The following is a 144,179-nucleotide window of genomic DNA, read 5'->3' on the forward strand; positions in this document are numbered from 1 at the left end:
CTACCTTTAAAAATTTCTGTTTCCATTTCTCGAGGCACAAAAGGTTATCAACACAGAGATAACCAGACAACCCAACACAGAGGGTTTACCTAGCAATACTTTCTCTCCTTTCAAAAACATCATGAAATGAAATAAAAGTTGGTCTCCAATAGTGTCTGGCATGTGGGTGTGTCTATACACTTGGGTTCAAACCTATGACTTTATGTAAATCAATAGACCTCTTTGTGCCTCAGTAACCCATTATGCTTTTTTTTTTTCTTATGAACTCATTAGTGGGAAATAGCTTATCAGCTACTTCTATGAAATTTATCTTTCTAAAGGGTTTCTACAGTACTTTCATAGTTTTCCCATTACATCTCAACTCAAAAAAATTCAAACTCCTTAGCATGAAGGATGTCCAAAGTCTGTCAGAATTTGTTCTTAACCTATCTGTCTAGACTCATATTCTGTTTCTTTATTTCTAGGTCCCAGCATTATAATTAAAATGAAAAATTCTCCCTAACATACTATATCTTTGCTCACTTTTTTCCAATTCTACTGAAGACAATACAGTGAAGTTTATCAAAGGAGAACAGAATCTCAAAGTTGGAAAAAAAGTCAATAATAAAGTAGTCAGTCTGGTTCTTGAACAATAAATCCCAAAGGCAGAGACTGCATTTCTATTTTGTCTGGCACATAATAATTAATTAATAAATGCTTCTTTTTTATTCATTAATTCAACTTCTGCTTCAAAACCTTCAACAATAGAAACCTTGCCAACAATACAAAGCCAATTCAACTCTTGGAGAGCATTAATTGTTAAGAAGTTTTTCCTTATATCGAGCCCACATATTTCTTTCTACAACTTAGATCTACCACTCTGACATCTGCCTTTTGGCTTCATGCCCCTCTTAAACATTTGTAATCTTTTCAGTCTGTTTCATGATAAGATTCCAGTCTTGTTCTTATCTTATTCATTCTCTGGATACCAATTTGCCAATGTACTTCTTAAAACATGTCTCTCAGAACAGCTGTGGTATGACCAGGACAAAGCTTATTATACTCCTCTTACTGGACCCTATGTGTTTCAAAGCAGTTTAAAACATGGATAGCTTTCTTTGCTTGCCATGCTACCTCTTTGACCCATGATGAATTTCTTCTACAATTATTGGGTCTCACAGGGATTATTGTCTAATTGGAGATATTTCCACCATAACATGTAGAGATATAACCACAACAATGGGATTCATTGTCTTTTTTTTAAAAAATAGAAATTTATGGAAACTATTTCTTTGGCCCTGATTTTTATCTCAAGCAGTGCTTTATTTTCTAGCCTATACAACAAATTTGGATTATTCTTTCTGTTCCTCTCTTTCAGTGGCTAGCCCTAAACTACTATTGGCAACTGAAAAAAAACAACCTTATTCAAGAAGGAAGTTGAACAAGAGACAACTTTTTCTTCCATACAAGATGAGGAATTTGTCAGGTATTTGAAGAATATATTTTTAAAGCGTTTACTAAGCTCTTATCTTTTGAATGTTGGTTCTTACCTTTAGAGAGAGGGTTTTGCAGACCTTTCTAGTTTGGTCAAATTAACAGATAACACTTTCCTAAGATTCTGAAATTAGGTGTTTACATCCTCATTAAACTGTTTCCTGGAGGAAGGAGTGTACCAGCAAAGCCCAACAGTCTGCAGCACCAAGGAACAGACTGTCCATTTCAGTTCCCAGGTAAGTAACAAGCTGCATACCATCTGGATTCTTAGTCAATTGTACCTCCATTTCCTGAGAGAGAATATTTTCTCTATAAATACAATGCAATGCTACCCTTAAGCAGTTTTACATCCTGTATATGGATTGCAAACTGCTACAAAGGCAACAAGCAACCTTGAAAATAGAACAGGGAAAGACTCTGGTCTCCAGTATAATTTTACCTAACTTTCTCCCCTGCTTCTAACCCTAAGGATTTGATTTTTAATATGTCTGCTAATCAAATTCTGGGATTATCATGTCTGAATTAGACCAGTGAATTTTAGATATTAAGATTACAGGGATCAAAGATGACCCCATAGTACTACAGCATTCCAATGCAGATAAACTAGATTAAAATGCAATTGGGAAATATTTCACAAAGTAAAGAAAAATGCAATGAAACATATACTTTAGTGTTATATCTATTGAATTATATTGTTTTATGATTCAGAACACTGATCTAACTCAGAAGTTCTTAAATTTTGTGCAGGACTTCTTTGTCAAGCTTCCTCCTACTTCTTTAGACTCTGGAACTCTTCTTAAATCAATGTTTTTTAAATGCATAAAATAAAATGCATAGGACTACAAAGAAAGATAATAATTATAGTAATATATATGTACATATATATAATATAATATATGTATATATTTGTTTATGAACCTCAGTTTGAAAAACCTTGTTTTAACCTGTCATGATCCCCGTGGATTCTAACTTTTGTCATCCATTCCACTAATCTTTCTTCCCTGCTTTGTGTCATCTGTGAATTTGATGAGCATATTACTTATAACCTTTATTGAACTCATTGATAAGAATGGCCAAGTACAGATGCTAAGGATTATCAGGCCTTGACATCTGCCTTATATATGTTTCATTAGGATACCTAGGCTTTTCCATCTACACCATAGTTGAACTCTCCTACATGTGCTGTATTCCCAATTACAGCTTAATTACAGCTCCCATACAGCCTATGAGAGCAGAGGCTGCCACTTTTTTTTTCTATTTGCACCACCAATCCTTAGCATACTATTTCCCACAAAGTAACACTTGATATTTTTCATTCATTCATTCACTCACTTCATTTCTTGTTCATAAGAATTCAAGTGAGGAAGAGATCATTTTTGGCTGGATCATTTTAAAAAAAGATTCCCAAGCAATAAATGTGTCTCTGAAGCCACAACCAATTCACAGCCCTTATTCTCATCAGCCCAAGAGGTAAAGATTTCTTCTTTATGAATCTTCCTTCAGAGCAAAAGAACAAATTTAAAGTACTTAATGAAAAATCTCCTAATCAGTTAGCACCATCAGGATTTGAATACTTTTATTTTCTTAAAAAAGATTAAAAAAAACTATAAATACACTGTCCTTAGATCTCTGTTTTGTGACTAATGGTTTGACTGAACAGAAATTTGCTTAGTCTGCCACATCCTCTTTTACCTTTGCACTTTTCTACTTGTACAATAGTACAGTGGGAGTTTGACATTATAGCATAGGACAAAACACCTACAGTGTCCCACAGAAAAAGCTGGGATATCTAGATAAGGTGGAACTTAAGCTGAGTTTTTATTTAATTTTTTCTCAATAGTATTTTATTTTTCCAAATACATAAAAATCTTTAAATACTCATTGTTGTGTGCTATATTTTTTCTCCCTACTTCTCTTACTTCTCCCCTTCCTAAGACAGTAAGCTATCTGATCGAGGTTATACATGTACAACCCTTTTAAATATATTCCCATATTTATCATGTTGTGAAAGAAAAATCAGAACAAAAGGGATGAAATACATGAGAAAGAAAAAGCAAGCAAACAAACAAAAAAGGTGAAAATAGTATGCTTCAGTATACATTCCATCTTCTTAATTCCTTCTCTGGATATAAAAGGCATTTTCTATCCCAAGTTTATTGGAATTATCTTAGATCACTGTATGACTGAAGAGCTAAATCTATCATAGTTGATCATCACATAATCTTGCTATTACAGTGTACAGTGATCTCCTAGTTCTGCTTACTTCACTCACTATTAGTTCATATAAATCTTTCCAGACTTTTTTGAAAATCAGCCTGCTTATTTCTTATAAAAAATAATATTCCTTTACTTTCATATATCATACTTCTTCATCCATTCCCCAACTGATGGTGATCCACTCAATTTCCATTTCCTTAATATTATAAAAAGAGCTGCTACACAAATTTTTGCACATGTAGGTAATTTTTCTTCTTTTATGATCTCTTTGGGATATAGACCCAGTAGTGATACTGATGTATCGAAGGATATTTGCAGTTTTAAAGGCCTTTGCACATAGTTTCTAATTCCTCTCAGCAGGGTTGAATCATTTTGCAACTCCACCAACAATGCATTAGTGTCCAAATTTTCCTACTTCCCCTCCAATATTTATTATCATCTTTTCCTGTCATCTCACCCAACCTTATGAGTATGAGTTGGTAATGTGCATTTCTCTAATCAATAGTGATTTAAATATCTTTTTCAGATGATTAGAAATGGCTTTAATTTTTTCATCTGAAAATTGTATATACATATCTTTTGACCATTTATCAATTGGGGAGTGACTTATATTCTTATAGATTTGACTCAGTTCTCTATATATTTTATAAATAAGGCTTTTATCAGAAACACTAGCTGTAAAAATTATTTCTCAGTTTTCTGATTCCCTTCTAATCTTGGCTGCATTGGTTTTGTTTGTGAAAAAGCTTTTTTAAAAATTTAATATCAAAATTATCTATTTTATATTTCATAATGTTCTCCAGTTCTCCATTAGCCATAGAAGCATCATTTTCCCACAAGTGTGACAGCTAGATCATCTCATGCTCTCCTAGTTTATTTATATTATCTCCTTTTATGTCTAAGTCATGAACCCATTACAAATTTCTCTTAATATGGGTTTGCCATGGTAGCTTGCTATGGTAAGGGCTCCTTTGCTTTCTTGCTCATTTGAAAAAGGTGATCTCTGTTTCTAGGGCACAAGGGAGTTTCAGCTTCTTTTGCAGGAGGACCCTCCATGTTGAGGGTGGAAGTACTGCAAGCTTTCCCACTATATAGATTAACCTGACCTAGTCCTGCCTATTATTCTAGGAATCAGGGCTCACAATTGTTATTATAAGAGCAAAGATTTCTGCCCTCTATTCATCTTCCTCATTCAAATTTAACTTGAGGCAAGAGGATAAAAAGTATATGAGAAATAACTTTTTTTTTCTTCACAAATACAAGGAATGTACCTTCCCTTGAAGATTTCACTGAATTCTGTTTTACAACTAAGTAAAATTAATATTTTTGAGGAACTTTTAGTTGATGTCATCAGGGAACAAACATCAACGTGGTAAGGTAAGAAGAAGCAATAAAGTTCATCTTTCCTTACAATGACTCCAAAATCAATCTAAGATGAATGACAATGATCACAAAATGAAGAACAAATCAAAGTGATCATCTTTCTACCACAAGATACTAAATTTTATGTAGAGGCAAGTGAACAGGAAACTGTTCAGCAGTAGGAGGACTGCTCAATACCTAAGGTTTCAAGCCAGTCCAAAGGATGTTTTGAGTTTATTATCTATCATCTCAACTTTTCACATGGGCCAGCTGCTTTAACCCAGAGTTGCTCAGAGCAGATCTTGTCTAAGTTTCCCCTCTAAGAAAGTAACATAGGGATAGTCTACCAGATGAATTGATGTCAAATACTTCAGTTTTCAGAATTCCCAGCAAAGTCATCAATTTATAGATCACTGGAGGCATGACTAAACAAAAGAACAAATATGCCTATTATGAGACCAAGAATGCTCAAAACACAAACAAAAAAAAGAATAACTAAAAAAGTCCTAGGGGCAAAAACAGATCTTTTTCAAAAGATCAATTAGAGTTTATAGATAAAATGATGAAAGAGTTAATTTTAAAATGAGTTTAAAATAATATTGGAATAAAATAAAAATAATAAAGTAATGAATTGGATATAAATTAAAGCTATGGAGGAGGAACTTTTAGAAAGGATGAATGGCTTAACCAAAGAGGTACAAAAACTTTTCCAATTAATAGAATCCTTGAAAATAGAATGGATCAAAAATAAGTTAATACTTCAATAAAATAATGAAAAATATGAAAATTGTGAAGACAGTAAAGAAAAAAAAAAGATTTCACAACAAAAACCTACCTGAAAAGCATGTCAAGAGCAAATAATTTAATAATCATTGGACTACCTGAAATTCATGATGCTCCCCTCCCCCCAAAAAAAGAACTTGGTTATCACATTTTCCTGAAAACCTTAAATCTATGGTTTGCTTTATAATAACTAAAGAGTATAAAGAAAAAGATAATCAGGACGCTGAGATGTCTAGAAATCATGCTATATGCAGACTAATTGAAAGTAGAAAGCATATTAAGCTTATAGAACAGAAGATTCAGTTAGGGTTGTAAAGGGGATGACAGTTGTCTCAGAATTTGAGGAATTTTCACCCTGATGAGGGAATAGAATTATTATATTTGGCTTCAGAGAACAGATAAAAGAACAATACATGTCCCTAGTTCCAAAGAGGCAAGTTCCCATGTGTTATAAGTAAAAAGCTTTCTAACAGCTACCTTTTATCAGGGTATTATATAAACTGCTTCCAGAAATGGTGAGATCCTTCTTAACTATAAGTCTTTGAGTAAAGTATTAGTTCACTTGTTGAATTCAATGTAGAGGGGACTCGGTATTTAGGTACTGGTCTAAGTAAGTGATCACTGATACCTATTCTAATTATGATATTCTATGATTCTTTGATTTCCTAACCTGTATACTCTTCTAGGCTTATTTTTTTTTTCTTTCCTCCCTTTTCCTCAGCAAATGATATTCAGAATATTTCATGTACATGTATGCACAAGAACTTCTCTAGGAAGTTTTAGATGAGACTGACCAAACTATTTTTTTTAATTACTTAAAGACTTTTTGTTTGAATTCTATCAGCATATGGCAACTATCTGTCAACAAATGTTAATTAAGTATCTACAATTTAGCAGTCACTATTCTAAGCAGTGGGATAAAAAAGGATTATAAAGGAATAGTGTATGAATTCATAGGCTTGAGTCCATTTAAAACCTATTTTGCTAAAATTATTTTAGTATAATTTGTCTCCTTTTAAAATTTTATTTATTTATACATTTAGAAATATTTTTCTAAAAACTATTCTATAGGCTACACAATTTGCAAAAAAAAAAATTAATATGCAAAATTTGCTTTGCTCTATGGAATAGTGGGAAAATAGACCTTGCATCTTATATTGCCTATCATAACTATCATCTTTCATTCACAAGGTGGTAGCATTATAAATCTTTCTTTGGCTATTGACTTATTGGCTTTATAGGAACAACAAGAGAAAATAATGTTTTGGTTTTTTTTTTTCTGATCTGCTATAAAATAATTAAAATGCTATCCATGTAAGTGAGAAAGAATGAAAAAAAAATAATCACAGGCTTGGCACCTAACATCAGAAAAAACAAATGATGAGAGAGAGAGAGAGAGAGAGAGAGAGAAAGAAACAGAGAAAGAGAGAGAGAGAGAGAGGAAGAGAAATTTATTGGTTTTTTTTTTTAAGGAGACGGTACAGTGAATTGTAGTGAAGAAAGTAGTCTGGCTATAGAGTTAATAAACACGTATTCAAATCCTGCTTCTGGTTTTCACTGAATACATGACTTGGACAAATTACTTAGCTTCCCTGGGTGTCTGTTTTACCTTAGAAAATGACAATATTGACCTAGTGACTGGGATTTCTTCCAAGTCTTGATCTATGATGCTTTCCAGTATTTTAGGTCTACTCTGGTCATGTATAAAAAAATCAGACAAAAATTACCTTACTCTTTACTATAGTCTCAGTGGTCTATTCTGCTGTAAACTCATTCCACACTGAATTTCAAGCTGAATATAGTATTACATAAGCACTGACTACACTTTGGGCAGGACAGGAAAGCATGAAAGAAATTTTCTGATCAGTAACAATGCTAAACCTTGCCAATTTAGTAAGATGGCCTATTTGTTACTCTCTTCTCCAAATTATATTGTTCTAGTTAGAAATGAGCTGGAGAGATCACACTATTATAGTCCCCACTTCAAACAGCCAGAAAGACATGAGGAGCTGTTTAAAATATGCATTATGAGGAGCCTTCTAAGAACACTGACAATTCCTAGATAAATGGCGTACTAGAATCAGAAATCAAAAGCTAACATGATCCTTGGAAGCTGTCTAGATCAAATTCCACATTTATAGATGAACAGACTGAGGCCAATAGAAGTTAACTCATCCATCCTAATATTTGAGGTTGAACTCATACTGTTCCAAATATTTATTTGTAAACTTGTTGCATTGGCAAATATGCATGGAAAAATCAAATTTTTTCTACCTTCTACATTTCTAGACTATAATTTAGTATTCAAAAAGCTCCTGGTTATATGTTCCACTAATGTTTTGAAAGAAGAAAATAAAAAATATCTTTATAAGGAACAGAGGAGTTTTTCAGGAAATTTAGAGAGACACAACTTTTTTAAATGGTTGAAATTATTAGAGAAGTAACATGATTTATTAGGAAAGGGTTTGAAAATTATTAAGGGAAGACCTAGGTTTTTATCCTTGTTCTGTTGTTGTCTAGTTTATATGACCTTGGTCATTTCACTTAATTACAAATCTCAACTTCTCTGGGTCTCTGTTTTCTGTTCTATAACATGAGATATTACATTATAATCATCTTCCACATTCTTTCTCACTAACATTATATGATTTTTTATGATTGAATCAAGAACATACTACCATTTTATTCCATAAAACCTCAAAAGGTTAGATTAAAAAAAATGCTGACACTCAATATTGATAAGATATCGAGTAACATACAGAATAGCAAAGGCGCCTTTAAACCGGAGTTTTGAATATATCTTGCACTGCATACCTCCTTAGAAGTCTGATAAAGTCTTTGGATCCTTTCTCAGGATAATGTTTACAAATGCTTAAAATAAAATACCTGTGATTACAACAAACTAATTATTGTCAAATACACTTATCAAAATATTTTTTTTTAAAAAGCTTCATGAATCTCAGATGAGGAATATTTGACTTAAAATAAAGTCAAATATCTGGAATATTGTACTTAATTTTAAGAATATTGTTGAACTAAAGAACATTTAAACTCTAAAAGTGGTCAAGATGATCTGAATGTTATATGAAAAATAATTCAAAGGACAAAAGGAAGAGAGAACAAAGGAAAAAGTCAACATGCTAATTAACAGGTTTAGTCAATAAGCTATATAACCAGCATTAAGTTCCTGCTATGTGTCAGACACTGTACCAAGCACTGGAGATACAACAAAATCAAATAACTCTCAATCTAATGTTTTCAAAGCTCAGCCTCTAATGGGGAAGACAATATGCCAACTAGTAAATGCATAAACAAGATAGATTCAACATAAATTAAGATATAATTATCAGAGGGAAGACATTTACATTAAGACTTGACAAAGGCTTTTTAAAGTAGGTGGGATTTTGAAGAGGGACTTTAATCCATGAAAGTCAGATGATAGGAATGAAGAGAAAAATAATTTTATATATGGGGAATAGTCTGTGAAAGTTCAATTAAATTCAGTAAATATGTATTAAGCACCTACTAAGCAAAAGACACTCCCTATCCTCATGGAACTTACCATTTAAGGGGAACACAACATGGGAGCTAATGTATATAAAGCCATCTATACACAGAGTAATTAGAAAATAATTAGATAAAGAACTAGAATTGTGAGGGATGGCTGAATGTCTTCTTTGAAGAAGAGCCAGAAACTCAGAACACATAGAAGAGAATAAGATGTAAGATGACTTGACTGGTAGAATGGAATCATGGAGTCATTGTAACCTTCAAATAAAAGAAATTCATTAGAAACCCAGTAAGTAGTGTAAGTAAGGAATTTGGGAAAATGATTTTTAGAAAAGAATATAACTTCTGCTCTTAGAGACTATATACTAATGGCAAAATAATATCATAACAGATACAGATACCAAAAAAAATACAAAATTACATGAGAAATGCATTTGTTACAAAAAAAAAATTTTTTTTGAAATGAGAGCAGGGGAGGTTATTACTTTCTTTAGTAGTCTTAAGTAGACTTAACTTATTTCTAACTCTTCCCAGGTTGATTTACTTTTGAGAACCACCTGGAGTCAAATGTGCAAGATCAATCTCTATTCAACAATAGAGCTCTATTCAAGTATTTCAAGAAATACTTTTCTACCTCAATGAAATAAAGGAAAGTAAAAGGATTATTTTATTTATAGGATTCAACATTTTTTTTTATTTAAAACTTTCTAATTTTCAAAGCTATGCATGGATAATTTTTTAACATTAACCTTTGCAAAACTTTGTGTTACAATTTTATCCCCTTCCCTCTACTCCCTCCCCTAGAAAGGAAGCAATCCAATATATGTTAAACTTGGTAAAAATATATGTTAAATCCAATATATGCATACATATTTATATAATTATCTTGCTGCAAAAGAAAAATCAAATCCAAAAACAAAAAGAGAGGAGAAAAAAATAATAAAATGCAAGCAAACAGCAACAAAAAGAGCAAAAATGCTATGTTGTGATCCACATTCAGATATCACAGTCATCTCTCTGGGAGTAGATGGCTCTCTTCATCACTGAACAATTGGAACTGGTTTAAATCATTGAAGAGAGCCATGTCCATCAGAATTGATCATTGTATAATCTTGTTGTTGCCATGTATAATCGTCTCCTGATTCTGCTCATTTCATTTAGCAGAAATTCATGCAGGTCTCTCCAAGCCTTTCTGAAATTATCCTGCTGATCATTTCTTATAGAACAATAATATTCCATAACATTCATATACTATAATTTATTCAGCCATTCTCCAACTGATGGGCATCCACTCAGTTTCCAGTTTCTTGTCACTACAAAAAGAGCTAACACAAACATTTTTGCACATGTGGATCTCTTTCCCTTCTTTAATATCTCTTTGAGACTTCCAGCCAAGATGGTGAAGAGGACAAACCCATCTATGTAATCCCTGTCTCTGCTCTCTGAATTTATTTCATGACAAGCCTCAGAATTAGTGCTTGACTGGAAAAAAAAACCCACAAATAATTACGAACAGAAGACATCCTTGAAATTCGCCAGAAAAGGTCTGTTTTTATTTGAGGGCAGGGACAGTTAGATCGAGCATAGGCTTAGGGCAGGGTAGCGGCAGCGGCAACGAGCACGGCAGGCAGCTCACACTGAGCAGACCAGAGGAGGGTGGGGTGTGATCTCAGCCATTTCTGCGGAAAGAATTTTAACACAGTGTGGCCATTTTGCCTTGGCAACAAGCCAGTAGACCAGCAGAGAAGCTGTAAACACAGGAGGTAAAGAAAAAGCTAGGGTTTCTTGGGACCTGGGCACACCCACCTAGAGTGTCTCAGCACACTCTCAGAGTCTCAGACAACAGACGTAGCGCAGCCATTGCTGTCCTGCCAGTGCCTCACTGCTGCCCCCCACAGTCTGTAGAGGAAGCTTGGTAGCACCATTCAGTCCCCTCCTTCCCCCCCCCAAAAAAAGCAGACTTCATTTGTTTTTTTGCTAGTTTGAATTCTTTGATTCTTCTCTGATAAAATGAGCAAAAATTTTTAAACAGACTCTAACTATTGATAGTTTCTATATGGACAGAGAGTAGACTTTAAACCCTGAGGAGACTAAAAACAGACTGTCTCCAGATGAATCCCCAAAAGGGGATATGATCTGGTCCTCAACACACAAGACTCTCATAGAAGAAATTAAAAAGGCTCTCACAAGAGAGCTAGAAGAAAAATGAGAAAAGGAAAGGGAAGCCTGACAAGAGAGTCTGGATAAGTCATCCCACTCATTTAAAGATAGATTGGATAAAGAAATCAAATCCTTGAAAAACAGAATTAGTGAATTGGAAAACGAAAATAGCTCTCTAAAAAATAAAATTGGCAAAATGGAAACAAAATAACTCACTTAAAAACTCAATTGGATAGTTAGAAAAAGATATAAAAAAGTGAGTGAAGAAAATAATTCATTGAAAATCAGAATTGAACAAATGGAATTGAATGACTTGAGCAGACACCAAGAATCAGTCAAGCAAAATCAAAAAAAAAAAAAAAAAAGAAAGAAACAATGGAAAAAAATGTCAAATACCTTCTTGGGAAAACAAGAGACCTGGAAAATCGATTGAGGAGAGACAATCTGAGAATTATTGGACTCCCTGAAAAATATGATGAAAAAAAGAGCCTGGACATTATTTTCCAGGAAATTATCAAAGAGAACTGCCCAAGAGTTATAGAAACAGAGGATAAAATAGACATTGAAAGAATTCCTCCATCACCTACTGAAAGAGATACCAAAATCAAAACTCCAAGAAAGAGTGTGGCTAAATTCCAGAACTATCAGACCAAGGAAAAAATACTACAAGCAGTTAGAAAAAAATAATTCAAATACAGAGGAGCCACAATAAGGATTATTCAGGATCTAGCAGCATCCACATTAAAGGATCAAAGGACCTGGAATCTGATATTCCAAAAGGCTAAGGAACTTGGTATGCAGCCAGAATAACTTACCCAGCCAAAATGAGCATTTTTTTTTCCAGGGAAGAAGATGGACATTCAATAAATAGGTGAATTTCATCAATTTCTAATGAAAAAAATGGAACTAAACAAAAAGTTTGATCTCCAAATATGACTCAAGAGAAACATAAAAAAGTAAAAAGAAATCTTGGGAACTATATTTCTGTTATGAGTGAAGATAAGGAATACATATATAATTTGGTTTTACTGTTATAATATTAAAAAACAAAAAACTAGAGGTGGAAAGGAAATTGTACCAGAAAAAAGGTAAAGTGGGTGTACTATATCTTACAAAGAGGCAAAGGAAACCTATTATGTCTGAGGGAAAGAAGGAAAGGGGATGAACATAGTGTGTATCTTACTCTCATTAGAATTAGCTTAAAGAGAAAAATATTAGACACATTTGATTTACAGAGAATGTAATTGAAAAGTGAAAGGGGAAAAGTGAAAAGGGAAGGATTCAACTAAGTGGAAGGTAATACAGAAATTTTGAGGAAAAGTGTAAGAAAAAGGGAGGAATTCTAAGGTGGTGGGAGGGATCCTAAAAAAGGAAAGCTGTGTGAGGCAAGTGGTGCTCACCAGATTAATACAGGGGAGGGGGGGTAATGGGGAAGGAAAGGAGAAAAGCATAAGCTGGGGTTAAACTTCTAAACCTGCGCTGATTAAGGGGATTGTAACAGCTCTCTTTTTGCCACTAGCCCCATGACCACAAGGAATTGAAAGCGTTCAAACCGCACCACCTAGGCTAACATCCTTGGTTCTTCTGGAGAGCATTCCCTGGCTCTGGGCTAGAGGAGACCAAATAAGATTGATCTCTGTCTCTCAAAGCTCTGCTGTCTTCCTAATCAGGCTCCTAGGCCACTGAGAACCACTCAGTGTCAATAAATCCTCTTTGCTAATCTTAATTTGGAGACTGCAACTGCAAATTCTTTCACAAAAACCTGCACACCAGCCTGGGGACCCCCAAATGCTGTTAGGTGTTTTATCCCTCAACAACTGAGACTCCAATATATTTTGGGGATTCAGTGCTTCTGTATCCCAATATTCCAACTTGGTGCTCCAGTGATATTAGAATGCGTACTTGTCCTCAAAGATTATTTATCTGGTGGTAGAAACAAGACATAAGACACTTTAAAAAGACACTATTATACTAAGACATTTATAGCACAAGTAAAGAGAAATCAACAGGCCAACCATGACTGCTAAATGAATTATATAGTTAGTCAATTCTATAAGTGGGAAACATTTCCTATAGGTAGTCACTCAGGAAACATGAGTTTTCAATAAAAGATGAAGTGTTGCTCAATAGCTTTTGTTTAGGAAGGCAAGAAATTGTGAATTGAATTTTAGAAAGATTTTTATTAAAAATATAAAATTAGGAACAGATGGTTTTGTTCACTTATCTGAAACATTCACTCAGTTTTTTTTTAAAAAAATCTCTCCCTCTCCTCTTCTCCTTCACACCAAATAAATAAGCTATTACTCCATGTACTTGGAATTGCTTTGTTTTCCTTCAGTCACTTCCAAAACTCAGTGGTTTGGCCTATCTCAATTTTCCTAATCTTTTGTCAACTAACTAACTATTTTCTTCTCTGCTTCATGTTGTGTCTCCTCCCCTCCTCACAAGAACCTATTCTCTGGGAATGCTCTTGTAAGAAAGCTTTCATAGTATTTTTATAAAAAAAGTATTTTTTTTTTCTGATGTGTTTTTCCCCTTTTTGAGCATATTTGTTAAAGGACTTATTATGATAAAAAGCCTAAAAAAGCCTGCTAGAAGGCCTAATGAGAAGCATTTACCTTTCTTTAAGATTTGTATTCATCTCTAATCCCTTAGATAATACTTGCCCTTTATATGCAAATATTCTTTAATGAAAGCAATTCCAGTGGATTTAAGTGTTGAAAGAAAGGGAGAGAGTTGGATACATTCAAAGTTAAGAATTAAAACTCTCTTTATGTACTTCTGGAAAAAGCAAGAATCATTTGTATGAAAGAATTAATTAGATAGAAATGAAATTGTACTAATAGCCAAATCTAGCCTACTTTCAATTAATTAGGGTTTTTTCCCACAGAACTCTGCCTATGTCATCCATTGTTGTACCTGACTCCTAGAATACAATTCTATGGAATTATTTTGACTTAGATGCAAGTATACAGGGGAGATTAGAATAGAGTATAGGCCACTGGATCATACTGAGTGATTTGAACTTACCAGGCTACTTCTATTGAGACATATGTGTTCTTGGGCTTAATATCGTAGAACTTAATTCTGTAGAATGATACAGAAATCCCTTGATCCAATTTAAGAGAAGAGGGGGAGTGGTAAGGGTCAAAAGAGAATTGGCACTTATCCAGGAAGAAGCGACCATTTGGTTGATTTTAAGATACAGAAACTCCTGTTCTCATTTTTTTCTTCTTTCCAAAATGTTTTGCATAAGCCTTCTTTCTGAGGCTTTTCAGGGGAAACCTTTCCTCTTGTTGACTATTGCAGCTGTTTAAAAATAGCAACTAGAGTTTACCTTTTTTGGGTTAGGCTTGAATTTGGTCCTTAGATTTGCCTCTTCTGCTTTGTGTTTCTTTCCTTAAATATTAATGAGTAAAGAGCAATTTTGTTAAAGGGGCCTTTTTATTCCTCTTTTATTTTTTCTTCCTTTTTTTGGTGGGTGTAGGGTGGGAAGAAACCTTCTAAACTCCTGGGTCTTTTAGTAGATAGCAACTATACTGTTAAAGATACTCCTTGTATGCTAGAACATTCCTTAGAGAAGGAACTGACCACTCACAGATGAATGAACACAAGTTTGGTTTTTCAAAGGCATAGATTCAGAGTTGTTCAGGCTAAGAAGGTGGAATGCCTATATAATAGACTCATTATATAACCCATGTTTTAATATTCTTTTAATTATAAATCACATAATAAAGTACAATGAGAGTTATAGTTAATGTTTCATTTTATAGTACTTTGTCAATCACTTTTATTTTTATTTTATTTTACTTTTTTTGCATCTTAAACATTTCTCTTGTGTTTAGGAAATACATAACTGTCCTATATCAACCCACACAGATAAGCCGATCTTTCATTATTTTCTTTTAACATGTATTTCATCCAGAAATTCCTTTCTGGAATTTTCCTTTTAATTTCTCTTGGAATGTTGGTCATGGGTAGCCTTAAACCCAATCCAGGCAAATATGATGAGTATTTCAATATTCTTTCATTTAGTCCTTCCAAAAACATATATGCACCAGTGCACACATCACACAGACATTACACAAACTTGAGGCAGATCTCTTTTGTTCATAAAGGGAAAGAAAAAATCTATTTAAATAAACTTATAACCTTTTTTTAAATCCCCAGAAAATTATATAATACAGTGAATAGTCTCTTCCTGTGTTATTCATGTGCTACAATTCTCCAGACTCTAAGATCTTAATTTTTTCAGTCTCATTAAAAAAAATAATCCTTCTAATGTGTGGCCAAATAAGAACTGGAAATCTTTATTTAACAAAAAATTAAATAATTTTGATTATACTAAGTTTAAAAAGGTTTTGTACAGAAATACTAATTTAGGCAAGATTAGAAGGGAAGCAATAAACTGGGAAAACATTTTATAGTCAAAGGTTATGATAAAGGCCTCATTTCCAAGATATATAGATAATTGACTCTATAAGAAATCAAGCCATTCTCCAATTGATAAATGGTCAAAGAATGTGAACAGACAATTTTCAGATGAAGAAATTGAAACTATTTCTAGCCATAGGAAAAGATGCTCCAACTCATTATTAATCAGAGAAATGCAAATTAAGACAACTGAGATACTATTACACACCTGTCATATTGGCTAAGATGACAGGAAAACATTATGCTGGGTGTTGAAGGGGATGTGAGAAAACTGCAACACTGATACATTGTTGGTGGAGTTGTGAAGTGATCCAACCATTTTGGAGAGCAATTTGGAACTATCCCCAACGAGCCATCAAATTATGCACATTCTTTGATCTAACAGTGTTTCTACTGGGCTTATGTTCTAAAGAGATCTTTTTTTTAATAATTATAAATTTTTATTGACAGTACACATGCATGAGTAATTTTTTACAACATTATCCTTGCAGTTACTTCTATTCTGATTTTTCCCTTCCCTCCTTCCACCCCCTCTCCTAGATGGCAAGCAGTCTTATACATGTTAAATATGTTATAGTATATCCTAGATACAATATATGTGTGCAGAACCGAACAATTTTCTTGTTGCACAGGGAGAATTGGATTCGAAGGTAAAAATAACCTGGGAAGAAAAACAAAAATGTAAACATTTTACACTCATTTCATTGAATGGCCATCTTCTTCCCTGGACAAAAAAAAATGCTCATTTTGGCTGGGTAAGTTATTCTGGCTGTATACCAAGTTCCTCAGTCTTTTGGAATGTTATATTCCAGGCCCTTCAGTCCTTTAATGTGGATGCTGCTAGATCCTGGGTAATCCTTATTGTGGCTCCTCTGTATTTGAATTGTTTGTTTGTTTGTTTGTTTCCTAGCTGCTTGTAGTATTTTTTCCTTGGTCTGATAGTTCTGGCATTTAGCCACACTCTTTCTTGGAGTTTTGATTTGGGGATCTCTTTCAGTAGGTGATGGAGGAATTCTTTCAATGTCTATTTTACCCTCTGTTTCTATAACTCTTTGATAATTTCCTGGAAAATAGTGTCCAGGCTCTTTTTTTCATCATATTTTTCAGGGAGTCCAATAATTCTCAGATTGTCTCTCCTCGATCTCTTTTCCAGGTCTCTTGTTTTTCCAAGAAGGTATTTGACAATTTTTTTCCATCGTTTCATTTTTTTGGTTTTGCTTGACTGATTCTTGGTGTTTTCTCAAGTCATTCAATTCCATTTGTTCAATTCTGATTTTTCAATGAATTATTTTCTTCACTCACTTTTTTATATCTTTTTCTAATTGTCCAATTGAGTTTTTAAGTGAGTTGTTTTGTTCTATGGAATTTTTTTCCATTTTGCCAATTTTATTTTTTAGAGAGCTATTTACTTTTTTTCAATTCACTAGTTCTGTTTTTCAGAGAGTTGATTTCTTTATCCACTCTATCTTTTAATGAGTAGGATGACTCATCCAGACTCTCTTGCCAAGCTTCCCTTTTCTTTCCTCATTTTTCTTCTAGCTCTCTTGTAAGAGCCTTTTTAATTTCTTCTGTGAGAGTCTTGTGTTGTGGGGACCTGATCATATGCACCTTTGGGGTTTCATCTAGAGACAATCTGTTTTTAGTCTCCTCACTGTTTGAAGTCTACTCTCTATTTATATAGAAGCTATCTATAGTTAGAACTTGCTTTAACTTTTTACTCATTTTGACAAAAAAGAAACAAAGAAAACAACCAACCAAACAAAAAGCAAGTGTGGTCTGCTTTTTTGGGGCAGTATGGTATTACCAAGCTTCCTCTGCAAACAACAGGAAGTCACAGTGAAGCAGCAGTGGAACAGCAATGGCTGTACTGCACCTGTACAGCTGTTGTGCTCTGAGAGCATGCTGAGTCCCTCTGGATGCTGGGTGGGTGTGGCCAAGTCCAGAGAGACAATGGTCTTTTGGGGTTATAGTCTTTACCCACTGTGTTTGTAGGTTCTCTGCTGATCTACTGGCTTGCTGCTAGGGAAGAGTAGCTTACTCTGTGGTAAAGTTCTCCCCACAAATTTTCCACTGGCTGAAACCATACCCTGCCCCACTCCGGTCTGTTCAGTGTTAGCTGCCTTCCATGCTCTTGCTGCCTATTTGAGGTCTGTGGCTGGTCTAATCATCCCAGCCCATGAGCAAAACCCAACCTTTTCTAGCGAATTTTGAGGCTATCTTCTGTTAGTAATGTATTTATTCAGTCAAGCACTATGATTGATTTTTAATGATATATTACAACTTAGACACAGGGCAGATAATGGAACGAGTTGAATAGTCTGTTGACTTGCATCATCCTAATGATCTGCTTAGGGACTGGAACACTGGGCTCAATGATCAATGCCAGATCTTGGCAAGAAGCTCTTGGCTTTGGGGACTGGTGATCTGGGAGGGCAGCAGGACATCGTTGAAGGTTAACAAGATGAGGTGAGATCTCTCAGGACAGTTGCTAAAATCGAGTAAGGCTTCATCTACTTCAGAGTTGGAGTAGGCCTTAAAGTCCTTGAGCGTTGACTCAAGGGCATTCCTAAGTCCCTTCCTGCAATCCTCCCATGACATCATTTTCTCCCTACTTCAATCGAATATGGACAACTATGTCCTTATTGGCCAAGTTAAATTTCTTGGGTAGTTCCCACATTTAGAATGTAAGACCCTCAGCCAATGAGGATGATGGTCAGTGGTGGGAGAGGTATTTGCATTAGGGACTATTTAAGTGTCAAACTTATCCTAAGAGGTACCTCCTCCCTTTGATTGCCTGCTCACTGGGTGGAATGCCCAATTCTTGGGAGATCATGCAATAAACTTTTGTTTTGCTCCTAGATATCTCTCCAGTTATTTTTTGTTTTTTTGAATGGTGACCCCTCACCATTTCTGAGCCACACAGTTTTGGAGACTAGGCTGGATCCTATTACTGGGTGAGTAGGCAAACTCTTGGGTGCTAGTGGGATGGCACCCTATCCTGATTTAGGCAGGCTGCCAGCATCCAAGGGCTTCTCCTTGCTCCACAAGGTAAAATGGGCCCAAAGTAGACAAATTCAGGGCAAATAGTAAAAATTCCAACTAGTTTGATGTGAGGACAGATCAGTCAAGCCAGAGGTAAGTCCCTGTGAGTCGAGTTACAGACTCTTGAAGGGTGCTCTGGACAGGATAGGATAGGCCTTGCCTTGAGAGATGACTGGGATCAAGTGACAACAATTGATGTGTTTGGGCATTTTAGAATTTAAATTCCATCCAAATTCAATGGGTGTGGCCAAGTCCCAGCCATGCATCTCAGAGAGAAATAAGGAAGAAAAAGAAGATCAGAAAATACCAATAGATGGTCCCTTGGGAAATAAATTAAAAATTGGAACAAACTGCCAAAATATCAAGGAAAAAGCAAAAAAAATATGATGATAAGGTATTGTTGTTTTGTCTAGCGTAACAAAGATATTGGTAGAGGCACCATTTGGTCTAAGTATGGCTCCCCTGAAGACTAGGTGTGTCAAAAACTAAATTTGTATATTAATAGTAAAGAATCTGTTAATGCTGGATTATAGCTTTTCAGGGCCCCAATAATGTTGAGTAAGAATCAAAGTGAAAAGGGCATAAAGGAGGAGACTTTAAAGACACAGCAATGGGACCCATTGTTATCTCTGCCTCCTCCATACTTAGCACCACCTCAGGACATAATTCAGTCAGCTCCTCCAGGAGCTCTGAGGACACAGAAAGATTTAATTCAATTAACAACCCCCCCCCAGACTCCCCATCCTCCCACTGCCCCTTTTTGGATATAGTATGAGATTGCACTCCAGAAAGGTTGAATCATTTAACATTCATGAATATAATTTTTCGGCTATTATATATGCTTTCTTCAAATGTAAATTTATTATATGTTTTGAATCCTCCCTGATATTCTGCTGGACACATGACAATGTTTTATTGTTGTTGTTTTGTTGTTGTTATTTTTTATTTTTCCTTTTCTGTCTTTTTTCTTTTGTTTTTTTTTTTCTTATTTTGAGTTTAGTGTAATAAATATTTTTAAAAAAAGAAAAAAATCTATCATTACAAGAAATGTCACATAGTTGCTAGAATAAGTTTTAAAACTAGGAAGATCTAGATTCACATTCTGCCTGTAAAATATACTAGATATATGATCCTGAGTAAATAAATCAAACTTTTAAATTTCCAAGTCAATGATGTTAATGGTGTCCAAATCAAATAGAAATATGGGCCATTAAGGCATAAGTAAGAGACAGCTGAGTGACACAAGACTGCAAAGATTTCTTTACCTGGAGCCCAGAATATGAAGACATCTTCCTGAGTTCCAACCTTGCAATCCCCCCAAAAAAAATTCTAAGTGGGAAGCAAACTCTCATGGAGTTTTTGCAAATATTGAGAGACATTGTTTGAGGGTAGGAGAAATGAAAAGGGAAGAGCAGACATAAACATTTAAAAGAAAGTTAGCCTTCTGACATTCCTTTTGTTTATTGTACTTCACTCCCAAAGAGTACCAATATGACATTATTATGTGAGAGTCAAGTTACAGCATGTTTTATTGTGTCTGATCAGACCAATACAAGCTGAGATTGCTCTGTCACAGGTTGAGCACAAATAGTCCATGTGAACATTTGGGATGGATTACTTAAATTTGTGCATCTCAATATTTCTTTTGAACTACTTCAAATCTGTTTTGTTCATAGAGCACAGCCCTCCTTCTCTGAAGTAGGCACTCCATGCTCAGTGGTCTTGTGCCAGTGACTGCTATATCACACAATTCCAATATTTTAAAGAGAGCCTTTGAGAAAGTAGGGTTCTTTTTGTGGTTGTTGTTTTTGATAACTTTCTTTTTGGAAGAGCTTGCTTGGTTATTAGTTCTTCAAAAAAGTCTTTTTTGGTTTCCTCATTGCCTATTCTTATTCCTTTAATCTCTTTCTCAGCTCTTATTGCTAAAGCTAGCGTTTCTAATACAATATTAAATAGTAACCGTGATAGTGGGCAACCTTGTTTCACTCCAGATCTTATTAGGAATGGTTGCAGTTTGTCTCCATTACATATGATGCTTACTGATGGTTTTAAATAGATGCTGCTGATTATTTTAAGGAAAAGTCCATTTATTCCTATACTCTCAAGTGTTTTTAATAGGAATGGATGTTGGATTTTATCAAATGCTTTTTCTGCATCTATTGAGATGATCATATGGTTTTTGTTAATTTGGTTATTAACATGGCCAATTATATTGATAGTTTTCCTAATATTGAACCGGCCCTGCATTCCTGGTATAAATCCTACTTGATCATAGTGTATTATCTTTGGAGATGATTTTCTGTAGTCTTTTGCTAATATCTTATTTAAGATTTTAGATCAATATTCATTAGGGAGATTGGTCTATAATTTTCTTTCTGTTTTCAGCCTACCTGGTTTAGGTATCAGTACCATGTCTGTGTCATAGAAGGAATTTGGTAGGACTCTTCATTCCCTATTTTATCAAATAATTTATACAGCATTAGGATAATTGTTCTTTAAATGTTTGGTAAAATTCACATGTAAATCTATGTGGTCCTGAGGATTTTTCTTAGGAGTTGTTTAATTGCCTGTTCTATTTCTTTTTCTGAAATGGGACTATTCAAGCAATTACTTCCTCCTCTTTATTCTGGGAAGTCTATATTTTGGAGATAGTCATCCATTTCATTAGGTTATCAAATTTATTGGCATAAAGTTGAGTAAAATAACTCCTTATTATTTCTCTAATTTCCTCTTCATTGGTGGAAAGTTCTCCTTTTCATTTTAAGACTACTAATTTCATTTTCCTCCTCCTTTTTCTAATCATATTTACCAAAAGGCTTATCTATTTTATTGGCTTTTTCATAGAACCAACTCTTAGTTTTATTAATTAGTTCAATAGTTTTTTTACTTTCAATATTTTTAATTTCTCCTTTTAATTTTAGAATTTCCAATTTAGTATTTGATTGGGGTTTTTTAATTTGGTCTTTTTTTAGTTGCAAGCCCAATTCGTTAATCTTTTTTCTCTGTTTTATTCAAGTAAGCCTCTAAGATATAAAATTCCTCTTATTACTGCTTTGGCTGCATCCACAAATTTTGATATGATGTCTGATCATTGTCATTATCTTGAGTGAAATTATTAATTTATCTATAATTTGCTGCTTCACCCTAATCATTCTTTAAGATGAGATTGTTTAGTTTCCAATTACTTTTTGGTCTATTTCCCCTAACTTTTTGTTGAATGTAGTTTTTATTGCATCATGATCTGAAAAAAAAGCATTTACTATTTCTGCTTTCTTGCATTTAATTTTGAGGTCTTTATGTCCTAATATATGGTCAATTTTTGAATAGGTTCCATGAACTGCTGAGAAGAAAGTATATTCCTTTCTATCTCCATTCAATTTTTTCCAAAGATCCAACATACCTAATTTTTCTAATATTCTATTTACTTCTTTAATTTCTTTCTTATTTGTTTTGTGGTTTGATTTGTCTAATTCTGAAAGTGCAGTGTTGAGATCTCCCACTATTACAGTTTTGTTGTCTATTTCTTCTTGCAACTCTCTTAACTTCTCCTTTAGGAAGTTGGAGGCCATACCACTTGGTGCATATATGTTTAATATTGATATTGCTTCGTTGTTTATGCTACCCTTTAGCAGGGTGTAGTTTCCTTCCTTACCTCTTTTAATTAGATCAATTTTTGCTTTTGCTTGATCTGAGATAAGGATGGCTACCCCTGGTTTTTTGACTTCACCTGAAGCATAATAGATTTTGCTCCAGCCTTTTACCTTTACTCTATATGTATCTCCCTGCTTTAAATGTGTTTCTTGTAAACAACATATTGTAGGGTTCTGACTTTTGATCCAGTCTGCTATCTGCCTCCTCTTTATGGGGGAGTTCATCCCATTCACATTAACGGTTAGAATTACTAAATCTGTATTTCCTGCCATCCTAATAACCCCAAATTACGCTTTACTTATTCTTGCCTCCCCCAACCCTCTTTCCCCCTTTTAAACTTATGTACCCCTCTTGTATCACGATGCTTACCCTCTTTATAATCCCTCCCTACCCCCCCTTTGAGTCTTTTCCCCTTCCTTCCCTAATTACTCTTTTTCTTTTCCCTTTTCCTCTCCCCCGTTTTTAATGAGGCGAGAGAGAATTTTCTCTAAAACAAATGTCAATTATTTTTTCTTTGAGCCAACTCTGATGAGAGTAATATTCACACAATGTCCTCCCCCTCTCTAAATTCCCTCAGATATGATAAGTTTCCTTTGCCTCTTTGTGGGATGTGGTTTCCCTCTTTTTTATCCCTCCTTCCCACCTTATTCTGCCATCATCCCTTTTCCATATCTACTTCCCTTTTTTAATGTTATATCAGTACAATCAAGTTATACATGTATTCTTTTTGTATATCCACAAGAGAAATACAATTCTCAAGAGATATTTTTACCTTTTCTGCATCTCTTGAGTTCTGGTTGGAGATCAAATTTTTTGTTTAGTTCTGGTTTTTTCTTCAGAAACAAATGGAATTCATTTGTTTCATTAAATGTCCATCTTATTCCCTGGAAGAAAATGCTCAGCTTAGCTGGGTAGTTTATTCTTGGCTGCATCCCAAGTTCTTGTGCCTTTTGGAATATCATATTCCAGGCCCTCCTTTCCTTCAATGTAGAGGCAGCCAGATCTTGGGTGATCCTTATTGTGGCACCTCGGTATTTAAATGGTTTTTTTTTTTTTTTTGGCTGCTTGTAAAATTTTTTCCTTAATCTGATAGTTCTGAAATTTGGCCACAATATTCCTTGGGGTTTTTATTTTAGGGTTTCTTTCAGAAGGTGTTCGATGAATTCTTTCAAGCCTATTTTACCTTCTGATTCTATTACATCTGGGCAGTTCTCTTTGATGATTTCTTGTAAAATAGTATCTAGGCTCTTTTTTTCATCATAGTTTTCGGAAAGTCCAATAATCCTCAGATTATCTCTCCTAGATCTATTTTCCAAGTCTGTCGTTTTTGCAAGTAGATAATTCATGGTTTTTTCCAGTTTGTCATTTTTTTGTTTTTGCTTGACTGATTCTTGCTGTCTCAATGAATCATTAGTTTCAATTTGTTCAGTTCTAATTTTTAAAGAATTATTTTCTTCATTAGCTTTTTTTACTTCTTTCTGTACATGTCCAATTGATTTTTTAAATGTATTGTTTTGGTCTGTGGAATTTTTTTTCCATTTAACTAATATTTTTTTTAGTGAATTATTTTCTTTTTTCAATTCACAGATCCTACTTTCTTGCGAGTTCTTTGTCTTTTCCAATTCGCAAATCCTACTTTCTAGTGAATTCTTTATTTTTTCCAATTCACAATTCTTACTTTCCTGAGATTTTTTTATTTTTTCCAATTCACCAATTTTGTTTCCCTGCACTTCCTGGGAATTTTTTAACTTTTCCAATTCGTATTTCAGGAAGTTGTTGATCTCTTGTAAGGCTTCTTTTTCCTTTCCCCATTTATCTTCTAACTCTCTTTTGAGATTTTAAATGGTCTCTTCTATGAGAGCATCATGTAAAGGAGGACAGTCTGATGAATTTTTGCTGTTTGAGGTCTCTTCAGGTTTGCTAACCTGCTCTTTTTCTGCATAGAAGCTGTCGATCGTTCTTTTCATCTTTTTATTCATGTTTTAAGGCATTTAGGGTATGTCTCTTAGGCACTCTTTGCCGATGACATGATGGTATACTTAGAGAACCCCAGAGATTCTGCTAAAAAGTTATTAGAAATAATCCACAACTTTAGCAAAGTTGCTGGTTATAAAATAAACCCACATAAGTCATCAGCATTCTTATATATCACTAACAAAATCAAACAGTCAGAGTTACAAAGGGAAATTCCATTTAAAGTAACTACTGATAATATAAAATATTTTGGAATCTATCTGCCAAGGGAAAATCAGAAACTCTATGAGCAAAATTACAGAGCACTTTTCACACAAATTAAGTGTGATCTAACCAATTGGAAAAATATTAAATGCTCTTGGATAGGGCGAGCAAATATAATAAAGATGACAATATTACCTAAACTAATCTATTTATTTAGCGCTATACCAATCAGACTCCCAAAAAACTATTTTAATGACCTAGAAAAAATAACAACAAAGTTCATATGGAAAAACAAAAGGTCAAGAATTTCAAGGGAATTAATGAAAAAAAAATCAAATGAAGGTGGCTTAGCTGTACCAGATCTAAAATTATATTATAGAGCAGCAGTTACCAAAACTATTTGGTATTGGCTAAGGAATAGATTAGTTGATCAGTGGAATAGATTAGGTTCAAGGGATAAAACAGTCAACAAATATAGCAACCTAGTCTTTGACAAACCCAAAGATCCCAGCTTTTGGGATAAGAACTTACTGTTTGATAAAAATTGCTGGGAAAATTGGAAACTAATATGGCAGAAACTAGGCATTGATCCACACTTAACACCGTACACCAAGATAAGGTCAAAATGGGTTCATGACCTAGGCATAAAGAATGAAATTATTAATAAATTAGAGGAACATAGGATAGTTTACCTCTCATACCTGTGGAAGGGGAAGGAATTTATGACCAAAGAAGAACTAGAGATCATTTACTGATCACAAAATAGAAAATTTCGATTATACCAAATTGAAAAGTTTTTGTACAAACAAAACTAATGCAGACAAGATTAGAAGGGAAGCAATAAACTGGGAAAATATTTTTACAGTCAAAGGTTCTGATAAAGGCCTCATTTCCAAAATATATAGAGAATTAACTCTAATTTATAAAAAATCAAGCCATTCTCCAATTGAAAAATGGTCAAAGGATATGAACAGACAATTCTCAGATGAAGAAATTGAAACTATTTCTAGTCATATGAAAAGATGCTCCAAGTCATTATTAATCAGAGAAATGCAAATTAAGACAACTCTAAGATACCACTACACACCTGTCAGATTGGCTAAGATGACAGGAAAATAATGATGATTGGTGGAGGGGATGTGGGAAAACTGGGACATTGATGCATTGTTGGTAGAGTTGTGAACGAATCCAACCATTCTGAAGAGTAGTTTTGAACTATGCTCAAAAAGTTATCAAACTGTGCATACCCTTTGATCCAGCAGTGTTACTACTGGGATTATTTCCCAAAGAGATTATAAAGAAGGGAAAGGGACCTGTATGTGCACGAATGTTTGTGCAGCCCTTTTGTAGTGGCTAAAAACTGGAAACTGAATGGATGTCCATCAGTTGGAGAATGGCTTAATAAATTGTGGTATATGAATATTATGGAATATTACTGTTCTGTAAATGACCAACAGGATGATTTCAGAAAGGCCTGGAGAGACTTACAGAACTGATGCTGAGGTGAAATAGGCAGGACCAGGAGATCATTATATACTTCAACAACAATACTATATGATGACCAGTTCTGATGGACCAGGCCATCCTCAGTCAACGAGATCAACTGAATCATTTCCAATGGAGCAGTAATGAACTGAACCAGCTATGCCCAGAAAAAGAACTCTGGGAGATGATTAAAACACTTACATTGAATTCCCAATCCCTATATTTATGCACACCTGAATTTTTGATTTCCTTCACAAGCTAATTGTACAATATTTCAGAGTCTGATTCTTTTTGTACAGCAAAATAACATTTTGGTCATGTATACTTATTGTGTATCTAATTTTATTTTAATATATTTAACATCTGCTGGTCATCCTGCCATCTAGGGGAGGGGATGGGGGGGGGGGTAAGAGGTAAAAAATTGGAACAAGAGGTTTGGCAATTGTTAATGCTGTAAAGTTACCCATGCATATATCCTGTAAATAAAAGGCTATTAAATTAAAATAAAATTAAAAAAAAAAGTCTTTTTTGACAAGTGTATGTTTGATACTTCAACAATATGAGCAGCCCAACAGATTTGCGCTGTTTGCAGTATAGTTTGAATGCCTGGCGGTTTAGTTCAACAAAGGACCTCAGTGTTTGATATCTTATCCTGCCATGTGATCTTTAGATTCTTTCTAAAACAATCCAAATGAAAGCAAATAAGCTTCCTGCCACAAAGCTGGCATACTCTCTAGGTTTCACAAGCATACACAATGATGTAAGCACAATGACTCTGTAGATCTTCAGTTTGGTAGTTAATCTAATACTTTTTTTTCCTCACACATTCCTTCAGATTCTCCCAAACACTAAGCTAGCTCTAGAAATGCATGTGTCAACCTTATCAATGTATACATCCTTAGAATGTATACTGCCAACATAAGAGAACTTATCCACAACATTCAAACCTTCTGCATTTGCTGGAACTGATGGTTCCATATATGGGTAATGTGGTGCTGGCTAAGTATAGAATACTTATGTTTTCTTGGTTTTTTTACCTGTTAAATAAAATGCAGCATAAACAGCAGAGAATTGATCCATATATTTTTGCATCTCAGCTTTATAAGCTGCATTCAGTGCACAGTTATCTGTAAACAAAAATCATGCACCAACACTCCCTCCACTTTAGTTTTGGCTTGTATGCTTTTTAAGTTGAAGAATTTACCCTCAGTGTGGTAGCTGACCTTGATGCCATGTTCATCTACTTTGGGTACATTCAACAATGTGGCTGAAAAAATAATGTTAAAAAGCATAGGAATAAGCAGATCACCCTATTTCAGTTCACCGATGCTTGGGAAATGATGAGAGCTTCATCTATTGTCCAGAATGTAGACAAGCATGACATTGTGAAATGGATGTAGAATAGTGATAACTTCTCTGGGCAATTAAATTTTGACATGATTTTCCATAAGCTATCATGAAATGACAGTATCTAAAGCCTTGGTTAGATCTACAAACATTGTGTATATATCTCTCTTCTGCTCCTGATATTTCTCCTGGATTTATTAGGTAGCAAACACTATATCAACTATTTCTTCACCCTTTATGAAGCTCCACTGGTTCTTGGATGGATGACCATCTTCTAGGTGAAGATTCTGACAAGAATATTCTCAATAATGAACCCCTGTCATTGTCACAGGGCAATTTATTCTTTTTACCTTTTTAAAGATGGACAATGAAGGCATCCTAAAGTCCTGGGGGATAACCTCCTCTTGCCATATAACCCAGAAAATTTCAGGCAACTTTTATATGAGCAATGAATCCCCCTAACTTGTAAATTTCAGCAGATATAGAATCATCACCATGGGATTTTCCAATGGAAAGGAGCCTAATTACATTCAAAATCTCTTCTTTGGAACTTCAGCTAGGAGGAATTGACTTCGACCGGAGATATATACAGTATTGATTGATGGTGATCTCTTGAGAATACTATGGAAATCTTCAACCCATTTGTCTAGGATCATGTACTTATCATTAATCAATGTGTTGCCATCAGTACTGAGTAGTTGAGATGCATGCACCTTAGGATTGTTACCATCAGCACAAAACTGAATTTCATCTGTCTTCTTACTGAAGCAAGAATCTGGAATCTTTCTAAACAGTAAAAAAAAGTACTTTACTTTTGATAGAATTAAATACTGCCAATGTTTTCTGTAAAGATATACCCATGAAAATTTATTGTGTTTAGGTAAATGGAAGTTAGTGTTGGTAATGAAAAGGTCATGAGATGCACAAGTCTTCAGGAGTAAATGACCATTGCCATTCCTGTTTCCTACTCCATTCTTCCCAAGAATAGGATACCCTGACATGTCTGGTAGTCTGAACGTACTCTAGCATTAAAGTCACCCAGAACTCTAAGCCTCTCTTCTTTTGACATGTTGATGATAAGAGTCTTCAGGTATTAGCAAAATTTTTCTTAGTCCTCAACAGAGTTCATCATGAAGGGAGCATAGGTGCTTATGATGATGGCATGGCATTTTCCTACAAGTGGCAGTCTCATTATCATGAGCTCAACATTCACTCCTTTTATTGGCATATAATCTTGTTTACTAGATCATTTTTGATTGCAACTACATTTGCTACACTAGCCCCTCCACTTCTGAATTGGCCTCTCCAGAAAAAAAAAAAAAAAAAAAAAAAAAAAAAACATGTCATTTAATATCAATTTCAGTAAATTGGTCTTAATTTGACAGATGTGTTTCAATTGAGGCTGTGAAATTGCTTCTCTCACAAGAGCTCTTCATTGTAGAGGACCACAGATAGTGGGGAAACTCTGGGTAAGGTATAAGACCCTTTAACCCAGAGGAAACTAATTGAATATTAAGAATCTAAGGGTCCTGATTCAATTTCTGAGGAAACATTCCTTACATACAACATTATACAATTGGCTTTAAAGGAGCCCACAAGTTTTTTTTTTTTTTTTTTTTTTTTTAAAAAGGAAAAATTTTAATGAGGACAGCCAGACAAGAAAGTTTTGAGGAGAAAGAGCAGGAGGGGGACGGTACTGACAAAGCAGGTGAAAGGCATGGAGAGTTGGGCAAAGAAGGATTTAAATATAGTGCCAATGAGCTTAAAGAGTATGGTGCCTCATTCTTTCACAAATCAGTTTCACTTCTGCCTAAACCTGAGCAGGCGCCCTTAGGGCATTCCCCATCTCCTGAACCCCCCCCCCCCCTCAATTTGCCTGTTGTGGTTGAAGGGAGGAGTGGGAGGGGCTGTGACACCAGCAATACCACCCATTCAGCAGCGTTGTCCACCCTCTATGACACTATTACAGAAGGCATTAGTTAAAGCTAAAGAGGAAGGACAGAATATATCTGATTTGAGAATACCGGCATACCATGTGATTGAAGAGTTTGACTCTTCAGGTCAAGCCAGGAGACGATACACTCTTTTTTATCTGGAAATTTTCAAGGATCTGAAAAGGGCTTGCACTCTTTATGGTTTATATCATCTTATGTTAAGATGGTATTAAAGAATTTGGCTTTTGAAATTTTAATCCCTAATGATTGGAAATCTATAGCAAAGACATATTTAGAACCTGGACAAAACTTGTGTTCTACCACCTGTGCTCTACTTGAAGCAAGGAAACTTACAGCAGGATGCTTATAGTAAGCACTTATTCAATGCGATTGATGAGATAATGGTTCTCTAATTCACATATACTAAGTACTTGGTGTAATATGATGATGTAATGGTTCTACAGTCGGCACATGCTCAATGTGCTGTAGTGATGTAATTGTACTAAGGTATTTAAGGGCTGAGAGAACTTGAAAAAAGTAGAATCCAGGATGTGTGTGAGAGTGCTTGAACTCAGACTCCAGACTCCCAACTCCCAACTCCAAACTCTATCCCTCACCATCCTTGTGGTGACTCTCCTGCTAAGACCAAGGCCTATCCAGAGATCCTCCAGAAAGCTAGCCCAGACATTACAGTTCCTCTTCGAGGTCTATTGGACTTTGCATTTTCTATAAGTGCACATATCCCATATACCCATGGTGAGTGGAATTATCTTTGCAGAATTTTTTTTTGTGTGTGTGTTTCAATGTCAGGATATGATCCTCACTTTTCATGGTTATCAGGCTAGGACTGGGTAAGCAAACAGTTTTTAAGACACATTTTTTAGCCCCTTATTCACACCAGGAGATGATCAGTATGGTCCTCAAAACTTGATCAGATGTCAAAAAGTTTATCCAAATCCCACTGCTGCTTTCATTTAGAAAAACGACCCTATGATCTGGTCTGCCTGTAGGCAGGATTGTGACTATAACTCCTAATGTATCCTCACCTGCTCCTTTGTCACTTCCCTATGCTATGGGAGTTTGAGACAGATAAAAATGGTTAAATGGTATAGATATAGAAGATATCTTTTGTTTTATGTATAAATTGGATTAAATGAGGCAGAGTCACAAAAAGTTGTTGATCTCACTCTCTTCCAGAATCATCACATACAGTAGCAGGATAGATTTCTAAGGATACTTCAGGGGTTAGTATTTGTACAGAAATTTGTTGTCTGTTAGTATATCAAAGATTGCATTTTTCTGCCTCTTCTATATATCTGGTAGATGCTATTATTTTTGCAACCTGAAAAAATACAATATTAAAAATTTCCTCCATTTCTCAATAAATTTTGAACTCTTAAAAGATGTCTCCTGAAATTTCTGGAACCAAAGCTCTCATCTTAATTAATATCATAAACCTGCCTTTTATTTCTAAAATTAAGTCCACATGATCTTGAATTTTGTCTAAAGTGTCTTTGTTGACTCTATTGTTATGGTTAATATAATATAACCTACAAAAGGCTTTTAGATTCACTCTGGGACTTAGACTTTTGTTGGATTCTGGTTGGAAGTAAACAACTGGTGTATTAGACAAGTTTATTGTCAAGTTTCACTATTTTTATATGTCTTTTTCTTGTTATTTTTATAAAGTTAAAATATTTCTCTTAAGAAATTAAATGCAAGTATCCTAAGGAGAGAAAATTTTCAAAAATTATTTTGTACAACAATTATGAATTATCCTATCACATAACCCATGAAAGTACCCATAAAACTGCTTCCCTAAAATGAAAAAAAATCATTAGAGCAGGAATCCAAACCATATGGATAGAAAGATCAATTATCTCACTTTTGGAGTGCAAAACACTTTCTAAATAGATCTAGGAAGAAATAAATTAAAAGAATTTGAACTTGGATCTCTTAGGGCTCATGGCAATTTACCATTTCTCTAACCATGTACCCTTCTACATGACACTCAGAAGAAAAAAACTACTTTAGGAATTATTTTATTATCTATAAATGTAATGTGAAAAAGAGCTAATTCTTCAGGAAGATTTTTTTTCTTCCCAAGGCCTTCTAATCTTATTTTGAAATGGGTGAGATGAAAGGCAGTATTTCATTATAGAAACCCCCCTAGGAAGATATTTTGGTTTGCCTAGTAAATTGCAAGTGTCATGTTGATTTTCTTTTTATTACATCATTAAAGAATGGGATTGGCTTGTTCTGAAAATTGATAAAAGGGGGAAAAAAAGTCTGTGAAATTCCTGCTTCGTTAATCAGGTTCTCTTTTCTCTAACAAAAGACAGAATGAAGAAAAGAGTACATATAGCTAAATTCAGAGTTGTTGCTGTTGTTGTCTGTCCTTTGTTTTTAAAGAGGACTGCTGACATTACAGGGTATTGTGTTGACTAGTTTGGAAACAGGCTGTAAATGAGGCACAGTTTTTCAAAATCATCAGTCTCACTTACACTGTTCCAAGGGCATAAAAGTCTAGTGACAAGATACAATTCAAGACAACTGCTCAGGATGCAATGGATGATCTTATTGTTTTGATGTCTGACCAAGTTCTAAGTGCTCCAAAGTGCCTACTTCAATTTCCTTCATTGCCATTGGAACAAATTGTTCTCATCTACCTATTCTGCAGAGAAAGCCTTCACATACTTGGGGAATATATTTTACTAAACACTTAGGGTCTGACTAACTTCAGGATCTATATCATGATTCTACCAGCCTTGTTATTCACTCACATCCTGTCAATAGCTTTTGTACTGAGAATCACTTGGAAAGGACAATGAATGGAGACCTGCTCCCAGAAATTTCATTCATTCAAAGAGGACATCCAGGCCAGCCATATTTCCATTTCCCACCAGTATATATTTCTTTGAACTTCTTCTTCATGAAGTATTCTAGGTATATTTTGTCACACCACCCTTTTCAGCTTCTTTTTCTATGTTGCCTTTCCTAATAGAATATAAGGTCTGATAGAAAGGATTGTCTTTTTTTTATATATTTGTGTCTGAAGATCTTGGCATAGTGCCTGAAACATAATAAGTGTTTAAGAAAAATTTATAGACTATGTGTTTCTAAATATTCACATTTTGAGATATGTATTTACAATAATAAGGATATAAATAGTATAAAGAAGACAGAAAAGTAGCATTACCTAGTGGATATAATGCTAATCTTGAAGCCAGAAAGATTTAGATTGAGTCTCACTTGAGTCTCTCTCTCTCTCTCTCTCTCTTTCTCTCTCTCTCTCTCTCCCACACACACACACACACACACACACACACACACACACGTATAAAGAGAGAGAAAAGGAGGGAGAGAGGAAGAGAAAGAGACAGAGAAAGACTATATGACCTTGGGCAAGTCACTCTTATTTCTCTAGGGAATTTCCTAAGATTTTATGTTGAAGAGAAGAAATAATGGTGCTTTGAAATAATAGAGAGCTTTCTCCTTTGACAGTTCTCTGAACACATAAAATCACAGATCTATGATTTTAACATTATAATAAACTTTTATCTCATTTGATTTTTATAATAACCAAATCTGAGAGATGGGCCAGCAATTATATATTAAAACCAAGGCAAAAAAATGCTGAATTTTGTATTGGAAAGATCTAGTTTCAAATCATAACTCTTGACACTTATCAATGAGCAAATCATATTACATCTTTCAGTCTCGGTATCCTCATCAGTCAAATAGTGATGATAACAATAATACCTATCCAATAGGGTGATTGTGCTGGTCAAACAGCTCAATTTGCATCAAAGTATTTTGCAAACTTTAAAGCTCTATAAACATCATATTTTTATTATTATTTTTATTGTTGAATCATGTTTAGTTTTGGCCAATTCTCAGTGACCCCATTGGAATTTTCTTGGCAAGGATGGTGGTTTGCCATTTTTTTTCTCCAGCTCATTTTAGAGATGCACTGAGGCAAACAAGGTTAAGTTACTTCCCCAGGCTCACACAATTAGTAAGTATCAGAGACTGGGTTTGGACTCAGGTTTTTCTGACTCTGGAGCCAGTGATCAATTATTCACTATGATACCTAACTGAACACATTATACATATTTTACTAATGAGAAGTAACAGGAAGCTCAAATGATTTGCCAAGTTGATGCTGTCCCTTGGTAGAATTCAGGCCAGAGTCAAGTTTACCTACAGCTCTTTCCATCATACCATGAAGTCAGAAATCCTAGACATATTTTTTGAAATTAAATAATTACCTTCAGAAGAAAGAAAAAATCTCAGAATGAGCTCTACTTACACAAGATGACTTCATAATGGTGGTGACAGCAGTAGAAAGTATTTGAGAGACATGTTTATGGCAGGAACTTGGTTGTACTGAATAGGTTTAGAGCTAATTAATTTAAGCAATTATTAAAAATGCATTGTCAATAGGAAAATTATCCTTTAAGTGACTCTGCTAGTAGTATGGTAGTCTTTCTTTGTTTCATTTGGCACATGCTTCTCATGTTCATACTCATTTATTCCCATTTTTAAGCTTTGTACATTATCATTATAATCATATATATATATATATATATATATATACACACACACACACACACACACACATACATATATATATATATATATATTTCAACAGAGCAGTGGATTGGGGAGTCATGATATTAAAAAAAAAAGCACACAATGTTGGCATTCATTCTAAACTTCTTTTAAAAAATTGCAGTGAGGGGATTTTGGTCATGCTCCCATGCCACCAAATCAATATAATACCAGAAGAATACCCAGAGATTAGAAGTGAAATTGTTACCTACACTTCTAGCCCCTGAATACTCCCCTGAGTTGATTTAAAGTTTAAACAATTTGCATATGAGAAAGTTGTATCTCAAAAATGCAAGGAATATTCACCTGTTCTAAAAGGCTGGTTACCGTCTATTTGGGAGACACAAAAGTACAACCACAATCACTAGAATGGAAATAAAAACTAGAATCCAAGGGAAAGCCTGTAATGATTCTACAAATGTACTCAGTCTTTCATAAATCACAGTCTCAATATTAATTAGAGAATATTTGAATAGAAAGACCCACATGGCTCATTTTTTTTCATCCTTGCTAATTGTTATCCTCCTTCTTTTCTGCCCTAAACTCTTCAAAGAGGTTTTTTTGTTTTTGTTTTTTGTTTTTTACAATAAATGCATTTCTTTTCTCTCAGTCTCTTCTTAATCCCTTACAATCTGACTCTATCACTACAAAACCAGTCTCTAATGTTAATAATGGTCTTTTAGTTGCCAAATTCAATGGTCTTTTCTTAATCCTCATTCTTTCTGACTTATCTGGGGCCTTTGACACTGTTGATCTCCCTCTTCACTTTGTGGTGAACTAGATTCTGGGTTACTCTATAAGTAACTGAAACTTTCACAAAGTTCCAAAATCAAGATGAATCCATTATTATAAAATTAGGCTCCATTCTTGTAACAAAGGTTTAATGACCAGAGCTTCGCATCTGAGTTCTAAAAATATTAAACTTCTTTCTTATTTTGGATTCTTCCTCCCCATGGTGATTCAGAGACCACCATCCTTGATACTATATACAAATTATGACATTTAGCAAATATTGCTCTCTTTTTCTCCTTCCCTCCCTACTTCCCTCCCTTCTTTTCTTTCTTCTTTCCTTCTCTCTCTCTCTCTCTCTCTCTCTCTCTCTCTCTCTCTCTCTCCTCTTTTTCCTCTCTCCTTGCTATCTCTTTCTCTCTCTCTCCCCCCTCCCTCTTGCTCCCTCCCGCTCTGTCTCCATTCCTCCCACCCTCCCTCTCTCCTTCCTTCTCTTTCTCCCTTCCTTCCCTTCCTCCCTCTCTCCCTCTCCTTCCCTCCCTCCCTCTGTCTCTCCCTCTCTTTCTCTCTCCCTTTCTCTCTCCTGCCCTCCCTCCTTCTCTCTCCCTCTCTTCCTCTCTCTCCCTCTCTCCCTCTCTCCCTCTCTCTGCTTCTCTCTTCCCCAACCAACCATTTCCCAAAGTTTGTCAAAGTTGCTCTTCTCTAAAGTTAACATTTCACTAAAATCTTTGACTATTTCCCTCCAGCCTTTGATATTTTCTTTAGCATGGGATATAGAGCCTCAAATATCTCAAATATATTCAGAAAACAGTTAAGTTGCCTAATAAGCAATCAATTAATTAGTCAACAAACATTTATTAAGCATCTATTAGGTACCAGGGATTATGCTAAATACTAGAGATACAAAAAGAGGTAAAAACAGTCACCATACTCAAGGAACTTATATTCAAATATGAAAGACAGCATGCAAACAGATATATACAAAGCAAATATATATATATATATATGAATCTATGTATGTATTATGTGGGATAAAAAGGAAATAATGAGGCAAGGCACTATAATTAAGAGGGATTAGGGAAAGCTTCCAGGAGAAGATGAGATTTTAGTTAGAATTTGAAAGGAGCCAGGATTGCTAGAAGTCAGGGTAAAGAAGGAAGAGTATTTTAGTTATGAGGAGAAATTAGATAAAATTCCCAAAGCTAAGAGATTGTATCTTTTTCATGGGGCAGCAAGGAGGCCAAAGTCACTTGACTGAAAAGTAATTGTTAGGGAATAAAAAAAAAAGACTCACAAAATAGGAGGGCCTAAAGAGATTATGAGGAAAGGAAAAGGACCCACATGAGCAGGGATGTTTGTAGCAGTCCTTTTTTCAATGGCAAAGAATTGGAAATTGAGTGGATACCCATCAGTTGGAGAATGTCTGAATAAGTTATGGTATTTGAATGTTATGGAATGTCGCTGTTTTGAAAGAAAAAATCAGTGGAATAATTTCTTAAAGCCTGGAGAGACTTAAATGTACTGGTGCTAGGTGAGATGAATGGAGCTGGGATAACATTGTGCAGAGTGGAAACAGGATTTGGTGATGATGAACTTTGATAGACTTGGCTCTCTTCAACAATGAGGTGATTCAAACCAATTCTGATACACTTGTGATGGAGAGAGCCATTTGCATTCAGAGGGAGGACTGTGAGGATTGACTATGGGTCAGAACATGATATTTTCATCATTTTCTTGTCGTTTGCTTGCTTTTTTTTCTTTATTTCTCATTGTTTTTCCTTTTTGGTATGGTTTTTCTTGAATAGCATGATTGATTTGGAGGTGTGTGTAAAGGAATGTTTGACATATATTGGAATGGTTGCTGTCTGGGGGAGGGGGTGTAGGAGGAAGGGAGGAGCCATGGTTTTAGCCATATGAATTGATAGTTTGATAGAACTATTAATCAGTCCAAAAAATCATAACTTTATTATTAATCTAGTAAGGAGCATCTTCACACTTATAGTGAAGCTGATTATTAATCTTCTATAGACTTTCTTACAAGAAAAACTGAACATCTGGTAGAGTTTTGACCTGCAATAAGAATCCAGTTTTATGTCATAATGAATTATTAGAAAAAAAGAGAAAAAGACTACACCAGATACATAATTATTTATTGTTGTCAATAGAAAAAGTGATGAATTAGTGATAGAGAACAAGAATTTAATACCTTTTACTTGTGTGACCTTAGACCAGACACTTAATCTCCCTGGCCTTCAGTTTCCTTATCTGTAAAAAGGGGATTCTCCTGAAATACAAAGTCCTTTCCATCTCTTTATCTATGATCTTATGATTCCAATGATTTTTAAACATCACAGTAATTTCATAAAATAAACTCAACTTTTATTTTACCTTCATTTATAAAAAAGAAAAGCAGTTAACCCAAACTGGCCCAATAAAATACCTGGTATAAAAATTTATACAATTTTTTATTCTCGTAATGTCTGATGAGATGAAAGGAGTTTCATCATTTGTTCTGATCCAATCATTGTAAAAATATTTCATTCTTACTACTGTGACTAGAACAGCAAGGAATCTAAATGTAAGAGCAAAAGAAGAACAAAGATTGATCATTGTACTTGGACATCACATAACATGAACCTGATTCTTATTATTTTTTGATTTCATTTAAATGATTATACTAATATCTGTTTTAAGTTCTGCATCTTCCACATAGAATGACTTTGAAATAACATGCTCAAACTATGCATAACATTACATAACATGTTTTTAAAATGTTCAGAGAAAGATATGTTTAAAAGCTTTTTGTTAAAAAAAGCAAATGTCTAAGATGCCTGTCATAAGTTGTCCAATGCAGAAACTTCTACTTCAGCAAAGAAATGCCATTTGTTATGATGTCTTTTTCTATTATTATAAGCAATATATTGGCAAGGTTTCCAAGTAAATCTCCCTATGAAAAGAGATGATCATCAGGTTTGAATCAGAAACAATGAGGCCTGCAGCTTTGCTTCTCTTCTTCTTGGTCCAAGTGGAAAACTAAGTTAAAAAGATTTGTTGTTGTTGGTAGGGATGGTTATGTTCAGTTGTGCCAATCATGTCTAACTCTACATATTTTGTTGGTTTTTTTTTTTTTGGCAAAGACATTGATGTGATTTGTCATTTCCTTCTTCATTTTAATTTACAAATAAGGAAACTAAGAAATAATCTGAGAACTTTCCATAGGGCAAAGGCTAAGAGGTAAGTGAAAAAATAATAGAAGAGAATTTTTATAAAAGAAAATATTATATAGGAAAAGAATTATTACTATTGCTAGTAATAATGATGATCATTATTTATCATTTTATGATCACTGAACACTTTATATATGTCATCTAATTTAATCCTTTAAAATATCCTGAAAGATAGGCATTATTAGGATCAATTTACAAATAATGAAATTAAGGCAAATGACTTGCCCAGAATCATACTGCTGGTGCTTATCTGAAGGCAGGATTTAAAAATAAGTCTTCTGAATTTAAAGTGGAACAGTTTAACCATTTCACCAACCAGGTACTTCAAATAATATGTCCTCTTGGAAGAATCATGTACTGTATGTTGCCTTTTTTGCTATAAGCCACTTAAAAATCTTCAAATCCAAAAGCATACTGGAAGCATCCAGGTGACAGTAAAAAGAGTTAATATTGAAATACAATTATTTAAGTTTTGCAAGGTACTCTACATATTGATAGCACTTTAGCCTCTCAAAAACCATGAGAAATAGATACTGTAGATGTTGTTTTGATTTAAAGATAAAACACTGATTTTCACAGAATTTAGGTGATTTGCCAATGGCTATTCAATTTTACCAATGAAAAGGGAATTAAAAACTACATTTTTCTAATTCCAAATCCTGGCTTTTGCATTCTGCCAATATGCCTCTCATGAGGTCTCCAAAAGTCTATGACAAGGATGCACATGATATCAAAAGAAAGTAAAAATAAAGATTTTTCTTGTAGTAAAAATATAAAAATAATACTCGAACATTGGCAACCTTCTTCAAACCTTTATATTGAAAAGCAGTGTGGTATATGGGGGGAAACTAATTAAATATGAAAGCACAAATAACAGCATTCAAGAGTTAACTCTGACAGATATTAGTGTGGGACCTGGAAAAATTGCCTGCTTACTCAAGTCTTGCTTTGGAGAAGGAAGACATTCATTCATTCATTTTTGTCATTTCTGACTTTTTGTGAACCCATTTGGGGATTTTCTTGGCAAAGATATTGGTATCCTTTGCCATTTTCTTCTTCAGTTCATTTTATAGATGAGGAGATTGAGATAAACAAGGTTAAATGATTTGCTCATAGCCAAACAGGTAATAAATATCAGATTTGAATTCAGGAAGATGTGTGTGTCTTCCTGAGTCCAGGACCGGCATTCTATCCATTTGCTGTCCAATTTCTAATTTATTCCTTTCTAAAATGGTGTTTTATAAATGTGTTATGTTACACTAGATTTGTTCATAAACATGTGCTAATAATTAAGTAATTTTTAAATAGAAAATACACAATTATCAGTGTGAAGTATGGTTTGCATTATTTCTCATAAATCTGCACCTATGTCATGTGTTGTTTGTCCTTCATTTTCAAAGAGGACCAGTGACAACATGGGACAATATCTTAGCTTGAGTCTGAATTGGATTTATAGGAAACAGAGTTGCACAGTTTTTAGCCTTATTTACTTTTCCAGAGTCATTCATATCCAGTGGCAAGACAAAACACAGAATAATTTTTGATGGACTAGGATACAGTGGATGATCTCAGCATCTTCAATGTCTGACCAAGTTCTAAACTGTCCACAATCTTTGCTTCAGCTATCTTCATGGCTGTTGGAACAAGTTGTTCTGTTCTGCCCATTCTGCTATGGGAAGTCTTTATAAACTTAATGGAAGCACTCCCTAACCTCATAAATACATTGGAGGCTTGCCAGTTACCCTCAACCTGGTTTAACCTATCTGCAGAAATGTTTTCCTGAGGTGTGGCTATTATGCATGCTATAGTTTCTTGGAGTCACAGGTGAGAGTTGGATGAAAGGTAGACCCCAAAGTTGGAAGAGTAGCCCTTAAATGGACTTGGCAAGCCATCATACCAAAGATGCTAAGTCCTACTTGAACACCTCAGAGAGCTTGCTATGTCATATAAGTACAGGTGGAACTAGCTGTCTTCTATAGCCTCTTTCAATTCATGAAATTTTGTGCTTGATTCTTGGGTGAGTTCAGCTATTGGAACTATTAAAAACAAACAAACAAATAAATAAAAAGTCAAGGTATTGTTCACTTTGTATCAACAGATGGATTGTCTAATCTAGTTTCTAAGAAGAAACAAGCAAGATGTTGTAGACTATATCTTTCAAAGTCAATTCTATAACATAATGACATGTTTCAGTTATGCTTTGCAATATCTAAGCATACATATGCCCACCTACATGTAAATTACATACAAATACACAATCATTCTTAATTTAAGCAATCAAAAATAATTTATTAAGTCCCAACTATTTTTCAGCATTTTATTATTATAGTTTACAGATCTGCTATGAAAATAAAATCCTTAGATTGTAATACATAAACAATATAAATAAAACATGTAAGTTTCTAACTTGATACTCACTGAAAGTTTTTAAAATGCACGTTTATAACATTTTAGTATAATTGATTTTCTTTGTCATTCTGCACATTTTTATTTATATATTTAAAACATTATTGTGGGGAAAAATAGATCCATAAACAAACTTCCAAAAGCTTATATGAATCAAAAAGGTTGCAAACTCCTCATACAGACTACATCTTCCTAAGCATTATTATTGTGTGATATATATATATATATATATATATATATATATTTCCATGAATGTGTACATGCAGATAAGTATGTTTCTTTTCATTTATAAGTAGTATAAAAATTGAAGTCTTCAGAGTAAGGAATGTCAGGGTTTTGATCCCATCTCTGAACCATACTGTCAATATGACCCTCAGCAAGTAACTTTAGCCTCCCAAAGACCTGAAAGCTCTGAAAGACTGTAAGGGGAATATGGGTTATTGATCTGAATTCCTTCTCTCCCTCTCTCCCCCCACTTCCCCCAGGAATATCCTATAACAACAGATTACACTTCTGGCTAAATACACCAAGAACAAGTTAAAAAAGCTTTAAGTGCTTACTATGTGTCAGGCATTATGTTAAGCATGAATAATACAAATACAGGACAAAAGATAGTCTCTGCCCTTAAGATGCTTTTATTCTAATATGAAAAGAGAGTATATTAAAAGCAATTAAAATAGTAGAGAGAAAAGAAAGAAACAGTCTATTCATGGTGAAGGTATTTCAGAGAAAGTCAAAAAGAGTTATCTGTATATAAAATGCATATATTTGTACATATGGAATCTTTGTACACATATGTTATCTACTTATGTATGTAGCTATAACTCTTGGATTCTATTTCATTTCTTGATGGTTACAAGTACAGTCTTGTTAATGGCTGGCTGTGCTCTAGTAGTTTTACATTACACTAAAGTCAAGTTCCTATAAGGGCACAGCTCCATCACTGTACCAGGAAAAACAATCTGTCCCTTTTCCCTGCTAAGAAAGTTCATTAAAGGGGAACAATATACTCCCTCCCCTGTTTCTTCTCCTGAATTTTCATTCTGTTAGTAAAAATTTGTCAAAATATTGACTTTAGCCTGGATTAACAAATATTTCAAGTATTTACAAAAACTCTAGAAGTTGATTTACTCCTCCTGAGCACTGAAACAGTGTCCTATCACTCATAGTATAGAAGAGAAGACGTTTATAATTAAGGAACCTTTGCCTACCATATTAGGAGTGAGAAGACTTAGGAGGGTGTCTACCAATTCTATTAAAATAATATTAAGAAAAAAAAACTAGATTTAAACTATAGTTTTTTTTTTTTTAAATCAGCCTTTTTTTTTTCCAGAGAGGGGGGAGACTGGAAAGCATTTAGATTTGTGCTTGGATGATAAGGAGAATTCCTGGTATGAAATCCCATCTAGTTCATAGCAGCATCTTATTTTCAATTATAATCTTGAAGTATTTACCTAGTGCACCTAGAAATTAAATGACTAGAACATGGTGACCAACTATTATATGATAGAAGCAGAGTTGATCCCAGGTCTTCAAGAACCAAGATGAACCTTGTATTTATCATGCTGCCAGTAAAAGCACCTATATTAAATGTTATAACATTTAGTGGTGAAATACAACCATAGTATAAATGTCATCAACATCAACAATAATCTACTAATTTGCCAATACTATCTGTACTAAGCATGAGTAAATATTCTAAGGAACTTTAAGGAATAGAAAACATATGACTTTGAGAAGAAAAACATATTTATATACATATTAACATAGAGTGATTATTTATATGTACTTATTCATGTAAATATTATTTTCATACATATGCAACTAATTATTTATCATTAAGGAGTAAAGAGTATTAAATAAAATATTTGGTATGGAGGAAAATATTTTCAAAGGAAATCTTCCTCATACTTCTCTCATTTTGTTTTTAATGTATCCCTAATATTTTAAAGTTTTATTCATTTTAGCATATGAGACTCTGTTGTAAAAGATTAATAATGGGGTAAGTAAGTAATTGGGAAGAATGTCATCTGCCTTCCCCTTAGAATGGGATTACTAGAAAATCACCTCAAAAATATCACTATCCCTTGCAATATATACTTTATATAAAGGCCTCTATGAGCTTCACAGTAGCCATTTGCCGAAAGCAACATAACTCTGGCCACATAGATTATTTTACTTGATCCTCACAAAACCCTTGTGAGATAAGAGTATAGAAACCTATCTGTCCAAGATGAGGTGCTGTTCCAAAAGGAAGCAGGTGGACAGACAAGATAACAGGGAAAGTGAATTCCAGGCTGAACAGCCTCAAATTCTGATTAAGATAAGGCCATTCTTACATTGAATTTGAGGTTGCATTACCAGGCCAGCCTGCCTTTGGTTCTCTCTGGCATTGGGCTTTGTGATACAAATCTAAGAAATCCAACTTCATATTCACTGTCTGCCTTCTTTTTGCAGAATAGGCAGGAAAGCGGAGAAGCCATTTCATTTCTTTTATTCTCTGAATTTATGGGGTTGTTCTCTATCCCAAAAGTATAATGTCTATAACCGAGGATTCTAGAAAGGGAGAAACTTAGTCAAAAGAACAGGTACAACATGATCTATAGGGTGAGAGACTCTGGGCATGAGAATATGGAACATTTCAGAGAGCATTTGATAAAAGGAATTGTTAGACTGATATATTGCTAACCTGATTTAACCACTATCTCTAAAATAACTTTACCTTTGGTTTTTTTAAGCTGTCAGGGCAAAAAGAGATTCCAAGATGTGGGTGCAAATGTAGCAAAAAAAAATTGATTTCTAAGAATTTATTTCAAAAGAATATTAGGAAGAATTACACCACACACACACACACACACACACACACACACACACACTTTTTATGGCAACATATGCATAGGAGAACAAAAGAGATAATGTAGAGAAAACTAAAACAAAAACCCTCAATCGTTGTTACTTTATAAATATAAGCTTGATTTCTTAGAGGAGCTCAATACAATTTAATTTAATAATTATATATCAAACTCTTTGTGTGAAGAGCAATTAGGTGGCAAAATGGATAGCATGCCAGGACTGGAGGCAGGAAGACCTGAATTCAAATGTAGCTTCAGACATTATGAGTCATGTGACTCTAAGGAAGTCACTTCACCCTACTTGCTGCCTCAGTTTCCTCAACTGTAAAATGAACTGGAAAGGAGAGAATAAACCATTTCAGTATTTTTGCTAACAAAGTCTATCTAAATAAGGGTCACAGAATATGACTGAGCAACAAGGAGAACTAACTCATTATATGAGAAACACCAAGCTAGTCATTATGGGTAAAAATACAAAACAATATATTTCCCAATCTTAAGGACTTTATCTTCTGTTTAAAAATAGATTGTATTGATATTATTTGTCTTTACTTATAGATTTTCTTCTATTCTTCTCATTGTATTCTTCCAGAGAGCCTTACTTTTTAATGTTTTTTTAAGAAAAAAAGAAAAACTCAGCATAATTGATCAGGACATTGAAAAATTATAGCATATGTCATATTCCACATCCATGCACTCAGGAAAAATGCAAAGCCAAGGAGTAAGGGAAAGGTGTCTCTCTCCTCATTCAGTAACAGATTTGTTCTCTATAATTTTACAAAAGTCATTTTCAATCCTTTTGTGACATTGTACTTTTCATTAAAATTGCTGTAGTCATTATATGTGTGTATATGTGTAATTGTATGTGTGTGTATATGTGCGTGTGTCCTCTACCTATATTATGTTGCATTCTTAGCTTTGCTTCTCTTTGTATCAATTCATCTTTCTTTTATGAATCTCTGTACTCATCATATTCATGGTTTCTTAAAGTAGAGTAATCAATATGCAATTAAATTTACATACTGCAATTTTTTTTTTGCCTGTTTTCTAGTCCTTAGTCAACTACTTTGTTTCAAGTTATTTGTTACCACATTTTAAAAAGTGTTTCTATATTTTGTTATGTAAGATGTTCTTTTGCTTCTGATCTCCATATTCCTAGAAATAGAACCTCTGGATCAAGGGGTATGTACATTTTAGTTACTTCAAATAACAAAGAGTTTATACCTATTTTGTGGAGAGGAGATGCAACATATACATCAGTACAATATGGTACAAGACAAGTGGGAAAAAATACAGCATTAATAACTGAGAGGATTACGAAGGTTAAGGGTTTGTTTAATACTTTGTTTCTTTGATAATGGAATTGTATAGACGTGTAATGGATTTCCATAAAAAGATTTATGAGGTTGGAAAAAAGTGAAAGTGGACAGTTGTTGGGACCTTCTGTGAAAAAAAAATATATTTTTAAAATTTTTATATAATCACTCTCTGATAAGAGAGTAGCCATGTAAGAATATTCAGTTTAGCTCACAATTTTCATTAGATAATAAAAAGTTTTTTTTGAAAGAATAGAAAGTTAAAGTTTCTTTAAGACTTTGAAAGATATGTGACTTTATCAAACTCAGTCCTGCCCCTAATATAAAGATTACAACATGTCCTTCCTATTAGAACCTCTGTGTCTTACCCCCATTCTCCTCTAAATATACATAGGAGGTATACCCAGAATTCTGGGGACATTTTTTCCAATTATTGCTATTGTATAAATACCAATTATTCAGAAATTATCTCTCACTCTCTTTTGATGAACTATCTGTTTGTTAGTTAGTTTGTTTGGGGGAGTGTTATACTTTTTAATCACTGGCATACTTTATGCTACATCTCCTTAGCAATGACTCATTTGTAAATAGCAAATAGCCCACTGCTATAACCACCAGATAACCTTCCATTGCCTTTTGGGTAATCTTCAACTTTCATTCTTCATAGATTGTTGACTTTATAACTTTTTACTTATCATCAGAATCACCAAAAAATTGGGCTTTCATTTCAGATCAATTTAAAGCTTGTTAGAACAGTAATACAGGTTTCCTTGACATTAAAGTAGCATCATATGCCACACATTTGAACTCACTGAAGAGACATTTATTGCCTTTTGTTTGTTTGTACATATATACATACATATATATGTATATATATGAAATTTTTTTCTTTTTTTCTCCCTAACTTGTAATAATTACTGTTTCCATATCTTATAAAATAATTACATGACAAAATTGCCTAACATATTTCTTAAAAGTAGGACATGTGTATTATATGGCTATTATTTTCACTTGAACATGAGAAAAATAATTTTTTACTACACTAACAAATACTGAAGATATTTAGCCTATAGATTGCAACGCTTTAGCCAAGATCAAATGGCAAAAAATAATGCCTACTTATAAATTAACCTGGAAAAATTCAGAGAATACATTTTGTTGGAATAGTTGATGACACCATATTAAAAAAAAACAACTTCCTTCATCTCTGTCATTGGATCTATTCAACTTTTATATCTGTTTATCAAAGAGAATTAAAAAAATTGATTACAGTTGCACAAATATGACTTTTGATTGTTTAGCTCAAGGCCTGGCTAGAAGAAAATGTTGCTAGCAATTTATCTTGCCTTTCATTATGAAGTATTAATATGTAAGGGATGTATTTCATGAAGCTCTAGATCCAAGGCTATATACACCTATATTTGGTCTCAAGGACAAAGACTATACAAAACAATTTAAAGAATGCTGTAAAAATACAGGTATCTGACCCATGGGTCTGCAACACTTTTTACATTTCATACAGGGAAACATTTCTTTAGTTAAAAACAGGAGCTCCACTCTTTATGAAGGGCCCATTTTGGGGCCTTAAGGTAAACTAAAAAAGAATTGGTGATCATTCACATGAAAGTAGTTTTATCATTTTCATAGTCTGTTTAAGAAATTAAATGCAAAAAAATTGTTAAGAAATTAATAAGAATTTTTAATGGCATTGATTATTTTAATCTTATAGCACTTATGTACTTTATGCTACATCCCCTATGTATTTGAAAAATAGTGCATCTATGCTGTATAGTATATTATTTGATCAATGAATAGAAGACATATTTGCTTATTGATTATCTTGAGCCATTTAATGAGATGTATGTTGAAAAAAATATTTGCAATTAGGATCCACTGACCACAGGTTGAGACCAATCTTTTTCTTACCCCATCCTTTCCACCACCACACATAGATACACACATCTTATTTTCTTCTGTAAAATGAGGGGAACTGAACTTTATATCTTCTGAAATTTTTCTCTAGCTTTAGACTTTTTGGTCCTGAGATTGTTGTCTGTTATTCATTTTTGAAGAGGACTAATGACATTATAGAGATAATATCTTGTCTTCTATGTGAAAGTCTTATGTGAGACAGAGTTGCACAAAGTCATTAGCTTTACTCCCTTTTCCAATCATTGAAGTACACTGACAAAACAGGAAAATCTTCACATGGTTGAACTCGAAATCACTGACAGTTGTGAGGCTTGTCAGATACTCTCAACCTACTTTAACTGGTCTGTGAAGATGGTTTACCAAGGCATGGTTTCTGCACATGCACAACTTCTTGGAGCCATAAGTGAGAGTGACTGCCAGGTGGATGCCCAAAATGGATAAACTGTGATGAAAGGGGGTTGGCAATCCATCCCTTCTTTAATACCCTATCCACCCTTAAAGTTAGAAAGTCCTGAGTTACTTTGTTTCCATGAATTTTGTTTTTTTCAAAATTTACTTGTTAATGAAGGAACTGGTCACATGTTGAGACTGCGTGATAAAAGAAAAAAGAATTGTCAGAGAGAGTGGAGTGATGACATTAAGAAAGAGAAAAGAATAATTCTATCTTTATCTTTCAGAGAAAGGTGTGGTACCACATAGAGAACATGAATGAAGATAAAATTGCAGTGTCTGAAAATCACCTAGTCTCTTTGTGCAAGGGTCATCTCAGAGAGATTGGAAGCTCCTATGGAGATGGATCATTTTTGCCTGTGTCTGACATTCTATTTTGCACATGATAGGCTCTTAATTAAAACTTGTTGATTTATCAGAAGATTCTTTTTTGTTTTCCATGATCATTCTTTTCATACTATGTCAACAAAATTTACCTTATTTCATGCTGTAGAACGAATGTTAGCATAATGGAGATGAAAATAATTTGTTCAAGTAAGTTGTGATTTTTTTTCAGATTTTCTTAAGCAGGAAATAAGCTAGCAAACGAAAAGAAAATAATCCAAATTCTACTAGGAAAATTCATGCCATGAAAGCTGATATAAAGTTAATCAAGACCAGCATTGTATTAGGAGAGGTAAAGGGGCCAATAGGGAGAATAGCAGAGGATTTTGTTTCAAATCCCATTTCTGATACTAACTACCTTTGTAATTTTTAGCAAGTCACATTGCCTCCATGACCTTTAGTTACTTCATGTATCAAATGAAAGAATTACAGCAAATGGTTTTTGACCTTTCAGCTATGTATCCATGGTTGTATAATTCTATGCTCTATTTTTGGTTTCAATTTATAATCTAGAACTGAAAGTGTATAATTTTCAAAGGCTAATAAATTCAAATGTTGAATTTTTGATTTTTCAAAGAAAAGCACCTTGAAAAAATAGAGTCTAGAATGAGATTTACTGGGTTGATCTGCCTACTGTACTAACTTAAGCAAGACCTCATGGGGGAAAAAAAAAACTTAGAGAAAGAGGTGTGGGGAAGAATCTTTGGGAACTGATGTGAAGAAGCTTCTGCAGGTGTAGATTATAACACTTGAAGGAGTTGCTAAGCAGCCTTTGCTGATGCAGATGTTCCTTGTGGATTGGGAATGAAATAAATTGGAGGCAGGAGGGAAGAGGAGAGAGGACAGAGAACAGTAATTGCCTTTCAGTCTCTTTGCATCCTCCTCCTCCTCCTCCTTTCAAATGAAAAGAACCATTCTACAGGTCTGAGTTAGACCTCCAGCAGCCACTGGCAAGTGTCTCTCGTATCACAACAGAATGAGGTGTCCTCTAAGGTTCTTTCCAATTTTAGATCTATTATCTTATGTGTTGAAATAATATAAAGACAGCCTTATAATTTTTTAAATCCCTCTGTAAGATGAATTAGGCAAAATGATCAGGTCTACACTTTTAATTCAGCTGGAATTTAGTGGATAGACTAGTTCTTGAGCTCCTGAAAGTCACCATTAGAGAGTTGAACATTAGGTTATATTTATTGATGTCAAACTAGTTGCTCAAGTATTAAAACAGGTTTCCTTGTTAGGTATAAACTATTTCTTTTGAAAAAAATCTCCACTCTGGATATGGACAAAATAGGACTATAAAATCCTTGAGCTCAGAGAATCTCTAGAAATTCTCATCTTTAGGCATATTACATTAAAAACTGAACTCATTTTTTTTAAATTGATGTTTTATATAAAGAATTTGTGGAAAAAAGAAAGCAATGGTAGCAGAAATTTAACAAAAAGAAAAAAAATTAATTTGACAGCCTAAAACCCTACTATTAAACATAGAAAAAGATATTTAAGATTTCTTTTTATATTACATTTTCACACACCATCTCTTTAGGCTTTATAAAGACAGAAAATTAAAATCCATTATGCTTACCATGATTTATATGAATGGGCTGTGTGTATATGTGTATGTGAGTGTGTGTGTGTGTGTGTGTGTGCATGTGCGAGCGTGCATAGGAAGGATATTGATTTGTCATATTCCTTCAAAAGATGCCAAGACAAGAATTGAATAAAGAATGCATTGAAAATAAGTTAAAGACCCATGAGGAAAAGATATAATAGGACAAGACATTTATGATTACAGAAAAAAGACAAATAGCTTTATATAACAAATATTGATTCATATTTATAGTAGTAGAGATGATGCAATTTTCCCCTTTAACTATTGGTCAGTCAAAAGTTTTCCTCTATTTTACATATCTTGAGATTAAGATCAGCAGCATGTAATTTATATCTATAGACATTTAAGAAGTATCTTTTAAAAATCCCAGTGTTAATAATATATTAACATATACTATTTCATATAGATATGTGTACATGTGTGTTCATAATCACTTCCTTTGTAATATTATATTTTCAGATATTTTCTAAACTCTGTTAAACTACTGGTAGTAGACCAAGACATGCACTGAAATTAGTCGTGTCATTTTTTTTAATGTCCACATTGAATTAGAGATTCTATTTTAGCCATTTCTTAAGATTTTATCATTTGAATGAGCAAAATTAACCATATTTCCCATTCAGACTATTGTTTCTGTTTTGAAAAATCGAAAATTATGCCACAACTATAACATCTTCCCTTCTGACATCCTTTTTAATTCAATGTTGCTTTAATTTTAGAACTTCCTATGAAATCCTTTATCCCAGACTACTTTCAATGTTAAACTTAATGTAAAATAAAATAGATTACAGAGAAAATACTTGCTTTCAAAGTGCTTGAAAGGGACTCCAAAAATTTTTTTTGAATTGTGGGTTTGACCATCTCACTCTCATATTTAAAAATTATGATGGTTTTTGATTGCTTCTAGAATAAAACAGTCTTCTTCCTTTTGCCCTTTACTGTCTATAACTAGTCTACTTTTTAATCTTCACTGTGTATTTTTCTCAATTTTTTTGAGAATTTTTTTTCTGTTCCAGAAAAACTGGCCTATTCACTCTTCTTCATATATTGTATTCCATTCATCATCTCTGAACCTTTGCATAATCTTACTCATATGCCTATATTGCACCTTTTCCTTATCTTGACCTTGCAGAATCTCTAGTTTCTTCAGTTTAGCTCATGTACCACATCCAATACCTCTTCTGAATCCCTTACTTTTACCACCTCCTCTCTAGTTCCTGTGTAAATTACTTGATGCTTACCTATCTTTGTATTTTTCCCTGTGTCCCCCATCCCCTCCCAAAAAATAAAAATGTAAATTCCTCGAGAGATTATTTTTCCTTTGTCTTTGTATCACCAGTGCCTATTGTGCTACAGACATCGTAGTGTGTACAAAATTAATGTATGTTGAATCAATGAGTGAAGAATAAATAAATAAATTTAGTCTGTTTTCCAGATAAAAGCAGAGGCAGTGAAGTGAAGTGATAAGAGTGCTTGTTTATATTGCCAAAAGACCTGGATTCAATTGTATTATAAGGTGTTACCTCACCTTTTTGGTTCTCATTTCCACTATCTATAAAATAATTAATTGGATTTGTTTATTTCTAAGATGACTTCAAATCTATGATCCTATGAAATATCTCATTTTATAGAAAAATATGTGCTTTATTGAAATTGCCAATAAAATTGTTTGGTTTCTTCCTCTGTTCATATTCATCAAATGTTCTCCACTGTGCTTCTTTTTGGTTCCATTTGGAATATGTCAGCAAGTGACCATAGTGAATCTTCGTTTATATAGAATGAACATATCAGATATATGAATGCTACAACTATCATATTCACCTATGAATATATCTGAGGTTATTAATGATGTTTTGGACAATAGACTAGGTTTTGATGTCAAAGACTTTAAAAGTAAAGTCAATACTACTTCAATGAAGCTTCAGGATAAACGATAGAAGGGTAATGTCCATTAAACTCATGATATAGAATTTTCTACAATGCAGGTGAGTATATGAATGATTATTCCCAAATTCTCTTTATATTTTTAAAGGCTTTTAAATTTGGTTTTTGGTTAAATTACCTCATATAATATAATATCATATATAATATATGATATATTTTATATATGATATAATATAATATAAAAAGTTATTTAATATGGTACTGCTTATGATGCAAAGGCATTTATCCAAAAATCTCAAACATATGGATCCCCATTCTTAGACATATTCTGGCCATAGCTTTTGATGTAGCCCTCATTTTCTGATTCATTGAAAAAAAAAAACACTTCATAACAAATGGATCCTTAAATAAGTGACTAAATAAGGGAAATAGAAGCAGACATTGAAGCAAGCATTTTAATTTTTTTTTCTAACATATAAATGGATCTGAAAATCTTATTCCTATTTACATTCCATAATCTTGATGTGATTAAATGAATTACTTTGAGGATATTCAGGTCTGTTTTGATATCCAGGCAAAAACATTTTTTGTACAACCAAGAAAACTATATAATTATGTTCTTAAAAATAACTGATACTGCTCAGGGTTCAAATGATAGCACCACAATAGTCTCCATGGCAATATGGGATTTATTGAAATGGTAATGGAATGGCAGAAGCTGTGCCACTTGGATAATTTCCTAATGCTACAGCTGACTTTTCATTAAATTTTGCTTATACACAGTGTTATTATGTAGACATATTTATTTATATTGTCTAGATATTTCAGTCATGTCTGACTCTTTGTGAACCCAATTTGGGGTTTTCTTGACAAAGATGCTGAAGTGGTTTGCCATTTCTTTCTCAAGCTCATTTTACAAATGAGGAAAGTGAGGCAAACAGAGTTAAGTGAGTTGACGGGGGTCATAAGATAGTAAGTGTTTGAATTCAGATTTGAATTCAGAAAGATGAGTCTGACTTTAGTCCTAGCACTTCGTACACTTCACCTACCTACCCTTCTATGCTAATTTTCAGCAATCCAGCTAAATACTTATGATCCAGCTGCCCAACAGAAAATGTCCAGATAATTTGTAACAAAAAAGGTTGTGTGGGCTGCCACCATCTCAGTTAATACAATGAAGATTCAGAGATTCAAATTTCTAAAGTTATTGTATTGGTCAAGTCATTCGACATTTCTGATTTTTAATCTTTATACCCTTGTGTCTCTAGATTATACATGAAAACATTTCAAAGAAACCACTTTTTTGATAAAATGAATTACTGTGAAAGGAAAATTAACAGAAAATGTAAGCATATTCATATCAGTTGATTCCTAACCTCTGAATTTTGAATATTTTTATAAAATGATTGGAAAATTTAGTAAATAATTCTTTTACTTTTTGTCTTTTTATTTTCTCATGTTGGGTTTATTTATCTAAGACTAATATATAATGATCTCTAGAGTTTTTATGATACTTTATATTCTTCAAATTGCTTTTATTACTGTCTTTACTCTCATGATAGTCTTTTAAGATTGGTATATTTCTCCCCATTTTACAGATGGAGAAAATAAGATACAGAGGAATTATATAACTTGTCAGTCCTTGTTTCTAGCAAAACAATTCCATACTAGTCCTAGAATTATATTATGTATCTAGTCTTATCTTTTTTTTTTTTTTTTTCCTGTTCCAGATACTATGTGCAAAGACCTGAGTTTGGCTCCTAGCTCTGGTGTTGACTAAAAATGTGATTTGAAGAAAGTCATTTAACCTCCAATGATTCCTATCTTGAAATCTGTAAAAATAAGGCTTCAAGTATAAGATGTGATAAAGTGGAAAAGAAGCTCAAATTTGGAATCAGGGGATCTGATATCTAGTTCTAATCTTTATTACCCATGTTGCATGTGATCTTGGCCAAGTCACTTATTTTCTATGTTCCTCTGTCTCTTCAACTATAAAGTGAAAGCATTAGATAAGAAGATTCCTTAGTAACCATCCAGTTATAAATCTTATAATCCTGTGATCTCCAAGGTTAATTACAGCTATATATCATGAGATAAAGAATTCTCATTCCCTTTACCTGCTGAATATGATTCTATGTATGTGAAGTAGCTAAATGGTGGTTGTTTGGTTCCTTGAACTGGAAGAGGACCAAAATGACATCATTATGTTAGAGTAAAAATGGTGGGTCTGACTGGGTGATCAGATCAATATGAGCTCAGAATGTTCTGTCATAAATCAAACACACATAGTCCTCGTGAGCATTTGGGACGGATTCTCTAATTGTGTAAATCTAAGTGATAACAGTGAACTGAACTTTGGATGTGGAGTCAGGATGACCTGAATTAAAAGCTGACTTCATACACATACTAATTGTGTGACCCTGAAAAAGTCACTAAACCTCTACATGCCCCAATTTCTTCATTTGCAAAATGGGGATCATAATAGCATCTAAAATCCAGTTGTTATAAGGATACAATGAGGTAACATTTTTAATGTACTTAACACTGTTTCTGAAACATAGTAGGTGATAAATAAATGCTTATTAATTTTTAAAATTAATTTTAAAGGTTACTTTCAAGGTTGTGTAATGAGATTAATTATACAAAGGTTAGCACAATATCTTGAACATAATAGGCATTTCTTAAATGCTTATAAAATTGCATTGAACTGAACTAAATTGAATAAAAAAAAGAGCATAGAAAGTGAATTATGTCATAAATAGTATCAACATTTGGAAGAATTTAATTGAATTAGAATAGTTAAGATAAAGAAATTCACCTGTTTCAGTAAATTGGCAATAACTATAAAATATTATAAAATTGCATAATCCATTTTGTGCTGTATAAGGAATCTTCAGAGTTTCCATGGTCATGATATTTTAGGTAATTACATAATGAAGGACTAGTTATGTTGCATAGTGGATAGAACACTAAGCCTGGAGTCCTAACTCAGCTCTGGCTTCAGACACTTACTAGTTGTATAAACCTTGCCAAATCACTCAATCCTATTTATCTCAGTTCCTTTACCTGTAAAATAAAACTCATTTTAAGTGAGGAAATTGAGGCAAATAGAATTAAATGATCAGGCCAGATTTAATACAACTAGTAAAGGGAAAATGACAAAGCGTTTTAGTATCTTTGTCAAATAACACTTAAATGGGATTACAAAGAACTACACATGACTGAACAGCAGCAAAATAGTAATTATAGTACTGGATTTGGAATCAGAAAGATCTGAGATTAAAATTGTCCTCAGACACTTATTAGCTGGATAACCCTGGACAAGTCATTTAACTTCTGTTTGTCTCAGTTTCCTCATATGAAAATTAAGGATAATAACTGTACCTACTTCACCAAGTCATTATATGGAACAAATGAGATAATAATTGTAAAGTGCTTACATGGTGTCTGACACACAGTAAATGCTAGATAAATGTTAGCTATTGCTATTATTACTACTACTACTACCACCACCACTGCTACCAAAAATACAGGAAAAGAATTGTACAGGATCAGAAATCTTAGGGATTTTGAAGTCTATAATACTGATAACATTTTCTCACATCTCAAAGTGATCATAAGTCAATAGAAAAAGCAAATCAGTGATCCTAAAAGGGAAGCTATTTTTCATAAAGTTAAAAGCCATTCTAGTCTTATCTGACTCAAATTTTCAGTTATATAGATTAAAACCACAATCTAACTCTTCTGAGGAGTATGGTTTAATGGCTCTCTAAGTAAATCTGGAAGCCAGGATACCTGGGTTCAAATTCTACTTTTAGCATAATACTATGTGATCCTGATCAAGACATTAATTTACGCAAATCTCCAAGATTATAAACTGAAATGAAGGTGTCTATCTGTCTTGGTAGAGAGCTCTCTCTTTGTGGTGAGAATTCTAAACCAAGGAAAATACAGCCTACTTCCTATCTCTGTCCCCTAATTATCCCATGGTTTCTGATTATTAAGAGACATGAATAAAAATAAGCATTTTAAAAGTATTAAGAGTTTCAGCTGTGGATATCCTAAAATAACATGCTAATTCAATTCAACAACATATGAAAATGAAGGCATTTTTCTTATTTAGTGATATTCTCTTGAAAATTCCTGTGATTGCTTTGTAGTTGCCATAATAATTCTTTGCAAAAAGCCTGTGAAAATAGAATATGGACTTCTGTTTTATTTTTGTTGTTTCACTTTCATTATTCTTTTCTTCAATCTTACCTCTCAAGGATTTAGATTTTTTAAAATAAATTTAAATAAGAAACCTATGATAGCTCTTCTTTTTTCCCTTTATAAAAATGCTATTGATATCTGTTGTTTTTACAGGGACAGGGACTAGACTTGTAATTTCATTGTTATAGGAGACTAAAGAAACTCCTATTACCAGTAAAGGTCACCATCTTCTTAGTGGTGATTATCTTTGGAGAATAGTCTAGTCCATTGAAAGGTTAAGTAAAATTTCAGTGTTAATCTGTTTTCTTTGAACCCTTTCAAGTTTTTTGAGTCTCTTCTAATTCAACAATCTATTTAAGTGTTTTGGCTTCCACTTTTGAGAAAATATGGATAGTGCAAATCTTACTTCCGGTTTCTGCTGAGTGGAGAAGAATATTCCAACAAGAAGCTGACATGAGTAGAGTTGACTGATTCCATCATGCTCCTATACTGAGTAGAGTTTGTTTTCTCCAAACAGGAGTGTTTCTTCTCCCTTTACTGTCTGATTACATTCCCTATACATACTTCTGGATTGTAGTCTCAGAGCAAGGAACAACTCTAGTAAGATCAGGGATTCTGCTCAAAATTCCAAGGCAGAAAAAAAAATGTTTTTTTAGTCACTCACAGATCAGAATATAGGCCAGGAGAACAGTCATCACACCTCTCTTTATATTATAGCACCTTGAAAGAAATGAAAACGTACAGACCTTCAGAATTAGAAACAGGGAGATCTAAAGCTAAGATCAAATAAGTACATGACTTTTACATAAAGGATGATATAAAGATGGGAGAGCATGGAATCATTTACCTTCAGATCTATGGGTAAGGGAAGGATTTATGATCAAAAGAGAGCATTAAAAGAATCTAAAAATGTATAATGTTGATTACATGAAATTAAATAAGGTTTGGCATAAAATAAAACCTATTGAATCAAGATGAGAAGGAAAACAAAAAACTGGGGGGGGGAGGAATTTGCAATAAGTTTTTCTGATAAAGGCCTTGTTTCTCAAATATATAGAAAACTAAATTAAAATTATACATATATGAAACATTCACCAATTGTTAAATGATCAAAAGAGATGATTAGGCAATTTTAGGTGAAATAATCAAATACAGTGATATAATTTTTTATTAAAATATTCAAGAAGGCAAATATGAACTAGATGTATCACTGAGAATTAGTGAAATGAACTTCATGATTTAAATTTAGCTCCATGATGGTATATATTTCTTATTCAAATGAAATATTCTAGATTTTAAAAGACAAAGAGGGAAAATAGGATAACATTATAGAATGGGATGTACAGTTACAGGATTTAGGATTGAGCTAACTTAACACTTTGCTTCCTCAAACAGGAAAATATTCACATAACTTTGATCCTGCCCATGGAGAAGCATGTTCCTTATCCATGTTTATTCTCTTTTTTACCAATCATTTTGACAAATGTATTTTAAGTGATTTCCAGAAAAAGTTAAAAAGAAAAAGTACTTAAACTTAACCTAACCTTCAGTTAAACAGATCATTATATAAACCATTTCATTCTCTGAGCACCCTGTTTGAGGTTTAGATTATTTGCCTATTGCCAACTGATAATAGATCATATAAAACACTTGTCCCACTAAATTTTAATCTTCCTTTAAAATAGCATTAAGCAACAAACTAAAAATTTACTTTCCGTGTATTGTGATCCAAATAGGCCAAAAAATTTGCAAGCATAGGCACCATGTGAAATATTCATTGATCCTTACTCTTGGAAAACTTTTAAAAAATTGTTATTTTTTTCTGGGCTGGCAAAATCCTAGAATTACTTAAATGTTTCGCTTGAATTCATGTGCTGTCCTTTCTGAGAATTACAATTTCCAAAAGATTTTGTTGCTTCCAAATTTTCTCTAAATATTGTATATAAGGCATAAGAAAATTAAACAGAAGGGGGGAGAAAGGTCCTCTTTTAGAAGCATACAACACAAAGTCACTCTTTAACAATTCACAGCAGGAAACTCAGTAAAAATTATTTAAAGCACATTAATTCAAATCAGCATAGCCTACCTCAGTGCGAAAGTTGTTGCATAAAAGGAACAGTTCCTCTAATTAAATCTAAAAACTCTACAGCTGTGAAACTATAAATTTTTATCTATGCTAGCAGTAGCAGTAAAAGTGATTTTAAATTAAAATATTAACTTTTTCCCCTCTACATGCAATAAAAGACTTAAAACTTCCATAAAATGGTTCAACAAGTGGAAAGTTTTTTAAACAAATGCCCTGGTTTCCATTAACTATTTCCCATCACAAAGTTTGCTGTCTTTATTATATTCCATAAAGTCTCTTTGAGGGAAAGGGTTGTTATTGTTGACTCTGACAACTGTAAAGAAATTCATATTGTTCTTTTGTCTTATCTTTTTTATTTAAAATATATTATTCTTCCTGATCTGCCAGTTGGAGCAAGCAACAACATCTGGCATATTGTTGGTTTGATAGTTAAAATTCTCTTAGATTCCGAAGAATTGGATTTTCACATACTTTTACACACAAAGATATCTAAAAATCATTTTGCAAATCTCTGAAATAAATGGTCAGAAAAATTGGTTTTCAGAAAATCATTGGTGAAAATAGGAAATTCTTATTTTCCACCATAAAAATCCAGGGACAAACATCTTAGAAAATAACTATTTTAGAGTTAAGTTTTTTCTGCATTATTTGAAGTTTGATAATTTTGTTTTTATCTCTGAAATCGGTTAGCTTTTATTTGTCTGCATATTCCTGTGTATTTGCAGAAAGCAGGTGAAATCTGAGCAAGCACTTTAGTCCCTTATCAACATCAATCTAGCTATGTTCTACGTGCTACCTAAATCTTGTTACTTTGGAAGTAATCTAGTCCTTATAAACCAAATTGGAAGTGTGTGTGTGTGTGTGTGTGTGTATGTGTGTGTGTGTGTGTGATCTCTCTGTCTCTCTGTCTCTCTGTCTCTGTCTCTCTCTCTTTCTCTTGTCTCTCTGTCTCTCTTCTCCCCCTCCATTACACACACACACACACACAAGTACATTCATCTATCTGTCTGTCTGTCTATCTATTTATCTACCTATCTGTTTGTCTGCCTGTCGGCTTACTATATTGTTGTCTCTTATATGTTTAGTAGCCTAGCCTTTAATATGATGCTTGTATTAGAAACAAAGAATTATTACAAAAACTTGATAAGCATATGACTGAGGAGCCAGCCACATGGGTGATTCATCCATATTTGCTTGCTATTTATTCCACCTATATATGACCCTCTATCTCCTATCTCCATGCCTTAACACTAGCTGTCTTTCACATTTAGAATGCACTGCCTCCTCACTTCTTTCAGTTTCCCTTTGTTTCCTCCAAGTTTTAACTCAGCTTCACCTTCTAGATTAAGTATATTCTTATCTCCTTAGTTGCTAGTGCAGTCTCTTACCCCAAACTACCTTGTAGTCATTTTGCATTTCTCTACATTTAGTCAACCTTGTTTGTTATCTTCCTCAGGACAGACACTATTTCCTTTTTGTCCTCTTACCCTAGAGTTTAACACAAGATTCAATACAAGTTGATTTAGTGAAGAAATTGAACCAGAGTCCAAATAGCTTGAGGACATTGTATTGGATCTCTTGTCAAATCTTCATCTGAAGTGAAAACTCAGGAATAAAGCCTCAGCATTTTCTGCAAGAAATGAAAAAAAATATATATTTTTAACCTTAAGTAAAGAACTATTTAATTATATCATTACTACACCATCTGTGTCTTGTCAAAATATGGCTTTAAATTTATATAAATTCCAGAATACTATCCCCAATTAAATTCACTCTGATTTTGATCACTCTTCCATTGTCATTTTGTGTCACCCATCATATAATCCATTTTAATAGCATATTTATCGGTAAATATGTCACTCTTTGACTTCTTAAATTACCTTCTTTTATATATGCTGTATCTATTTCTAAGTAGGGCACCACATCTTCTATTTCAACTCCCAACAATTCTACAAACATTACATAGAGGTCAAATAGGTACATAAAAAGTAAAATACATTAAAATCTCAAACATCCAAGGGTTTTTTATCCAATAATTTTTTCTACCTAGAACATAGAGTAGAGTCATTAAATGAACAAATAGTAATCCAAGGGACAAAAGATAGTAAATACTTCCCATCTAATACAACTCATGTCCCTCAAAATAGGATGAATCTTCATTCTGACAATATGTATTTTTGTTTTATTTAATATACTAACAGGCTTGGTTTTCTGGTTCTCCAAACCCTAGAAGATAGATATTATAGTTAGAGTATGAGCCAGAAAAAAACTGTCAGTTTTTTCAGTGAAAAGACACAGGAAAATAGCATAAAACACCTTAATAAGAAGCAAAACCAAATCATAACCACCTGGATGCCATTTAGTGTTGGGACACATATAGTGGAAAGTATAATGGGTACCTCTACACTAAGGCTTCTAACTTTTTTCCATTTGTGGTCCCTTTTTTTCTGAGAAATTTTTGCATGACCCCTTCTTAAATCTGAGCCAAGATGTTTCTAGCACCATTCATGTAGGCACAATGAAAAGCTTGCATGTTTTGTGCTGTGGAGTCATAGGATGCAACACAGGCACATGCTGCTAGAAACACATCAAAATTATTATGCATTTGATTTTAATTAATTTTTGGTCATTGTGTTCAGAAACCTTTTGCTATTGTCAAATTCAGGTACACAATCTGTGATCCATAGTTTAAGAAGCTTTGCTCTATACTGTATCTAAGGATAATATTCATGTTCAAAATAATTAATCTGAAATAATTTAATTCATATCAATGATTTTTTAAAAAATATTTTGTATTATGTGAAAAACACTATACTAAGTTCTGAAAGAGAAATAAAAAATATTAAGAAACAGTCTCTGAAATCATGATGATGCTAAATCAAAGCACAATGGGAAAGTAAGGGTACCAAAATTTAGAGATCATGCAATGCTAGAATAATTATTTTAAAAGATTTTTCAATTATAAATTACAGTGATATTTTAGCAACATTTTCATTAATTCTATCACACTAGCACCTAGCTAGTAAGAGTAATGAGTATCTTCTTTTCTTTTGGGAGTTTACACACTACATGGTCTCCTCTCTGGCCTAGGCCCATCCTACTCTCCTTCATCATGGCAGCCTCCTGATCTCTTGAAATTTTCCCAGATTAGGTGCTGCCTTTGTTTCTCTACCACAAAATAATAGATTAGGTTTCCCTCCCTTTCACTAAATTGTAACTGTTCCTTGTGATATTTTCACATTATAAATTGCAAAGTTATTTGAGAGCATGTTTTATGCTGTCTGCCCTGGATGCCAAAATTTCTAGTTATAGATTTGCCTGATAATAAAGAAAGGGTTAATTATATTCATTATGCTCAATTAGCATTACAAAGAAGCAATACATTTTAGAATGATTTCCAGTGAAATGATTTATATAATAATAATTTTAAGTATTGGCACCCAAAGCAGTAATCCTCAGAGCTCTGGGAAATTGACTTTACTGGAACAGATCATTTTGAGGAAAATTTGGGTAAACGAATAGTTACTATGCACACTTAATGAAAGAAAAAGAGATGATTGTTACCAGAGTTTATCCTGAATATCTATAAATGAAACAATGTCTGCTATATATCTGGTCATCATCTTCCTATATTGTTGGAGCTAAGTTTTCAGTGACAAGGACACCTTTTTGTTAACAGGCAAAAGTCTAAAATGCAAAATAACCATGCTGTTCTCAGTCTTCAATATTTTTCTAACTTCATTTCACAAATATGAATCATGCTTTGATATGAGTGTGAATCCATCCTTTGAGATAACCAAACAATATATAGTGCCATGGTGGCTAACTACTGTATTCTGTGTAACTACCTGTATAAAAGTTATATATATTGTGCCTTGTTATAAGGCCACCTGCCAGGGTTAACATAAAGAATATGCCAAAAACCATAAAAAGGATAGGAAATCACATAAAGAAGGTGAGAGCTCTTTCTGGGGCAAGCTCCTAAAGGTACTAAAGAAACTGAAATGAATATTTCCTTTATTATAGTAAAGATATTAAATATGAAACAAAGTATAGCCTTAGGGAGACAAGTGGTAGAGTAAAAACAGGACAGGCCTTGCAGTTATAGGACCTGGGCTGGATATTCATATCTATTACTTATGACTTACATTGGTCAAGTTGCTAGAATTGTTGAGGTCTTAGTTTCCTCATCCATAAAATGAAGGGATTGGGTGAGATGACTTTTTAATTTCCTTCCAACTCAAAAATATTTATCTACTTCCTAAAATTTAACTGTAAGTATAACTCAATTATCAAGATGTTGGAGATAATACTATATTACTAAATGATTAATTGCCATTTTTGTTTCACATCTTTTTAAATGGACAGTTAGATAAAATACATCCTAAATCCCTGAACATTAGCATAAAGAATGTCTTCCTTTAAAGAATATCCTCCTTTTCTTGATAACTCGGGAACAAAAAACTTGATTTAAGTTTGTTTTATTCTCAGTTTTCTCATCCATAAAATGAGAGAATTGGACCAAATAATCCAGATAATCTTTAAGGCCTGTTTCAGTTCTAAATCTATGACTTTATTAATCTGCTGATATGCTTACTATGCTAGAAAAAGAGATGTTTTCTGACACTGGGATGATTTTACTCTAACTCCAAGAATGTATCTATTAGAAATTTACAGTGTCTTGGGGGTATAATTTCTGGAGGAATCAGAATTTGATATTTGATGCTCACATGTCCCTTATTCACTTCCCTGCAGTAACCCCAAATGAAAACTATTCTCCAAGTTTACAAACAAAAATAAGGGTCATTTACCCTTTTGCTTCATTTATTCATTCATTCAATAATTTTTTGAATTCCTACTAAATGCAAAACACTATGCAAACAATTTTGATCATTAGACAACATAACAATTTTATTAAATTCAACAAATGTTTATTAGGCATCTGATATGTATCAGATACCATGGTTAAATACTAGCCAGAGATTACTTGATTTATTTAATGCTTATAATAGAATATTGGCCTTCCTCATTTTAATTATTTTTTCCAAAATAAAGATACATTTATTTTTGTTGGTGAAAAAATAATTCCTGGATTTTCTAAAAATTCATCTTATATCATAGAATATCATAAATTGTGTATTACTTTGCATCATTTTTCTAACTTAGTGTTTTCAACTTCTCTGATGTACACATTATAATAAGGTTATTATGTATATCTTTCCACTACTACGTGGTAAACTCTATGAAATCAGAAACTTGTGCTTTATCTAAAACTTTTACTAGTAGAGTCAGTCAATAAAGATTTATTAAACTGCAAGGAACTGTTCTAAGCACTGGGATGAAAAGAATGGCAAAAGACAGTCACTTAAAGGAGCTCATTAATGAGAGAGAACTTTCAAATAACTATGTACAAACATGAAATGTGTAGCATAAATTGAAGAGAATTAACAGAATGAAAGTACTGTAGTATTTTGTACATAATAGGCTCTTAATAAGTTTTTATTGAATTAATTGAAATGGAAAAATAAATAAATATGGAGATGGGTTGTCAATTAATTGAAATATGGAGATGGGAATCACAAATAGTTTATGTCTTACAGTTTTCCCTTTTCTCCATATTGAATCAGTTTTCAGATCTTGCTAATACTATCATTTCCAATCTAGGTAGTACTTCATTATTTGATCACATGCACTGTGGGAATAACGTCCTAAACGCATTTCCTCCAGTCTCTTCACTCCACAATCCATCTATTTAGTAGTTAAATTGGTATATTCTTAAAGAATATATCTGATCATGTAACTTTTCTGTCAAAGAAGCTTCAAGGGCTTCCTATAACCTATAGGAGGTAATATAAAATCCTTTACTAGATATCTAAAATCTTCCACAATCTGGCTCCAATCTATTTTTGAAGATTAATTGTACACTCCTTCTCTTTATTCACTTTGTATCTTAGTCAAACCACTCAGATTGCTACTTTTTATACATGGTATTCCATCTCCATTTCTTTGTCTTTGTAAATCCTATGTCTGAGATTTGTTACATCTTCACTTCTGACTCATTAAATACTAATTTTTCTCAAGATTCAATTCAAGTGTCATTTCTTCATAAAGGTTTTCTCAGTACCCAAATCGTTAGTACCCCCTAAATCTCTCTTTGTGTCTCTCTCTTTCCAATATATACAGATATATGCATATCTCTTTATATGTATATATATACATATATATACCTACAAACATATATGCATATATTATATATACCTTAATCTGTGTACCTGCTATTCCTTCTACCTCACAGAAATAAATTCATTAAAAAGTAGGAACTTTCATTATGCATTAAACATACCAAATAATTAGCTGTTGAATGAATAGAATGCTACAGTTGAACAGATCCTACAGGTCAATACCTTGTCCAATGTAGAAATCTTTTCTACAAGAAAAGATGCTTGAGTGCTTCCAATATTACCTTTTCTTATTTATTTCCTACTTCAGATGTAGAAATCATCATCTTGGCTTAAGGATATATATATATATATATATATATATATATATATATATATATATATATAATTTTTTTCCAAGGGAAAATACAAATGGAACAACAGGGTCCAGTCTTTTGGTTTGCAGAAATTCCTGTTTATGCCATGAATCTGACAGTTATTTCTATTATGTCTAGACATTCTCAGGACCCTATTCTGCCTTTCTGCCTGAGATCAGATTAATACATAGGAGCTGTCCAAAGAGCCTATATATCAATGTCATCATAGCTGGAACTTCTCTGACCTTCAGTGGGGATGTTGGATCTGAGGGAACTAATTCCTCATTACTACTCTGAATCAAATCTTCTTTAATGGAAATAAATTTATCTAGCTATAGGGCTAGTGTAGGATCACAGAAACTATAATTCAATGCAAATAATTTATACAAGGATAAGTAAATTAAACTAGATGATGCTTAAGTTCTATTTCAACTCTAAAATATTAGATTTCTATAGATTCCAAAAAACATGGATACATATAGATATTTATAAACCTATATATAGATATAAATATATTGATATATATATACACACATACAGAGACACATATATATACTCATATGTGTGTGTGTGTGTGTGTGTGTATGACTGTACTGTGCTGATTTTCACTTGTCATCTGTTTCTCTGAAGGTAGGTAGCATCTTCCTTCATAAGTCTAATTCTTTTCAAGATTTTCTAAATTAACCAGCACGTCATATTCTGTATCACAGAGATATTTCAACCCAATAACATACTGATTACATAAAATTTCCCCAATTTTCTACATTCCTTCTCTTCTTGAGTACATAGGATTTATACAAGAAAATTTTAATTGAAAGTAATTGAAATTATTTTGTACTTCAACAATGCTCTCCTCTTATAGTATAGTTTAAGGTCTGATACAGTTAAATCTACTTACTTTATCGTTTTCCCCTGTTTTTTTTTTAAGTTCCTGATCTTTTGTTCTTCCAAAAGAACTTTGTCATTACATAAGCATATATATAAGCATATTACATTTAAAAATATTGGCTTTACCTACCCATGAACAATAAATAATATTTCAATTAGTTAGATCTGACTTTATTTTAAGAAAATGTTTTATGTTTAGATTCATATAGTTACTGTCCCTGTTTTGACAAGTATACTCTAAGGTATTTTATACGATTTAAAAAAATTTAAATGGTCTAAAACAACATTGAATAATTTTGCTGATAAATAGTATAGTTTCCCTATTTTCTGATTAAACTTTTTGAGCTTTAACTTTATTTGAGATCAGTATTACTATCACTCTTTCTTCTACATAATAAATTCTACTCCTAACTTTTATTTTATCTTTTTGTGCATATCTAATTTTTATTGCCTTTCCTAAAAGCAACATATTATTGAATTGAAACTTTTATCAGTTTCTGTTTTATGGGTAAATTCATCCCATTCACATTCTAATTTACACTCCTTTCTATTTTTATTCACTGCCCTTTTCACCATACTCCTATCATTTTCACATCTCTGCTTTACTTCTATCTTGCTCTTCTATTCCATACCTACCCATACTTCCAAGAGTCCCTCTCTTGTAATTTCTGCCTACTCCATCCCTTTGCCTTCTTATTTCTTTCTGAATGACGATTTTCATATGCATATTGTTCTCTCTAACCCATTTCCAATCAGAGTAAAGTTTTATGACTACTCACCCCCATTAGCTTGTTCTGTATCAATTTTTTTTATATCTTATTTATCTGATATAATTACTCGCTATATAGTTTGTTTTTAAAATTCACTTCATCATGCTCAGCTCAATTTTTTCAAACTATCCAAATAATAATTATAGCCACGAGAGTACTGTTAATATTTTCTAATATAATAAGTAAACAATTGAACTTTATTGAGTCCATGATATGGCCTTTCAGATTTGACTTATATTTCAACATAGAAACTGCTTGCTTTTGTGTAATCATTATGTAGTTCCAGGATATTCAAATTGTATATTTTTTCTTATTCCAATATTTTCTCTTTAATCTAAGAGCATTAAAACTTGACTATGATATTCCTGTATATTTTCCCTTAGAATTCTTTTTTTTTTTTTCAGGCAGTAATCAGTGAATATTTTTTCATTTCTTCTTTTTTGTTCTTTGACTTCAGGGTAATTTTCCTTGATAATTTCTTGTACTAATGTTTCAAGATTCCTTATCATAAGTTTCATGTAGTCTGTTTTCTATTTTTTCATTTTCACTTATTTAGTATAAAATCTTTCTGCAGTTTTTTTTTTAACTTTGAGTTCCAGATTCTTTTTTTTTCCTTCCCTCCACAGACATAGAAAATTACTATGGTGTGACAAGGAATATCAAAATACATACTCAGAAAAAGCTATCAAAGTCAAAGTTCTTACATCCAAAGAAGATATAAAGTAGTCTCAAGCCATGTAAGAACTCAAAAAAGAATTTTGAAAAGTAACTAAGAGGAAAAATTGGGAAGAGAAATGAAAGTGGTAAAAGAAAATCATGCAAGTCAAGTCACAAAATCTTAGTAAAGGAGACACGCAAAAATACTAAAACAATTTTCTTAAAAATTAGAATTGGCCAAATGGAAAAGGAGGTATAAAGATTTAATTAAGAAAATAATTCCTATGCCCCCAAAGTTATCAAACGTGCATACCTTTTGATCCAGCAGTGCTACTACTGGGCTTATATCCCAAAGAAATACTAAAGAAGGGAAAGGGACCTTTATGTGCCAAAATGTTTGTGGCAACTCTTTTTATAGTGGCTAGAAACTGGAAAATGAATGAATTGGTGAATCCATCAATTGGAGAATGGTTGGGTAAACTGTAATATATGAATGTTATGGAATATTATTGTTCTGTAAGAAATGACCAGCAGGATGAATACAGAGAGGCTGGGAGAGACTTACATGAAGTAATGCTAAGTGAAATGAGCAGAACCAGCAGATCATTATATACTTCAACAATGATACTATATGAAGATGTATTCTGATGGAAGTGGATATCTTCCACAAAGAGAAGATCTAATTCAGTTCCAATTGATCAATGATCCAGCTACACCCAGAGAAGGAACACTGAGAAATGAGTGTAAACTGTATACATTTTTGTTTTTCTTCCCAAGGTTATTTTTATCTTCTGAAACCAATTCTCCCTGTGCAACAAGAGAACTGTTTCGTTCTGCACACATATATTGTATCTAGGATATACTATAACATATTTAACATATATAAGACTGCTTGCCATCTAGGGGAAAGGGTGGAGGGAGGGAAGGGAAAAGTTGGAACAGAAGTGAGTGCAAGAGATGTTATAAAAAATTACCTAGGCATATGTTCTGTCAATAAAAAAGTTATAATAATAATAATAAAAGAAAATAATTCCTTAATAATTAGAATTGACCAAATGGAAGCTAATGAATTTATGAGAAATCAATAAACAATAAGACAAGACCAAGAGAATAAAAAAATAGAAATTTGTGAAATATCTAAATGAAAAAACAACTGACTTGTAAAATAATTCTAGGAAATTATCCAATAAAGCTATTGGACTACCTGAAAGCTCTGATCAAAAAAATCTTGATATTATCTTTCAAGAATGTATCAAGGAAAACTGTCCTGATACAGACATTAAAAGAATTCACCAATCACCTCCTAAAAGATATCACAAAATTTAAACTCCCAGGAATGTTATAGCCAAATTCCAGAACTCACAGTTCAAAGAGAAAATATTTCAAATATCCAGAAAGAAACAAAATATCATGGAGCCACAATCAGGATAACACCAGATTTAGCAATTTCTACAAAGGATCAGAGGGCTTGAAATATGCTATTACAGAGTGAAAAGGAGCTAGGATTAAAACCCTGGTTTACCTCCCCAGCCAAACAGTATAATCCTTCAGAGAAAAATATGGTTATTCAATGAAACAGAGGATCTTTAAGCATTCTTGGTGCAAAGTCCATAGCTAAAAAGAAAATTGGACTTTCAAATATAAGCTTATTCAGGAGAAGCAAAAAAAAAAAAAAAAAAAAAAGTAAGGGAAATCATAAGGGCATCGTTAAGGTTAAATGTTTTACAATCTTGCTTTGGGAAAATGATACTTGTAACTCATAAGAACTTTCTCAGTATTAGGACAGTGAGAAGGAGTGTGTAAATAGAGAGCACAGGTGTAAGTTGAATAGGAAGGGATGTTATCTATATTTAAATAAAATTAGAGGGTGAGAGAGGAATGTCTTGGGAGAAAAAGAAAGGGATGGGGTAGAATATTGAGTAAATTATCTCACATAAAGTAGGCAAGCAAAAGATTTTACAGTGAAAGGCAAGAGGATAAAGGTGAGGGTTAGTGAATGAACCTTACTCATCAGAATTGGCTCAAAGTGCAAATAATATATGCACTCAATTGGGTATACAAATTTATTTTAACTTATGAGTTAGTAGAGAGTGAAAGGGATAAGAGAAGAGTCAGGGGAGATCATAGAAAGTAAGGCATAATGGGGGAAAAGGTGGTGAGAAGCAAAACACTTTTGAAGAGGGGGTGAAATGAAAGAAAAAAAAAAAGAAGAAATGAGGGAAAGGGTTAGACACAGTTAACAATAATAATTGTGGAAAAAAATTAAAACAAGTTTCTCTGATAAAGGCCTCATTTCTCAAATATATGGAAAATGGAGTCAAATTTATAAAAAATAAGAGCCACCTCCAATTCATAATGATCAAAAGATATGAACAGTTTTCAAATAATCAAAGCTACTTATAGCTTAAGGAAACAATGCTCTAAATCACATTGATTGGAGAAAAACAGGTCAAAACAATTCTGAGGAATTACTTTATTCTTATTAGACTAGCTAATAGGACATAAAAGGAAAATGATAAATAGTGAAGGGAATGTGGGAAAAATGAGATATTGATACATTACTGGTAGAGCCCTAGACTGATTCAAGCATTCTGTAAAGCAATTTCAAACTAAAGGGCTATAAAAACCGTGCCCTTTAATGTAGAATATGCATATGTTATTCCAGTACTAGTTCTATATCCTAAAAGAAATATATATATATATATATATATATATATATATGGAAAAAAGACATATATGTACAAAAATATTTATAACAGCAATTCCTAGGGACAAAAAAATTGGAAATTGAGAGAATTTCCATTAATTGGGAAATGACTGAACAAATTATGGTATGTGATTAACATGAAATACTATTGTGCTATTAAAAAATGATGAGCAGGGTGATCTCAGAAAAACCTGGAAAAGTTTCTTGAGCTGTTACAAAGTGAAATGTACTTATACAAAGTCGTGACAATATTGTAAGATGATCAGCAGTTGAATGACCCAACTATTTTCAGCAACACAATGATCCAAAATGACCCTGAAGGACTTATGATGAAAACTGTTATCCATCCCCAGAGTAAGAACTAATGGTGTCTGAATACAAATTGAAGTATACTTCTTTTGTTTTATTTTTCTTGAGGGTTTTTTGTCTGTTTCCTTTTACAACATAACTATTATAGAAATGTTTTGCATGCCTACACATCTATAACCAATTGAATTACTTGCCCTCAGGAGGTAGAAAAGAAAGAAGGGGAAGAATTTTAAGCTCAAACTTTTAAGAATGAATATTAAAATTGTATTTACATGTAACTGGGGTAAAATCTAATGATAAATTTTAAAAATTTTGAAAGAAAAAATGCTTAAATTGGGCATAATATTTTACAGTATTCTAAGTTGTCTATACCTTAATATTTTGGAGATTTTTTCAAGGTGGAATGATTTAAGGAGAGATATTTGTTACTCTCCTAGGCTATGCTCTGGTCTGTGAGTGACCACAAATTCTTGAATTGTAATGAGGGTCCCTGCTCCATACACTCCTCCTCAACTTGGAGCTTCCACACAGGACTGAGACCAGGAATCCATTTTTGGGTAAAGTGACAGAGTCCTTCCTCAGTGCTAGCAAAGATGTCTGTAGTCTTCTTCCGACCAGCTGCTCAACCCTTTATACATATGTGGGTTCAGAGCTCCTGAAGTAGCTTCTGATGCTTCTAATTCACTGGCTCCCAAGGCCTACTCCTAGTTTGCCAAGAAAAGGGAAGTGGGGGAATAGCCTACGCTGGACTGAACTTCACTCTCACCCTAATATCACATACCTTTCCTGCTAACTTTCAAAATTGTCTTGGGCTGGAAAAGTGTTTCGCTCCAGAATTTGTTTACAGTCATTATTTAAAGGTATTTGATGGGGTTTGGGAAGAGCTCAGGCAAATCCCTACCTTTATTCTATCTTGGCTCTGCTTTCCTCCACCTAAATTTGTATTATTTTTTCTTGTTCTTTTCTCCACAAATGATCTTGTTCCTTTCAGTCTCTCTGGTGGCTGCAAAATACAGATGTCCTTTACCCTGGAGATGAAACTAGAAAATTTGCTTTCCTTCAAGTGCCACAGGCAACAGGGTCCCCACTATTCTCCTATGGTATTCACAGTATGTATTGACTCTTCCACCCACTCAGTCAGAGTCCTGAATGTCTGGTCAGATAGTTGTACTTTGTTTAAGTAGTGGAAGGTTCTTTAATTAGATTCCCACAGTCTCTGTCCCCCACATCCTGGGCTTCCTGTTTGTTGATTCCTGAGTCTAGAAGGAGACATTTGTATTTTAGTCAGGTTGAACCTCTACTCCTGAAATTTGGGTCTTTTCCAGGATCTTCTCAAGGTGTCTTTAGAGATCAGGTATTTCACCCTGACTTTTATTTCAGATGTTCTACATTTCTTCTGAAGCAGTGCTGTCTTTTATTTTCTTGAAGGAAATTAGGAGAGCCAACATTTTTCTCACCTACTCTGCCATCTTTTATGCTAGTTGTTGAATGAGATGAAAAAAATAGCAAATTTTAGATCACAAATGGTTCTTACTATCTAAACTGTAATGCTGGAGACACTGAGGCAAGATAGAAATTAGAGAAATTTTAACATTTTATTTGGATTTCTGAGAGTGAAAGATTGTGCTGGGGGCATGTTGCCCCCAGGGCTGATGTGCAAAGCATCCAGTGAGATGTGAGTTCTCAATTGGGCATACACACACACACACACACACACACACACACACACACACCTATATAAACTCAGGTAGACAAAGGCAGGGGTGAAGTCAGAAAACTGAGAGTGGGAATCTCCAGGCAGGGCCCTTCAATCCAATTCAGATAAGTTGGGGGAGGGGGTGTGGTTAGCACCATAAATTCTTACAAACTGGGAATTAAGAAAGTGTTCAGCTAGAGCAAGGGAGTCTGAAACTTAGAGTTATAAACAATGCCAATTAGGTATCTGAGATAGGACATCTGGAGTTTTATTTTTTGGAATGCCAGATCTCCACAACTCTAATTGTTGAGGTGTAGACCACATGTTGAGGTCTACATTTGGGGTACCTAAATGAAATTAGGGTTTAGTTAAGGTCTAGTGGCAGGTTTGGGGTACAGGGAGTCACAGAGTTCCCCTGCAACCCCCTTGGATTCGGCGCAAGGATACGGCGGTATATGAGGTCTAGTAGGGGTGTGGATTCCCAATAAAAGCATTTATTGGCCCAGAGAGCTAGATTAATAAAAGAGGTTTATTACTAAGTTTAGAAGTAGGAGATAGGTGAAGGTAGAGATAAGGAGGGCACTGGACAGAGGGTCCAGTGGACAGAGGGTCCTCACATGGCGACCATGTTTGGAATCTCTGCAAAGAGGGGTTCCCAGTGTGGTCCTTTTAAGTCAGAGACTTAGCTCGAGGGGCTTTGGGATGTAGCCCCAGAGTTGGCTCAGATCCGGGTGGGGCTGGGACAGGTCTGGACCTTCTATTGGAATTCAAAGGGACCAGGATTTGTTAGTCAAAGGGTAATTTACATTAGCTAGGGGGGTTGGAAATCAAAGATTGGAATGTTTCCCGCATCATAATTATCCCAGTTCTAATGGGCAAAAAAGGGGGGTTGCAACCAGGGAAACTGAGGCAGAAAAATTCAAGGAAACTGAGGCAGGGCAATTAGGAAAATTGTGGCACAGCAAAACAGCTTACCATCCAAAAGATAAATAATATACAAAAAAATCACAATATATAGTACATAAGTGTATCATAGAAGAACCAAGGAAATTCATACATAAAGTCCTAGGGGGATTCATTCAAGGGAATGGACATGGAAAGAATTCTAAAGTTTTAAAGGAGGACATAATATTTAAGATTTTTTTTTTAAGAATCTGAATCAGTGTTAAATAGGAAAGGAAAGAGAAAAAGAATATTCTAAGTTCCCGGTACAATATGAGCAAAAATATCAGAGGAAGATTAGAGGGGAAAAAATGAATAGTATTTTCCTGTCAGGAATGAAAAAGAGTTTTAAGAAGAGCCTATGAGCACTTAAAGGAAAAAAAAAAAAAACAAGAAAGGATCTGGAGGCAGGAAAGCCCTTTACATGTTCAGGATGAAGTGAGGGGGTCAGTTTGTAGTAAAAAAAAAAAAAATATATATATATATATATATATATATATATATATATATATATACATATAAAGCTACTTCTAGATATTTAGATTAGACTTGATTAAAGTTGTTCTTGAAGATAAGGAATTTGTCCTGTGAGTAATGAAGAGGAAAATACTTAAGACATTTCTATGTTCTGTCTTATTAGAAAGATAATAGAAGTAACTAATTTTATATTCAGAGACCATTAACCAAAAAAAAATATTGCTGTATCCTACACTAATAGAGATGTTTACTAACTTATACACAAAGCTAAAAGGAAGAAGAGCTAGGTGCTTTAGTAGTTGAATTAATTATAAGTTGCAGTTCTGAGAGCTTCATATACCTTTAGTTCTATCATGATTTTGTATATATTAAAAAGTGAGGTTGCACTAAAAATCATGCATTAAACTGAGGTTTAGTGTTTTAACTTCTCTTGCCCTTCAACCCATCTATATTCTAGTTCCTGATTACAATCATCAAGAGTATTTATTATTGACTGTCTATTCATGGTACAATGTCAGGAATATTATAAATTTCTTAAGTTTAACAGTCAGGGTTTTAAATTTATATTTATATGTTATATCCGGTCTAACTCTCTGGAGGTCCTCAGGATGGGCATTGGTCTCAGCAGAATAGTCACCACAAGGATGGTCAGGAATAGAGTCTAAAGTCTTTCTTGACTCCTTCACAGTCTGTCTCCTTCACTGTCTGTTCACTCTGACTGACTGTCCTCAGTTCTCTCAGTGCTTAAATACCCTATTATAATTACATCATTACACCATACTGAGTGTGTATGAACTAGAGAACCATTACATCACCATACTAAGTACTAAGGATATGAAAACTAAAGAACCATCATTTCATCAATCACACTAAGTTAACACTTTGTTAGAAGTATCCTCCCTGACTTCTCAGGAAGAGAGGTGAGAACACAAAAGGGAAATGGGGAGTCAAACCAGATATTGTTAACAGATTTCCTCTGGGCTGAAGGGCTTACTTAAAAAAGGTATTCATAAATCCATCAGCATGGAAGGTATTACACAAACATATAGTAATATAACACAGGCTAGTAGTGATGTAACAAACACTATGAATCAAAATGAGGAATTATATATATCTATAAGACCTAGAGGAGGGTATATAAATAACAATCACATATACACTTCCTTCAGCAACCAAGAAATAGTTCAAAACCAATCTATTGTCTGTTACTTCATGTGTCAGGGAATCCAGTGATCCCTGCAAGTTTTTAAAGTCTTACAACAGTCTCATCATATATCGGGGATCCAATGATTTCTGCAGATTTTGAAATCCTGCAACAGTCTCATCAACAAGTTTTGATGTTCATGAGTCAACTGTGATATTCATAGGGTTAATAGTCATGCTTTTTCAGCAGCTCTTGTAGTCAGAGATGGAAAGATCTGATGTTTCTTGGGTTTTTTCCTTTGTTTCAAGGGTCTTTTCCATCTCTTTCTGATAGACAAGGCAAATACAGCTTGTTGGCACTCATCTGGGTGGAATCATCTGATTCCTTCTTCATCTGTAGAGATACAAGCAAACCATCTCCCCAAAACAGTTAACCTATATGGTCCCTTCCATTCACCACTTTCTAGATCTCTCCTTATCACCTGACAATTATCTCAAGATAGTGGAGCTGCTCACACTGGACACTGCCCTTCCAGTGAGTTATAAAACCTGTTCCCCCACCTTTTTTGTTTCTGGAGAGCCTCTTAATGTTTCTATTTTTCTTCTTTACTGTTTCTGATCCTTGAGGATTAAAAGATATGCAAGTGGTGTGTAAAATCTGATATTGTGCATAAAAGTGTGCAAAATGTTTAGAGGTATATGCAGGTCCATTATCTGTTTATATTGCTTGTTGATTGCAAAACCTTATATAAGGAATTCAGTGATAGACTCTGGCTGTCTCTTTTGCTACTGGTATTGCCTAAGTAAATCTTTAAAAGGTGTCTACTACAACCAGGATAAAAGACAGATGACCAAACAGTTGCAGTCTAGAATATTCCTGGATTCTGTTGTGGGAGTCAAAATCTGGATAAATATCACCAAATTGCCATCAGGATTGTGTATCAGTAACCCTGATGCTACTACTTCTCTTGGGTGATAGATTACACATTGTCTACCTATATTAGTGACTGGGATATTAGCTACACATTCCTCAGTTTCCCAAGTCAGTGTATGGATAGACATTATTTTGGAAGCACTCTCAGGAGGTGAAATGGTTAAGCTGCCCAGAGGCAAAGGATCTATAGGCTGGACAGGGACAGATTTCACCTCTCCAGGGGATAGCTCAGTAGCCCCAGATTCATACAACTCTATTCTCCCTAATTGTAATCTCTTTCCCCCATCAGGTTGCTTCTCTGCTGATTGATCATGTCAGACTACTGAACTTCTAGAGACTCTCTGGTTATAACATAGAGTGCATCATTCCCCAAGTGTTTTTTGCCTGGGTCCCTGGATCCGAGTGCTGCTTCCCATTTCCCTGAGTCAATGTATATTCTGATGTTCAATGGAAGTCTCATTTGCATTTTGGAGAAAAGGTTTGGTCTTTTGTTCACCCAGCCTGTCTTCTATGCCAGCAATGAGCTTTTAGATGCCCTACTTTACCACATTGAAAACAGTGACAGGTCTCTCTGGAAGTCTCTTGCCAAAAGGGACTCTGTCTTCCCTTGTTCATCATAGCCTGGGTATAAAAGGTATCTGTGCCCACTGTGGCACAGCATCTTATGATCTCATCTAAAGGAGCATCCTTATGTACCCCTAGTATAATTCTCCTACAAATCTCATTAGCATTTTCTCTAGCAAGCTGTCTTATCATAATTTCTGTTGCTGCATTTTCACCAATAGTTTGTGTGACAGCTATCTTGCAGATGTCCCATGAAATCAGCAAAGAGTTCATTTGGACTTTGTGGTATTTTTTTTAATAGCCTTTTATTTACAGGATATATGCATGGGTAACTTTACAGCATTAATAATTGCCAAACCTCTTGTTCCAATTTTTCACCTCTTACCCCCTCACACCCTCCCCTAGATGGCAGGATGACCAGTAGATGTTAAATATATTAAAATATAAATTAGATACACAATAAGTATACATGACCAAAACGTTATTTTGCTGTACAAAAAGAATCAGACTCTGAAATATTGTACAATTAGCTTGTGAAGGAAATCAAAAATGCAGGTGTGCATAAATATAGGGATTGGGAATTCAATGTAATGGTTTTTAGTCATCTCCCAGAGTTCTTTTTCTGGGCATAGCTGGTTCAGTTCATTACTGCTCCATTGGAAATGATTTGGTTGATCTCGTTGCTGAGGATGGCCAGGTCCATCAGAACTGGTCATCATATAGTATTGTTGCTGAAGTATATAATGATCTCCTGGTCCTGCTCATTTCACTCAGCATCAGTTCGTGTAAGTCTCTCCAGGCCTTTCTGAAATGGATCTAGCATTATAACAACTCCTACTATTGAAACCCAGCACCTAGATCTTTAGGAACCTCTAAATGCCTGTTAATTGAAGTACACTTGAAGCTGTTAAGGTTTAAATATCTGAAAAAAAGTAAAATTACTAAGAGCTGGAAGATGATGGATACTTTGAAACCAAATTTCTTTCAGAAGGATATGCTTGAGCTAAGCATTTAGTTGAGTTGAAGTGAAATTATGATTGATGAAATTTCTTATAGGATGCCTAATAAGTGCTAAGGAGACCAAACCTACTTGACCCATCAAGATGTCTTAAAAATCTTTGGAAGTTTAAGGGCTATGTGATTCATTCAGACTATCAGTCTACATATATACACCCCACCTTCTTGATTTCATATTCTGTAATGGATTTAAAAAATGAGATAGATAAAAGAAGTAGGAATTAATAATAGTAGTATCCCTCATAACAATAACAACAATAATAATTAAGTTTTATGACTCTTTAAATTTCCCAAAGTATTTTAAATGATAATCTGTAAGTCAAATACAAATTATACACACACACACTCACATAAATATATACACATATTCATATAAATACATGTTTGTCTGTGTATACACAGGACCAAGACTAAGCAGTTTTGTAATTAAATAAACTTAGTCTCTCTGTGTATGCATGGATATCACTAGATACTACGTTCTCTTAATTGCTACCTTCCTTTAGTTTCAGTCTATTTATTTCATTAACAATTATTTCATACAAAAACAATAGAAAATACCTACCTTTGGTATGAACAAAATAATTATTTCATTATAAATTGAATGACATTTAAATTTCAAATAAATCAATGTAAAAAATATACATCTTTATTATGACAACTTTTATTCCTGAAAATTATGAATTATCAACTTTTTTACCTTCTCTGAGTATCATTGTTTTTGTTTCTCAGATCAACTAACTGTCTTTTGCTGCTTAGTATTATAATCCCAAAGAGAGTTGATAAAACTATATTACTTCTGTTTTATTTCAGCTTAATGATTGTTACACATGACACAGATGCCCCCTAAACCCTAATCATAGATCAATGTCAACTGTTGCTCCCCATCCCCGAAACTATTCTGCTTCAGCTGAAGGAAAAAAAAAGTAGAGGAAACAACCATGATTTTATACAAAGCAAAAACAAAAATTAAATTTAAAGTGAAAGGGATAAGCAGAGAAACTATATTTTGCCAAAAAAGAACAATTAATAATGAAACAATATAAAAGAAACATTTGTTCAAAAAATATTTATAACAGTTATTTTTAAGTGGGCAAAGAATCGGAAATTGAAGGGATGTCCATCAATTGGACAGTAGTTGAAGAAGTAATGGCATATAATCATAATGGAATACTATCATGATATAAAAATTATGAGCAGAATGATTTCAGAAATACCTGAAAAAACTCAAATAAACTATAATAATAATGCATTGAGAAGAACTGGGAGAAACATTGTACATAGTAACAAAATAATGTATTGTTAAACCATAGGTGACTTAGTCAGTCTTGGCAATAGAAAGATCCAAAACAATACCAAAGGAGACAAGTCAAAAAATGCTATCCTCCTGCACAGGACCTAGTAGAATCTGAATGCAGACTGCAGCTTATTTTTTTTCACTACTTTTATCTTTATGTTTTTTTTTTTTGTCTGTGCTTTCTTTTACAAGATAAGTAATATGGAAATATGCTTTGAATAATCGCACATGCACAATCTATATCAAATTCTTACCATCTCAGAAAGAGGGAATAGGCATAGGGGAGAGGGAAATAATTTTGAATAAAAAAATAACCACATATTGAAAATATTTTTGTACGTGATTAGGAAAAATATTATTTATTGGAGTATTTATTCATGTACCAGATCCTTCTTTAGATGTTAAAGATACAAAGACAACATAAAGAAAAATCAGAAATAAAATGCTACAAAAATTCCTAAAATATTTATTCTATATAGCCTCTAATAGTCTGTATTTTGGAAATAAATATTGTATAATTATTATAATAAGGTTGTTTAATTAATTTGTTATTTTTGTTAAACACATTTCTTTTAAATATTTTACAATGTTGAAAATGTTAGGGTTAAATTTATTTTATGTATTAATTTTACTGGTGATTTTTAGCTGAGATGAAGTAACTTACTAGAGGTCAGACAGCTAGTTGGGAAAACCATATATTAGACTATAGTCTTCTGATTTCAAAATTTTTCCAATAAAATATGATTTCTCAGCTCCCACAATCTCTTTTGTGGTACATATTTCCTAGGCATGACCTATTTTTCATAGGTTATGCAAAGCTAAATTCAGATTGATACTAACAAAAAGGGGGGGGGCAGATTTTGAGTCAGAAAACATGGATTTGGCTCCATCATTTCCTTATTTGTGTAACTTCGGACAGTTCCCTTCTCTGAATTTCTGTTTCCTAATCTATAAAATGAATAGAACAGACTCTATGATTCTTAAGGTACTTTTTGTTTCTACAGTTTATAATTTATTAATCCTACTGTCTGTACAATTTGTTACAAATTATGACTTAGTAAACTACCAAAACCAAATACATTGTCTTTCCTCCAAAGCCAGCCGTTTCTCAACTTCCTTTAATTTCTGTCATTTATAATTTCCATCCTTCAGTTACACAACTAAGAAAGCATTGAATCTTTGATCCTTTGCTTTCTCTCATCCTCTGAATATAATGACATTTACCTTTGTTATTTCCAGCTTCTATACATAGTTTGTATTCATTTCTTCCTCCCTATTTCAACTGCTAGAGCTTTAAACTCAGCCTTTTTCACCTTACTTTTGATTTATAGTGACATTCTCCAAATCTCTAGTGCTTCTATCCTCCCAAACAGACTGACAATCTGATGTTTTATAAATATCACATTCATTATGTCACTCCTTTGATGAAATACCTGTCATGATTATAAACTATTAGTGCTTAAAAATAAACATATCTGTATGGATTCTGTGACTTTTTTGACCCAATCTGTTTATCTTGTATCCTACAGCACACTTTATTGCAGTCAACTTGGTCTATTATATGTATATATAGATATATGGATATCTCACACTCATTTCTCCTTTGCTTATGTTGGTTCCCTTATTTTATATATTTTAGTAGCCACTCTTCTATTCTCTGAATCTGAATACTTAACCATCCTCCAATGCCAGCATCAGACATATATTTTTAGCCTTTCTTCTCTCACATCATGCTACTTTCAGTTCTCTGAACTATTTTTGTCCTTAAAATCAGGACCATACAGCTCAATGATTAAATACATAATACTTTGTATTGTTCTCTGTTTCATATATATTCAACTTTTTTCTCAGACTAGATTGTAAACTTTTTGAGAACAAGTATTATACCTTATTCTTCTGTGTACTCCATCGAGTCTAGCATATTGCAGGTGCTTTCTAAGTGCATAATATTGATTAGTTGGTTTTTTTCTCCTGAAAACTTTGATGAAATTCACAGTTCAACTTGAAAATTCCCAAACTCAATATTGGAAAATAATGGAGATTTAAAAACTATCATTTCAGTTATTCAGAAAATGATTTGGTACTTTATTTTGTTCCCCTATCAGCATTATATTAAGAATACTCTAGGGGCAGGTAGATGGCACAGTGGATAGAGTATCAGCGCCTGAAGTCAGGAGAAGCCAAATTAAAATCTGGCCTTGGACACTTAACACTTTCTAGCTGTGTAACCCTGGGCAAGTCCCAATTGCTTCAGAAAATATATATAGAGAGTACTCTATATCACTTCACAAAATGGACTCATGAAATAATTTCTCAAAACTGGATTTAGTTGGGGTTTCTGAAAGACAGACCAACTATCTAACAATTCTCTGTGCTGAATAGGTAGGCCTTAGTAAGAAATAAGAATTTGCAATAAAATAAAATTAGGTTGTTGAATGTAACCTGGTCAATAATAACTATTTTCTATCAGTTATTAACTTGTAACTAAGTTCTTCAGATTTTGTAATAGATTGGATGAGACTTAACTGTAGAACATGAGAGGTGCTCCAATTGTGAAAAAAAACAATTACTAACATATTAGGAAGGAAATGTATTTGCAAGTTTGACAAAGAGAATGTTTATTCTATTAAAAAAAAAAACTAAACGTGTCTTTTAAAATTTAAAATAAATAATAGCATTAATTCAAACATAGAGAATAGTATTAGTAAAAATAACCAACATTTACATAGCTCTTAAGAGTTTTCAAAGCATTTTATAAATAGTATATTATTGTATCTTCATAATAACCCTTAGAGGTAAGAGCTATATCCCCACTTACAGGTGAAGAAATTGAGGCAGAGAAGGGTTAAGTGATTGCCCTAGGGTTACACATCTCATACAGGCTTGAATCTGAATTTGAATTCAGGATTTTTTCATGCCAATTCTAACACTCCATCTTAACTGCATCATTATAATGAATAATTACAAATGATTAAATATACTCATTGAAATATGCCTATAAAAAATGTCCAGGATTTTTAATGAATTATGCTCGGTTAGTTTGTCAACAAACATGTTTGGAAGTAATATCATTTTATTATTTCTCATGTTTAATATTGAACAATTTAGTCTATAATTGGTGTAACATAAAATAAACTTGTCATTGATTCAAATTGACCTAACCTTAAGTAAGTCTGATTTCATGTTATTTGTCTGGAAGAGGCAATTCTTAATTAAATTCTACCAAATTTGTCAAGTCTTTCTTAAGGACCTCAGCCTACAGTGACTTCATCTGCTTTGGAATTGTACTATTGTATACTATCTATGTTATTCAGTTGACCTTCCTTTTACTCTGTATTATTTTGTTGTTTAACTATCTGTGTGTGTATGCGCCTGAATTAGTATATACCTTACCTGGACAAACTTATTATAATTTTTTGAAGATCAAGACCATGGATTTTTCCTTTAGATATTCATTACAACTCTCAGTGTAGGATCTTTTCTATGTTAAGTATTCAATATATTCTTGACATCAGAATCATCAATTAACACAGTGTATAAGCCAGAAGTCATCTTGGTTCACTAATTAAAGTTATCTTTATATCTTTAGTATTTCTACTTCACATATCCATTAATAGTTGAATGCTTTTGTTTGTAATATTTCTTACTGCATTTGAAATAATTTCAAATATATGTGTATTTATATATGTATATACATATACATATGTGCACATACATGCTCATACATACATATATGTGTGTAATAACTACATATATATTTTTCTCCTTTAAGAAAATTGTGGTTGAATGGTCTGAGTAATTTAATGGTAACACAACCAGAGTTATGATTTTGACTTTTCTTCCCAAGGCAGCTGTAACCAAGTCACTTAACCTTGGGTTTCAGTTTTCTCATCTGTAAAATTGGGATGAAAACACTCACCTGCCAGTAGGAAATGTGAAGATTTCAGAAAGTTAATGTTTTATAAAATGCTTTGAATGTGAACAGGCATATAGAAATACTAACAACAAGAACATTTACTTTCCTCATCACTTAATTCTTTACTTACCTCCAGGACAGCCATGTATTTCTATCCTGTGATAAATAAACTTTAAAATTATATAATAAAAACCAACACAGAAGTCTCATAATAAGGTACAGAAGTTCAATTTCTTATTTGAATCAAAGAATTTGAAGGAAAACTTGAGAGGCTAGTTGGCCTATCTTTTTGTCTCTACCTAGGAACAAATCTGAAACATCTAACTTCAACAAATAAAGATTTAGTCCATTTTTCAACTTCCCAAGGGCTATTCTACTTCTACATTGTGTCATATAGTGAAGTACTGCTATAAAATGCTCACTGCTTAAGTTAAAAAGTTAGATTTAGAAAATATCAGATTATTTTTGTAATCTGATAGACTGACACCACATTTACAAGACCATTGAAAACTAAGGTTTATGTATGGAACATTCACATTCATTTGGTTCAGCATCTAAGACAGTGCCTAACTATAGGTTAATAATAAATTAATAATGATGATAGCACTGAATAGTTTTAAAGTTTCAAAATGTTTTATGTAGTATCTAATTTTATCTCCATAATAACTCTTTCAAACAGTTCCTACCTTTGCTCCTACAACCTAAAATACAAGTTTGTTTCATTTTATTCTTGTGCAAAGGTTATCTGGGTAAGCCCTTGAGCAGGTTTAAGGGGATGTCCAATCTCTTCATTATTGGTTTCAGCCCCAACTCATGGTTTTCTTCCAATATTAGAGGCCACTTTCAACCCAGTTTTAGCTCACACTTAATAGATGGATTAGATTTTACAGAAAATGTTTTTTGAAGACATGGCAATAATAAATTGCCCATTCTCCCATTCCCATTCTCCCATTCTCATATCATTTCAGTCTGTGAGAAGGGAAATAGGACTAAGTACATCACTTAGCTCAGTTCCTATATTGTATCATCTCACAAAATTCCAAGTCTAAAATTCCTTTTGGCTTGCTTTTAAGATTTTTCTGCTGCGCAGGCTACAGCATCTGGCTTGGAGTTCTGGCTTAAAGGTTTGCATAATTCAATTCTGGATCAGGGAATTTCAATACCTTTGCCTACAACTGAAAACAAATCTGAACAAAACTTCAAGCCAAGTTTTCAAAGTCACAGAGGAAAAAAAAAGTGGTGGTAGTGGTGGTGGTGGTGGTGGATAGAATGAGAGGAAAATAGCCTTCTGTACTCACCACAGTAAACATGATATGAGTGAAAAGGAACTTTTCTCTTCCTGAATGTCATGTGGAAATAGAAAGTATCAGTATAATAATTTAAAAGAAATAGCCTGTTCCAGATACATAATCAATGGAGATTATTGACACTCTAGTTTTAGAACACAGCGTATTTTCTTCCAGAAAAGCAGAGTACCTCCTGTTAGGTGATTTGGACATGTGCAGCAATACCTCCATTACATTTGGGATAAAAATGCTATTATTATCATCCACATTTTCAAAATGAGAGTGAAGCACACAGTTACTGAGTAATTGCCCCAACCTGGATTTGTTTTTTTCTTCCTGACTCCAGGTTCAGAACTTTATCTACTGGGTCACTTTGTCACCTAATAATAAATGATTATTGATTGATTGATTCATTTATTCATTCACTCATTTTAATTCTTTGTAACCTAGACAATGCCAGTTCTTACATACAGTACATGTACTTAAAAAAATAAAAACTTTCTTCATAAATAGGCTTGAGCAGGTTTAACAGACTCCTATCTAAGCAATTCAAATCATTTAAAATAATCAAATATTTGTCGTATGTCTTGATATGTTAGGCTTTATATGAAATAAGATGATACATTACTATCCTTGTCCTCATGGACTTAGCAATCTAGTAATCAAAATATAATTATACATTAAAAATTAAAATGCACTGTGGGGAACAATAAATGCATAAGCCATGACATTTTCAAAGTTCAGGAGGAGATAATGTTTTGATAGTGATGGGGAGAGCATTTAGGAAATGCATCATGGTGGATGTGCTTACTTAACGTTTAGCTTAAATGTTGCACGATGGTAGAAATGGTGGGGAATGGAGGTGGATGAAGAGCATTTGAAACAAAAAAAAAATAATTTAAACAATAAATTACCTCAGGAGACTGATTCTAGGGATAACTGAGTGGCATAGTTTGGAACATAGATTTTAGAAAATTAATAATATGAGATAAATCAGGAAATATAACCTTGAATAACATTGGGGTGATTCTTGACTGATGACTGAGGAGTTTAGATTTCTTTCAGTAACAATAGCAGGAGCTAACACTTTATTATTGTTTGATCATTATTATAATAGTTTGAAAAGCTCTTTACTAACAACAATTCAATGAGGTTGGTGGAGTCAGCATTAAAATTCACAATTGTAAAAATTGAATCTCTGAAAAATTAAGTGATTTACCCAGTACCCACAGGTAGGGAAAGTCATGTCTTAGATCTTCACCTTCCATCTTGACTTTTTACTTGCCTTACAAATGATATACTCTTTCCATTGCAATATGCTGAGTGGAGAGTTACTAAAAGTTTTTTTTTCAAAAGTAGTACCTAAAATAATGTAAATCTGAAAAATAAATTAAAAAATAATCTCATATTTAAAACTCCCATCACTATCTTGGCCTTCACAGAAAAGAAGAAATTATATGTATTGCATATCTCTTGTACTTTCAGACTCCTATAAAGAGTTGGTAGATTAAGTATATTTTCTCTCTTTTTTTTTCTTTTTTATAAACAATAACTTTGCATAGAGGCAAAGGGAGGAATATTTTTAGAAATAAAAAAATATATAAACAAAAGATCTCAAAATTTTAAAAGAAAAAAAATCACATTTTTTACCCCCTATTTTTTCTTCTTTGTTTTGTCTGTGTGGGGAGGGGCAAGTCTATCTATAATTTTACTGGTTCAGGGAATTATCAGAAAGAATACTTTTCCCTCAAATATGGATCAAAAACTCATTTGTAACCTATTGACTTAGAGAATTTCTTGAAGCACTAAGAGGTTATAACTTGCCAGTAGTCACCAGCTACTGTGATATGTCAAAGGAATGGCTGAATGCCAAATCTACCTTATACTAAAATCATGACTCTATCCACTACTGTACATTGCTTTTCATTTCTTTCAAATATATATATATATATACACACACACATATACATATGGCATGGTGGGCAGAAGATTGATTTTTAGGAAAAAATAAACTCATTTCCTGCCTCTGACAGAATTTCTGCCGCTTACTTGCTCATGACTATGGGCAAATAAATCATTAGAGTATAACTAATGTGCCCTAAGGAAAGGAGTTTCCACACTGGAAATTTCTAAAAAGGTGAAACAAAGGTCTGGACAAAAGGAAAATTATTTAAAATATTTTTCTTAAGATAGGAAATACAATTCTGATTATACAATGTGGATAAGACCTGGAGAATGCTGATGTTTTCCTCAGGAGAAATGAATTTAAAGTTTTGAACCTTTTGTGAATTACAAAAGAAAATTTCCTCTTTGTGATTATTTAAGAATTTAGCATGCTACATTTCTAAAGCTCAGTGCTATGGAACCCTTACTGTCTATGATACTTTAATTATTTAGGCAATACTGCTGATATATTCTGTAAGGAAAGGGTAGTTTAGGATATCTCCAACTGACTATAATGGCGAAGCACTAGATAAAATACTGGAAAAAAAATATATTGTTGAAGCTGAATTAAGTGAAATTGAAATACTGTTTTTATGTTCAGCTTTACTTCTGTGAAAATTTAGCCAAATTAGGAGAAAAAGAAAAAATAAACACTTATTAAAATCTTTGACCTAAAAGGCAACCATATCCTGTAAGCCCTTATATTTCCATTTTGCATTTCCATATTGTTCATTCTAACATTTCCACAAATTTGTTTTTATAAGTGTTTGTTTTATCATGAAAGCTACACCTCAATTGTTTGAGTTTTGTAAAACTTTATTAAAAAAGGGGAAAGGCAAGTATTTTTATTCTAATGTTAACATAAATGTTAAGCATGTAGTGCCACCTGTTATGATATTTTCTCCTTCTGCATATTAAGAAGAGTACAGTGGTATAGCCATATTGAGAGAAAACACCTTTAATATAAAAATATTTATTTGTTTCTTAGTTTGAAAAATAGAAAATCATTTTTTCTCTTATTTTCCTTCTGTGTCTGTTCAATAATAAAAATATGACCTTTTTCTGACTCCCTTGTATGTACCCAAAGTTTGTAATGGAAAGTAATAAAGAATCATAAAATTTTCAATTTAGAAAGGACATTAGGGATCATCCCCTCTGCTCTGGAAGTTGTCCATGATAGGTCGATCACTATTATTTCATATTATAGGTCATCCTATTTTTGATTCTAATTCATAAGAACTTTCTCCTTATGTGAAGCTGAAATATATTGGTTCTGGTTTTGTTCTGTGGAACTGAGCCTTCTTTTCTGCGTGTTAAACAAATTATACTTTTTGATTGATTCTCATATGGAATGGTTTTAATTGTCTTCACAATCTTGATTATCTTTCTCTAGATGTTTTTCAGTTTATTAAGGTCCTTCCTTAAATATAATTCTGATAACTGGACTGAATGCTGCTTTTCTGGTTTGAGCAAGGCAGGCCATAGAGAATGAAACTAAGAAATTTGGCTTCCAACTCTATCTCTAGCAATGACTGTCTGTGTGATCATGGGTAAATCAATTAACCTCTGTATTCCTCAGTTCCTCATTTATAAAATGGTGGGGTGTGACTAAATGATCTCTTAGTTTCATTCCATTCCATATAAGAATCAATTAAAAAGCATAAATTGTTTAACCCACAGAAAAGAAGAATTAGTTCCACAAAACAAAACACACAAGACCTAACTTCCTATCTGCTCTTCTAAGAAAAAAGATAATATCAAAGGGAATGTGATATTATAGAATTGTACTGGATCTACATCAGAAGAGCTTTGCTTTGAACCTTGTCTCTGACACTTACCATCACTTACTGGACAACTTACTTTTATTTTTCTGGGTCTCAATATCCTTATCTATGAATTGGGGAGAAGAAAATTAAAAAAAAATTCTCAAGTTACCAAAACCATTTGGTATTGGCTAAGAAATAGATTAGTTGATCAGTGGCATAGGTTAGGTTCAAAGGACAAAACAGTCAATAACTCTAATACTCTAGTGTTTGACATATCCAAAGACCCCAGCTTTTGGGATAAGAACTCGTTTGACAGAAATTGCTGGGAAAATTGGAAATTAGTATGGCAGAAATTAGGCATTGACCGACATTTAACACCGTACACCAAGATAAGGTCCAAATGGATTCATGACCTAGGCATAAAGAATCAGATTATAAATAAATTAGAGGAATACATGATAGTTTACCTCTCAGACCTGTGGAAGAGGAAGGCATTTATGACCAAAGAAGAACTAGAGATCATTACTGATCACAAAATAAAAAATTCCGATTATATCAAATTGAAAAGTTTTTGTACAAACAAAACCAATGCAGACAAGATTAGAAGGGAAGCAATAAACTGGGAAAACAGTTTTACAGTCAAAGGTTCTGATAAAGGCCTCATTTCCAAAATACATAGAGAATTAAATCTAATTTATAAAAAAATCAAGCCATTCTCCAATTGAAAAATGGTCAAAGGATATGAACAGACAATTCTCAGATGAAGAAATTGAAACTATTTCTAGTCATATGAAAAGATGCTCCAAGTCATTATTAATCAGAGAAATGCAAATTAAGACAACTCTAAGATACCACTACACACCTGTCAGATTGGCTAAGATGACAGGAAAAAATAATGATGATTGTTGGAGGGGATGCAGGAAAACTGGGACATTGATGCATTGTTGGTGGAGTTGTGAACGAATCCAACCATTCTGGAGAGTAGTTTGGAACTATGCGCAAAAAGTTATCAAACTGTGCATACTCTTTGATCCAGTAGTGTTACTACTGGGCTTATATCCCAAAGAGATCATAAAGAAGGGAAAGGGACCTGTATGTGCACAAATGTTTGTGGCAGCTCTCTTTGTAGTGGCCAAAAACTGGAAACTGAGTGGATGCCCATCAATTGGAGAATGGCTGAATAAATTGTAGTATATGAATATTATGGAATATTATTGTTGGGTAAGAAATGACCAACAGGATGATTTCAGAAAGGCCTGGAGAGACTTACACGACCTGATACTGAGTGAAATGAGCAGGACCAGGAGATCATTATATACTTCAACAACAATACTATATGATGATCACTTCTGATGAACCTGGCCATCTTCAGCAATGAAATGAACCAAATCAGTTCTAAGAGAGCAGTAATGAACTGAACCAGCTACACCCAGTGAAAGAACTTTCGGAGATGACTAAGAACCATTATGTTGAATTCCCCATCCCTATATTTTTGCCCACCTGCATTTTTTGATTTCCTTCACAGGCTAATTGTACAATATTTCAGAGTCTGATTCTTTTGGTACATCAAAATAATGGTTTGGACATGTATACTTATTTTGTATTTAAATTATACTTTAATATATTTAAGATGTATTGGTAACCCTGCCATCTAGGGGAGAGGGTAGGGGGAAGGAGGGGAGAAATTGGAATAAAAGGTTGGCAATTGTCAATACTGTAAAATTACCCATGCATGTAACTTGTAAATAAAAAGCTATTAAAAAAATTTTTTTAATAGCCTTTTATTTACAGGATATATACATGGGTAACTTTACAGGATTAACAATTGCCAAACCTCTTGTTCCAATTTTTCACCTCTTACCACCCCCACCCCCTCCCCTAGATGGCAGGATTTTCAATGGTTAAATATTTAAAAATAACTAGATACACAATAAGTATACATGGCAAAACTGATACCTTAACAAAAAAGAATCAGGCTCTAATTTACAATTAACGGAAAATCAAATACTCAATGCATAAATAGGGATTGAGGAGGTAAATGGTTTTAGTCATCTCCCAGAGATTCTGGGCATAGCTAGTTCAGTTCATTACTGCTTTAATGATTTGGTTGATCTCGTTTGAGGATGGCCTGATCCATCAGGAACTGGTATCATCTGAGTATTGTTGTTGAGTATATATGATCTCCGGTCCTGCTCTTCCACATCCGTTCATTAGTCTCTCCGGCCTTTCTGAAATCTCCTGTTGGTCATTGTTACAGAACAGTAATATTCCATAATTTTCATATCCACAATTTGTTGCCATTCTCAACTTGGACATCCATTCAGTTTCCAGTTTCTAACCACTACAAAGGGCTGCCACAGGCAATACATACGGTCCCTTCCACTTCTTATAATCTCTTTGGGATATATCCAATGGCCCAATCGAAAAATACTTTGATTGACATTTAACCTTCAATATAATTGCTTCTGCCACCAAATGTCTTCCAATCCATCCCTTCGCAATCATCTGTACTTAAATTGTAGCCATTTTTTTGCATTCTGTAAAAGAGCTTCTTTTCATGTGACTGAAATAATTTCAGTTTCATCGAGAATCTTTCCAATCTGACCATTTTCAGTGAGAATCGATTTTATAAATTGAGTTGAATTCTTCTGTATTTTGGAAATAGGCTTCAAGGCTTTGACTGTAAATTTTTCCGGTTTTGTTTCCCTTCTTTCTGCATTGATTTGTTTTGTGCAAACTTTCGTTGTTAATCAATTTTCTATTTTTGTGATCATTAATATCTCTGGTTCTGCTTTGGATAAAACCCTCCCTTCCCCAGGTCAAGGAAAACTATTCCTCTGATAATAATTTCATTCTTTATGCCGGTCATTCCATTTGATCTTCGTGTGGCCATAATGGATCAATGCCTGGTTTTCTGCCATATTGATTTCCAATTTTCCCCAGCATTATCAAACGTAAGTTCTTATCCCAAAAGCTGGATCTTTAGTTTGTCAAGACTTGGTTGTAAATTGTTGGGACTGTTTTGTCCCTGAACCTAATCTTTCCACTGATCGCTAATCGTTCCTTGCCAATCCAAATATTTAGTAACTACTACTCTATAATATAATTTTAGATCTGGTACAGCTAAGCCACCATCATTTTGATTTTTTCATTAATTCCTTGAAATTCTTGACCTTTTGTTTTCCATATGAACTTTGTTGTTTTTTTCTAGGTCATTAAATAGTTTTTGGGTCTGATTGGTATAGCGCTAAATAAATAGTTAGTTTAGGTAATATTGTCATCTTTATTATATTTGCTCGCCCTATCCAAGAGCATTTAATATTTTCAATTGGTTAGATCATACTTAATTTGTGTGAAAAGTGGTTTGTAATTTTGCTCATAAAGTTTCTGATTTTCCCTTGGCAGATAGATTCCTAAATATTTTATATTATCAGTAGTTACTTTAAATGAAATTTCTCTTTTTAACTCTGACTGTTGGATTTTCTTAGTGATATATAAGAATGCTGATGACTTATGTGGGTTTATTTTATAACCAGCAACTTTGCTAAAGTTGTGGATTATTTCTAATAACTTTTTAGCAGAATCTCTGGGGTTTTCTAAGTTATACCATCATGTCATCGGCAAAGAGTGATAATTGGCTTCCTCATTGCCTATTCTTATTCCTTTAATCTCTTTCTCAGCTGTTACTATAGCTAGCGTTTCTAATACAATATTAAATAGTAACGGTGATAGTGGGTAACCTTGTTTCCTCAATCTTATTGGGAATGGTTGCAGTTTGTCTCCATTACATATGATGCTTACTGATGGTTTTAAATAGATCTGCTGATTATTTTAAGGAAAAGTCCATTTATTCCTATACTCTCAAGTGTTTTTAATAGGAATGGATGTTGGATTTTTATCAAATGCTTTTTCTGCATCTATTGAGATGATCATATGGTTTTTGTTAATTTGGTTATTAACATGGCCAATTATATTGATAGTTTTCCTAATATTGAACCAGCCCTGCATTCCTGGTATAAATCCTACTTGATCATAGTGTATTATCTTGGAGATGATTTTCTGTAGTCTTTTGCTAAAATCTTAAATAAGATATTAGCATCAATATTCATTAGGGAGATTGGTCTATAATTTTCTTTCTCTGTTTTCAGCCTACCTGGTTTAGGTATCAGTACCATGTCTGTGTCATAGAAGGAATTTGGTAGGACTCCTTCATTCCCTATTTTTCAAATAATTTATATGAATTGGGCCAATTGTTCTTTAAATGTTTGGTAAAATTCACATTAAATCCATCTGGTCCTGGGGATTTTTCTTAGGGAGTTGTTTAATTGCCTGTTCTATTTCTTTTCTGAAATGGGACTATTCAAACCATTACTTCCTCCTCTGTTAGTCTGGAAGTCTGTATTTTGCAGGTGTCATCCATTTCACTTGGGTTATCAAATTTATTGGCATAAAGTTGAAAAATAACTCCATATTATTTCTCTAATTTCCTCTTCATTGGTGGAAAGTTCTCCCTTTTCATTTTAAGACTTCTAATTTCATTTTCCTCCCTCCTTTTCTAATCGGATTTCCAAAGCATCTATTTTATTGGCTTTTCATAGAACCAACTCTTAGTTTTATTAATTAGTTCAATAGTTTTTACTTTCAATATTTTTAATTTCTCCTTTTAATTTTAAATTTCCAATTTAGTATTTGATTGGGGTTTTAATTTGGTCTTTTTAGTTTTTTTAGTTCAAGCCCAATTCATTAATCTTTTCTTTCTCTGTTTTTATTCAAGTAAGCCTCTAAGGATATAAATTCCCTCTTATTACCGCTTTGGCTGCATCCCACAAATTTTGGTATGATGTCTCATCATTGTCATTATCTTAGTGAAATTATTAATTGTATCTATAATTTGCTCTTCACCCAATCATTCTTTAAGATGAAGATTGTTTTAGTTTCCAATTACTTTTGGTCTATTTCCCCTAACTTTTTGTTGAATGTAGTTTTTTGCATCATGATCTGAAACGAAAGCATTTACTATTTCTGCTTTCTTGCATTTAATTTTGGTCTTTATGTCCTAATATATGGTCAATTTTGAATAGGTTCCATGAACTGCTGAGAAGAAAGTATATTCCCTTCTATCTCCATTCAATTTTCTCAAAGATCCAACATACCTAATTTTTCTAATATTCTATTTACTTCTTTAATTTCTTTCTTATTTGTTTTGTGGTTTAATTTGTCTAATTCTGAGAGTGCAAGGTTGAGATCTCCTACTATTACAGTTTTGTTGTCTATTTCTTCTTGCAACTCTCTTAACTTCTCCTTTAGGAAGTTAAGTGCCATACCACTTGGTGCATATATGTTTTAATATTGATATTGCTTCGTTGTTTATGCTACCCTTTGCAGGATGTGGTTACCTTCCTTATCTCTTTTAATTAGATCAATTTTACTTTTGTGATCTGAGATAAGGATGGCTCCCACCTATGGACTTCACCTGAAGCATAATAGATTTTCTCCAGCCTTTACTTTTACTCTATATTATCCCCTGCTTTAAATGTGTTTCTTGTAAAACAACATTTGTAGGGTTCTGACTTTGATCCAGTCCTTTATCTGCCTCCTCTTTATGGGGAGTTCATCCCATTCACATTTATGGTTAGAATTACTAAATCTATTTCCTGCCATCCTAATAACCCAGATTGTGCTTTACTTATTCTTGCCTCCCCAACCCTCTTTCCCTTTTAAACTTATGTCCCCTCTTGTATCCACGATACTTATCCTCTTTATAATCCCTCCCCCCCCTTTGGTCTTCCCTTCCTTCCCTTATTACTCTTTTCTTTTCCCTTTTTCCTCTCCCCGTTTTAATGAGGCGAGGAGAATTTTCTCTAAAACAAATGTCAATTATTTTTTCTTTGAGCCAACTCTGATGAGGAGTAAGATTCACACAATGTTCCTCCCCTCTCTAATTCCCTCAGATATGATAGTTTCCTTAGCCTCTTTGTGGGATGTGGTTTCCCTCTTTTATCCCTCCTTCCCACCTTATTCTGCCATCATCCCTTTTCGATCTTTTCCCTTTTTTATGTTATATCAGTACAATCAAATTATACATGTATTCTTTTTGTATAATCACAACAGAAATACAATTCTCAAGAGTTATTTTTACCTTTTCTGCATCTCTTGAGTTCTATGTTGGAATCAAATTTTTGTTTAGTTCTGGTTTTTTTCTTCAGAAAGAAATGGAATTCATTTGTTTCATTAAATGTCCATCTTCTTCCCTGGAAGAAAATGCTCAACAACTGGGTAGTTTATTCTTGGCTGCATCTCAAGTTCTTGTGCCTTTGGAATATCATATTCAGGCCTTCTTTCCTTTAATGTAGGGCAGCCAGATCTTGGGTGATCCTTATTGTGGCACCTCGTATTTAATGGTTTTTTGGCTGTTAAATTTTTTTCCTTAATCTGATGGTTCTGAAATTTTGCCAAATTCCTTGGGGTTTTTATTTTAGGGTTTCTTTCAGAAGGTGTTCGATAAATTCTTTCAATGCCTATTTTACCTTCTGATTCTATTACATCTGGGCAGTTCTCTTTGATGATTTCTTGTAAAATAGTATCTAGGCTCTTTTTTTCATCATAGTTTTCAGAAGTCCAATAATCCTCAGATTATCTCTCCCTAGATGTATTTTCCAAGTCTGTGGTTTTGCAAGTAGATAATTCGTGGTTTTCAGTTTGTCATTTTTTTGTTTTGCTTGACTGATTCTTGCTGTCTCAATGAATCATTAGTTTCAATTTGTTCAGTTCTAATTTTAAAATTATTTTCTTCATTATTTTTTACTTCTTTCTGTATATGTCCAATTGAGTTTTTGAATGTATTGTTTTGGTCTCTGGAATTTTTTCCATTTCACTAATTTTTTTTTTTAGTGAATTATTTTCCTTTTCAATTCACAGATCTACTTTCTTGCGTGTTCTTTGTCTTTCCAATTCACGGATCCTACTTTCTTGCGAGTTCTTTGTCTTTCCCATTCACAAATCCTACTTTCTAATTAATTCTTTTATTTTTCAATTCGTATTTCAGGAAGTTGTTTTGCTCTCTTGTAAGGCTTCTCTTTCCTTTCCCCATTTATCTTCTTAACTCTCTTTGGGACTTTTAATGGTCTCTTCTATGAGAGCATTATGTAAGGAGGACAGTCTGGAATGTTGCTGTTTGAGGGTCTCTTCAGGTTTGCTGACCTGCTCTTTTTCTGCATAAAGCTGTCGATCGTTCTTTTCATCTTTTATTCATGTTTTAAAGCCTTTAGGGTGGGTCTCCTAGGCTGGGGGTTACCAGCTTCCTCTGCAGAGCAGGGAAAGATGTAAACCGTTTCCAGCTCTGAGGTATGGGTGCTCTGGTGAGGTTTTCCCTTCCCCAACAGGAATGGATTCAACACTGGTGGAGCTATCAAGCTGCTTAGTAGGGCTGAGTGGATTATCGATTGCCCTCGGCTAGAGACTAAGTGGTGAAAGTGTCACTGCCCCAGGCCGGATCCTCTTGTGGGACTGTGAGTATTAGCAGCTGACCGCAGACCGCAGACCCTCAGACTGCAGACCGCCACAAACTCTGCCCAGCGTCTCTGCCTGATGCAAATCGGCCCTGGAAAACTCTATGGCCCAAGCCGGCTCCCCACTTGTGCAGATTGGGGCTAACCCGGGCTGCCGTCCTCCTGCTGTGCAGGATCACAACTGCCCCAAGGAAAAGCCCCGTACTGCGGGTTGGGGTTGCGGGCTTGTGCTGAGATCTGTGCCTTCACCCTCGGTTTGAGACTCTCCTTGGAACCTAATTTCTCTCCCAGTCTGCGCCGATCTCCCCCCTGGCCCCGGCACCAACCTTTTTTGCCGAGACTGCAGATTTTCTTCGGCCGGTGAGTTGTTCTACTTCTTATCTTTACGAATTGTAGCAGTCAAGACTATTTTTGAGGCTCGATATAATATTGATAAAGAGGGTAAGAGAAGAGCTTAGAAAGTCGTGTGTGTCTTCTCCGCCATCTTGGCTCCGCCCCCCGCTATTAAAAATTTTAAAAAACATTCTCAGTTTCCTTCTAAATCCAAATCTGTGTAAAGTTTATTTGCAAGGCTAGAGACAATGAAGAATTATCACCAGGATGTTCATACGATGAAGGAAAATATGGGAAACAGCATCATTAGACAAAGGAGCATTTATACCACTCCTTTGATCCAAAGGCAAATTTGTCCTTTAGTACCTGTATAGTCTATAACTATAGACAAAAATTTCTAGACAAAAATTGTCTGGCTTGGAATAATCACTATCAATCTCTGATTTCAGATGTAGTACATTATATGCAATACTGATTTTCCCTTAGCACGGGATTAGTAATAGTTGATTTTTCTTCATTGTTATGTGGGGACTATCACTGACTATGAGTTACACAAACATATATTTGATTTTATGTTACATAAGTAAATATAAATACATAAATATACACATACATACATTGTATATACACATAAATGTTTATATGTACATATATGTAAGTGTGTGGATATGAAGATGAGCTCACTTCTCATCTGAATTTTGATATGTTTAGACCAAGAATTAAGCAAGTGTATTTAACTACTGCCTCAGACACTTCACTAGTTATGTGACTCTCTGAAACTCACTGAGATTCTCTTGGTCCCAGGTTCCTAATGTATAAAAAAAGATAATGGCCTTTAACAGACAGATTTTTTATAATGACTAAATGAAAAAAAATACATGTAAAATCTTTTTTTGTAACCCTTAAGTTGCTGTACAAATGTTCACTATAATTGCAATTATATTATTTATTATGGTTTGTTTTGTTATTATTAATTTCCTTAAAAGAAGAAAAATCCTCCTTATGGAGTGATGATTTCCTGATTTCCTTATTACTCCAACTAATCTCCCTTAATAGATTCACTCTGATACAATCTCTGCTGTCTTATGCTTACTGAAAACACTAATATATTATTATTCAACCCTCTTTGCTGTCTCATTCTTCAACCAATTTTGAATCCATCTATCCACAACAACCATCCATACCTCTTATTTTCATGTTGTTCATAAGGACAAATAAAAGAGATTTTTTTTCAAACAATTAGAGGTAGAATGTGCAGAGTACTTTAAAGTTTGTTAAATACTTCATAGATATTACTTTATTTGATAAAAAACAACTCTGTAAGGTAGGTACTATTATTATCTCTATTTTACATTTTCAGAAATTATAGCAGATTCTTAGAAGTTGAGGGATTCCCAAGTTACCCAGTTAATAAGGCTATGGGACAGGATTCAAATAGTACTTCTGGAATTTAAGTCCAGACCCTGCTGTACTTATAGAACAGCTAGCTAGAAAGGAGATGAATCTACTTTTGCTCTGAGTGAACAGTGGAAATTCCTTATTCTCTTTTGAAGTGCTCACAAATCATTCCTTTAGAAATTCTTCTCAGCATTTTGTCAGAAATTGACATCAAACTGACTAGAGTAAGCATAATGAATATCAACTCTTTATTTATCTCTTTGTGTGGGGAAAATTGAGATATTTGCCACACCCATTTACCAAAATTCCTTGAACTTTATTGAAAGGTACAGTGATAATATCCACAGGGAAAGTTAATTTAGTAAAAGTGATTTAAGCCATGATAATTTCTCTTGCTGTATTTTCATTTCTTCTTTGTTTTTGTTGTTGTTATTGTTGTTGTTGTTGTTCCCACATGCATGGTTTCTCCTCCATTAGGATATAAAATCCCTTGTGAACTGATCCAACCACTCTGGAGAGCAATTTGGAAATAAGGCCAAAGGGCTATAAAACCATGTATACCCTTTGATCCAGTGCTTTCACTACTAGGTCTGTATCCCAATGATGAAATAAGAGAGAAAATAAAAGAGAGAAAAAGACCTAAATGTGCAAAAATGTTTGTAACAGATCTTGCTGTAGTGGCAAAGAACTGGAATCTGAGTGGTTGCCCATCAACTGGGAAACAGTTGAATAAGTTATTGAATACAGAGGTAACAGAATATTATTCTGAGCATGCTGATTTCAGAAAGACTAAACTGATGCTGAGTGATGTGAGCAATACCAGGGGGATATTATACATAATAGCAAGATTACGTGATGATCGACTGTGATGGACTTGGCTTTGATTTCAATAGACTTGGGAAGAAAAATGCCATCTGGATCCAGATACAAGAACTATGGAGACTGTGTACAGGTCTTCACCTTTTTTGTTTGCTTTTTCTTTCTCATATATTTCCCCCCCTTTTGGTGATATGTACATACTTTTAAAATGATTGTACATATATAACCTATAATAGATTGCGTGTTGTTTTGAGAAGCAGGAAGAGAAGGAAGGAGAAAAATTTAGAACTCAAAATCTTACAAAAATGAATGTTAAAAATTCTTTTATTTAAAGGGGGGCATGAAGTTTTTGAGCGCAGGGACTTGCTTACTTTTCTTCCTTTTTTTTAGCTTGTTCAATTTTTTTTTCTTTTTTTTAAATTATATCTTTTAATGTACACGATATATGCACGGGTAATTTTTCAGCAATGATGATTGGAAAATCTTTTGTTCCAATTTTTCCCCTCCTTCCCCCCACCCTCTCCTCCAGATGGCAGGTTGAGCAGTACATGTTAAATATGTTAAAAGTCTAAGTAAAATACAATATATACATATATATATATATATATATATATATATATATATATACACACACACACACATGTCCATGCAGTTATTTTCTTGCTTACTTTTCTTGATATAGTCCTAATTCTTAGCAAAGTGTGTTGCATAAGCAAGCACTGCAGAAATACATTATTCATTCATTTTCTGTTTTAATTTTGCTTGTTCTATTTAATAATGAAAAGGATTTATTCAGAGTTTTCTATGTAACAGTAGAGCATCATGTTGGACAATGGCTAGAGCAGTAGGCCTAGAGTCAGGAAGACTTGAGTTCCGTTCTGACCTCAAGCACTTATAAGCTATGTTAGCCTGGGCAAGTCATTTAACCCTGTTTGTCCAGGTTCCCCCTCTGAAAATTGTGGTAGAGAAGGAAATATCAAACCATTCCACTGTCTTTGCCAAGAACACCCCACATGGAGTCACTGAGAGTGAGATATGAGAAAAACAGTGGAACAACAAATTATCTGGCTAAATGGTGAAAATATAAACATTAATAGAAGTTTCTGAGCTATTGTTTTTATTTTTAATTTTTTTTATTTATCTCTATTTTTTTATTATACCTTTTTATTTACAAGATATGTGCATGGGTAATTTTTCAGCATTGACAATTACAAAACCTTTTGTTCCATTTTTCCCCCTCTTCTCCCCCACCCCTTCCCCCAGATGGCAGGTAGACCAATACATGTTAAATATGTTAAAGTATATGCTAAATACAATATATGTATACATATCCATATGGTTATTTTGTTGCACAAGAAGAATTGGACTTTGAAATAATGTACAATTAACCTGTGAAGGAAATTAAAAATTCAGGCAGACAAAAACAGAGGGATTGGAAAGACTATGTAGAGATACACAGAGTTCTTTTGCTGGGTATAGCTGGTTCTATTTATTATTGAACAAATGGAACTGATTTCCTTCATCACATTGTTGAAGAAATCCATGTCCATCAGAATTGATCATTATGTAGTATTGTTGTTGAAGTATATAATGATCTCCTGGTCCTGCTCATTTCACTCATTGTCAGTTCATGTAAGTCCGGACCTTTCTGAAATTGTCCTGCTGGTCATTTCTTATAGAACAATAATATTCCATAACATTCATATATTACAATTTTTTCAGCTATTCTCCAATTGATGAGCATCCACTCAGTTTCCAGTTTCTGGCCACTACAAAGAGGGCTGTCACAAACATTTTTGCACATACAGGTCCCTTTCCGTTCTTTAAGATCCCTTTGGGATATAAACCCAGTAGTAATACTGCTAGATCAAAGGGCATGCACATTTGATAACTTTTTGAACATAGTTCCAAATCACTCTTTCGAATGGCTGGATGTATTCACAATTCCACCAAAAGTGTATCAGTGTCCCAGTCACCTCCAACAATCAGCATTATCTTTTCCTGTCATCTTAGCCAATCTGACAGGTATGTAGTGGTATCTCAGAGTTTTCTTAATTTGCATTTCTCTGATTAATAATGACTTGGAGCATCTTTTCATATGGCTAGAAATAGTTTCAATTTCTTTGTCTGAGAATTGTCTGTTCATATCCTTTGACCATTTATCAATTGGAGAATGGCTTGACTTTTTATAAATTTGGGTCAATTTCTTCATATATTTTGGAAATGAAGCCTTTATCAGAAAATTTGATTATACCAAGACAACCACTTTTATTTTTGGATAGCTCTAATTATGAGAAATTTTCTCTTCATATCCAGTAGAAACTACTATGTTGAAACATGTAATCATTTCTCTCAATTCTACTCTGTGTCCAAATTTACTAAATAACTTTAGCTCTTTTTTTATACCTTTTATAACTAAGGAGATGACAGCTATTTTTGAAACATGCTTTCTTGAAAAAACAGTGTGGATGTAATAATTTATGGCTAATAGACTAAGTTACCTCAAAACATATTTGTCACTTATTTGTTATTCTATTATCAAATTATTTATTAGTATACACATTCACCTATTATGGTATCAATGTGTATATTAATTAAAGATAATTACTTATTCATCCTCCAAATGTCCTCATGATATGAATTAAACCATCATATTATTGGTCTTTCCAAATTAAGAAACTTTGTTCTTTATTACTAATATATAATTGATTTAGTAAGAAATCCAACAAGCTACTATCTGGTCTGATCGTTACATTGACTGAATAGGATGTTTGAATGTTAATTAATTTTGAATGTTCAACAAAGCCTCTTCTTAACCATTCCAACATTCTAAACATACCTAATGTTCATTCCCTTTATCTATAGCACTTAATACATCACACTATGCTCTGCACAAAATAGGTTCTTGATAGAATAAATGTTTGAATTATGAAACTGAATTTAATTGTTATTTTGACCTGTGCCTATGCATTTATTCTAAATAACTAATTAAGGAGGGGCATCCCTTGAACATCTTTTTTCTCAGTTACAGCACAGAAAGCAGTTTTTTGAATATAGTTGATATTTAATATTGCTTATTTAGTTTTGTGATTGCAACTCATTATTATTAATGATAATAAGTATAATAATAAATAAGATTTGCAAAATACTTGAAAGTTTGCAATTTTTTTTTCAAATATTGTCCCTTACTGAAATGGTAGTATCTCTTTCCTATGGCTAGAAAAATAATGTTAGCAGTAGGATTTCCTAATCATTGAGATTTAGAGTCACCTTTTGAGGTGATAATATTTTTTTCCTCTATTCTTCAATTCACCTCTACTCCTCTTCAGTAAAGGAAGATAGTCCTCTGTCTTTCCATTCTAATATTCCATTTTACCATTCCTTCCCACTCTTTAACATAAAGCAATTTTCTTTCATTTTATTTTTTTCATATATTCATTTCATTTTCTTTAAATTACAGAAACTTTACATTCTCTAGATTTATCCCCTTCCTGTTAGCCTTCCTATTGCCTTGTATCTGAAAATCAAATTTTCCATTCAATTCTGATCTTCTCATCACAAATGCTTGAAAATTCTCTATTTCTTTGAATATTAATCTTTTCCCTTGAAGAGTTATACTCAGTTTTCTGGGTAGATGATTTTTGATTATAATTCTATCTCCATTGACCTCCAGAGTGTCATATTCCAAGCCCTCTGATCCTTTATGTAAAAGAAACTAAATCTTGTGTTATCTTGAGTATGGCTTCACTATACTTGAAGTTTTTTTCTTTCTGAATGCTTGCAATATTTTCTTCTTGATCTGGGAGTTTCAGAATTTGGCTATAATATTCCTGGGATTCTATTTTGGAATCTCTTTCTGGAGGTGATTGATGGATTCTTTTAATTTCTCTGCCACTCTCTGGTTCTAGACTATCAGGAAAGTTTTCCTAGATAATTCTTTGAAATTTCCTAGATAATTTCTTGAAAAAAAATTTCTCTTTCTTTGATGATAATTTTTAGCTATTCCAATTGTTAAAAATTATCTCTCCCAGATCTATTTTCCTAATCACCTGTTTTTTAAAATGAGATAATTCACCTTTTCCCCTATTTTTTTGGTTTTGCTTTATTATATCTTGATTTCTCATAAAGCCATTAGCTTTCATTTGCTAAGTTCTAATTTTTAAGGAATTATTTTCTTCAGTGAGCTTTTGTTTCTTCTTCCCACTGGGCCAATTTTGCATTTTAAGGCATTCTTTTCCTCATTATTTTTTTATATTTCCTTTTGTACCACTCAATTCTTTTCTTAATTTTTCCTCTATATCTTACTTGATTTTCAAAATTCCTTTTGAGCTCTTCCATAACCTCATTCCAATTGTCTTTCCTGAAAGCTTTGAATGTAGGAGCTTTGACTTTGCTGTCTTTTGTGTTTTGATCTTCCTTGTCATCACAGTAACTTTTTAGATCAGAATTTTTTGTTTGTTCTTATTATCTCCTCATTTTCTTAGACTATTACTCTGCTTTTAATTCTTTGTTAAAGTAGTGCTGTGTTTCTACGGTATAGAGTGTACTTTATGCTTCAAGAGTTTTGTGCAGATATCCTAGTGATCTGACACAAGCACTTTTTTCTGCCCTGGAACTATTAGCTATATTCCTGCCCCACTGCAGCTGTAATAGTTAATGTGCTAAAACAACAAAGTACTGCTTTTCTGATGGTGGGACTAGGGCTTAAGCTGTGCTGACATGGCCTGTGTTGGGATTTTTACTGCACTCCCATGCTATTGCAGTTCTTTTCTGTTGACATTCCAAGTCCTCTTTGATGCCTTTGGCTTAAAAGGTCTGAAAGTCACCAATACTGCTGCTAATTCAGAGGTCCCTAGACCCATTCTTACTTTATTTATATGGGACCAGGGCTGGCACTGGGGCCAGGGCCAGGCTATCCTGGCACAGTCTACAGCAAAACTCCAATTGGACTCTCATTTTAATTTCACTGATCTTTTCTCCTAAACTTCCCTAAGTTTCCTTTGGCTGGAAAATGTTCTACTCTGTCATTTGAAATGGTCTTACATTCTAACATTTGTTTAGAGTAATTATTTAAAGGAATTTGTATTAATTTATCAGAGGGGTTGGGCAAGTTCCTCCTGTCTTTACTCTGCCATCTTGGTCTCTCCCACAATCAACTACTCAATTTCAGTAGTCTATTTCTTTGATATTCATCCCCTTTGCATGATGGAAATCAAGGATTCATACACTGATTATTTAATTTTCTCTCTGAGAATATATTCCAGTGAGTTTGCATGTTGTCTTCGATATTGGATTATGAGCTCCTTGAAAGTAGGAACTCTTCTTTCCCTTTCTGTGCTAATCTTAAAACCATAGTGCTTAGTACATAGATGGGATTTGATTAATGACTGTTGATTTCAATTCAGTCACCCACAGTAGTATTCTTATCTTAGATCTCAATAACTCAGAATCACTCCACCAGCTTTCATGCAATAAATATTTATTATGTGTCCACTCTATGCTAGGCACTTTGCTAAGCTTTGAGAATACAAAAAGAGGTTTAAAAATTTCTTCACCTTCAAGGAGTTTACAGTTTAAAGGGGCAAGCAACAGGCAAATAAATATATGCTAAGCAGGCTAAATCCAAGATAACTAGGAAGCAACAAAATAGGAAATACAGTGGAATTAACAAGATTTCCTATAGAAGGAAAGATTTTTAGTTCAGACTTGAAGCCAGAGATGTCAGTAGTAAGAGCTGTTTAGCTGGGAGTGTTTGTGGGACAGTCGGGAAGCCAGTTTCACTTGATTTAATAATGTTGGGAAGTAATGTGTAAGAAATCTGGAAAGCTAAGATGAAGGTTAAATTTTGGGGGGATTTAAATACCAAACAGAGTATTTAACTCCTAGAGGCTACAGGAAAACCACTGGAGTTTATTTAGTAGAAAACTGACATGTTCAGAGTTGTATTTTAGAGAAATTACTTTAGTGACCAAATGGAGAGTGAATTAGAGTATAGAGAGGCTTGAGAAAAACAGATCCATAAATAGAATGTTTACATACTCAAGGCTTAAGGTGACATAGAGTGTTAGAGGAGAGAAAAGAAATATTCCAAAGGTGAAATCAACAAACTTCAACAACAGCAAGGATATGGGAGGTGAAATCTAGTGAGGAATCAAGGATGACTCTTGATGTAATTCTGATGATAGTATTGTTTTCTATGGCAATAGAAAAAGTAGAGGTATTGTTTAGGGTGAAATAAAATTAATTCTGTTTTCGATATCTTGAATTTAAAATATCTATTGTATATCCAGTTCAATATAGCTAAAAGCAATTGGAAAAGTGAGATTGGAAGTCAGCAGAGAGATTGTGGAGGAAAAATATATTTGAGAATCATCAGCATAGAGAAGGTGATTAAATCCATAGGAGCAGATGACATCAACAAAGTAATATAGAAAAAAAAAGTGAAAACTAAGAATGGAACCTTGAGAGAATACTTTATCTCTCCCCCCAAGGGCATGATCTAGAGGAGGATCCAGTAAAGGAGATAGAGATGGAGAGGTCAATGAGTTAGGTGCAGCACTAGAAGAGTATATTGTCCTGAAAGTCTAGACAGAAAAAAAAATATCAAGGAAGAGAGGGTGATCAGCAGTGTCAAAAGTTGCAAAGAAATCAAGAAAAATGAGAATTGAGAAAAGGCAGTCATTAAGATTTGGCAACTTAAATGAGATTAAAAACATTATAATTGAGAAAAGAACAGTTGACAGTAAAAAAGAATTATAAAGCATTTTAAGAGTTTACTAAAAGGAGAAGGAAAGGACTATGAAAATAAGACATTTTCATAATAGAAACCAGCTTTTTTCAAGAAATTTAGCTAAAAGTAGAAGAGGATTAAAGATAAGATAAACATTAATGGACATGTCATAAGGAGTAATCTATTGAGGAGCATATTGTATGCAATAGAATCATTGAACAGAATAGAAGGATTAGATTAGTAAAAGTAATCACTTTATCATTGAAATAGGAGGTAATCATTGAGGAGAAAGTAAGAAAGAGCACATGAGTACAAATAGAAGAGGGAATTAGGGTTTGCTAAATAAGTAGACTCACTTTTTCCAAATATAGAAAGTTTCCTTGGTGAGAGAATGAGGGAAAGTAAGAAAGAGCCATAGTATAATGAGAGAGGGTGAAAAGAGGTTTGAAATATAATAGACCATTTTTCTGATCGTAAATATGAGGAAGATACATTAGATTTGTCTAAGAATTGAGGGCCAGTTTAAAAAGCATAAGTTAGCATTGACAGTGAATGGATGATTTATTTGCATTTTGAAGCAATCATAGAATCGTGAACACTGGATGGTGAAGTTGATATGAAGGAAGATACTTTGATAGATTTGTCTAGATAATGAGGTCTAGTGATTAAAGAGAGATTAGTGGTTGCAGTTGATTCCCAGAATCAGAATGGATAAGAGAATAGATTTGTTTTTGATATTTTAATGAGACATCATAGGAATTCAGGTGACAAATGATGGGAGTGATATAAGGCTAAATTTTGGATAGGCATATTTAGTCACTTGAAAAAGAGGTTGATGATTCAAGAGAGGAGGATTGTGTGGGGTTGAGTTGGTTCACCAGGAATCCAAATGGATAAAAGAGAGAATAGATAATTTGTTATTTGGAAATAGTAAATGTGAAGAATAGGACTATGTAAGGGAAGCCTGAGGGAGAGGAGAAAAGCTGACATATTATATTCTAATAAGGAGATTTATAAATTTTTTAATATATTTGGTAATACATTTGTGGGCAATGGAAAGATTGAGAGTATGACCATCTTTCTTTGTGACTGAGGTGGAGTGGAAAAGTAGTTTTTGTTGGAGGTGAATAGGTAAAAGTATTAAGTGGTTAGAGTATTTGAAGAAGAATTAATTGTGAGGAGTAATGGTGAGGAGAAAACTTATTATCAAATACATTGAGGAAGGAGAGTGAGTAATCTGGATGGGGCATGATCTTTAGGCGAGTTACCTAGAATTCTATAATTCTGCTCTCTGATCATGATCTTTTGTGCTTCCAGGCTGTTTCACTCCTAATCCTATTTGTCATTCTTATTCTGACTTCCTCTCTCTACCCCTAGCCCATTCATTTCTTCTAATCCATCATCCCTGTTCTGACCAAATTTTCTTTCACTAAGGTCATGATTATAATTAGACAGTAATCTTATTATTATTATCTTATTATATATATCATATATATAATTATATATACCTTTATCTATATCTATATCTATATATATATGATTGATTAGACAGTATATCTTATTTTATTCAAGGATATACTGAATTTTAATCCCTGAATCTTTTATTACCATTGTCCTATTATTTACACATTTTCAGTATTAAATCTGGATCAATCTTAAGCCAATGCCACATAAATTTTTATGATATGTTGTCTTTGCTTCTATTTCGAAGCTGCTGAACCTACCTGAAGTCATACAATTAACCCAGCTGGGTGCATCTTATCTTATTAAGCATAGCAAAGTTATCAGTAATGAAAAGGTAATTCTCTAATTTCTCTTTGAGTGGCTCTATCATGTTCTTGTAGTAGCTATTCCAAAATTTCTCCTTTCTCTCTATATTCTCAGAACTTTCAAACCTCTCTATTTCAGTAGATGACCTCCCTCTTAATTTGCTGAGCAAATTGTAGCTATATATTTCTAACTGCCATATTTTATCTACTCAATACTTCAAAAGCTCCTTATGGCTCTTCTCATCCTCTTCTTTTCCTCTAATTTTTAGAGAAGAGTTAGCCTCTTTGTCAAGACAAATTTTTTCTTTCTGTATTCCCCTGACCTCATCCCTTCCCATCATCCCATTAATCATTTTTTTCCCTTTCCTTCTTACTTTATGCAAAATTTAAAGCTATCATCTGTCTTATTTCTTTTAGTGTTTAATTCCTAAAGACAGTTTTTTCTTCCTCCCCATCTACTTATTTACCAATACCAGGCAATCATATTTATAATCCCATCAATATATTAAATTTTCTCCCTTAAGTAGAAAACAAGCATTTATGAAATACTTACTATGTACTGTTCTAAATGATTTATTTGTATGTATATATTATCTCATTTGATCCTCATAGCAAACCTGGAGATAGAAGCTATTACTATTATAACTTTATAGTTGAAGAAACTAAAGTAGATGGAGATTAAGTGACTTTCCAAAGATCTTAGAATTAGATTATGAAGCTAGATTTGAACTCAGGCTACGTATGTGCCTCTAACTTTAGAGATTACTCATGACCTTTCAATTGCAGCAGCCTTAAAAATATTCCCCTTTTTAAACCTTTCTGCAGTTTTTGACACTGTACAACAATCCCTCTTCTTCAATATTTTCTTCCTCTTTGATTTCAAAGATATTTTCTTAGTTTTTCTTCTATTTGTCTGGCTGTCCCTTCTCTGTTGCTATTTTTATAGATCCTCAAACTCTTTTCATGACTATATATTTCATACCTATCCAACTAATTTTTTTGGATTTTTTGTTTCTTTGGTTTTAATACACATTGCTTTATGAATCATTTTTGGGAGAGAAAAATCAGAACAAAAGGAAAAAAACATTCTTTCATGTGACTGTAGATGGTTTTAATTTTGTCATCTGAAAATTGTCTGTTCATATCTGTTAACCAATTATCAACTGGGTATTGATACCCATTCAATCCTTACAAAATAAATGCTACATGAATTTTCCTGTCATGCTAGCCAATCAGAGAGGTATGAGGTGATATAAAACCGTTGTTTTTAATTTGTATTTCTCTAATCACTCTTTGCAGATGATATGATGATATACTTAACAGAATTCTAGAAAACTGCCAAAAAACCTTCTCAAAACAATTAACAGCTTTTAAAATTTAATTTATTTTTCTTTTCTTATTGCTAAAGCCAATATTTCTGGTACAATGTTAAATAATAGTAGTGATAACAGGCATCCTTGTTTGATGCCTAATCTTATTGGAAATGCTTCTAGCATATCTCCCTTCATAATAACGCTTGCTTTTGGTTTTAGACAGATGCTATTTATTATTTCAAGGAAAACTACTATTATCCCTCTGCTCTTTGATGTTTTTTAATAGGAATGGATGCTGTATTTTATCAGAAGATTTTTCAGGATCTCTTGACATCATCACATGATTTTTATTGGTTTTGTTACAGATATGGTCAATTATGGCAATAGTTTTTCTGATATTAAACCAGCCCTGCATTGCTGGTATAAATCTCACTTGGTCATAGTGTGTTATCCTGATGATAAGTTGTTGTAATCTCTTTGCTAATATTTTATTAAAAATTTTCACACAAAAATTCACAAGAGAACTTGGTATATAATTTTCTTTCTCTATTTTGGTTTTTCCTCATTTAGGTATCAGTACTATATTTTTGTCATAGAAGAAATTTCTTCTTTGCCTGTTTTTACAAATGCTTTACATAGTACTTAAACTAATTTTTCTTTAGATGTTTGGTAGAATTCAGGTGTAAATCCCTCAGGCTCTGGGAATATTTTCTTAGGAAGTTCACTCATGGCTTGTTCAATTTCCTTTTCCCAAATGATTCTATTTAAACAATTTTTTTTCCTCTTCTGTTAATCTGGGCAATTTATAATTTTTGTAAATATTCATCCATTTCAATTAGATTGTTAGCCTTGCTGGCGTTCAATAGGGTAGAATTTCTCCCAATTATTGCTTTAATTTCTTTCATTGGTGATGAAATTCACTCTTTTCATTTTTGTGCTGCTAATTAATTTCTTTCTTTCCTTTTTCTAATCAAATTAACCAAAGGCTTATCTATTTCCCCCCCCCCCAGAAAACCAACTTTTAGTTGTATTAATTAGTTCAATAGTTTTCTTGGTTTTGAATGGGGCCAAATGAAGCTTTCTCAAAAAAAAAAAAATGAAATATAGTAGGTCACATCTTAGGCCTGAGTCACATGATCCCTATTCCCAGAGGTCTTCAGAATAGAAGATTAGGTTTTGGGCCCTAGATTGCAGGATCTCTAGGCCTAGAGGTCTCTAAAGATCAAACTCTAAGTCAGTTATAGGAAATGATGTGACCCACAGAAAGCAGACAACATTTGTGACCATCAGTCAATGATGGTTACTTCCCTTTAGTCTATCCAATAAAAAGACTTTTGCTATTTAACCAGCTTTCCTGTTTCCAGCTTGTCAGGTTGGGCACATGTTGGAAGCTGAGATGCTTCCTAGTTGTGCTGGGCCTCTCCCTGCAGGGACTAAATAAATTTGTCTTTGTACCTGCAGATGTCTCTGATTAGTTAATTTGGGGAAGGCTGTCTAGCACCTATCCCACACAGTTTATGGGGTCTGGGTCCAGGATCTGTGACTTCCCAAAGAGATGCCTGGGATTCTGATTCAACAGAGGAGGGAAGTTGAGTTTTCTCTGACCATCCTTGAGATCAGACTTTTAGCCTCCTCTATGTGACTTATGGGCCTGACAAAGACACTCAGATACAAACAGAAGTACAAAACTCTGAAGGAGAAGAAGCTTGAGAGTAAGAGTGAGCCAGGTAACTTATGCATGCATAATCTAGGGAGGCACTATCTGTGTCCTTGGGTTGTCCTTAGACATCAGTAAGACCTGGATAATAAAGGATTGAAGATTCAGTGGCAAAGGGTGAGCCAAGAAGGAAGTCCTGTTAAAGACACAGGATAGGGATACTTTGGATGACCTGAAAAGGTAGGCAACTCCTTCCAAACTTGATGATCTGAGTTGAGAGGTCAACTCGTATGTTACAGGAGGTAAGCTATGAGATTGTATGCTCTCCCCAGAGACATTTGGTGATTCAGCATAAAGGGTGGACCTAATGGGGGACCCTAGGATCACCAAAGGAAGAGAGCAGTCCAACTCAAATCTTCAGAGCAAAAATAAAAAGTGTACTTGATAGGATGTATCTGTTGTGTGGGGGGAAGGGATGGTCCTCTTTCATGTAATTTTTTGTCTATATGTGTGTTTTTGTGCAGAATGTCTTTGTCATGTCTGTACTGTGAGCTAGAATTTGTTAAAAGAAAAAAAAAAGTCCTGACTTTCCTGTAGACTTCAATTCTGGCCAAAGTTGGAGCTTCAGGAAAACTGTTGAGAGTAATGATTTTGGAATTTGGCAATTGGTCATTTCAAGATTCCAAAGTGCTTATTATAAAGCAAATGCTACATGGGTGTTAACTTCTTTATTGGATTTAATTGCTTCATATTTGGTACCTTTATATGGGTTTTTAGATGTGACCAATATACAATATCAATGTTGAGATAAAAGAATTTATGTGTATGTGTAAAGTAATTTGGAAATTGGGGACTCCTGAAGGAGGATAGTACATAGAGTAAAGAGAATCTCTTTCTTTTTTTCCCCTTTCCCCCATTCCTTGCAGGGACAGGTGGGATGAGAGGGAGAGAAAGAAACTATGCTCAATCAATTCAAAGAAATTTGCTATTTGAAATATGATAGTAAAAGCAGTTTTATATAAATTGTAATCCTATTGCACTGAATTTGGGGAAAAATATATGAGGCAATCCCTATTGAATTGTATGTGTTAGAATTGTGAATTGGTTTACTTTAAGCAGGAGATCTTAAAAATTTGTATGCAAATATTGAAACATGATTACTGGAAATTAAAGCTATGTTTGATTTGATTTTAAGTTAAAATATAGATTATTAAAACAGAATTCTGGTAGCTTACCTTAGGGGAGGTCACATATTTATATCCCCCGTGGCTTTCTAAAGTGTATATTGAGTAATTTGTAAAACTTTTGTCAGCTCAGCTGGATACATGTATGTTTTATGAAATTTGGTCCAAAGTTATTTAATTGTGAATCTTATTAAGAAAAAAAGAGGTGATTTTAAAACAAGGGACAAGATAGATGGATTTGCAAAAGCAATTAATATTTGAAGCATTTAGTTAGAAAGGTTATTGGTTTAGGAGCATGTTAGAGAAAAGGAGAGAAAATGTTGGCGAAGGAGAGAGTATGTTAGAATTGGGAGGAGAGAGAGATGAGATGTTTTACAGGGGGAGAGATGGCATAATAAAGAAAAAATAAAGAGGGAGAGAGAGAAAAAGAAAAGCATAGCATGTTAGAAAAGGGGAGAAGAGTTAAATTGGGCAGAAGGAAGCAAGCACTTAGTGGAACTTGCCATTTGCCAGGGGAAAGGAGACACCCCATAAGATTGAGGCATGACTTTGGCTGCCAGACTGTATCCTGGGGGGATTTGGCACCTTAAAAAAATTAGCTGTGCCTCTCCTCCCTAAATGTAGCTGCTTCTTAGCAAACTGCAGCTCTTTGGAGCTACCCTTCTGCCCTGATGGCTGAAACATTGTTTATATTGTTTAAAGGAACAACCTACATTTACATGGTGTTAATAACTGAATGGTTTATTTTTATTTTTCAGTTCTATAGCTGCTCTAAGTCAAGGTCATTTTTGATGCTGTATCAAAAAAACTTTTAAGAAGCTTGTTGAAACTACAAGTTTTCTGAAAGTGACTTATTTCTACTAAAGTCTCTAGCATTTAAGTGCATAATGATTTCCTTGTTTCATGAACGTGATTTAATTAACAGATGTGATCTATAGTTTTCTTGAAGTAAGTGGAGCAGGATTTTAACTTGATTTGATAGGGTTATTTCCAAAAAGTTAATTGGAGGATGTAGAAATAACACTTTTTTAAGATTGAAAAAGTTTTTAATTCTAATAAGGTTCTTTTATGTGAAATTAGGATTTTCTATATTCTGTATGAGTTTTAATTGATTGTACACAGTCATCTTATAGATGTACCCATTATTTAAAGGGACTCTGAGAATAATAGTTTTTGCCTTTCTCCCTTTGAACATGTTTCTGTTCTGGACAATATGCAGTTTAGAATTTTCTATGTATTGGGCATTTTATAAGTACAATTATTCGTGTGATGTTGAACTTAATCATCTACTTAGACATGAAAGTTAATCTGTGACCCTTTTAGTTTGACTCTCTTACTGTGATCGTCAAGGACTAGATTCATTTGAAGCTTTGATTAATGAGAATTGATATTGGAGATGGAATCTCTTGGGATTGCAGCTGATATTTATTTGGAGTTTTGAAGTCAGGTATGACTGTTTGATAGATCATCAATCCAGTGATCCACCATCTGAAAGGAATATGCCACAAGCTACTCAGAAAAAATTGTTACAGGTGGAAGTTAGTATCTGGGAAAGAATTAGGGGGAAGACCTTGGTCTCTGGTTAAGTTGGGAGCCATCTGACTCAGTTTCCCAGTGGTGTTCTTTTGACTAAGTACCCACCTAGCTTAAGATGGAATTGTTAAAAACTAGGACAATTATTTGAAGTAAAACTGAGTTAAGGATACTCTATCTTACATGTGCTCTCAGGTCAAGATCTGCAGGTCCAGTTTTGAATTTAATAGATTATGTCATTGGAAAGAGAAGAAATAGACAGGATGTGAGAGTGACAAAGATTATGTATTGTGCAGAGTGCTAGACGACGGATCATAGATTCATTCTCTTCAGGCTAAATATTTTCATTCAAAAGAACCAACAGTCCCAAAGGAAGATGACTAAAAGAAGACAATCCCAATGGATTAGAGAATTCACGAAAGGGAATGGTGTTGCTAACTTGGAGGAAAAGCTGAACCAACACACATTTGGCAACAGTGTAGCAGAAAAGGAAAGAGCAACTTTCAGAGATATAGTGTACAATACAGTATTTGCTCTTCTGGGCTAAAAACAAGACTAGTTTGATAACAATGAAGGGGAAATTCAGTAGCTGCTAAACAAAAACATGAAAATTCTAGAGCGTTTACCAGGACAGTTCATCCATGACCAAAAACATACCAATTAACCCCATCAGAAGCAAAGTGAAAGCAAATCTTAGCGATATTCAGGATACCTGGATCAGTAAGAAGGCAAATAAAATTCAGTTTTAAACTGATAACAATCCAAAGCTCTTTTATGATGCTTGATGATGATGATGATGATTAGAAGGCTATTTATGGGCCAAAGGTCTATGGTGCTTCTCAACTACTCAGGGTTTCAGGAGTCAAATCGTTCAGTCATTAAAGACATAATCCTGTAAATATGGATTGAACACTTTTATATAATTCTCAACAAATCATCACTGATCAATGCTGAAATCACAGATCAAATACTTCAGTTGATAGTCAATCCATTTCTAGCCAAATTTGCAACTAAAGAAGAGGTTTTGAATATCATTAGGCTCTTCTCATGCAGCAAAGTGTTTGATTGATATTGACAATGTAGAAGGTCCAATGCTCATACAAAAATTGACTGAAATTTCCTGGAAGTTATCTTCCAGAAATTTAAGGATGTCTCTCTTGTCCCTCCTTATAAAAATAAAGGGAATAGTTTGTCCTGTGATGCATTCCTTCTCCCCCCACCCTTTCCAATGCCATGCCTAGAAACTAAATTGTTTCTATGTGATTTCTCTTAGGAAAATTTTGAAGATCATTTGTCAGGACAAGGTACCAGCCCTGGTTACATCCACTGGTCCTTTCTTGAATTAACCTACTATGCATTCAGACTTTACTGGAGAGCACACAACTTCAATGAACTGGCCACATTGTTCTAATGTACATTTGCCTAAAGATGACATTTACACGGATATCTTAAGTGATGCAAGAACACTCTCAAGGCCTCTCTGAAGAACTGTGGAATTGATTGTGTGACACGGGAGACACTGGAATAGAATCATCTGGCACCATCTGGAAACTAAATCAAAGAAAGCACTCTGTTCTATTAGTGAAGCAGAATTGTGGTAGTTCAAAAGAAACACAGGATATAAAAATTTGGTGACATTTCCAATCCAAAAAATGGTCACATGGAGTATTTGTGCTCAATCTTGTGTAGAGCTTTCTGAGCTTGTAGTATTCTGATCAGCCACAGTTGCAAAAACCATACTTTGAATACAACATAGTGATGTCATTTTAGTGCTCTTGGAGAACAAAGGACAACTACAGTAAGACCAGCCATTTATGTGAGCTTTGTTTCTTTTTTTTTTTTTTTTTTTTTTTATTTAATAGCCTTTTATTTACAGGATATATACATGGGTAACTTTACAGCATTAACGATTGCCAAACCTCTTGTTCCAATTTTTCACCTCTTACCCCCCCCCACCCCCTCCCCTAAATGGCAGGATGACCAGTAGATGTTAAATATATTAAAATATATTAGATACACAATAAGTATACATGACCAAAACGTTATTTTGCTGTACAAAAAGAATCAGACTCTGAAATATTGTACAATTAGCTTGTGAAGGAAATCAAAAATGCAGGTGTGCATAAATATAGGGATTGGGAATTCAATGTAATGGTTTTTAGTCATCTCCCAGAGTTCTTTTTCTGGGCATAGCTAGTTCAGTTCATTACTGCTCCATTAGAAATGATTTGGTTGATCTCGTTGCTGAGGATGGCCTGGTCCATCAGAACTGGTCATCATATAGTATTGTTGTTGAAGTATATAATGATCTCCTGGTCCTGCTCATTTCACTCAGCATCAGTTCGTGTAAGTCTCTCCAGGCCTTTCTGAAATCATCCTGTTGGTCATTTCTTACAGAACAGTAATATTCCATAATTTTCATATACCACAATTTATTCAGCCATTCTCCAACTGATGGACATCCATTCAGTTTCCAGTTTCTAGCCACTACAAAAAGGGCTGCCACAAACATTCGTGCACATACAGGTCCCTTTCCCTTCTTTATAATCTCTTTGGGATATAATCCCAGTAGTAACACTGCTGGATCAAAGGGTATGCACAGTTTGATAACTTTTTGAGCATAGTTCCAAACTACTCTCCAAAATGGTTGGATTCGTTCACAACTCCACCAACAATGCATCAATGTCCCAGTTTTCCCACATCCCCTCCAACAATCATCATTATTTTTTCCTGTCATCTTAGCCAATCTGACAGGTGTGTAGTGGTATCTTAGAGTTGTCTTAATTTGCATTTCTCTGATTAATAATGACTTGGAGCATCTTTTCATATGACTAGAAATAGTTTCAATTTCTTCATCTGAGAATTGTCTGTTCATATCCTTTGACCATTTTTCAATTGGAGAATGGCTTGATTTTTTATAAATTAGAGTTAATTCTCTATATATTTTGGAAATGAGGCCTTTATCAGAACCTTTGACTGTAAAAATATTTTCCCAGTTTATTGCTTCCCTTCTAATCTTGTCTGCATTAGTTTTGTTTGTACAAAAACTTTTCAGTTTGGTATAATCGAAATTTTGTATTTTGTGATCAGTAATGATCTCTAGGTGAGCTTTGTTTCAAATAAGACATTATTTGGAACAAACTCATTGTTACATTCAAATCTACCCATTTATCCAGCCATCAATCTATCCACCCATTCATATTTTTTGAGTGTCTATAATGGATCAAGGTAGCAAAATGAGGTTAGATCATGATAAAAAAAAATAAAATGTGATGACATATCTCTTGTCCTGAAAAATCCATACAGTATAGTTCAATGATATAATTTGGCAAAATAAAATGCATACAAAAATTATTTCTAATTCATTGGAACAAACATCATTATATATGCTAAATTTAACATATAAACATAAATTCAACTTCATCATAAACTGAAAGCTGCATATAATATAGGTGAGGATCAATCAGGCTGAATGTTATTTTTTTTAAAGAAAATATTTTAGTGATAGTAATTCCAGGAGAGCAAAGGTTCTTCAAAAATCAAAAATGATTTAAAAACAAAGCAAAATGAGTTACCACACAAAATGGTTTTACTAACTGATTTATGAGCTATATGAATATAACTGTTCTGTATTTTAGTATTTATCATATATAATATATACATTATATAATATACATATAATATATACATGTATAGTATATATCATATATAACATATACACTATAATGTATGATAAACATTAAAAATGAAGAATTGAGGAAATAGATGAAAATTTGTATGAGCTGATGGAGAATGAAGCAAGCAGAAACAGGATAACATATGAAGTCATTACAATAATGTAAATGAAAACATTATAAGGCATTTGAATTCATATAAATTAATTGCATTGTTATTTTTAATTGATGATAAAACATATTTTCCTTTTCTTCCCCCAACAGATATATTGTTTTAGATAGAGTGGCTACAGTCCAAAAGGATTGGATTCAACACTTAATAGTATTGTTAGGGAATTATTTCACTTTTCACCTCAGTTTCTAATCTAATGAGGAATTAGATTTAGGTGACCCATAAGATCCTTTCAAGCTTTAAATCTGTGATTCTATTTCTTTCAATACACAATGCTGCATATATCCTCAGATGTATTTTTCTAGGTTAATTTTATGTGATTTTTTTCTTTATTTTAAAGGAGATCTGAAACAAAAGTCATCAAGAAAAGGGATAAAACACTGATTCGCTTAGACAGAGAGCCCTGATCAGAGAAACCTTCACTGAAACTTTAGTATTGTGAGGGATATAGAAGACCCTTACACAAAATGACTACTCAGAGATCATTCAGTAGAACGCAGAAAAGTTGTTTATTGAAGACCTCCAGAGAATGAGCTGTGCCATCACGAGATAAGAAAGAGAAAGCTCATGGTAGGAGGGCTCATCCCCTAGGGGAAACAGAAAATCAGGCCTTCAGGCTTAATCAAGCAGATAGTGGTCCAGCTAATAGACTAAATATCCATAAATGTCAAATACCAATAAATGTTATCAGCTCAGGTTAAGTAAATATGTTTATAGCTGGCCAAGGCTCAAGTAAATATGAGCCTGCACGTTTTATACAGGTCATCGGGGAAACACAGAAATAATGAAAATAAAATACAGAAAAAGAATTCATACATTCCTGTAAGTTCTTTATGTTATCTCTCTTTATTCCATACAGTACCTAATGACTTGAAGTTATTACTGTCCCCCTATGTCTTATCCCAAACCTATGAAAAGAAAACAATATTTATTTTTCTTATCCAACTTTTCTTTTGACTAAATTGATTTGTTTAATTTTTTAAATTGTTATTAGATATTTTTAGATTTTTAGTACCCTAACAGCAAATTGTAACAATAATGATGGCTCTCTGCTGTTCTTGAGACATCAGTTTCATGAAAACAAATTGAATCAAAAACATACAAACTGTAGTCATAGACTAAGCTCTGCTTGGAAACTAAAACTGAAAAAGGGGAGGGAAAGATTCATAAATAAAGAAAAAAATATCATTTTAAGCAGTTATTTTATAGAATTGCTTTGTTGTTTCCTTTAAAGCCCCTCAAGTGATCTCAGACTCTTTGCTGGTGCTATTTTTTCTCTTTATTCTGACAAATGTCTCTTGCTGACATTTATTCTGACTCAGCAAATGTTAAATTCTTCCCAGGGCAGAAGCTTAATATGCCATACAATAACTTCTCAATGATGTAAAATTTTGTATCATTTCTGTGGAAGATTGGCCTTGGACAGTTGCTTGGGATTTATGATAGTGCTGATGGAAGACATGGAACATGCCATAGTACTCAGCAATTCCCCTCCAGGGCAACTCAGCCAGGCTCTATTTGAGTTGATTGTTTAGTAGCTGTAAAATCCCAAAATATTTTTCTTGCCATTTATGTGCTCCTGTGTTCTCTCCAACCCTGTATATCACATTCCTTCTTAATTGTTTCCATAGGAGCAGCCCTATGAATGAAAATGTTATGTCAAGTATGTCAATAAACATTTGTTTTTAAGTTCCAACTATATGGTAGACTTTATGCTAAGACCTGAGGATTTAAAAAAAAATAAAGTGAGGGAAACAAAAACACTCCCTGCCTTCAAGAAATTTCTAATCTAGTGAGGGAAAGACAACACAAAAATGAAACTATAAATGAAGATATATCCAATGTGGGGGCATGATGAATTCAGAGAAAGGTAGCAAGTAGTACATAAACACATGGCTGCCCTAGGTGTCCTTTTATAATGGGAAAATCTGGGCAGAACTCTCTATTGTCCACCTATCACCCACATCAATATTAGAGAAGGAGGATTCTAAGTTTGGGAAGAATTGACTGGGTATTAGTTTCAGGGATGATGTGATCCTGTAAGCATAATAAGTATGAGAAATCTCACGGAGGGAAGCTGGGGGGGGGGAGGGGGACTGAAGAGATGTGATGTGATTTTTACAAATACACAAAATGCTACCCATCTCAGGCCAAAAATATCCCCTCCTTAGTCCTTCTTTGAGTTTGAAAATTCCTAGGAAATATTTTTTAGAGAAATTTGTATTTTTCAGCATTGAATTTAAATGGCATGCATAGAGTCAGGAGAGCACAGTATTAAACTGTTAGACAACATAAGGAAGGATGGAGTTCAAGATTGTCTCTGACAGTAGCTCTGTGACTTAACAAACCATATTACGTATGTGTGGCAGATGCAGTTTCCTAGGATATATCAATCAATAAGTCAACAACTATTTATTAAGTGCTTACTGTATGCCAGATAGTGAGACAGGGATAGAAATAGACAAAAACAAAAACAAAAACAATGTCTAACAGTGCCAGCTCTCAAGAACCATACTAATTAGGAGAGACTAATAATGCAGATATATAAGTATATATGATCTATAATGAAATCAGGGTTATTTGGGGAGGGAGCTGCTGAGGAGATTGTGAAAGACTTTATGGAGAGGATCTCAGGGACTGAAGTGAATCTTGACTAAAGTGAGATAGTAGTGAGATGGAATGTCTTCAGATTTAAGATGTAACTTCTAAGTGACATATTTTCAAGACTTTCCTACATAGACACAACAAAATCACAAATATTTCATGATGTTTGGAGAAAAGGAAGAAACACTGGCAGTGTCCTACTATAGCAATCATTATCTAATTAAATTATTTTCATGATAATCACCTGAAAGAAAGAATTATGAAGGAATAGAAAGCATAAAAATGGTAAACCACTTTAAATTCCTTTAAATAATGATTCTAAACAAATTTTAGAGCATCAGAATGCCCAAAAAAGATGGAGTAGAGCATTTTTTAGCTAAAAGCAACTTGGAAGGTCAGCAGAAAAAGTCTGCAAGTATCCAAAAAGAAACAATTATAGTGGAGCCACAGTCAAGATAAGATAAAATTTCACACTTTCTATTTTGAAGGACTGGAAAAATAATATATTGGAAGTGGTCATTCAGTGAAAGAAGAGAATTTTCAAGCAATGGAACTTGAGTATATAAAAAGACTAGAGCTGAATGGAAATTTTGGTTTTCAAACACAGGACTCTGGAGAAGCATAAGGAGGTAATCAGGAAAGAGATATCATAAAAGCCTTAATAAAATTTGTCTGCTTACATTTCTACATGGGAGTATGATAGTTTTAACTCATTAGAACTCATTAGTAGGGCAGTTAGAAGGAGTATATAGAGACAGAGTGCAAAGGTGTAAGTTGAATATGAAAGAATAATATCTTATGGAATGATGAAATTAAGGAGTGAGAGAGGAATGTACTGGAAGAAAGAGAAAAGGAGAATTAGATTGGTGCAAATTATTTGCCATAAAAAAGTGGCAAGAAGCAGATTTTATAGTGAAGAGAAAGAGAGGGAAAAGAGAGGGAGTAAGTGAATCTTATTCTGATGAGAGTATCTCATCAGATACTCATCAGATTATCTCAAAGAAAAAATAACATACACTCCCAATATGGGTGTGGGAATCTTTCTTATGCTGAAAAAAAAATAGGAAGTGAATGGGATATGGGAAGGGGAAATGTGATAAAAGAAAGGGCATAATGGGTGAGAGAGCAGTCAGTAGCAAAACACTTTTGAGGAGGGATAGGATGAAAGGAGAGGGAGAATAAATGGGGATGAAATAGTTAGCAATAGTAATTGTGAAAATTTTGAAGCAAGTTTCTCTTAAAAAGTTTTATTTCTCAAATGTACAAGAAACTGAGTCAAATGTATAAAAAATTGAGTCATACCTCAATTGATAAATAATTAAAATATATTATATATGCCCAAAGGTATAAATTCATACATATCCTTTGACCTAACAAGACCACTACTAAGTATGAATACCAAAAGAAATTTTTAAAAATTTAAAAAAGGAAAAGGACCTATATGTCCAAAAATATTTATTCCAGTTCTCTACCTAAAACAAAAAATGAAAATTGAGGAGATTCCTATTAATTGGACAATGGCTGAATAAATTGTGATATGTGTTTGTGATGGAATATTATTATTCTATGGGAAATGATGATCAGGATGATCTCAGAAAAAAAAAAAAAAAAAAACTTGAAAAGTACTCCATGAACTCAAGGAAAGTAAAATTTACTGTATAGAAAGTAATAGCAACATTCTTAGTTGACCATGTGTAAATTTGCTATTTTCAATAATAGTGTATCACCATTACTATGAAAGACTTAAAATGAAAATTCCTATTCATATCCCAAAAAGGAACTGAGTATAACTGAATACAAATAGAAACATTCTCCCTCCCCCTCTCACTCTCTCTCTCTCTCTCATTCTCTTCTCTCTCTCTTTCTCTGTGTGTGTGTGTGTTTCTGACTTATTTTTCTTGAGGTTTTTTTTTTCCTTCCCTATTAGGTTGGGAGATCTATGTTTTCTTTCACAACATGATTTTTATGGAAATTTTTTATATGTGATTTCTTAATTGGGGGTGGGGTAAGGGAGAGAATCAGGAACTCAAAAGTTTTAAAAACTAATGTGAAAAAAATGTTTTAAATGTTACTAAAGGAAAACATTAATTAATTAATTAAAGTTTTGAAAACTATATTATGTTCTTTTGAATTAATAAAATGCAATAAACAAGAATTCATTAAGCACCTACTCTATTCCCATTACTGCAATAGTCACTGAAGAATTAAGAAAGCTGGAAATAACAGAAATTGTACCCTAAAAGAACTTTCATCTTTATATCATTAACATACAAATATGTGGATATATATATATATATATATATATATATATATATATACACATATGTGTATATATGTGCAATGTAGATGTAAAACACCCCAAACTTTTCTTTACCAATCAAATCTGTCTTTACACAAGAGTCCTTCCTCATTTTGGTCACAGTTAATTTTGAATCTCAGATGCTAGTATATTTGACACCTTTTCCACCTAAAAAAGCCTCCAAACAAATAGAAATAATAAACAATGTTAAAATGCAGGTTCTGAAGGTAATACTAAGTCTTACCTGTGAAGTAGAAGAATTATTCTGTCATTAGCTTCTTTGATTATTTATTTACATATGAGTCATCAATTATATTTTAAAACAGTGAAGTAGGGATCTCTATCTAATAGTTGTTGATGTGCTATGTGTTACTAAGCACATAGAGATAAATTATCACTCTACTTTTGCTATTAAGAGCTAGCATAACAAATGAATTTCATTTTTTTTTCTTTCCTACAACATTAGTTATAGCTTAGTGGTCAGAAAGATGAGGACTTAATGTATTCCATAAACTAGAGAGAAAATGTGAGAAAAATCTCCTGCGAAACTTGGAAGAATTGTAGGTTTTAATGAGTGTAAGCTGCCAGAACTCAATTCCAACTAGAGATTATTTTTTCAACTTCATGCAACATCATCTTTCATATGAGGTGTCCCAGTATTTTTATGTCTAGCATTTATTTATGTATTTTATGAATGTGTCACTGCTGAAGCCATATGGCAGTAAATAAACTTGGCTTGACGTGAAATGCTAATAGGATGAAGAGGATATAATGGGAAATTGCTACCATGATAAAGCCTCCCCATCTTTTCTCAGTCCTAACAGGATTATCATCAATCCAACTGTGGCTTCCTATACTTAATAGTATGGATTTAACAGAAAGGTGTGCTGACAGATTGTCTATTGCATAAGGTCAAAAGTGCGTTCTCTATATGATACCTAAGAATCTTTTCAAACTATAGTCAATATCAAATGGATAAAATATTATTGGTTTTGTGGGACACTCTTCCCTCAATTCATTTTTAGAGGCATTTCATTTAGTGGCATAAAAAATTAAAGGTGTGAAGATTACCTTTTCCTAGTAAAAGGCAGAGGAAGAACCATCCACATATACCCACTTGAAGGAAGAAATAGTCCCTAGTTCCTCATTTGCAAAATTAAATGATCTATTGGAGATAAAATTATTTTCTTGGGCTCATTTATCTCTGGTGACAATGAAATAACATGTCATCAAAAATCATTCTTGCTTGAGTTGTCTTCCATAGACAAGCCCAAAATCATTTAGAATTATTACAGAGACATATTTGGTATTCAGACTCTAAAATGGGATTGATGACTGAAATGGTGTGTTTTAACCAAGAAAAAAGTCTGAAAGGATTTTTGAAATCCTTATCAAGTAATTGTAAACCATGCTAAAGGATGTATGAATATCTAGCCAGGAGAAAAGAACCCTTAGGGGAAACATCAAAGATGTCTTAAGTATACGAAGGACTATCCAGTTTAAAAAGGGACAAGAGAGAAATAGGTGCATTATATTGGGACTTACAGGACACCCCATTTTAAATAGATGTAAAGATTGACTTTTAAAAATGATAATAACTATCTAAAAATAAAATCTACTGATATGGGAAGTAATAAGTTTATTTTATTAAAAAACTAATATAAGTATTGAAAGTATTCATAGATCACATGAATAGTTGGGTTAGGAGATCTCAGAGATTCTTGTTGGATTGTATAATTCTATGTCATGATTATTTTTGAGTAATAGAAAAGAAATCTTAAAACGAACTAAAAACAGTAAGTCCTCAAATATCTAGGAGGGATCAGCTATGTTTCTTGTTTTCTTTCTTAAACATTCATATGGATCTCCTAATAATAGGAGTAGAAAAATTGGGAATCCAGTTAATTAACTATGATTAATTAATGGTCTACTATATGTCAGGTACTATATATTACTGAGGATTCAAAGAATGAGGTGAAACAGCCCTACCCTCAAAGAGTTTCCATTTGGATGGTAGAGACATCAAAGACATAATTACATTTATATAAACATGCATAACATTTGTAAATTTTCATGAGAGAGAACACAAAAGTAGCTGAGGAAGTAAACTAAGAAAGATCTCATGTAGTAAATGTCTGAGAACTGAGTCTTGAAGGAAATCAGGGATTCAAGGGATTCAAAAGAAGAGATATAGACCAGTCATTCTCAAAGTGTGGTCCAGAGAATCTTGACCTATCAAGAGGTCTAATTTTTATTTTTATTACTAATATCTATATTATTAACCAAAAATATATATCTATATCTATATTAAATACCTATAAATATAGCTCTTTTTATATCCATAAACCTATATCATAAATATATATATATAATATTATATCTATCTATTTATATATCAATAAATATAGCTCACAAGAACAAAAACTCTTTGAACCAATCCTCAATAATTTTTAGTAGTATAAAGAGATATTGAGGAAAAAAAATTGGTATAGTGCATAAGGAAGAAAAGAAAGAGGAAGAGGTTTTATATACACTTTAAAATAATGCATAAACACACACATACATGTTTATATATGGGCTAAAAATGATTTTATATTCTAAAGCCAAACAAAATTATGCTGGTCAGATTTTAATATTATTTCCAATATTATTCAATTTTTTTTATTAATGGATAATAAAGTTGATCATCAATAAACCACAAAGTGACATTGTAGACCTAAAATCAAAAAAAGCTGTTTTAAAGCTTTAAGCTGATTCACTGCTTATTTAATTAAGATTCAACATAAATTTTTTCTCTTGTTTGATTGAAAGCATTATTCACTGAGTAAAAGAAGATCCCTTCACCACTCCCATGTGCAAAAGTAACTACCTCTCTTCCTTTATGAATATAATTTGAGCTACAATGATTTCTATTTCAAAACTTGTGAAGTTATCTCATCAATCTCATATGTTTTCATCACCACATGTCATAAACCTGTGGATTGATACAAAAATGGCATAGTTTAAAAAAAGATGATCCTTAGTTTCTGTTCCCTACTCTGTCTGAATTATGTATATTTAAATGAAGAAGCACATGGCAGGGGCAAAATCATTCTGTTCATAAGTAATTGAAATATTGGTCAAGATTACAGGACATATGCATGTCTATTTTCCTTAGATAAATGATACATTTATACAATAGCTTCTGCTAAACAACTGAAGCCATTATCATCTTCTCTTCTATTTGTTTAGTAGTTTAAGAGGTACAAAATGTATTCCTATGTAATATCTTATTTGAATATCACAACAACTATGTAGAATCTATAGTGCAAACACAAAAATTATGTAGAATTTATATAATAGATATTTATTATACTACCACTTTACAGATGAAAATATTGATGTAATAGAGACTAAACGATTTTCCTAAACTACTAAGCTACTAAGTGGCAATGCATGGATTTGAACTCTTGCCTTTTAATTCCAAATTTAGTTATGTTTATTAATATACCACAAACATTTCAGGAGGAAATTTATATTTAATATATGAATTTTTTTTCTTTATTGTGCCCTAATTATTATCATCTATCAGGCTTTTAGTGTCATGGTAATTTCTTAACCCTATTCCTTATCAAAGCCTGATATCAGCTTTTTGTAATAGAATAGAATAGAATGTATTAGCCTGGGAGAGATTATATTGAACATTTAATACAATTATATTATTTTATAGATAAGAAAATTGGGGTATAACAAAGCAAGATAACTCATCTAAATTAACAAAGATATTAAAGGCAAATCAGACGTTGCAATATAGGTTTTCTGGATCTCAAACCATCACTTTTTTTTCCATTATATTTTGAGCTGAAATATATTTTTCTTCAAAACATACTAATTTATTGAATCAATTTTGTATATTTTCACATTGAATGGCAGGAAGTTGCAGACAAAAACATCTAGATAAAACTTTGTCTTGATATATGATAGTTTCATTCACTATAAAATGGAAATGATGGATGACAAGAGTCTTTTGTATGAGTGTATTTCAAATGGGAATAATGTCAAGATGGCTGAAAGAAACCAGAAAGTTACCTGAACTCTTGCTAGTTTTCACCAGAAACAACTTTAAATCAAGGCTCTACTTGGATTCTGGAGTGGCAGAATCCACAAAAAGATGGGGAAAAACATTTTTCTGGGTTAAGTCAATTTAGAAAGCCTTCAAGAAAGGTCTCATTTAGGTAAAAGGGAAGTACAGAATAGATAATGACAAAGCAAGCCTGTAGAAGGCTCTTAGGTAAAGCAGGGAAGCCACCAAGGCTCCTTAGTCCTAATTCAGAAGACTAATAATATAGCAGGCCCGGTATGAGTCCTCCAACCTCAGCACAGAAGGCAAACTGTTGGCCTCAGAACCCCAGTACATCAGCAATGTTAGGCTGGGCCATCTCAACACAGTAGGCAACACACAAGTAGCTAAATCCCTGGCACAGAAGTCAGTGGTCAGGCCCATCTCCCAGCAAAAGAAACATGGGAGAGTGCTCCTTAAGCTACAGAAGAAGGCTTATGTTTTTTAAATGATCAAAAAGCCAAAAAGAGTCCTAAATATAGAAAGTGGATTTGGCAACAAGGTACATAAAAAACACAAATTCAGGAGAAGACAACAACGTAAACATGCCTATATTCAAAAGGACATATGAATTGAGAGTTCAAAAATAATTTTAAAAATTAAATAAGAATGGTAGAAAAAATTCTGGGGGGAACGGGGTGATTTATAAAGCAAAATAAACAAAAAAATTAAATTTTAAAAAAAATGTGAGGGGGATGTCACACAAGAGAGTTATGGGGAAAAAAAGCTAACAGCTTGAAAAGGAAGCACGGAAATTGAAGAAAACAACTCCTTCAACAATAGAATTATTCAAACTGGGGGAAAATCCATTGAAGAAAAAACTCCTTTAAAAGTAAAATTGACAAATGGAAAAGAAGATCCAAGTGTTAACTTAAATAAATAATAACTTAAAAATTAAAATTGGTGGGGCAGACCCAAGATGGCAAAGAGTACACAGATCTTTGAGCTTTTTCTGGCTTCCCTAAGATAAACACCAGATCAAGTCTCCAAATGAGTTTTGGAGTGACAAAACCTACAACTATTTGGAGTGTAATAAATTTCCAGCTGGAGATATTTTGGAAGAACTTCAGGAAAGGTCTGTCTCAATTAAGCAGAGGGGGTTGCAGTCCAGCCAGGTGCAATGCCAACACAGTGCAGTGCAGAGAAACTCAGGTCAGAGAGGTTTCTAAGGCCTGGGGGAATCTACTGAAAGGCTTGCAGCCAAAAATAGCAGTGATTGCTATACTATACTAGTTCAGAAGCCTGTGGATCAGCAGACTAGCTGTGAGCCCTGCAACAAAACTTCAGAAGGCAAATAATGAGCCCATGAATTGAGCATTATTTTTCAGGGAAAAAGATAAACATTGAAAGAAATATGGAATTTTCATTTATTTTGATAGAAGGGCCAGAACTGAATGCAAGAGAAGCATAAAAAGGTAAAAAGGGGAGAAAATTAACATTTATTTTAGGTTAGAATGTTTACATCCCAATATGAGAAGATGATATGTTTAGCTCTTGAGAACTGTATCTTTGTTAATGGTATACTTATAAGGTGTCATTTGACTTTACAGTGATGACAGAGAAACTGAGGGGGAGGGGATTGTACTAGAAGAAGAGGGAAGGAGAGGTAAAATTGTGTAAATTAAATCACATGGAGAAGGAAAAAAGACCTATTAGAGTTGAGGGAAAGAAGGGAAGGTGATGAACATTGTGCAAACCTTAATCTCATCTGACTTGACTCAGAGAGACAATATCAGAAATATTAGATTAATACAAAATCTTGTCTTATCCTACAGGGAAGTAGGAGAAGAAAGGGGAAAGGAAAGGAAGAGATAATAGAAATGAGAACAGAAGTAGAAGAAGAAAGGGATGAGAAAAGGGGGAAGCTGTGTAAATGGGGAGGGCATATTGAGGGAGGTGCTAGTCAGAAGCAAAACACTGGTGAGGAGGAAAAGGGACAAAGGAAAATAAAAACATAGGGAAAATAAGATGGTGAGATATACAAAGTTAATAATTTTAACTGTGAATGTAAATGGGATGAACTCTCCCATAAAACAAAGGCAGCAGACTGGATTAAAAATCAGAATCCTGAAATATGTGATTTTCAAGAATCACATTTAAAGCAGAGTAATATGTACAGAGTAAAAGTACAGGGCTGGAACAGAATTTATTATTCTTCGGCTAAAGAAAACAAAACAAAATCTCAAAGAAAGCAAAAGAAAGAATAGATTTAATTAAAAGAGATAAGGAAGAAAACTATATTTTGATGGTCTCCTGGACTTTAGTGGACCACAGTCTGTCTCTGTTGGCCCTGTTGGAACTCCAAACAGTCAACAGCCACATGTGTCTGGCCTGAATTGGCACTTCTCCTGATGGTGTACCCTCCTTGATGCTCTTAGTTGGAGCACCCTGCTTCTGGGAATTCCAGTTTGGAAGATAGAAGCCCTCTCCCTCACCACAGGCATAGACACAAGAAGCCTGGATCAGTTTTTCAACAGCTACTAGAAGGAGAGGGACCTTGGGATTGGCCCTCCCTGTACCTCCCCAAAGGCTCTGAGACAACTGTTGCTTCAGTCAAACACAACTTGTACTTTCTGCTACAGTAATTGGGGTATTGGGATGTTTCAAGAGCAGATAATGGTGATTCTCAAAAAGGAGATTTAGGTGGAATGTGAGGACAGAGGCTGGAGTGGAAGTAACAACTTGTTGGAGATGACCTTCTCAGGTCAGTGAAAAAAAAAGCTAGTCAGAGAAAAAAAGCTGTACAAAAGGGACAGGAAGCCTGCATTTTCTTGGAGGTTGTAAAATATATCTCCAGCTGTTTTTGTGTTGAGGGCGCCAAGGATAAAGACATAGATCTGGCTTCAGCTGCTTCTGAGAGGGCTCAGTCAAATGTCCTGATTATGCTGCTGCTTTTTCAAGGAGTGAGTTCAGGAAGTAGCTCTCATGGATACTTCCACAACACTCCAAAGATTGCTTCTCCACTGCCACATGATCCTTTTTTTAAATGGTTTTAGTCCATCAGCCACCAAGACATGGAGGGCAGGGTATAATGTTGTCAACATTAGATGTCCCAAATGAGGGCTCAATCAGCAGTTCCCCATCTGGGCATTCTACATCAGATTCTTGATTGCCTCAAAATGGGAAATGATTTTGTCCACTGACATGCTAACTGCAATCAGGAGAACTTTCTTCTCCTCTTGCAGCTGGCCAGATACCTGCTTGGCTCTGGCATCCACAAACACTGGCCAAAAGACCAGGAACTCCAAACTGGTGGAGATTGCTGGGCACATAGAAAAATGATTTAATTCAAGAACTGATATTAAACAATTATTGTGTACATAGTCTTAATTAGAGCCTGCTCTAGATGAAGGTAAAACCAGAAGAACCTAAGATAATCATTTTCCAGATGAATAAATTCCCCTCAGAAAACAAGCTCTAACACTTGCCAGAGAATGGAGAAGGGCAGAGCTATGGAGCCAGCAGGACAAGGGGGGCTTGAGGAGCAACCTCAGATGATGGGCTCTACATCTCATCCTTAAATCCTGGTGAACCCCATCAAAACTATGACTCTTTGTAGATGAAATAATGGTCTACTTTAGACCATTAGAAATAATGGTCTACTTAGAGAATTTCATAGAATCAAATAAAAATCTACTTGAAACAATTAATACCATTAGTAAAGTTGAAAGATTCAAAATAAACCCCCATAAACCATAGATATTTCTATATATTACTGACAAAGCCCAGCAGGAAGAGATAGAAAGAGATATGACATTTAAAATTACCGTAGACAATATAAAATATTTGAAAGTCTACCTTCCAAGACAAAATCAGAAACTATCTAAACACAATAACAAAACACTTTTCACATATATAAAGTTTAAACAATTTAAATTTATACAATTAATTTACTCATTCAGTGCTATCCAATCACACTAACAAAAAATATTTGATAGAACTAGAAAAAATAACAAAATTCATCTGGAATAAAAAAGGTCATGAATATCAAGGAAATTAATAGGAGGAAAATGGAAACAAAGACAGCATATCCATACCAAATATGAAACTATATTATGAAGTGGCAATTTTTGGTACTGGCTATGAAATAGAGTGGTGGAACAGTGGAATAGATTTGATACACAATACACAATGGAGAATAACTATAGTAATCCATCGTTTGATAAACATAAAGACAGTAGCTTCTGCAATAAGAACTTATATATGAATTATATTATAAAAATTACTGGGAAAACTGGAAAGTAGGATGGCAGAAAAATTAGGCATACATCAACATTTTTATACCCTACACCAAGATAGTATCAAAATGGCTACATGATTTAGAAATAAAGGTTAATACCATAAGTAAATTAGGAGAGCAAGGAATAGTTTATCTTTCAGTTCTATGAGAATAGAAAAAATTGATAGCCAAACAAGTGGTAAAAACATTATGAAATGCAAAATGGATAATTTTGATTACATTAAACTTATAAAAAGTTTTTCATAAATATTACTAATATGATCAAGATTAGATATTAAACAAAAATCTAGAAAATAAATTTTAAAACCAGGTTTTTTTTTTCTGATAAAGTCCTCATTTCTAAAATACATAGATAACTGAGTTAAATTTATAGGAATACAAATAATTCTCCAATTGATAAATGGTCAAAGGATATGAACAGGTAATTTTGATGAAGAATTAAATCTATCTATAGTCAAATGTAAAAATGTTCTTAACAACTATTGAGTAAAGAAATGCAAGTTTTAAAATTTTACTGGATTGCCTAATATGAGAGAAAAGGAAAATGATAAATGTTGGGTAAGATGTTGGAAAATTGGAACACTAATATGGTGTTGTCAATTGGTCCAAACATTCTGGAGTACAATTTGAAAGTATGCCAAAAGACTAGAAAATTGGTTATACCTGGTGATCTAGCAATTCCTCTACTTGGTATGTATTCCAAAGAAATCATTAAAAAGGATAAAAGAGCCCACATGCTCTTTTTTGTGGTGATGAAGAATTCGACACTGATGAGATCCCTATTACTTGGGTAATGTGTCTTCCAAGTTGTGACATTCTACACATTAATAACAATAGTCTAAAGATAACCAATTTTGGAAGATTTGGTAACTTCAATCAATAGAGTGATCTACTTACAACTCCTAAAGACTCATCATGTAAAATGCTCTTTTCCTTCAGATACAGAACTGATGGTTTCAGAGAGCAGATTAAAGTATATATATTTATTTTCTTTAATTTGGGGGTATCATAACTAAGGCAGAAATATATTCTGTCTAACTTTGTTTGCATAATGGGTATCATATCTTTGCATCTTAGTGTGTTGAAGGAGAGGGGATCAGTGAAAGCATTTGGAGAGTGGAATTTCTTGAGGATTATGCTGTGACAAGAAAGATTATTTTGAAAAGACCATGCTAGTAGGTGGAATGAAGAATGATATCTTTAGAGCATAGGAGATAGAAGAATTATGTGGTTAAATTTGGATTTGCCAACAAAAGTGCTAAAGTTCTTAAGGATTTTGGAAGGGGATCAAAGGGAAAGAGAAAGACTATAATACAGAAATTAATATTCTTGAAAAATGAGAAGAGTGACAGTGTCCTTGTAAGATATAAGTAGTTCTATAGTTGAAATCAGTTGAATGGCTTTTCTTTAAAGCATTTCACAAATTCAATTTGACCTTGTCCTCATCCCATAGGACTCTTCTGAGCCATGGAAAGACAGTTTTTTTTTTTTCAATAAGAAAAAGGTGGGGGGCGAGGGAAAGAGGCCAAGTTCAAGGTCTTTTCCCATTATGTACTTCTTTTAACTGGGACATTCTCCAAATCAGCCCCCAAAAGAAATTTTTCAGAGTCATAGGTATTCAAAATTCACAAACTTTTGATATTTTGCTCTTTAAATGTACTCTTTTGTGCAAAATACTAGCACAAGTAGCATTTATCTAAAGTATAAGTATCTTCAAAACATTATTTAATATCACATTTTAAGGTCAGAATTAGACCAAGTAGTAAACCCTTGCAGCTCTGTGTATCAATGTGCTTGACTATGAGTACTAAATCTAAAGTTTTATTTCATACCATCTATAAAACTGCTTAAGTTTTTCTAGGCTGTATTCAGAGGAGAACGGGTCACCAAGGCTCCAGAACTCTTCCCTATATTATATTTTGTCACATGAACTTATTTAAAAGCTTAATTTGCTTTGCTTTTCTTTGCAGTGGAAATCTGATCACAGTCCCCAAACCTCTAAATTAGACTTTCCTAGCATGGTTAAATTATATCTAAAAAAATAACTCTGCAAAAGATTTGTCTGACCTGACTTGCACTAGCTTTTATTTGCTCTTGAAATCACTTTTTCTTTTACAAAGAAAATTTTAATAGTAATAATAATAATAAAAAGAGTTGCCAGAGGAAGCAATGGAGGAGGAAGGGCTAACTTCTCTCCATTTTTTCCCCTTTTTTCTACTGTTTTACCTTAACCCATCTTAAACGTTATCTTTCCATGGATCTATTTGCATTCTGTCCTTCAGTATGCCATCCCAATCTCTTCTCTTATGTGAAGCATGTCTTCCTGACCACTCCCAGTTTAAAATGTTCACACACTTTTGAAGTTTTTCTCATTATAAAAACCACTTAAGTTTGCAACTATGGTTTTAGGATGGAAAATGAACTGGAGCTGTCATTTAAATTGTGGGTATTGAGGTGAAGGAAAAGTCTAAGCAAAATCATTTTACATTATCTTATATTACAGAGAGACAGACACAATTATATAATTATATAATGATAACATATACACACATAGACATATATGTATGTGTATATAGAAACAATATTTGGAATAGTATCAAAAAAGCACCAAAGAAATAAAATATTATTTTACAAGCAAATGAAAGTTTCCCTAAATCGTAATAAATACCAACCATTAAGACAAAAATATTTCATCTGTGACATCTATTTATTTATTTATTTATTTTTAGGATTAAAAATCATATATTTGCATTCACAAAGTTATAGTCCTGTTGAGAAACTAAGGCTCCAAGCCACCTATGCCAGATTCTCATTAAAATGATAAATGAAAGGAAGGAAGGAAGGAAATACTGAAAATGCTTTTTAAATACCTACTATGTGGCAGGTATTGAGCTAAGAATATTTTCTCATTTAGTCCTCCTGATAACTCTGAGAAGCAGGTGTTCAAATCTTATTCATTTTACTCTTGAGGAACTAGAGGCAGAGATTGACACAGCTAATAAGCGTCTGAGATGAGATTTGAATTTAGGTCTTCTGGATTCTAGGCCAAGCACTCTATTGTTAGTTCCAAATAGCTCCCCCAAAGTGAAGAACTGGGAAAATGATTCATTTTTTCCAGTTCTGATATTATGGTTTTAAATTTTAGTCTATGCAGGTGTGCTTATAGAGAGTTTCTCATTGGCTAATACATCTATCATAGTTCTACATTATAAATGCAATTCAATCATTTTATAAAATTAAGAAAAATATAAATTACAATCCTGTTGCAATATTTTTGGAGAAGGTTCACATCTCCTATGTGGGTTAACTGGGTACTATTTAATCAGAACAAGATGGACTTCTTTGGATAGTTGGTATTTGAATAGCCCAAGAACAACCATTGTTGTAAAATTGTAAATGTGTTTTACCACTATGAGATGTCTCACAGATACTGCCATCCTCAGAGAAGAACTAGTAATTAGAAAAGCGAATTACATTTCACATGATGGTGGTTTTGCCTTAAAAAATCCATAAGGTAAATATTAACAGATTGCTTAAATGAAGCAAATCATTTTCATATTGTCTTTCCAAAAAGTTTCTTTCCAATTGACTCTGAGCCTTTCTGATTACCTAAATTATTCAGATACTGTACATATTAGCTTTGGCAAGCCCAACCCGAGTTTGATTTTTTTTTCTTGTTGCAAAATTTCATTAGGATAAATTCATCAAGGGTAAATTACCTGTCAATGTAATTTTATGACACCCATTATCCCTTAGTCTAAGTAGCTCTTTGAATTTTACATGAACTAAAATCAGAACTCAACAGAATGAATATAAAATAGTCATACACTTCCTGTTCCCTAAAGGAAATATAAACTCTGAGTCTACACAAAGAGTTTTGGCTAAAAACTCAATTTTGCCCACAAAAAAAAGTTTTTATAAAAATTTTACTGACAAAATACATTTTTAGATCAATTCAGTTTCAGTCAAAAATAGTTTTCACGTGTGATCACAGCCGCCATGTGAGTGCCTTTGCCTTTTTAGAAACATTGCCAAACAAGTCTTCCTGCATGTTCTTGAAAAAGTCATGTTTTGGCAGTGACACCCAAATTACCTCATTGAATTTTGAAATTTGGCAGATGAAATTAATTTTTTTGTGATGCCCTACTTAACTTTTTCTTTGAGGAGTGGCTTATTATAGGTCTGCTTGGTTCTTCTTATATTTAAGTAACAACCATCCACCAAGAAGAGGTACAATTTGACTGACTTAAATTGGAAATAGGATATAGGTATTGTATACAATATTGCTTTTTACAATTAAATGAGAGATAGTTGAACTATGTGACCTGCAAATTATAGTCCAGTTTTAAATGTATAATCCCATGGAGAGTTCAGACATTACAGATGACTTTTTGGATTTCGATTGTCAAGATTCCTGAAGTTCAGTGAGTGCTGTTGTAACAGTTAAAAATGCTAATACTGAAATTAAAAAGAGGGAACACATTACCAAAAATTTTGTTTTGAAAAAAAAAAAAGTATAGTTAATCATGCATGTCTGTAAATATTTTATAAGCTCTTTGAGGTAAGAACCCTGCCTTTTTATTGTGATCCCTTCACTATCCAGTCACCCAGATACTGATGAGTACCCCCCCCCACACACACACACATAGTAAGGCCTCATTCAGTGATGCTTTATTCCCATAATACATCTCATTACATATTTTTCCTTTTCACCATTGCTGAGGAATAGTAGCAAATTGCAGTCTTCTTTATGATAACAAACATTTCACTATTTTCTTTATATCCATAGTACTTAACCCATTGCCATCAGTGTAATAAGTGCTTAATAAATGATTACCAAATTTAAATAATTTTGCCTAGACTGACAGAAAATTATTGCTTAGTCACTGCCCCCTTGAGAAGCTAAATTGTTTTTTTCCAAAATGTGCAAGATAGCTGGGGGAAACTTCTTATAGAAGCTTATTGCTTGAATAGTTAATCATCATTTCTTAGGTTTTAAAGAATGTTTTTAGTTTGGATTTTGCACTTGAATGAGAATAGATCATAACAGGTAAAATTTTATAACTCCTCAAAATATAGAAGTAAAAATATTGTACTAACACAACCATGACACTACATACTTAACTAACTTTCTTAATAGCATTTTGTATTCTTCAAAGGGGTAGTTTAAAATGAAGGAGTATTAAAATGTTGAAGGGAAAGTTATTTTTAAAGGAGGGTTACACTTTCCTTTTGTTTTCTTTGTACTTTGAAAATAAGAGCAAAAAAGGTGTTTTCTAGGAATATGATGGAGTAGATTGGTAAATTTCAAGCTCTTCCTATTTCCCCATGAAATAGAATAATTTTGTGCCTCAGGACAAACATAGACTTATAGAAAGTAAATAATTCATGGGACAGAACAGAGGTTCTACTGGCACAACCCAAGAAGACAAGAAGACCCTAGGCTGGACATCAACCAATGTGAAATGCAAACACCTCCAGGCAAGCTCCACAGAAACACCAAATGGGGATCCCTGTGGCTAGCTGGGTTTTCCTGGAGCCTCTGCAGGAGCCACAGAAACTTCCACCTCCTGGAATGTATTTGCAGAGTTGTGGGTATGAGTCTGGAAAGATTGAGGGAATTGTTGGTTGGTTGTGAATGCCAGGGCCAGTTGTACTGCAAGGATGTGGTCCTGGGTGAGAAGAAACTAGAAACCTGTGAGTGCAGATGCAGTGGGGCAGGGCTACTGACTGTGAAAACCTGTATGAGTCTGGAGCTCTTGGTTTGGGGTCCCAGGTCAGAGCAGAAAGCTGAAGTGAAGCTGGAGGCACTATCCTCCCACCTGACAATTAGAGGTGCTATACCAATACCTCTTATTAAAAAAGAAAGAACCCAACCATAGAAATATACTATGAGAATAGGGAAAACGAGAGTTCATCTTCAGAGGAGGACATTGAAGTAAAAAAAAAAACCAAAAAAAACCCAAAAGCTTCTCCCTTAAAGAGTAATGTAAAATGGCTTCCTGCCCAGAGAAAATTTGTAGAAGAACTCAAAAAAATTCACATATCAAATGAGAGACATTAAGGGAAAACTAAAAAAGATAATTTAAGAAAAATGAGAAAATTATGAAAATAAGTTAGTCAACTAGAAAAGGAGATAAAGAGTCTCAAAGATGAAATTAATTCTTTGAAAATTAGAATTGGGCAAGGGGAAGCCAGGGAAGCTATGAGAGACCAAGAAGTAACAAAACATATTATAAAGAATGAAAAAGTAGAACAGAATGTAAAACATAAGAAAAACAACACATCTGAAGAATAAATCAAGAAAAGAAAAATATAAGAATAATTGGACTATCTGAAAATTGTGATTAAAGAAAGAACCTTGTCACAATAATACAAGAAATAATCCAATAAAATTGTCCTGGAATGATTGAACATGAGAGAAAGTAGAAATAGGAAAAAAAATCCACTACTCAACACCTCAATGAGATACTTGCAAGAAACAAGAAAAAAATTCAAATATACTTGAGTTACAATTAGAATTGTACAGGACTTACCAGCAGCCACAATAAAAGATCACAGCTCCTGAAATCATATGTACATATATACATACAACTAAAAGAACTAGGACTACTGCCAAAATACCCATAATATTGAATGAGAAAAGTTAAACATTAAATGACCTTGCAGATTTTCAGGACTTTCTATCAACCAAATTCAAACTTAATAGAAAATTTTACATATAAGAGTCATATCAAAGATCAATTTTAAAGAACTCAATATGGAAAAAAAGTTATGTTTTTTTAATATGAGTAATATACACAATATGTTTAAAGTTGGCATTAGCAATAGGGTAGCTCAAAAGAAAGGCTGGGTAGAGTTAAGATAAAAATAATAATTATATACATGAGATATGGAGCAAGAAAAGACACAGAGAGACATTAAAGTGGGGAGGAGGGCTCATAGTTCTAAAAACCTATTCACCTTGGGAATGGGTTAAATAAGCAACACTACATATATACTATGAAAAGTATAGCACCCTCCAAATCTGTAAAGAAATAAGAAATGGGAAATGGGTGAAGCGAGAAGCAGAGTGGGGGAAGAAGACCTGGGAGAGATCCATGGTTTGGGGAAGAGGTTAAGTAATAGCAAGGCAAGTTAAGGAGTAGAATTTAAGCAAAGAGTTAGCTGGATTAGGAAAAATATGTATGTGTGTATATGTGGAGGGGGAGGGGAGTTGTGTGTGTATGTATGTGTGTGTATATATCTATATACAAAAATACATCCTTCCTTAACTATAGCCTGCTTGTCAGAGGTAAGGGGAATGACAGGGGAAAAAATAAAGCAAAAAGAGTGTTCAGGGGAGAACAAAAGAACAATTTACAAGGATATAAAGAAAAGATGGACACTCATGAATATACTTTCTTGGATTGGTAATTTGTTATTATATATTTTCATTTCTTTCCTTATTTTCCTTTCTTCCTTCCTTTCTTCCTGTTAAGTGACTTTCCCAGGGTCACATAGCTAGAAGGTGTTCAGTGTCTAAGACCAGATTTGAACTCAGGTCCTCCTGACTTCAGGGCTGGTGCTCTATCCACTGTACCACCGAACTGCCCCTGTCATTATGTAGTTTGAATCATCCCTAATGTCCTGCTGGGTACATGACAGTGTTCTCTTGCTTTTTTTTTTCCTTATGTTTTAAATAAAATAATTTTTTTAAAAATAAATTTAAATTAAAAATTGTTTTAAATGAAAAATGCCACAGATAGGAGGAGGTACAAAAGGTTAAAAAGATGATTAGCCTTTGGATCAAAAACATTTGGATTCAAATACTGCTCTATCATGTGCTGTCTGTTGTCCATAAACACATAACTTGCCTATAGACAACACTTTGAGATAACTATTTCAATAGAATAGTGGGTTTTCATGATAGAATGAGTTTTCCTCATTCAGTTTCAATGAAACCAAATCAAACAAAGATTGTAAAATGGTATGGTTACAGTTTAAGTAGAATATGTTGCACAGTTTAGAATATCTAGGAAAGCTGCTGGGAGTCAGGTCCAGGCTTAAGTGTACTTTCCATTATTAATACCAGAACAAAAATTGGTATCTTATTACAATATGGAATAAATGAGATATCAATCTGATTAAGGCCTATAAGGAATTGAAAGAGAGATGACTATAATTACAGGCTGTCAGAGTTAGAAGATACCTCAGAGTTCATCTAATAAAACTCTTATTATAAAAGAAATTTCATCTTCAACATTGTTAACAATATAGCTCCACCTGAAGACCTTTGGTAATTAAAAATCTATTGTATTTTCTAAGGCAGCTTTTCCATTTTCTGAAAATTTTAATTGACAAAATGAAGTATTAATGGATGAAGGGCGTCCGAGGCATTTGATGTTTAACAACAACAAAAAAAGTAAAAAAAAGTCATTGAATTTCACTGTGAAGAGATCTGGTCAACATCTACTTGATAACTTGATGGGAAATGAACAGTATCAAAGAGAACAAAGATTTTATCCAAATCAGACAATGTTACAGGTTATCCTGTCTGGGCAAAATTAGGAGATTACAAAATGAGGAAAGAATCAGAGGAAAAAGACAAAACATGAAACAGGAGTAAAAGAACATGGAAAGAAAAGATAGAACTTTTTTTGCATTAGTTTCTTGAATTGATCTGTATCCAAAATCACTAAATCTTTGGCACTTAATTTACTCTCCAGGTGGCTGCTGAATGTTGTGGGACACACAAAGCTACTCCTACATACAGGTGGATCACTTACTTTGGCTGGCACTCATAAACACACAGAACCTACTTTGGGGAAAAGGTATGTAGTGTGTGTGTGTGAGAGAGAGCAATTCTCTTTTCACTTCAAGTTCAACTTTCCCTTTCTGTAGCTTCATGGAGCAACATATTTTGTTGTAAAAATTAAAAGAGCATCCTCAGGATAAAGCAAATACTACTCATGGAGTAAGAGCTAGATATGAAATCTGTTAAGTATCAGATGAATTTCTCTGTATGCCTGTGTATCCTTCACCAGCACTAAAGGGAAATTATTTGATTTTGAGGATTCCTAGTATGTCCCAGAATGGTGATAATCTGGAAACAGACAAGTATATCAACATCATCATCATCATCACCATCATCATCATCATTCTTATCTTCTTCTTCCTCCAGTAATAAAATGATCTGTGATTAACAAAGCATACACACACACACACACACAAGTACACACACATATATATGTATATAAAATCACATTTGATGACCACTATATATTTACAAGGCAGGTAGTGTAATGTAATATTTTATCCATTTCAGATAATAGGAAGCAACCTTAATAGACTAAAGTACTTTGGGCCAAAGCTACATAATATGAAAAGAAATTTAAGTGCATTAAAATATAAGGTATGTAGAATAAACATAAGACAAGAATGAAGTTTGAAACAGGCTACTCTGAGAGCTATGAATGCTAAATGTTAAATAAGAAATATTTAAGTAGGAAACAAGTAAGAAATATTTAAGACCTAATGATTTGTGTAATTAATACAGAGAAAAGCTATATAAAGAGATGCAGAGTGAAGTAAACAAAGCCAAGAAAACATATGCAAAATCAAAGTTAATTCTAATAAAATTATAAAGATTAAGTAAGTCTTGAATGAAATAAAAGGAGATGTAACCCTATCCCTTTATGGAAATTGACGGTCCCTAATCTTACATATTGTACACGTAATTTCAGACTTTCTCAATTTAATTTATCAGTTCTGTTGATTATTTCCCTCTTAAAACACTATTTGTAATATGGGAAAGAGCTCTTGGAATGAGAGAAGAGGGAGGACATATGAAGTATTGTGGTGTTGTAAAAACAAGAAAACATTAATAAAATGATTTTTATAGAAGTCTAAATAGGAAGAGAAGGCATCTATACAAATATCCCTAATGTAAAACAGAACATGATTAAGTCAATTAGACAGGCAACAAATAAGGCTGTATGGAATTTTGGAAGGCTTCTGTTATGGTCCATTGTGTAGATGAAGGTTAATGGTTAAACTTTGAAGGTATAATGTAAACATTAATATAAAAAACTGCTGACATTATCCTAACTGTTCTACCACTAGAGGATAAAGGGGGAATATCTATCTCATTGTCAGAATTAGCTGGAACTTCCTGAAAAATATTTAAAGAAGTGTTTTTGGAAGGGTGATATATATGAGTATGTTGAGGGAAATGGGGTGATGGTGGAAGGGAGAGATCTTTAGAACTATTTGAGCTATCTTTAGACTCCCTATTTTCCCCCATTTCCCAGGGTTTCCCATTATCAGAGGTATATTAAAAAAATGTCCATGGAGGAGGAGTCTTTTAGAAAATAACTTTACAGGTATGGGTAGAAATATGTAGTCATTGAGACATTTTCTCTATCTGAAACTTTGTGCTTTTGTGAATTTACAGTCAAAAACTTTTATAAAATCATAACCATTTCTGCATTAAATCTACCATACCCCCCAAATAATCTAATTGTAATGGAAGGATTCCTAAATGTGTTGAAAAAAGTAGAAAAGTCATATAGAGAATTGCTCTTCTCTAGAATGCATTTTTAAAAATATGACTTTTGTGCAAATCTCTAGACAATTTCCTTCCCTTGGGTTACAAATGCTTTTCCTATAATGCAAAGATAAGAGAGCTAGGTTGCGAAGGTAGGTGGCAGACTGAATAGAGTGTTGGATCTAGAATCAACACTCTTTTTCCTGAGTTCCAAATTGACCTCAGATACTTATTAGCTATGTGATGCTAGGAAAGTCATTTAACTGTTTACCTCAGTTTTGTTGTTGTTTGTTTGTTTTTTAGCTGTAAAATGAATTGGAGAAGGAAATGGCAAACTTCTCTAGCATCTTTGAAAAGAAAACTCCTAATGGGGTCAAAAAAGAGTCAGACACAATTGAAAAATGACTGAAGAAAAACAAAAGCATCTCTTCATTAACCATTATATGTTAGCTGTTGGATTACATTTGAATTTCTTTTCCTCCTTATTTATGGTCCAAGATTATCATTTCTTTACTGGGAGAAGTATGTTCCCTTTTAAGCTAATACTCTTAGAATCAACAAATACCTATACTGGAAGAATTAACATCAGTGGAAATCAGCATTATTTTTTCATATTGACTGAGTTTCCATCATACTCCTGGCCCTAAATTAGACAACTTGAGAAATGCGTAATTAGAATAAAGATCTGGACATGACCCAGTTGACTGTTATGTTCTAAAAAAAAGTGACATTGATATTAACAGTGAGTTGAAATACAGCCAATACTATAACAATAAAAGCACAAAACACACCTAAACACAGAAAACTTAATGATAAGTTGAAGTTAGACAAAATAAAAGTAATTAGAATTCATTATTTAATAAAAATAGCTAACATTCCCAAATTTACAACTGTGGAAGATTTCAAATGCTTCACTTGTTATATCATTTGATTCTCACTACAACTTTTGGAGTTAATACTGTTATCCTCATTTTGCAGATGAAGAAACTGAAACAGAGAGGTAAGGTGACTTTCCAGGGTCACAAAGATTGTAAATGTCAGAAAGTGAATATGAATATAGATATTCCTGACTCCAATTCCAATTACTGAATTCTTTTTAAATTTTTTTCAGTCAGCTACAAATTTGGATCAACTCAAACCTTCTTATCTCTAACTCCAAATTCTCCCTAAAATCAAGTTCAATTTTTTTTTCTGATATATATACACCTGAACATTCTATCAGCACTCACTTAACATTTTTGAAATGGACTCTTCATCTTTTTACCTAAATCTGACTCTTTATTTAACTTTTTCCACCAATATCCAACTTATCTCATCTTGCAATTTCTAATTTGGTTTTGGATACTTATTTGCACTATCACAGCCAAGTAGAAAGATTGGAGATGGGATAAATATGTTTGAAAACTGATTTCTCATATGAAATCATCTCCCAGGTATTGAACATTAATATTTACTTCCTTCAAAATGTTTTTTGTTAATTTTGTCCATGTAGTTCATACATTTAGAACTGGAAGAGACCTTTTACATCATTTAAGAACTCTTCATTCTTTTTCCACTGGGCTTTGGATATTCTTTTTTTTTTCTTCTTTCATTTTGAAGCAATTCTGAACTTCTTGTCTGTTTCTCCCCATTAATTTTTTCTTTGAATTTTTATTTACTTTGATCTTTTAAAACTTTCTCTTTGTATACTTGGTTCTTAATTTCATATCATGCCCTTTATTCTATCTGAATTCATCTCCAAGGATGGTCAGTCTTTCCCTCCAAGCCAGTATATTGTAGTATTTTATTATTTTCCCTCCCTAAATGAGATAGCATTATATGTAATCACCTCACAGGTTCTCAAACATAATTCTGAAATATCTCATATCTTTTTTTCTCCCTTCCATTTCCATTGTAACCACTGTACTTCAAGTTCTCATCTCTTCTCAAAGAAACTATTTTAATTGCTTTCTAATTGGGTTTCCTCCAGTATTTCATCCTCAACCCCCCCTCCCATCCCTTCTGCCTAATAATGTATTATATATTTTTTTCTTATTCATAATTCTGAACACATTGATTCTCTATTTGGAAATAATATCTTCCTATTGCTTACAAAATGATTAATAAACCCCTGACCTTTCAAACAAGACACTTTACTTTCTAGCTTTTATCTATATCTTCAAACTTATCTCATACCTATACATCTTTCATAGAGTCTGTATTTTATACAAACAGCTCTTCTTTGTCCCTAATTCACATCCTACTTTCTAGTCTTTATTATTTTTTTAACCCTTTCCTCAAGGCTCAGCGTTCCTCATCCCATGTATTGAAATTTCTCTCCCTTTTCTTGTTCTGATTCAGGTATCCAGTCTTCTCTTTTTAAGCCTTTGCCCTCTGCTTCCCTTAAGCTGAAAGTGATTTTTTCTTCCTTAAATTTCTCAGAGCACTAAGTTCAATCCTCCTCTTCACTTCTCACATTCTCTTATATGATAATTATATATTGACCTCCTCCTTATCCCCACTACCATGCTTTTTAGCATACCCCCATTGGAGCACAAATTTTTTGTTATTGTTTTTTTTTTTTTTGTTTTGTTTTGTTGTTGAGAACAGCCTCTACATTATATTTATCTTTGAATTCCCCTGTTCTTTTGCTTTGTAATAGGCACCTATTCAAGTTGTATGAAATGCAATAAAGCATATATCTAACAAAGTATAAAACAGAAGAAAATGCAAGTCCTGGGGCTTGCATTCTAACCCTCATTGGATACCACTCCCCTACCTTAAACAGAAAAATTAAAGTAGAACTCCAAAATGTCATTTCACAGGGGAATTTTTCAGAGTTGGCAAACCTCACAATCAAGAACCAGTTTTCACATCTGAGATAATTTCAAAGGAGAAAGAATTATTTCTTCCTTAGAGTTCCAAACTCTGTAGACTTTAACATGGTATTTTTGCCAGACTGTCTAACTTATTAAGTTTTAGGGACATACTTCTCATTCAGAATGCATTGTTGAACCATTATTTGAAAAGTAACTAATCATTTCATCTCTTTCTTCACCCTTAAAATTTTATGCCATATTTTTTGTAATGACTTTTTTAATGTATCAAAAGAAATGAGAGAGATTTATTGATAGAACTTATAAGCCAGAAATGATGAAATGCCCAAGGGAAGATATTTTTAAGTGACTATATGTCAACAAGGAGAAGCTATGATCAGAACTATAAATATTCATTTTCATACTATACTCAAATAAGAAATACTACTACAATAATATCACCAAAAAGAATTATTAACTTCTTCAATGTTCTCTCATTCATTCACTGAAGTCTTTATTTTTCTTGAAAAAGTTCTATATTTCTCTTCCCCCTTAATTCTCATATTTATCTATCAGCTTAGTTTAATGCCTTTCTATCTATATTATTACAGCAGCTTTTTAGTTCATTCCATTACTTTTTTTCCCTATTCCCTTGTGTAGACCACCATTAGAGTGATTTTTCTCCAATATTTCATCAAATCTGGTTTCAATCAGTAAAATGAAAGCTCTTTTAGACTTAGTCTGAATGATTTTCATGTTGCTTAAGATCCTTTAGTGATTCCAAAAACTTACTCATGGGTTTGGGTCCTCTCAGTTACTCTCAACTTGGTTTAGCCCATCGGCTGAGATGTTTTTGTCAGTGTGTAGCCATAGTGTATATTATAGTTTGTTGCAACCAAAGGTAGTTATGATTTAGGTGACAGGTGAACACAGATGAGCATTCCAGAAAATAACTTGGCAAGCTCTTTTACTAATTCTCTAGGAATATGCCAAACATACCCAAGAATTTTCTTTTAGTTACTATCTTCAAAACTGACAAGGTAAGTAACCACAATAATAGTTTGTTAGTATTTATTAATAGCTCAACTGAAATAAATTCATTTCATTAGCTTCAAACCAAGAAAAAAATATCATTGAAAGAAAAGAGCCTGGGTGGAAAGGGACACAGATTTAAATTTGTTGATGAGAAAGTAAGAAAGAAAAAAGCATTCATTCTGGGACATGTTCTGGTGAAGTACCATATCAGGATTCTTGGCAACTAGAATTTGGGATGAAGATGATGTAGACCTGGATCAGCAGTTGTAAAATAAAGACAGAAGAATGTAAAGTATTGTGAAAAAGTCATTGGAAATGAACTTCTTCTCTTTATTTAACTTAGGGTAAACCCTATGTTTTCTTTAGCTACAGGACTTTATGGTGTGTAAGCATCATTGAGCAGTATTATTTTCACAGTATACAATGTTTCTCAACAAGAACGAAAATATTGACCCAAGTGAATAGTTGCTAAAAGGTTCTTTTAAAAAATCACAATATGGCCAAAGAATCACCATGGATTCCTTCAGATAACAGCATCTGTTCCATGCCTCGTTGGAGCATAGTAAGTACTTTTCAAATACACAAATCCTTAGAGAACTCCATTTGGACATGATGCTTCTCCAGGGAGTCACAAAACTTCTCATTAGCATCTGTGCATCATAACAGGGGCAGTTTAGCTTGGTTGTATTTAAGAGTTTTGAAATTATTTATTTTTTTCTTTTACTCTTTCCCTAGTCAAGAAGCTAAGGCAACAGATTCTTTCTCCCTTTTAATCTTTAAGCTTGAGTTTGGAATTCTAGCAATATAAAAGTTAGGAGGACTGAAAAAGAGTCACTAACTTTTGAGTCCAAAACAGGGCAAATTAGATTGGGCATATAAATTATTTTCAGAATGAGACATCAAATTCAAGTTGTAACACATGAAACTGAACAGATTAAGAATAAGAATATTAACAACAACAATAACTAAGTACAAATAAGATTAAACATATATAATTCCTCTATAGTAGATTTTAAAATTTTAATTAATGATTTAATATTTTCCCCAATGACATTCAAAATAATTTTTAAACATTTATTTTTAAGATTTGTGAGTTCTAGATTCTATTCCCTTATCCCCACCCACAATTAAGAAATCACATGTGAAGTTATGCAAAACATTTTCATGAAAATCAAGTTGTAAAAGAAAACATAGCTCTACTATTCTAATGAAAATAAAAACAGTCAAACAATTAAATTAAAAACAAAGAGAGAGAGAGAGAGAGAGAGAGAGAGAGAGAGAGAGAGAGAGAGAATGCTTTGATCTGTATTCCCAGACTTAATCAGTTCCTTCTCTGAGTATGGATAGGATTTTTCATCATAAGTCCTTCAGAGTAGTTGTGAATGATTGTACTACTGAGAATAACAAAGTCATTTACTGCTGGTCATCCCAGAATATTGCTATTGCTATTGCTTATACAGTACATTTCATTTTGTTCATGGAGGACTTTGCAGGCTTTTTTTTTTTCCTGAGACTATTCTGCTCATCATTTCCCAGAGAACTATAAAATTCCATCAGAGAAACTTACTTAGAATTTTTTTAATTACTATTGCTAATTGTATTTTCCCACATTTATTGTCTCTCTCTCTCTTTTCACTCTGTCCTTTGTCAAACGTGTTTTGCCTCTGAACACTCTCTCCCCCCAAATGCCTTCTCTTTAATACCCTCCTCCTTTCCCATATCACATTCCCCTCACATTTTCCTGCAAGGTAAGATATATTTCTGTATCCCTATTGAGTATGTATGTTATTTCTTATTTGAACCAGTTTTTATGAGAGTAAGGTTCACTCTTTCATCCTCTCCTTCCCCCTCTTTCCTTCCCCGTAAAAGCTTTTTTTACCTCTTTCTTATAGCAGATAATTTGCACCATTCCATTTCTCCCTTTTCCTTTATACCAGTATATTGTTCTCTTACCCCTTAATTTCATCATTTTTTAAAAAGATAGTATCCCTTCATATTCAATTCACATCCATGTATATTCCTTCTAATTGTCATAATAATGAGAACATTCTAATGAGTTACAAGTATCATCCTCCCCTGTAGAAATGTAAACAGATAAACCTTATTAAATCCCTTATGATATTGTTTTCCTGGTTACCTCCTTATGCTTCTCCAGAATCCTGTGTTTGAAAATCAAATTTTCCATTCAGCTCTGGTCTTTTTTTTAATCACAAAATACTTAAAGATCCTGTTTCACTGAATGACCACCTTTTCCTTTGAAAGTTTATATTCACTTTTGTTAGGTAGGCTCCATTCCAGAATATCATATTCCAAGCTAACTAGTTCTTTAATGTAGAATCTGCTAAATCTTATATTATCCTGACT

The 144,179-nt window shown here is 33.5% G+C and overlaps 1 pseudogene; it reads right to left on the reverse strand.

Annotated features, from left to right (window-relative positions):
* Window positions 1-125,770: 125,770 nt before the first annotated feature.
* Window positions 125,771-126,489, reverse strand: LOC100921782 (annotated as a pseudogene).
* Between the last annotated feature and the right edge of the window lie 17,690 nt (window positions 126,490-144,179).

This window comes from Sarcophilus harrisii, chromosome 3 (genome assembly GCF_902635505.1).
Source record: "Sarcophilus harrisii chromosome 3, mSarHar1.11, whole genome shotgun sequence".
NCBI classification, from domain to species: Eukaryota; Metazoa; Chordata; class Mammalia; order Dasyuromorphia; family Dasyuridae; genus Sarcophilus; species Sarcophilus harrisii.